The following is a 139,246-nucleotide window of genomic DNA, read 5'->3' as shown; positions in this document are numbered from 1 at the left end:
TGAGCTCATTTTCAGCTTGGGTGCTTGGGTGGATGGTGGCTGAGATAAGGACCACGGGAGGAAGTCTTAGATGGAGCTGTGGGAAGAAGAGGCGTCCAGGTTGGGACACGTTGAACACAAGGCGCTCGTGGGACATGCACGGGCAGATGTCCAGGGACACCTGGAGGTGCGTGCTGGCAGCTCAGGGGAGGGTGTGAGCTGGGGACCTCGATTGGCGTTACCATTGTGAGTTGAAAGAAATTACCCATTCGATGTTTAAGGGCTCAGAGAGGAGCAGCGAAAAACAATTCGGGCAGCGGGAATAAAACAAGAGAGAGCAGTGTCGTGGAAGTCAACAGGCAGGAGATGCGAAGAAGCAGGAGGTGGCGACTGATGTTGGAGAACAATGTTAGCAGGCCGACCCAGGGGAGTAGTGGCTGAAGTTAGAGACCTGGAGGCTGGTGGGGGCCTCGGTGAGTGCAGTTTTCAGGGAGTCAGAAGGAGCTTTCTGGGAGACAGAAATGTTCTCCGCTGTGATGGGATGTGGGCTGTGTGGGTGTATCCCCTTGTCAAAGTTGTCCAGCTGAGATTTGTGCATTGCAACATAAGTACACTTTACCTCGAACCATAAATAATCCTACGATGATGATCGGTGAGTGCAGGTGCCGAGTGGGAGGAGCTACAGATGATAAAAGAAGGCAGAATGTTGATAAATGTAGACGTTGGGCGAGGAATACAGAGGAGTTTAGTGTATCATTTTTGCTATCAAAACCCCAAAGTTGAAAATACAAAGGTTAAGTGCTTGGGGGTGGCACGCTCTTCTCTCTCTTCCTGGCTGGTGGTAGACTTCCTGGTTTTCTGTCCTTCCACGCGAGTGGCTGGGGGTGTGGGAAGATTCTGAGATTCAGGCTTAGTGGAAGACCTGTTGCCATGGTTTCACAGAGGCGGTGTATCGCAGGAATTAGGTGCTCAGTCTTTGGAGTCCTAACTGCCATTAACTAAGAATTTGCATCAATCATTTGACTTTTTTCATTTTCTTTTTCTCATGTATGTAGTAGAATTAATATAGCTACTTTATTGGGGAAGCTGAAAAATACTAAACAGAAGAACATAAGCAAATCCTTTAGGATGTTTTAATGCAAATAAAAGAAAATACAACTCAAACTAGTTTAAGAAAATAAAAGAAATGTATTGACTTATGTAAAAAAAAGTAACTCAAAAGGCTTTCAGGTATGGTTTGATCCAGAGACAAAAGCTTCTACTTCTTATTCTTATTTCTTTTTCTTCTTCTTCTCCTTCTCTTCCTCCTCCTCCTTCTCCTTCCTATTATTATTATTATTTTCCAAAGCCACCACATAGCTGTATATGTCTTTCCATATCTTATTCCAGATACCTAGGACTTTTCTTTCTTTCTTACTGCCAATCTGCCTGAGAAGAGATTTCACACATAGATAAAATCGAGCAGGTTTCATTTCTTCTACTCTGCTGCCTGCTAACTGCACTTTCTCTTGGTCCTTTCTGTTTTTGTTGTACACCACACTTTCCTCCTTTCTGTCCTCCAATGCGCCAAGCTCGGTCTTGCCTCCATGCCTTTGCCTTAGCTGTTCCAAGTGATTTCCCCTTGACCTCCTTATGGCCCACACCTCCACGCCACTTCAATGCAACAACTTTCCTGGGCACTCTCTCAAATACATGTCCTGCCTTCCCCCTACCCTCTCCTACTCTCCTGTTTTATTTTCTTTGGATTACTTACTACTGTCTTCCCCCTGCCCTCGTAATGTGTTTCCTGGCTGCATCTGTCTCCTCCCAGAGGCTTATAAGTGCCAAGGGGAGGCAGGGTATGTATTTGCTGGTTCTATGCCCAGAACATTAAAAGTGTTCAATAAATGTCCTGGGGAATGAATGAATGGAAAATGGGAAAAACAGTATCATCTCCCTCCTGGGACTGGGAAGAGAACTGAATGAGAAAATGCATTTAAAAATGCTCGGCCTGGGACCTGCCACAGAAAGTGAGTGCGGAGTTGTTGAGACCCACTGTTTTTGTTCTTGTCACTGTCCTGGCTTCTGAGAGCCTCATGCTGTCATTGGGAAGGAAATGACTCTCGGGCCATGACCCAGTTGACAAGTGGGGAAGTCCCTTGGTCAGCCAGCTGGCCCTTTCATTGCAGGCAGTGGTCCATGTGATTTATTTGCCTTAGGGAATGGAACTCATCCGTGACTTTGCCCTTGAAAAGTCTCCTGGGTGAGGTTTGAATGAAATGTGAGGCACTCGGATGGTCTGGATCTGATTTTCAAGGTCTTCAGAGACCAGTAAAAGCCTCATCGCTTCGCTGGCCGAATAAAAACGCTGGAAATCAAAGCAAAGATGTGCTTTTGGGAAGATGATCAGCAAAAAGGCTGTCCCTTGCCCACCCCCCTGCTAAAAACCTAGTCTCTCCTGAAAGAGCCCTTTCTTTGGGAGAAATCCTTTTCTCCAAGGGTCCTTTCTCAGAGTTTCTTGAGCTAAGATGAATAACAGTACCATCCTTAGACCTGGTTCTCCAGGGTCCCGCCCTGGGGTGGGAGGACCCTACAGGCCAAGGGGGGTGCCTGCTCGGAGTCCAGGGTCCCCTTCCAGACCCTGGACTGTGTGCCTGGACTCTAATTTCTTTGTCCAAATGGCTCGGATTCACCTCCAGGACCTGTGTAGGTCACCTGCCCAGGTTTATCCTCTTGAGTGAAGGCGACATACGCCACATGAGCAAGAAACCAGCCCAGGCACTGGCTGAGAATGAAGGAGATCAGACACGTGTGCGAGAGGGAGGGGGTGATGAACAGCAGTTAAGAACGTGTGGCAGTGGAGAAGCAGCAGGGACTGTTCCATTCGTCCTCATGACTGAAGTCTTTTAGGAAGTCTGGACTGGATCTCGAAGAGGGCTCTGGGACCCACTGGCCTTGCCCCTCCCTCTCAGCGTAGCGGGTCAGGCATCTCCTTATCCGTCACAAAGTAACAGAGGCCCACGTTGCAGTGTGGAAGCTGAGCATCGCAGAGGGGGCGAGTCGATGTGAGTGGCCAAAGGGGTCAAGTGTTTATGCGTCTCCCCAGATTCTTGCTGCCTCACCGGTGTCCTAGACCCTCAGCATTTGCTGCCTCCCAGCCAGGCCCCAAGCTGACAGTGAACCAGGTGTGGTTTCCATCCTCAAAGAGTTCCCAGTCCACCATTCACTCATTTCCTTAATTAGTTACTATCCCATTCCATCACGTACAGAAGACTTTTAGGCTCAGGTGTTCCCCTTTCCGCCACTCAGCATAAACCTGACCTTCCTCTACTCACTCTCAGGCAGGATGCATCCATTTAACTCCCTCCTCAAACTGAGGACAAAAGCAGATTAGAAACGACTTTTAGAATACATATGATTTCTGTTTGCTAGTGCCCAGAGAGCAGTAATTGACGGATGGGCATTTCTGGGTTCACACGGACACCTCAGTCGAGCTTTCCAGCATCCTGGGCAGCAGAAACAAACAGACTTTGGATCAAGACAGCTCTGGGTGTGAATTCTCACTGTACCTGTCACACACTGCTCATTCATCATTGTGTGTGTGCACGTGAGTGCACATATTTATGGGGTATGTTTCCACACGCCAGGATGCTGAATCAAAGGGTAAGCGCCCTTGTAATTGGCTGTTTGCTTAGCCGATTGCACCACAGTCCCTGTTCATAACACACGGTCATCATAGGTTGTGCAAGACTCTGGTTTCATTTCACTTACTTCATTTTCCCTTTATCCTTGCCCTACACTGCCGTTCATCCTTCGTCTGTTTATTTAGATACATGGTTCCCTAAGAAATATTTCTTGTCTGTGCAATTGTGCTTCTAAATTATACACAAGATAATGGCGCTCTGCAGGCATGGGCAAAAATAGGTTTCCAGTCGTTCCTAGGAAAAAGAGTTCAGTAATTAATAAATAATAAGATAAGAATAAACTCTGTGTTTCATGTACTCACAACTGTAAACTTACTCTCGCCCACCCCCTGTATAATTTTCCTTTTACAAACCGGCATAGGCTGTGGGCTGCCTTCGTCAAAACGAATCAAGCAAAACTCCACATCTGAGAGAGAAGCTTGGATTGGAAGAACTAACCAAAGGACCCCTACAGAGTCCTGCCAGGAAAAATGAAGCTGATCTCGACTGCCGGGAGTGGGTGTCAGGGAGAAGGGGTGGCTGAGCAGGGGCGAGGGCTGGCGAGACTGGAACAGCTTCTGGCATTCTCTTCTTCCTGTTTGCCTCTCTACCCCGGAAGCCAGAGCTGAGAGGCTCAAGTTCTGGACGTCACAGTAGAGCCTTCCAGAAACCCTGCAGGTGGGGGCATTGTTAGAGACAACGCCGGCCACTCAGCTACCTGCAGGCATTCATTCCTTCTTCTGTCCCTCGTGACGTCCTCCTCCACCGCCGCACCCTAAAATCCAAGGGATGGCTGGTTGATTTCAGCCTCAGGAGGTGGCTTCCTCCCAGTGCGGCCGCTTCCCAGGTGATCGGGATGAAATCCTGACCAGAGCACCTGACTGCAGTGGCAGCACACAGCAGTCACCAAACCTAAGGCACATCCTCTCCCCTCCCTGCAAATCCACCTGCAGACGCAGAACTACACCCTCTACAGGAGAGGAAATGCCGTTTGCCACATGTACATTCCGAAACTGAATTGTCAGGATGGATGAGCAGGAAGTTTAAATAGGCATGTTAAACATGCACATTTGCAGATAAGGCAAGATATGAACACTCTAGGCCAAGGAAAAAAATCATGGACACAACCCTTAAGTGCACTTGTTAGTTATGAAGAATATAGTCATTGAAGTGGGATAGCCAGCTGATGGATGACACAGGAGTTAGAAGCTTAGCTTGAGAAATCTAAATATAAAGAGAAAATAGACAATAGAAAATCTAAGAGATATGGAGGATAAATGTGCCAAGATCCAGGTACTGCAGGTCCCAGGAGGAGAGAGGAAAAATGGAAGGGACCATTCGAAGAAATAATGAAGATTAAATCCCTATATTTGCAGAAAGGTGAAAGGACCTAAGAATGCACACAGGACAGGTAAAGAAAAACTGACAACGAGATGCGCTGTAGTGAAAGTTACGAATATCAGAGCCAGAGAGGAAAATTCCAAAGGCTTCTGAGGGAAAGCAGGAAACCAGCCTCTGATTGGGAGGGATTCATATAAGACTTCTCACAGTAGTGGGTATGAGAAGAAAACAAAGGAGTGTCTCTAAGGTATCGAAAAAAATTAATCCTAGAATATTATGTCCTTTCAAACTGTTATTCGGTGTGGAGCTGTAAAAGGAATGTTCTTAGAAACAGAAGGCCTTCAGATTTTGCACACAAAGACCCACCTTGAAGAAATTCTTGAAGGAATCCTCAGTGACAAAAGTGCAAACTCTCCCGTGTAGGGAGGGAGGTAACTGAGCAAAGAAGCCGTTGCCTTCGTTCCCTTCCCCTGGATCAAGGCAGAAGGAAAGAACGTGTCTGGCAGGCATTTAATTTTCCAAAGGGCATTTCAGAGCCTCTCTTTGGACTGAAAAGCGATTATGGAGGAGTTAATATGGTCCTACCCTCACTCCAGTGTATCCTGAAATGTAGTGCAAGGGAAATGGGACTCTACCTGATAGTAATAAGTGGTACTTCCTATAAGTCGAAGGACACTTATTGTTAATTATGAAATTGTGAAGGGTATTTGTGACTTCCAGTCAAGATGGAGGCATAGGGAAACACGGCCCGCCTCCTCACACAACCTCATCAGAATCACAACTGAACTACAGAACAACTGTCTCCCAGAACCATCAGAAGTAGAGCTGAATGGAAGTCCAGCAACTACAGAACTGAAGAAACCACATCTATCCAGACTCGTAGGAGGAGTGGAGATGCAGCAACACGGAGAATCAGAACAGGCTGGTCCCAGACCCACATGTGGTGGATAAAAATTCAGGAGGGATATCTTGGGAGTGAGGGGTCCCAACTCCACACCAGGCTCCCCAGCCCAGGATTCCAGCGCCAGGAAGATAAGCCACCATAGCTTCTGACGGTGAAAACTGGTGGAGATGGAGGTGGTAGAAGAAACCACTGGATCCCCAAGCAGTTCCTGATAAATGGTGCAGACACAGACTCACCCACACTCACTCCATCTGAGCTCCAGCACAGGGGTAGCAGCTTGAAAGGCACCAGTGACGTACGGGAAGGAACTGAAGTGTCTGGCATCACGGTGAGAGCTGGGGTCACCTTTCTGCCAGACAGCAAGAGGGGCAGAGGACATTGTTCCTTTTCTGAACCTTCCCCGACAGAGCAACAGAGCCATCCCGTCAGTGTTATATCTGAGACTCCATCAACCTGTCTCACCTGGTTAGCCCCACCCTGGAGATTCCCTGAGGCTCTGCCCCACCCAATTTTTGGGCCCACCCAAGCGGATAGTAGCGGTTTTTCCACTTAAATTGCTTGTCTTAGCTCATGCTTCATATCTTCCTAAATCCCCTCAAATAGCAAAAACCAGCCTACGTGAGTCCCCAACCCCTGTACCTCTAAGTGGCCACAGGCCCAGCCCTAGCAGCAGCCAGCCTTGGATCACAGTTTGACTTCACCTAGGAATCTCCAAGCTCAGCACAAGGAGCAGCCATCTCAGATGGTTTTGTAGTTCATGCAGGATGGCCCCCATCTTAACACAGGTGGTGGCTGACTTTGGACTGCACCGCCTGGGAAGCCCCAGAGCCTGCACCCGGTGGACAGCTATAGACCATGTCAGAGCACCACCACCCTGCCCCTGCACAGCTGATTCTCCACAGAGGGTGGAGGTGGGTGGCCAGTGGTCACAGCCAGTCCTTGCAGCTGACTGGCCTGGGAAAATCCCTCCCATTGACCTGCCAAAAACAATCAAGGCTCAACTACAAGAGGAGGGTTTACTCAGCTCACATGTACGGCACACCTTTAGTGCCCAGCTTGGGTGCCACTGGACTCTACACAGGACAACTACTACATTAGGCCATGCTACCAAGACAGGGAGTCATAGCAGTTCTACCCAATACAAACCCAGGGAAATTGCCAAAATGAGTAGACAAAGAAACCTGGCCCAAATGAAAGAACAGATCAAAACTCCAGAAAAAAAACTAAACAAAATGGAGATAAGCAATCTGTCAGATGCAGAGTTCAAAACACTGATTATGAGGAACTTAATGAGGACTTCAATAGCATAAAAGAGACCCAGAAAGAAATGAAGGATATATTAACTGAAATAACAATTTACAGGAAAATGATGGTATAGTGGATAAAGCCTAGAATCAAATCAATGATTTAGAACACAAGGAAGCAAAAACAACCAGTCAGAACAACAAGAAGAAAAAAGAATCCCCCACACTGAGTGTAGTGTTAGGAGTATAGTGTTAGGAACCTTTGAGACAACTTCAAACATACTGACATTTGCACCATGAAGATTGCAGGAGGAGAAAAGAAAGAGTAAGAAATTGGAAATCTATTTGAAAAAATAGTGAAAGAAAACTTCCTTAATTTGGTGAAGGTAATAGACATACAATTCCAGGAAGCACAGAGAGTCCCAAACAAGATGGATGTAAATAGGCCCCTACCAAGATACATTATAATTAAAATGCCAAAGATGAAAGATAAAGAGAGAATCTTAAAAGCAACAAGAGAAACGCAGTTAGTTACCTGCAGGGGAGTTCCCATAAGACTGTTGGCTGATTTCTCAAAAGGAACTTTGCAGGCAAGAAGAGATTGGCAAGGAATATTCAAAGTCATGAAAAGCAGGGACCTACAGCCAAGACTGCTCCACCAGCAAAGCCATTATTTAGAATTGAAGGGCAGATAACGAGCTTCCCAGACAAGAAAAAACAAAAGGAGTTCATCATCACCAAACCATTATTATATAAAATGTTAGAGGGACTTATTTAAGAAAAAGATGATCAAAACTATGAAAGATAAAATGGCAATAAACATATCTATCAACAACTGAGTCTAAAAAACAAACTCAGTAAACAAGAAGAACAGAGACAGAATCATGGATACAGAGAGCATTTTGTGGTTGCCATATGGGAGGCGGATTTACGGGAATGGGTGAGGAGGTGAGGGTATCAAGAAGTAACAATATGTAGTTAGAGAATAACCATGGGGTGTAAAGTACAGTATAGGACATGGAGTAGTCAAAGAACTTATGCGCATGACCCATGGACATGAGCAATGGTGTGGGGGATTGCCTGAGGGACAGGGGGGGCGGTGCTGAGTGGTGAGGGGCTAAGGAGGAAAATAGGGACAACTGTAATAGCATTATCAAAAAATGTAATTAAAACTTTTTCAAAGGGGTATTTGTTTTTCCTCAGTGTAGATTGGACCAGTGCCTCCCACAGAGAGGCCCAGAGGCCAGAGCAGGGTTTTCTGGCCGTGGTGAGGTGCACGCAGAGATTGAGAGGGAGTGTTTAGCAAGCTCAGAGCAGCTTGACGGAGTGATTTTATATTCATCAAACTGAATAACAAAACATTTGGATTCGTATTTGGTATGTCTTTTATTTTGCGAAAGTAGGAGGCTGAGACAGATGAGAGGGCAGGGACAGTTTGCGAAAGTGCTGACTAGACCAGGGGTCAGCCAGCTCTTCCCATGAGGGGACAGATGTCCGGGTTGTAACTATTCAGTTCTGCTGGCCTGGCCTGTGAGTGTGCGCAGGCAACACGCAAACCACAGATTACAATCAAACTTTATTTATTGCCACTAAAAGGTAAATTTTATACCCTTTTAAATGTGTGACAAATATTATCCTTCTTTGGATTTTTCCCAAATACTTAAGGATGTAGAGACCATTTAAAAATTATTTATTTATTTTTAGACAGAGGGGAAGGGAACGAGAAAGCGAGGGAGAGAAACATCAATGTGTGATTGTCTCTCACATGGCCCCACTGGGGACCTGGCCTGCAACCCAGACATGTGCCCTGACTGGGAATCAAACTGGCAACCCTTTGGATTGCAGGCCAGTGCTCAATCCACTGAGCCACACCAGCCAGGGCACAAAAACCATTCTTGTACAGCTTGTAAGCTGTACCAAACCAGGCAGCGGGTAGGTCTGGCCAACTGGCCATAGTCTGCCAGTCCCGGCACCACACTCCATTGTCTCCGACACTGAGTGTCTGTCTAGGGAGAGGAATGTGCTGCTCGTGGCCACCCTAGCGCTGCTCCCTCCAGGTGACCACTTTCATTAGCTTCTTGTGTGTTCTTTAAGGTTTCTGGTAACATCAGCAAATACCCTCCCCGACACCCGCCCCTACATAAATGTAGCACACTGTTCATACTGCCCTTCACCTTGCTCCTTTCACTCGCTGCCACGCTGGGGCCCTATTATCCTGCAACAGAGAAAGTTTCCCTCGTTAAATGGGTGCTTTCCCTGTCGAGGTTGTATCGTCATTTATTGAGCGAGTCCGCTCTACATGGACACTTGGGTTATTTCCAACCCAATTCAGAATAATGTAGCAATAAAAAAATTCTCATGAATCACTGTGCGTGTGCATGCGCCTTTGTGCCTTCGTAGACTAGATTTCTAGAAGAGGGGTCCCTGAGCCCAAAGATAAACACATTTATAATGTTGACAGACACTCTTGCTGGCCCTCTGTGGGCAGTCTGCCCTCCCACTGGCTACAGAGGAGCAAATTGCCTCCCCCACGCAGCCTTGCCCACAGAGCGGGTTGTCATACTTCGGGATTTATATCTATTTTAATAACATAAAAATGATATCTCAGTGGAGTTGTAATGTGCGTTTCTCTTATTACAAGTGACTGTGGACATGCTCAGGGCTATCGCCAGCAAGTGAAGCCTGTTTATGCAGAATTAGAAAAAGGCCCCCCTCTGGGAAGATGAATTAGAGAAAGGCAAGGCCTCTGGGTCAGTGCAGGCGATGGGACTGGGCACGGGTTAAAGCTCAGCTCCCACTTGTGTCCCCAAGCAGGGGGCCTTTGTGTGGGGATCCGAGCTCAGCAGCCCTGAGGGTGACAATTAAAGTAACGGGTCCCGGCGGTACCCTGGATGACGGGAGGGACAGCAGCATCCAGGTGAAGGTGGGACCAGCTGCATAATTTACGGGTCCCAGTGCAAAACAAAAGGCGGGATCCTATTTATTATGAACTTTGAGGTGGCTGGGGCACAGCGTTCAACTAGGTGTGGTGCCCTTTCGAGGATGGGCCTGACAGGACTCTGCCTGTGTCACAGCCCAGGAAGCCAGTCCTAGGTGAGGGGACGGTGCCCCAGGATCTAGCTGGTGGCCAGCATTACATAAACCCACCTTCCCCAGGCTGGCAACACAGGAGAACGTACCAGATGGAACATGTGAACTATAGCTCCCCAAACGTCAAGACCAACGGTCCTGTTTTCCCCCAGGAGGCCAGCAGGAGCTGCTGTTGCCCAGGGAAGGAGCTGTGGATGGCTGGGTTTCACCTGTGCCCGGCCCAGGGCTTAACATTTGGTATCTCATTTAATTCTCCAGCAAGCCCAAGCATTTCGTACCAAAGCTATCCCCATTTAGATGAGGGAAGACAGGCCCAGGGAGGTGGTGGTGCGGAATTTGACTCAGCAGGTTTGACTCCAGGGTATTTTTAACCCCCAACACTACTTGTCTCGTACCAGTCTGCACACACTTGTTGAACCGGGCAAGTGAAATGAAACGAGAGCACTGATGAAAAAGACCTTCATCAAAGAGCACTCTGCCAGGTGCTTTCACACACACACACACACACACACACACACACACACACACACACAGAGCCAATGAATCGCTTTATTCAGAAGAGCCCCTGGGAGTGTAGCTGCCACTGCTCAGCAGGAAGCAGGACTTGGAGAGGGAGGAGGGGGCCATCTCCTGCCACCCGAGGAAGAGGGGGACAAGGTGCAAGGCATGCCAGCCTCAGGGCTTCACACTCTGGGTGGAAGTCTTCTATCTGGGGGTCGAAGGGCTCCTCAGGATGGGAGAGGGGTGTTTCTGTTGTCGCTTCATTGCCGAGGGGACTAGCTAGGGTGCAGAAGGGGTGGGGGCCAGAGAAGGAAACCCGGCCTCGGTGGTGGGGGCTTCCAGGGCGAGGCAGCCCTCAGCACTTGGGGGCCTTGCCCCTGCACTTCGTATTGCGGTAGTACTGGTAGTTTCTGCTGTAGCTCTTCCGGGCTTTCGCAAAGCACATGGCGGCTGCTCTATCGCACTGACACAGTTGGCTCCTGCAGGAGTCCTGCTTTGCTGCAGTCACAGGAAAATAAACACCAGATGGGGCTTGTTAATTTTATAGCTCCTCGTGGGAACCCTGGGGGGAAAGACGCAGCCCCCGTCCTCCAGAAGCTTCTGGTCTGAGACGAGCACCTATGCCCCAGATTTCTGATGGATGGGAAGACAGAGTTCCTGCTCTTGGGAAGCTAGCACCCAGTCTGATGGGGACGCAACAGCACCCAGGCACTGGGGGACTCTTAGAGGCCTTCCCGACAGCCAACGGTTGTGTCCAGGTGCAAAGAAAACCCCAGCCTCTGGGGCCTGGGAATGGGTGGCGATTGGTGTAAGCCAGGCATACTCATCCCTTTTTCCTTTCAATGATTGGTCTCTCGGTGACACGTGACCTTGTTCTGGCCAATGAGCCACCAGGGGAAGGCTCCTGGGGGCTGTGGGAAGGATTGATTTATTCCCCCCAAAAGAGAGACCTCCGAGGGTAAGGCCTTGGTGCTGGGAGGGCACTGTGCGTCGTGGCAACACACTGCGACACAGTGGAGCAGAAGGTGGGGAAAGGCTGGGTCCCGGACAACGCAGTCGCAGTCGAGAAGCTGCCCCAGCCCTGGCACCGCCCTCTCCCAGCCTCTGTTTTGTCGGAGTCAGACTTCCCTGTTAGCCAGTCGGCTTTTAGTTGAGCATCTTGTTACTTGCAACCCAAAGCCTGCTAAACTACAGGACCCCATGGGGAGGTCATAATGGGGAGAACTAATTTCTGATCTTAAAGAGCTCAAGGTGAGCGGTGAGAGGTAGTGCTTTCTCAAAAGTCCACCTGTGGACCTGTGGTGGTGGTGGGGGGGCACTGGGCAAAACTTTTCAGGGACCACCCAGCTTTCTCCTCCCCTTCAGAGCCACACTTGCTCCACAATGTTGTCTATGCTTACCACCTTGGCTTCACTTTCTGCTTGCTTCCTGCCCACTGTAATCTGTCTCCGCCCTCGTGCTCCATGGCAACCGCACCCCCTGAGATCCTTAGTGGTCTTCCCGCCTCTTAAGGCCCAGGAGCCTGTCCGCCCTTATTCCGGAGGAGACTCTCCTTGCCCTTCTCTCTCAGCTCTCCTCCTCCTTCTCTGACTAACCCCTCCTCTGTCTTCCTTCTGGGCCTTTAAACACCGAGCAGGGGATGACTCCTGAATCTGGGGCCCCTGTCCAGACCTCTCTCCCTGGAGCCATACGTTCCTAATCCAGTTGCCTGCTTCACATCCCCTGGGGCGTGCTGGAAGCCTCTTCCCCTCACCCAGCCTCTGTGTACCCATGCAACAGCTCCCTCTGCCCCTACGCAGCCAATCGCCAGGATCGGCTTACTCTGCCTGAAATGCATCTTAATGTCACTCCCCATCCCTTCCATAAAGGCTTCCATTATTAACCTATGTCCGATGGCAATGATCTTCTCACTGCTCCCTGCCCCCTTCCCTTGATCTCTCCACCCGCCCAGCATCCAGGGTGAGTCCTCTCAAATGCAGTCATGTCACTCCTTTGTGCAACAGTACCCTACTGCTGCAGGACGGAATCTAAATACAGTATGACCTTGGGCTTGATCTAGCCCCTTCCCTCTCCTTCAGCCTCGTTCCCTCTGGGTCCCTCCGGCTCTGCTGAGTCCTCTGGTAGGAATTCCCCCAGACGCGCGCTCTCCTGGTGCCTGTACGGCCTCGAGGACTCAGCGTGGATGCCCTGTGTTCAGATTCCTGTCTGAACCTCAGCCTGTATTCAGGGCCCCACCCTTTCGCTTACTTCCTATTCGAGTCTCCCATGTTGTGTTTTCATGTTTTTGACTTCCCACTCACCTATGAGCTCCCTGAGGCAGGGCCACTGTCCCTTTGTATCTCTATCCCTGGGACCCAGCACAGTGCCCAGCACAGCAGACAGTCGGTAAGAGACACGGAGGGGCTGGGGTGAGGCTGTAGGACTCTCTTACCGCAGATGATTCGGCCCTTCCGGTAGGCAAACTTGTAGCTCAGAAGCTTGGTGCCACACCCTCGTTTCTGCAGACGGTAGTAGCAGCAGTCGTGTGTGGCGCAGCACCTGTGACGGGAATATGTTGTTGGGGCTGACTCCCCACAGCTCCAGCGAGCCTGGTGCCGTGGTCTCTCCCCCTTGACCCTGGGCAGAGACCCAGTGACTTTGCCATAGACTAGAGCAGCGTTTCCCAAACATGCTGGCTGCTTTCCCAGCAGGGACCTCCTGGGATTCTGTGATGATGGGAACCAGACCTGCAGGAGCCACAAATGGGTGGAGGGTGGGGAGGGCTGGGGTGGTCTCACCGATCCGTCGCATCCTTGGGGGACCCTTTGCCACCCACACCGCAGTGGCAACCATAGAAGGAGTAACTAGACACAGCTTCCTTTTTTGTGGCCAAATAGATCATTTTATGGAAATCCAGCAAACTCCCCTGGGTCTGCAGCGTGCCTGGAAGGAAAGCGCCTGGTGGTAGGGCCTGGGGCTCTGTGCCCTCCTTCTCTGCCCCTCGCTGCTGCTCTCCCTCCCACCGTGGCCTCTCTCCCACCCACTGAGAGAGGGCCTGCCCAAACGGGACAGAAAGCCGGGGCTCTGGGCACTTGCATCCTGGGCTGCCCCTTGTGGCCAGAGGTCAGGTTCGGCTCTTACCAAAGGCCATGGTCAAGGCCAACAACAGAAAGGTCTTCATGTCGACAATTCCCTGTGGGAGAAATGCAGGTGAGTTGGCCTAGACTCCTCTCCCAGGTGGTCCCAGGTGATCCCAGCTTCTGCCCTGGCCCCCTGCTCTCCGGTTCGCACTCAGCAGCCCTGGAGGAAGGAATCTTCAAGGGAACATGCAGACTAGAGCAGCGTTTCCCAAACATGCTGGCTGCTTTCCCAGCAGGGACCTCCTGGGATTCTGTGATGATGGGCACCAGACCTGCAGGAGCCACAGTCTAGATCCTTAATCCAGGATGACTGCCTTTGTCACCTACGGAACACACAAGGGATATGTGTACACAGGACCTCCTGACCCTTCCCAGCTCTGTCGAACATTTTCACACACACGCGTGGGCCTCAGACCCGATGAGAACCCCACATGGTACACAAGGTGAAGGACACTAAGGAGACCTCCAAGGTACCCATCAGACCGAGACTTCCTGGAGGTTGCAACCCAGCCACCCCAACCAGCTGGGAGGTGCCCAAGGCCATAGGTTGTGTGCCCCCGCGTTAGACGTGTCTTACTTGTTCCAGCTGATTTGGGGCTTGGGGATTCCATCCATGCAGTCTGGTCCCCAATAATTTTCTCCAAAACGGAAGCCACACTCACTCTTTGCAGGACTTTCCAGCTGTTTATACCCATATTCCTACACACGCACAAGTGCATATATACTCACATACATATGCACACATGCACACTCTTCAGCTCACCCTCCAGTGCAGACCTTGCATGCAATCTACTCCTATACCCACACAACACACTTGTGCACACAGACCCAAAGCACGCACATGCATGTTTATGTTCATGCATGCCCCACACAAACACATGTGCACACACATGTACAACACAGCAGGGACTCATGCTCCCAAAGGGCATGGGTTTCTGGGTGTTTACCTCTCAGAGGGAGCCAGGGTCGACAACTCCAAGTAACTGTTCTGATTACTTTGAACTCCAGGTGCCCTTAAAGAGCTACCCCACCCAGGGAGGTGGGGAGTTGGTGGATATGCAAAAGGGGGGGGGTGTGGCTGGCTGGTGGACTCAAAGTTTGGCATCCCCACACCCCCAGGGCAATCCCCTTGTTTTTCTTCTTCATTAGCTTGCAGGGCAGAGCTGAGGATGGAAAAGCCTTATGTACTGTTAGCTGATGCCAAAATTTTAGATTACTTTGTAATCTTTCCCCTGGGCCTCATTCCCGACTGAGTACATTCCCAGGGCTGGCTCTGGGAGTGAGCGCTGGTCACCTCCCTGGGACCATGTTTATGGAGCAGTAGCTCCTCCCGCTGCAGGCCGGGCACTCGTCTGCACGGCCACGGGACCGTGAACCTTCCCTCGGCTAAGTGTGGCATGTGGGTATAGAAAGGGGGGCGTTTATTGTTATTCATTCATGCCATCAATCAGTCATTCACAGAAAGTACATACTCAGCCTCTACACAGTGCCAGGACCCATGTGAGTCTCTAAAGCAGGAGGATGAGGCCTCATCCTGCCCCCCAGGCACCTCAGCTGGGAAAGGGGTGCAGTGAAGCAGATGGTCCCCTCCCACTGACTCGGGTCAGTGTCTCCAACTTCTCTGCTTGCTCCTCTTTCTTCTTCTTCTCCTCCTTCTCCTCCCCTTGTGGAAAAAGCCCGAAACTGCCGTGGAGTTTGCCCTAAAGTACTGTCTGTACCTTAGCCCAGTCCTTACCTGTTTGGAGACGGAACCAATTAGCTGTCTCTGCACTGACTGTTCCTTCTTCTTCAACTGTCAGGGACACAGTGGGTCTGGCTTTAACGTCTAAAGCAAATATTTTTCCCCTGCCTTCCAATACGCACTCAGAGTTGAGTTTCCACAGCCTTGAGTAAACACTCCCTGACACCCGTCCCCAAAAAGTCAGCGTGGCCAAGGCTATGGTGCCCATAAACATTCTACCTGCTCCCCACCTTCCCCAGGCTCCCCTCCAGGTACGCAGGCCCAGGACACCGGTTCTGGTTAGAACACACGAGCATTGGTGCTGAGGGTCACTGCAGCCTGAACCAAGGGACAGAACCACGCACGGCACCCTGGCCTTTCCCCGCCCCTCGTGGCGGAACCAGGAGAGAGAAGCAGCTTGGGTTCCTGAGTCAGGGCACGGAGAAAACCAGTGGTGGAGAGTCAGACCCCCAGTGGACCCCCAGTGGACCCCCAGTGGACCCCGAGAGAAAGAAACTTTGTCCTTTTATGTCACTGATCACTGAGACTGGTAGTGACTGCCGCATACCGTAGTCTACACCAGCGGCCTTCTAGGCTGCTTGCACCTTGGAGGTACAATTCACTTCAAATGCTAGACCTGTGCTAGGTGGAAGTGGGCGCCCTGCCAAATTCCCATGTGGAAGCCTCAACTTCCCGTATCTCAGAATGTAAACCTGTTTGAAAGTAGGGACTTTGAGGCTGTAATTATCAAAGATAAGGTCATTAAGGTGTGCCTAATCCAATACTACCAGTATCCTTGTCAAAACGGAAAATTTGGGCACGCGCGCACACACACACACACACACACACACACATACAGGGAGGACGCCACATAAAGATGTCGGCAGGGGTTGGGCGATGTTTCTGTATGCCGAGGAACACTGGAGGTTGCCAGGAAGCCACCAGGAGGTAGGGGAGAAGAATAGAATAGATCGTCCCTCAGGGGAACCCACCTCAGTGCCGGCCCCTGGATCTCAGACTTCCGGCCGCAAGGACTCTGAAATGATACCTCCTGTTGTTTAAACTGCTCGGTTTGTGGGACTTTGTACTTAGTACACAGCCCTAGCAAACTAATGCACCCTCCAGGGGGGCTGGAATTTCTGGTCTCAGAGCTGTTTGTTGTAGACCTAAGTCAAGACTAGGAGGTGATGGGCCAGACCACGGCTTTTTGTTAAGCATCTCAGCTTTTCACATGTCATTTCTCCAGCAGGTAAATGCCTCCTGCACACACGTCCTGATCCTGCTGAGCCCTGGGGTGGCGCCCTGGCCATAACACCCGAGGACTCTGTTGGCCTTCTCTCTTCCCACCTTTTCAGGATTTTCCCCAAGAATTCAAAGTCCATGATGGCCTCTTGTGCGCCTCCTTCACCCCAGGACTAATTTAGGCTCTAGAGTACATCAGGGAGCCGAATACACATCTCTGCTCGTGGGTCTCCATGTTATTGGAGAGAGACAAAGAATAAACAAAAGACAATAAATCATGTAGTATGTTAGGTGATGATAATACAAGGGAGAAAGGGAGAGGGTGAAAGGCTCACAGGGATGAGTAGGTGAGGGACGGACTGCGATTTTACGTAGGATGAACATTCCCAAATGCAACAGGCTTTGAGCACAGTCAGTGCTCAGAAAAGTTCCCTTAAATTATTCATACTTCTAAAGACTCAGCCTTTTGGCAGTGATTCTTCTCTCTCTCTTTTTTTAAAGACTCTATTTTTAGAGAGGGGGAAGGGAGGGAGAAAGAGAGGGAAAGAAACATCCATGTGTGGTTGCCTTTTGCACACCCCTTCCTGGAGACCTGGCCCACAACCTAGGCACGTGCCCTAACTGGGAATCGAACCAGTGGCCCATTGGTTTGCAGGCCAGTGTCAATTCACTGAGCTACACCAGCCAGGGCTGGCAGTAGTTATTTTCAATGTCAGGATATGGTTGAAATGTTCTCTGCTGCTTTCTGTTTCCTATTTTTGGTGTATGTGTATGAGGAAAACTTACTCAATACTCTTTTCTAGGGGGAAAAAGTGTCTGATTTTGAAATACATTTGCACTTATAGGAAAGTTGCAACGGTACGGTTGCTGTAACCTTGGGGAAGTTCAGCTTCCCCAAATGTTAGCATCCTACACAGAACCACGGTATGATGGTGGAAACAGGAAGTGAGCGTTGTTAGCTGATCTGCCGCACTCATTGGAATGCCCCCAGTTTTCCTACGAATGCCTTTCCTCCAGTCCAGGACCCCATCTGGGATTGCACATCACATGCTGTTTTCATGTCTCTTTGGTCTCCTCTAACCTGTGACAGCTCCGTACTCTTTCTTTGCTTCTCGTGACCTTGACGCTTTTGAAGAACACTGCTCAGGGTTTTGTGGAGTGTCCCTCAGTTGGGTTTATCTGATGTCTCCTGGAGACCAGGCCGAGGGTGTGCATCTTTGGCAAGACTGTCACCGAAGTGACATGGCCCCTTTCTCAGGGAAACGTGTCAATGGTCCGCGATATTGATGGGTCTCATGCTTGTCGATGTTCACCCTGGGCACTTGGGGAAGGTGGTGTCTGCTGGGCGTCACCCCGGGAAAGTTACCATTTTTCCTTCCGTGATTAGTAAGTATCTTGGGGAGAGTGACTTTGAAACCATCCAAGTATTCCATTGCTCCTCATCCTTCTACTCACTAATTTTAGCATTCATCCATGTTCTTGCCTACAACAATAATTACTGGCGTTTTTTTTATTTCTCTCGTCCTTTTAACATGAAGAATTTAAATGTTGCTTTTTGCAGTGTTGCTATAATTGCTTATCAGTTCCAGGTTTCCCTTTGTTGTTGTTGGTTTGGGAGGATTTTTTTACACAGACAACCATGCCACCTGTGAAAAAAAAGACAGTTGTATTTCCTGCTTCCCAGTCTGAACACTGCGTTTCCTTTTCTCTTCTACTGTATTAGCTAGGACTTGTGGTATAACGTTGAATGGGAGTGTTGAGAGGGGACAGCCCTGTGTTGTTCCTGATGCTGGCAAAAAAACATCTGCTTTTCTCACCGTTAAGTATGTGTTTTTAATATGTAGGTTTTTTAAATATGTTCTTTGTCAAGCTGAGGAAATTCCCTCTATTGCTAGTTGGCTGAGAGTTTTTATCCTGAATACGTATTAAATTTGCCAAATGCTTTTTCTGCACCTATTGTTACCATCATTATGGTTTTTCTTCTTTAACTTGTTGACAGGACAGAAGGCATTAACTGATTTTCAAATATCGAACCAACTTTGCTCATCTGGAATAAATCCTCCTTGGTTGTATAATTTTTAAATACATTATTAGATGCAATTGGCTAACATTTTTTGAAGATTTTTGTACCTGTGTTCATGAGAGGTATGTCTGTAGCTTTCCTTTCTTGTAATCTCTTTTTTGGTTTTGGTATTGGAATCGTGCTAGCCTCAGAGAATGAGTTAGGGAGAATTCCCTCTGCTTCTATTTTCTGGAAGAGATCGTAAAGATCGGGATAATTTTTTCTTATGTATTCGGTGGAATTTACTAATGAAATGATCTGGACCTGGTGGTTTCTCTTTTGGGAAGTTATTAATTATTGGTTTAATTTCTTTAATGACTACTGCCCTATTCCAGTGATCCACGTCCTCTTGGGTGAGCTCACTGCGTGGATGGGAGCCCCTGGTGATGGGAGCAGTGATGACGTCTTCGAGGTTCGAGGAGCAGCTTCCCGTGGTGGCAGAAGCAGCAGGTCCCCTGGCAGACCCGTTTTGGGACGTGACTCTGGGAGTGTTTTTTTGGAAACTCACCCTGTGTTTTCAGGACTCCCAGTGATTCTGCGGGATGCCTTGCCCTTCTGTACGTATTTTTATCCTGAAGAGCCAGACTGCCCTCTCTGAGCGGTCCCTAGGGGGCGCTTGCTGGGGGCATTCTAGAGGAAGGAGGCTGTGAGTGGCAGGAATGCTACAGGGGAAGTTCGCTGTTGGAGGCAGGGAGAAAAGGCGGCTGGGTGGACCACTGAGAATGAAATGGAGCGGGGAGGTCAGAAGGGGTCAGACAGCTGTGAGCCTCTGGCTTTCTTGGCTCAACCTATGACGCTGTGAAGCCATGTTGTAAAATGTGATTTGATCCAGGGACATGAATCAACCCACCTTTTCATCTCTTCTAGAGAGCATGCTTCGTTCTGTTTTCCACTGTAGAAAAAAACCTGGCACCCAGAGTGGCGACCACACGCTGGCTCCACCCTGGCCTGCCTGCTGCCCTCCCGCCATCCCTCCCTCTGCAGTGACGAACATGGGCTTCCCCGTCTTGCTCAAGGTGGGTGGGCCCCCCCCAATCCCTTTTTCCACATATCCTATGTCAAAGGGCCTCTCCTAGGGATAAGCCACCTCCCTTGCTTCCCTGGAGAACAAGCCGCCCCTACTGCTACTTTATAAGCCGCCACATGTCTTTGGATATTAGCGTTTGCGTACACAATCTGTCCACCCAGCAAGGGGCTGGTCAAAGTTGAGGGCCTCTCCCTGCAGACTGAGGACCCCGCAGGAATATGGAATGGTCTTTCCATCTGACGGGAAGGCCCTGCCTCTCGCACATCCTCATCACCCATGCCATGCTGCAGGAAGGCGTAGTAGGGAAGCGGTCCCTTGATTCCGACCACGGGGAGACTGCCAGGACCCCTGAGGTGGCACGGAAGTCCCCGACAGAGGAAAAGCTCTGTTAGTATTGAGGAGATCAAGTTCAGTCGCCCACCGACCCCTCAGCCCTCCCCCCATGCCCCCCCCCAGCTGAAAACCCCGAGGGGTCTGGCTCTGGGCTGAGAAGGCGAGATGGTTAGCTGCTATGAGTCTCCTCCCCTCAGCATACAGCATGGGGCCTGTAGAAGGGGAGGGCTCCGCAAGGGTGCAGTCTCCTCCCCTCAGCATACAGCATGGGGCCTGTAGAAGGGGAGGGCTCCGCAAGGGTGCGTTGAGTGGATGAATGAGCGAATGGATGAACAGTAAATATGTGGGGTTGGGGGCCCATCCCAGACACCCGGTAGCAGGGCATCAAGGTTAATTCAAGGGCCCCCTTTGGGAGGCTCTGAGCTGACTGGTAGCAAAGCTCCTTGTCTGAGGCTTGGTTTGCCTTCTGTATACCCTACTGGAGACAACTGTGGTCCAAAGTCTTCAGAGTCTCAGGACCTGCCGCTGAGAAGGTCCAGGGAAGGTTCTGGGAAAAGCCCGCTCATGGCTTCTAAAAGTTTGTGTTTGGTTTGCTCACAGCGAGCAGGTGCTCTGGTAGGTGCTGGCTGCCTGTTCAGTCATTTCCTTGGCTGATTCAATTGCAGCAAAATCTTCTTTGGCTACGACAGGATGGAGGCAGGAACTCCTCCAGCCAGATGTTCCCGAGGCCATCTGAGACCAGTGGAGACTGTGGTCAGAGGTGCCGGGAAGAACGTGCTCTATCTTTGCTTGTAGTCCCGGGCTACCCAGCCTTCCCAGGAGGGGCCACTGGGCCCGGAACTGGCTTTGAGACCGGACGCCAGGCAGCAGCAGGCTGGGAACCTGGTCTGAACACTCCTTAGAGGACTAATGGAGGGATGAGTGTGGGGGTGGAGGGAGGTGCATTTGGAAACTTGAAACCCCTGTCCTGCAAAAGGAAGAACGGGGCCCTGATTTGGAAGGAAAGTGCTTAGAATAAAAATAAAGAATGCAATGTGGGAAGGACTTTTAATGAGGTTGGAGCTCAGTCATCAAATTTACAGACCGGGAAGCGGAGGCTCGGGATTCACGGCAGAGCTGACAGCCCGCCCTCCTCTGCCCCTTTGCACCGGGTTGCGGTTATCTGGGAACAGGAAGTTTATCCAATCAATCACCTCCCGCTCATTGCGTGTGCCAGCTGGCTTAAGACTCTCAGGTCAGAAGCACGTCCTTACTAACTGCAAAGAAGCCATTGTCCGAGCAACCCCAGCAGTGACCATCACAGCTTTTAGGATGTAATATGCACTTGACTTGTTCAAACACAAATATTTGGTTGCCCTTTTGGCTGCCATGGGGTGTTACGCACCCTTTGTTGACTTTCGCTGAGACACATGATTTCCAATCTCAGACTTATTTCGTTGAGCAAGGAGTCCCGATGCCTTTGGAAACACCATGGATGTGATTCAGAGAGTAAGGGCAGTGAAAGCATAGATTTTAAAAAGATAGATGAAAAAATAAACACAAGGAGCATCGATTTGGCCCTGTCATGAAATTAGATATTCCTCCCCTTCTCTATTTAGATAACAGATGACAGAAGGTGGCAGGTAGGACTTCCGGTCTTCGTATGTCTCGCTACCCCTTGAGTCTAGACCCCATACCAGCAGTACTGGGATCACGAGGGAACTTGTTAGAAACAGTAGAAAAAAATCTTGAGACTCACACCTGACGTGTAGATTACAATCTGCACGTTGACAAGATCCCAGGGCGACTTGCAGGCACAGGAAGTTGTGGGAAGCGCTGCTCAGGAGCAGGAACGCCAGTCAGACACAAAACAGGCCCCCGAGGAAGAAAGAATAAAATCTTCACTGTACTTGCATCGTAGCCAACAGTGTATGTAATCACGTAAAAACATTTATTACAATATCGGTCCTTTTTAAATTAATAGGCTTTGGGTTTGGGGGGGATAGTTTTAGATTTACAGAAGAATTGTACAGAATTCCCGTATATTTCCCTCCCAATCAGGATACAGTTTCCCCTACTATAAACATCTTGCATTAGTGCGGTACTCCTGTTACAATGAATGAATTCCTATCGATGCATTATTTTTAATTGAAGTCCATAGCTCACGTTAAGATGGGTACTCTGTGCATGGGTTCTGACAAATGCATAATGTCACATATCTACTGTCACTGTTCCTTACAGACTAGTTTTCCACTGCCCTAAAATTCTCCTGTGGTGCACCTGTTCATTTGCTTTCCCATCCCGCACTCCTGGCAACCAGTGATCTTTTTACTCTCTCCATGGTATTACCTTTTTCCAAAATGACATGCGATTGGACTCGTGCAGTGTGTAGACTTTTCAGAGTGTTTTGTTTTCACTTAGTAATATGCCTTTAAGGTTCCTCAGTGTGTTTTTGTGGCTTGATTGTTCAGGTCTGCTAAAAAAATATTTTTAAATCCTTACTTGAGGACATGTTTTTTTCATTGCTTTTAGAGAGAGAGGAAGGGAGAGAAACAAGCATCAATGCAAGAGAGAAGCATCGACTGGTTGCCTTCTGTATACCCACAGACTGGGGATCGAACCCACAACCTAGGTATGTGCCATGATTGGGAACTGAACTTGCAACTTTCTGGTTACAGAACACTCCAACCAACGGAGCCACACTGGCCAGGGCAATAGTTCGTGTCTTTTTGTCGCTGAATAGTATCTCACCATATGGATCATACAGTTTGTTTATCCACTTACCTATTGAAGAACATGTTGGTTGCTACCAGTTTCTGGTGATTATGAAAAAAGCTGCTATAAACATTCAAGTGCAGGGTTTTTTGTACACATGACCTTCCAACTCAGGTGAGTTGAGAGAAGGAGTACAATTGCTGGACGGTGTGGTAAGATGATACTTAGTTTCATAAGATGCTGTTAGACCGTCTGCCAGAGTGGCTGTACCATTTTGCACTCCTGCTGGCAGTGTATGAAGGTTCCTGTTGCTCCACGTCTTTGTCAACATTTGATGTTGTCGGTGTTTTGGATTTTAGCCATCCTAATGGGTGCATGACTGTTGTTTTAATTTGCATTTCCCTGATGACATATGATGTGGAGAATCTTCTCACTGCTTTTTACCCTCCATATTTCTTCTTTGGTGAGGTGTCTGTGCAAATCTTTTGCCAGGGTTTCTTATTATTGAGTTTTTTGGGTATATTTTGGATACAGGTCCTTTGCCAAATATGTGTTTGGCAAACACTTGCTGAGAGTCTGTGGCTTGTGTCTTTCACCAGGCAGAAGTTTTCAATTATAATAAAGTCCAACTTAACAATTCTTCCCTTTTTCCACATTTGGCTGTTTCATGTGGGTGTTTGATACCAGCCACGTGGGAGTGCCTACACTTCAGAAGCTGACAAACTCTATAAATCAGAGCTTGTTTTTTCTCACAAAAGTCAGTTATGAAACATTCACCAGCACACCGCTGCCTCCTGTCAGCCTCCTACTGAATCACCTGTTGGTCTGATTCTGGCTTTCCTAATTATTCTGTTTTTATGCACCAGAGAAGTTTTTTGTTTTGAGTAAAGTGTTGGCATTTTATTTGCCTTTGATTTAATTACTCTTATTATTCACATTTCCCCGCACACAGAGGAGAGAGTGCTATCTATCATCATTTTTTATCTGGGTAAGAGTTCCTGAATAATATAAATGGGTAATTTTTCATAATTGTTACTGTGTTGTTTATTTATAAATGACTTTGATATTAATGATTAGACAAAGGTCTGGCTATTGATGTAATTTTGTCACAAATACACATGTAAAATTAATAATTACAAATGATTTGATGAAACTAAATTAATAAGGAAGAAGAGCTTTGTAACTTCAGAAATCTGATTTTTTGAAAATATCTAAAATCATTCAAAGTGTATATAGTAATTGTATTTTGTGAATTTTTTGAATTTAAGGAATTAAATGCAATTTGATATGATAATAACCTCCTGTTTTGCTTTATTGCATGCTTAATTAAAGTGCCTGTAATGTAGTAGGCACTTCATTATTTCAAAGTCAAGAGTAAGACACAGATGCTTGCTGTCCTACCTGGAATTTGATATTTTACTGTAAGTCTTAGGCAATGAAATAATACAACGAAAATGAATAGGTCTAAAATTTAGGCGGAAAAGGACAAAATTGTCTTTTAAAGACACCATGATTTTTTTTGTAGATATCCCAAGAGATTATTAACATAATACACTAAGAGAATTTGGCAAAGTTGCTAAATACAAGAACAACCTATAAAACCAAAAGTCATCCCCACGCGCTTCCAATAATAAGTGAGAAAGTGTAATTTGGGGGCTGGGGAAATGATTCCATTCATACTAAGAACAAAAAAATATAGAATTTCTAGAAAAAATTTATATGTGAAAAACCTTTATGAATGAAATCATAAAATGCTGCTGAAGACCACATCCGAAGCCCTAAACAAATAGAGACAAAGACCATGTCATGTTCAGAGTTGACAAGGCTAAATATTAAATATCATCCAAGTAACCTACAAAATTTCATTGAATCCAATAAAAATGAACTGGGTAAAAAACCCCGATGGGATTTGCCACGCTAACTCGAAAAACTGACCATAAGATCCGTATAGTGGAGTAAAGGTTGAAGAATGACCAAAGCATTTCCAAAGAAGGAGGAATAAGAACAGGGACGTCCTTCGGTGTACACAAAGATCTAAAAAGTCGTCACAAGTGGGTGGAGCCTAGACGAATGGATCAAAGTTAAGATGCAGAAGCCTCAGGAACAGGCCTAAGCATCGGAGGAAACTCTGGGGCCAGGGCAGGTGTCAAAATCAGAGGAGGAAGGTGGGGCTGTTCAAAACGCACTGAAAAAGCTGACCGTCCCTGTGGAGACAGGAACTCACACTCCTGCCCCCGACACTACACAAAAGCAAACTCCAAGTGGGTTAAAGAGTGAAAGTGTGGGTGTACAGAGTAGAATTCTAGAACCAACAGAAGAAAATACAGAACACTATTTTTTTTTACTCTAGAGACATGACTGACTTTTCAAATATGACACTAAAATCGATTGATAACTTTTACTACATAAAAATTGAAAAGCATCTATACTGTCCAAGATGCCTTAAACACATTGAGAGACACTGGGCATGCTTAGAGAATGTATCTGCAACATAGAAAGCAAAAGATCGACATCCTCCTGCCTCCTGGAAGCGGCTGGTACTGGGAGGAACAGACACCCCTCCCCTGTCACCTGCCCCCCAACGGAACTGGGAAAAGATGGGGGCGGAGCGGAGGACACTTGGGGCCGGGATGAGCCCAGAGCTGTCCGGACTGTTCATTAAAGAGGAGGTCCACATGACCACTAAGGGCCTGCAAAACTGCTCAGGCCAGGGGCTTAGAACAAGTTTGAGTGACAGTAATGTACCATTTCATACTCGTCACACCGGGGAAAACTGACAGATGTGACCTCCCCAACTGTTGGCTGTGGTCCCGCCAGGCGTGTGAACGGGCACAGCTGTTAGGGACAGTGTTTTGGAACAACTGGGGAGGTTGAAGATGTGCGTGCCCCCGACCTGACCTATGGAGTGTTTCGACCCCGGGTGTTTGACCTAATAACCACGGGGAAACAGAGAAATGGACACATCCTCTGTGACCACTGGCCTGGATTAAAAAATGTCAGTGTTTTGAAAGATTAAAAAAAAAGCATTGAGGAACTCTGTAGATTAAAGGAGAGCAAGAGACACAACAGAACACCACGCCTTATTCATCTTTGGATTCCGGACTGGAAAAACAAAGCAAACAGATTGGATAGAGAAGGCATCATTAGGACAAGAGGGGGAAATTGATGTCAGACAGTGTTAGTGGAGACTGGATGATAGCATTATTGTATCAATGTCAAATTCTGGTCATGATGGCGCTGGGTTATGTAAGAGACTGCCTTGTTCTTCGGGGGCAGGTGCTGAGTTATTCAAGACGAAGTGTCTGCGGTTTTCACATGTGTGAGGTTTGAAGTGAACCAGTTGTAGCAAAATGCTAACACTTGGTCACTTGGAGGGTTAATGGGTGTCAACGATAGGAATCTCACAACTTTTCTGTAGATTTTAAGTTTTTCAAAATAAAACTTTGTGAAAAAATGTGAATACTCAATGACCCAACATTGCTATCTTCAACACTGGGCTTAGAATAAATTGGGTCTATCGGGATCAGTATCCATAGAGTAGACATGAAAATAGGAAATACTGTTCTATATTGTTTACAGATACAAAGATGTAGCAGGGGTGTGAACTCTGGGCTGGACACATCCATTTCACGGTCTGGTTTCCCGTGGGCAGAGAAGGAAACACAAAGGGAGACGGGCCAATGAGGAATTTCAACCTAGTCCATAAATAAGGCTTTCATTCTTAAAGAAAAAATCTGAAACAAAATCAAATGTAGAAAAAAACAAATAGAAAAATGACAAAATTTTAAAGTATATTTTATTGTTTATGCTACTACAAGTTATCCCAATTTCCCCCCCACCTTCGCCCCCCTCCTCCTGGTACCCACTTCCCTCCAGCCACGCACCCCTGCTTAGTTCATGTCCATGGGTCGTGCATATAAGTTCTCTGGCTTCTCCATTCCCTGTACTATTCTTAACCTCCCCCTGTCTACTTTGTGCCTACCCATTATGCTTCTTATTCCCTGTACCTTTTCCTTCATCCTCCCCCACCCCCTCCCTGCTGATAACCCTCCCCGTGATTTCCATTTCTGTGAGTCTGTTCCTGTTCTGGGTCTTTGCGTAGCTTGTTTTTTAGATTCAGTTGTTAATAGTTGTGAGGTTGTTGTCATTTGAATGTTCATAGTTTTGATCTTCTTCTTTTCTTAAATAAGTTCCTTTAACACTGCATAGAGTAAAGACTTGGTGATGATGAACTCCTTTAACTTGACCTTGTCTGGGAAGCACTTTGTCTACCCATCCATTCTGAACGATAGCTTTGTGGGACAGAGTAGTCTAGATTGTTCATCTAGAGTAATCTCACTTTTCATCTCTTTGAATACTTCTTTCCAGCCCCTTCTTGCCTGCAAAGTTTCTTTTGAGAAATCAGCCGACAGTCTTATGGGAACATCTTTGTAGGTAACTTTCTGCTTTTCTCTTGCTGCTTTTAAGATGTTCTCTTTATCTTTAACCTTTGGCATTTTAATTATGATGTATCTTGGTGTGGTCCTCTTTGGGTTCGTCTTGTTTGGGATTCTCTGTGCTTCCTGAACTTGTATGTTCATTTCCTTCACCAAATCAGGGAAGTTTTCTTTCATTATTTTTTCAAATAAGTTTTTAACTTCTTGCTCTTCCTCTTCTCTGTCTGGCACCCCTATGACTCAGATGTTGGCATTTTTGGAGATGTCCCAGAGTCTTCTTATATATACTCTCCTCATTTAAAAAAATTCTTGTTTCTTCTTTCTGTTCTAGTTGAATGTTTATTTCTTCCTTTTGTTCAAAATCGTTGATTTGAACCTCAGATTCTTTCCCTTCACCGTTGGCTCCCTGTGGATTTTTCTTTATATCACTTAGTGTAAACTTCATTTCTTTCCTTATGTTTTTGCTCTACTCAACGAGTTCTCTGAGCATTCTGATCCCTGGTGATTTGAACTCTGCATCCGATAGGCTGGCCGTCTCTGTAGGTACACTTGCTTTACTTCATCATGCAACGACAAGAAGAATTGCAACGAACTTCAAAACCCCAAACACCCAGAACTGCCAGAAAATCCCACTGTATGGAAGTCTGACAACCAAGGAGTTAAAGAAGCCGTATTCATCCAGACGAGGAGGGAGGGGGGAGTCGTGGGGTTGGGGCAGAAAGGGTGCGGGGTGGTGCTGAGAGGCCGGAGCAGCCGTGGCAGAATGCGCGGTCCCACATTCACCCGTGGTGAATACAGGTCAGGAGGGATCCTCCGGAGCAAGGGATCCCAGCCCCAGGCCAAACCGCGCAGCCCAGGGTTCCAGCACAGGGAAGACAAAGCCCCACAGCTTCTGGCAGTAAAAGCCAGCGGGGGCTGGGACGGTGGAAGAAACCGTGGGTTTCTCAGGACTGTAGTCTAACGGGCCCACGTGGATTTAGAACATACACAAATCCACCCGCTTTGGGAACCAGCAGCAGGCAATAGCTGGAAGGGTGCTGGTCATATACAGGAAGTGGTTAGAGTGACTGGAAACGAGGCAAGTGCCCGGCAAGCCTCCAGAAACCAGGCAGCAGCACTGTCCCCTCCCTGAGCCCTCTCCCCACGCAGGGCCACGGAGCGGTGAAGCGGGTTGCCCTGCCCTGGCGAATTCCTAACTGAGGCTCTGCCCCATACAACTTGATGAGTGCCCCGAGACAGGGAGTCAAAGCAGCTCTACCTAACACACGGAGACAAACACAGGGGGGCTGCCAAATCGAGGAGACAAAGAAATATGGCCCAAATGAAAGGACAGAACAAAACCTTAGAAAAAGAACTAAACAAAAAAATAAAAATTCTTAACAGTAGTCATCTAGGATAGATTATGGGGAAGTTTCCCTTTTAACTTTATACGTTTCTGGTTTACTTTTTAATGATTTTTTTCTTCTCACTGGTTATGAGAAAAAAAAGATTTACTGTCTGTATTGGGTCAAGGGCTATACCAGTCCAACTAGGGGTTGGGAATCTGAAAAAAAAAAAGAGTCCCTCTAAGCTTACGCTTGTCTCTGGTTAGCTGTGTGACCTTGGCCAACTTCCGGGACCGCCTGTCTGAAGGGCCCTTTTCCCTGTAGCATTAATGTCTGTATTAAATGAGATAACTCAAGTGTTGTGTTTACCACAGTGCCTGTCACACAGGAAGCCCCCAAGAAATGTTAATACCACCGTTGTTATTGCTGCAGCTGCTGCTAATATTATCCCCAGCTGGCTCGGCTGGGCAGGGCGTCCCTTTCCACGACGCTGCTCCGGGCTTGTCCCTCTCCCATTTCTGCGATGGTGTTGGTGGCAGCTCATTCACGTACTGTCTCCACTATTAAACTCCAAGCAAGGCACAACCCCCTCCCCGCCCCCCCCCCCGGCTTCATCTCTATACCTGGTGCGCCACCCAGCAGGTACTCTGGAAGTTATTTCTGCAAGAATGACACCACTGAAGTTCTAGCCACTGTCCCCCACTCTCCGAACTCACTTCTGGGAGTTCATCTGGTTCCTCGATGGTTCCAATTCCTTCCACTCTGCCTGCCTTCCTCCCCACCTGCTTTCCTGAGCATCACACACCCCATGCCCGGGGTATGTGTCCGTGCTCCCGACTCAGCCAGGCAACCCACATAAGCAAGATTGTCAGGTTCTAAAGAAAGTGCTATGCTCAGGGCCCAGGTGGAGGTGATTATTCCAGTCGGAGGGGACTACCAAAGGCTGTGTGAAGCCAGATAAGGCTGTGACCTGGATAATTCAGGACTCAAGTCTAGCCCCCACTAGAATTTTCTGGGTGATGGCCAGGCCCCTTGGGCAGGAGCGCCAGCCGCATTCTCCGGGATTTTGCTGGACTTCCTGCATTAGTGAAGGCTGAGTGGGGGAGTGCCCACCTGGGTGCAGGCAGAAGTTTCTCCTTGCTATATCCAGGCCTGTCTTCACTGCTTGCTCCCATTCATGGCTTTGAGATTCTGGAGCCCATGAGTCAGTTGGGCTCCTGCCACCCGAGGCCCCCCAATGTTGGGGCAGGAGGTGGGGAGGCAGCAGGGCCAGGGGCTCCAGGCTCTGCCCCATGAGGCTGCTCCCGGGGACAGGCCACAAGAGCAGATGCTGAGGCCAGGCCAGAGAGGTCAGTTGCGGGCATGGGGGCCACACAGCCCAGGGAGGACAAGCCAGCTGGAGCTGGAGAAATTGGAGAAGGTGGGTCCAGGGAGCAAAGAGGGGTGGAAAGGGTGTAGACGCTGTAAGAGGAGACCCCTGGGTCTACGGGGGTCCTTTACCTGCAAGCTGTCAACCCTTGTGAGCTGTGTTTTTCCTAAGGAGGCAAGGCCACCCCTGAAGGGAAGATGGAGGTTAGCCAGAAGGTCAAAGCTGGGCAGGGTCACAATCAATTACAGTTGAGACTTATGTTTATGTTAATCCGAGGTTTTGCTGGAATTTCTTCTTAACTCAAACCACAGGAAAATATTTGTCATTGGGAACAGGAATAGTCAATGTCTCCAGGTCCTGGCAGAAGTAACGTCTGCTTGAGTGTGGTTGGTAGGGTAATAATCCGGGTGGGATAATGTACAGTTTGAATTTGAGCATTTCACCTAAAATGTCAAGTGGTGTGCCTGAGTGTGATACTGTTATGTTATAGAATTACATGCTTATGATTTTGCAATAAAATTTTTTGGAAGTAAAAAAGAGGCGTTATTTGTGTTGGGCCCTGTATTTAACATTTCTTAAGCTTTTCTGAGCATCCGTTGCATACCCAACTCTTTGGAACCCGCAGAAAGAAATGCGGAGATGGGCACGTTGCCACCACCAGCCCGCATGGGAAGACCGTTTGCCCTCCCTTCCTCCATCTCTCTCTAGCCCTCCTCTCCTTCCACCCCCAGGCCCCCACCCCTTCCCCCTAGAAGTCAGGGAGGCTTTGGGCTAAGGAAATGTGGCCTTGGGAGTAAAACTGATCAGGTTCAACTTAGGGCCTTGCCACCCGCCAGCTCGGTGGCGTGGGTGAGCAACTTCTTTTCCTTTGAGCCTGGGTGTCCTAATCTGCAAACTGCCTACGAGAGGTGTGCCTGCCTGCCTGATTGGATCCCTTAAAGGATAAAATGGGATAGACATGTGAGAACTTAACAGGGTATCTGTGCTAATAAGAATTAGCTAGTTTTATTAGTCATTCAACAAACACCGTTTGGGTTTTGTTGTTTTGTGGGGGAAATTGTGTTTGGGAAATTGAAAGACTTGCATGAGACTTCTTCCAGGAGTGCACTGTAGGGCGGGGTGATATACAAGACCAGAGAGGGGGTCAGGGGGCCCGATCGTGAGGGCCCATATGCCTGTGGGACAGACAGGTACCCCTGACTTGGGCAGCATGTGGTGTGTGCTGTCACGGAGAAGACTGATGGAAAAACAGGAAGGAAGCCACGAACTCTCTCTGGCAGGTATCAGGGAAGGCATCTAGAGGGAGACGGCACCTCTGCTTCGGCCCAGGGAAAGAGTCCGAATGTTGCTGTCAGTGTCACAGACATTCCAAAGGCCTATTCTCACCCCCCTGTTGACTTAAAAATAAACCAGCAGCTATTCTCCCAGCAACATGTGCTTATTGGGGAATAGCTGAGAACTGCCACTCAGAACAAGTGAGTGATGGAGAAGCATGGGCAAGACCTGAGAACAAAGGAGAGGGGCTTGCTTTTGTTAGGTTTGAGGAGGAAACTGCAGGGGTTGTTTTGAACAAAAAGCTCATTGGAGAAGTAGAATTGGAGGTTGTGGTGGTTTCTCATTGGCTGCCAGCGGTGGTTAGTGAGCTGTTGCCGGGCAGGGAGAGGTCTTCCTCTTTTTTCTTAAAGCAGAAAGTGAAATTGTCATGCGATAATTTCTCCCTTGTCAAAATAATTATCTTTCTTCTTCCTGCTGGCTGTGCAGGCTGGAACAAGTGCTGTGTGCGTGAGACGTTCCCCCTGCGAGACTTCCTGACTCCAATTCCAAAGAGGTTGCCTTTATTTATTTGAATGCCCCCCTCCCAACAGCCAGACACCGGAGTTTAAACTCTTGAGCTCAGCGGCTGACAGCTTTAGCTTTGCATTTGTTTCCTTGCTGCCTCACTGGAGCTCTGCCCACCGACATTGCTCGAGAAATGTTTGCTGGGTTGGAGTGGGATTGGAGCCAAGGGGAATGGCCTGCAGCCGTGAATGTCAGGCTCACGGGCCAAGAGCATCGGGCGCCATCTTGATTCCTGCCAGTCAGAGCAAGAGCCCGTTCTCGAGTTTCTCCTTCCTCCAAAAAAGAGGTGGCATTACGGCATGGGGAAACCAATAGGCTTTGACCAGGTAAAAAAGAGAATGAAGAACATTCCAGAAGCAAAGACAGAAAGATAATATCTGAACTAAGGTTCAGGGTAATTTTCTGGAGAGTGAACAATTTAATTGGTTTTTCAAAGATAAAACACAACGGGCACTTGCTACCAGGTAGGTGTTTAGATTTGCATTTTTAGCAAAAATTTTGGTGAAAGTTGGACCTGTGCCTGTTATTGAACAGTAGCTGTCACATATGTATGAACAAAGTGAGGCCAAGAGAGGACTCGCTGTGCGTGTCTTGAGAGCAAGCTGCCAACTTATAAGGTGGCTGACACCCAGTGGGCTACTGCTCCCCCTGCCTTAGTGGTCCATTCATCCAAGCATTCTTTCATTTCCAAAAGAAGTGCCGACCACCCAATATGCATTAGGCTCTGTGCTAGCTGCTGATAATATGATGGGCAAGACTGACAGGTTCCCTGCCTTCTAGTGGCAGGGGTGGGGGACATGAGTCATAAGTAAGGTAATAAAAAGAGTTGATGATGCTGGAAGGGGAAAAATCAGAGTGATATGGGATTAAATGGAGGAGGAGGAGTTACCCTGGGTAGGTAGGTGGTCAGGGGAGGCCTCCTGGAAGAGGGGGCTTTTAAGATGAGACCTGGAGCTAATACTAATGCTAAGTGTTCATACCCAGGCAGGGGGAGCAGCAAGTCCCAAAGCCCTCAGTAGAAAAGCGTGGCATGTTCAAGAACAGGTTAATGTGATAGTACGCACTGTCACCCAATGTCAGACCTGGCGGCCACCTGGAGTCCATCCCACTCAATCCATGTCACTCTTTGCAACATTCCTGAACAGACTCCGCACAAATCAGTGTTGGGGGGCTGGGACCCAGACGGCAGGGGCAGAGAATATTTGACGGCTCTCCATACTATAGAGCAATCAATGGGCTCCTGAGTTTTCTGTGCTTTTTTTTAAATCTTGGTAAATGTAATTTTTAAGACACTTTCACAGAGTAGAGCCTACGCTTCATAACTGACATGGCCGACTTCCCGTGTGTCTGATAGGTCTCTCCTGCTCCACACGCGTCAGGAAAGCCCCTTCGTCCTGAGAAGTTCCGTGGGGTGTGTCCCACCTCCTCATTCCCACTGCCCACGCTACATCCGGTTTCTAAACGCGGTAAATAAAAAGTGCCTCTGGGGACAGGACACTCACCACCCCCAAAACAGCTTACTCTTTTCCCAGCACTTGGGTTGCTAGAAAGCGCTTTCTAGGCTCCAGCCAGAATCTGACTGGGAAACGCGCCCACCCTGGTGCTGGTTCTGCAGACACGTGGAAAAGTGTGAGGTTGTTTACCCCAATAGGTCTTCAGAAATTTGGAGACAGAGGCTGGGTACTCTGAGCCCCCTTCCAGACACCAGTCAGCCCTCATAGCCTTCTCTGATAGGCATCCCGTGACCCAGACATGTTCCTGAGAGGGTCTATAGTTTTCTAGAAACCTGCCTTAGAGTCAGGGCTAGGACCAGGCCCATCCCTCCAGATGGGTTTGCTAGGGGCCCGGGGCCTTCGACTCCTGCCATCACCACGGTCTGACTGGTTCCACCCTTGGTCACACCTCTGATTACTGAGCCATGTTACCCTGCCCTGTCCTTGTGCCTTCAGATTTGGGGATCTCGGGATAGGACCTCTTCAGTCTCTTCTTATTAAACTGCCATCATCCGGAGACACCATCAGGAGAAAAGTCCAAACTCCTTAGCCTGACACCCGAGGTTCGTGTGACCTACCTCGCTCCCTCTCTGTGGCCAGCCCTTCCCGCCATCCCTAAATTCCCACTCAACGCTTGAAGGAGCTTCCCTTTTCTGAGAAGTCAAGTAGGGGCATGTCTCATCCTTCCAGTAAAAGTAGCAGACACTCACGGCGCCCTTGCTGCGTGCCAACACAACTCTGAACATCTGTTAGGGGGATGGGGCAGGTAACATGATTAACTTCCGTATTCGGGCTGCAAACTGAGGCGGAGGGCAGTTAAAAACCTTTCCCGAGGTCACATAGCTGATCACTGGTGGTTCCAGAACTTGGGCTCTTAACTACCTGCCTCCTGCCCCCGTCCGTAGGGGGCTCCGCCCGTCTCCCCCCAACTCTGATGCTACGTCAGCAGCATGACACTGCCCGTGGCCGGAGTATTTACATTACAGAAATTGGCAAATGTTAGAAATCGGGGCTTTTTCCCCCCCTGGACAGCCAGTGATGAGGTATTTACTAGGGTACCAGTACCACTGCCTGACACCCCCGGCCACCCCACGGGCCCTTAGGTGCTCTCCTAGGGGCCTTGCGCAGGCTGCTGCTTCTGCCTGGAATGCCCGTCCTCATGTTCTCGTCCGGGTCAGCTCCGGTCCACTCTGTTTTCATTGTGACAAAATACACATAAGCCAAACTCCATCATCTTAACCACTGCAAGTACACAGTGGGGTTAAATACACGTGCAATGCCACACAGCCGTCACCACCAATCCCTCTCCAAAGCTCTTCTCATCTTGTGAGACTGACCCTCTGAATCCACTAAACAATCCTTCTCCATTCTCCCTTCCCGTGGCCCCAGGTGGCCACCATTCTCCTTCGTGTCTCCATGATTGTGAGGACTCCTTATGTAAGTGGAATCATAGAGCATGTGTCATTTTTTGTGAATGGCTTAGCTCGGTTAGTGTAACGTTGTCAAGTTTAATCCATGTTGCAGTATATTGCAGAACTGCCTTCCTTTTTCAGGTGGAATGCTCTTCCATTATCCACAAACACCACATTTTTCTTACCCATTCACCTGCTGACAGACGCTTGGGTTGCTTCCATGTCTCGGCTATTGCAAGTAATACTGCTATCAACATGGACGAATGCCTCTGTGAGACTTCCTCCAACTCTTTCGGGCAGGTGCCCAGATGTGGAATTGCTGGGTCGTATAGAATTCCCCTCCCGCTTCTCTGAGAAGCTGCTGCACTGTTTTCCCAGCACTGTACCATTCTGCGCTCCCACCGAAGCTGCACGAGGGCTCCGTTCCTCTGGGCCCCCTCTTAAAGGTTCAGTGCAGGTGCCTCCTCTTCCAGAAACCCCTCATCCTGGGATGGGCATCTCTAATGGGCTTATGCAGTATATCTTTATTTATTTGCTTATCTATCTACCTATTGTTTTAAAATCCTTACCTGAGGATGTGTGCATTGATTTTCAAGAGAGAGGTTGAGAGAGAGAGAGAGAAACATTGATGATTGGCTGCCTCCTGCACGTGCCCTGACTGGGGATCGAACCCGCAACTTTTGGGCATATGGGACGAGGCTCCATCCAACTGATCCGCCCGGCTAGGACTACACAGTATTTATTGAGCATCTGCTCTGTACTAGACTCTGAGCTTGGGACCTGAAACAAAGAATTGGTTAAGAGATGACCTCTGCTCTCAGATACTCACTGCCCCATTAGTGATGAACTTGTTGAGAAGATAGGACCAGCAAGGCGGGTTGGGTGTAAGACAGTAAGGCATGGTGGAGACTAAAGCAAAGCTAAGCACATGTCCAGTCTATGGGTGCAGCTACTTCTCAGCTCTGGCCACTTGTTTACATGTAGAAACCCAGAGCCAGGATTACCAGATTTTTCAAAGAGAAGCCGGAAATTTGAATTTCCGGGAGATCTCCTAATATTTATACATTAGCACTGATCCCATTTTTTTAAAGCACCGTGTAGGATAAGCAAAGCAGTTTCTAGGGCTGCATATAGCCCTGGGCCAAAAGTTTATCCCTAAGGATCCAGTTCCACTCACCAAGCAATGAATTATAGGGAATTATGAGTAATAACAGTTAACTCAGCTTTCACTTCTCCATTTTGTCTGCGAAGAAATCATGTGTCCTGGCTGGTGTAGCTCAGTGGACTGAGTGCAGGCCTGTGAACCAAGGGATCACCGTTCGATTCCCAGTCAGGGCACATGCCTGGGTTGCAGGCCAGTTCCCAGCAGGGGATGAGTGAGAGGCAACCACACATTGATGCTTCTCTCCCTTTCTCCTTCCTCTTCCCCTCTATAAAAAGATGAACACATTTTTTTAAAAAAGAAATCATGTGACAGTTTGGTCAGATTTCTGGTGAAAATCCCGATCGTTATGTCTTTACTGTATCTCCACCCCTTTGTGTAGTGGAAAGACCATGGACTTGGGGGACAAATAGGTCAGGTGTAAGGTGCTGGGTCCACCTTTTACTGGCTGCGTGGCCTTGGGAAAACTACCTGACACCTGCCCCTCAGTTTCCTTACTTGCAGGGTAGGATCGTAATGCCCACAAGAGTTTGTGAAGGATAATGATCACAAATGCTGAACTTGACATGAACTTGTACACTTACTGAGTACTGAATTTCTCTTTGCTTCCTCTCTGAGCTATGAACTTCATAACCCCCTCCAAAGAAAGGGGGTTCTACTGCCAGAGTAGACTGTATGTGTGATAAGTTCTGTAACGTTCCAGAGCCAGGCAAGCTTCATGTGGAAGGAGCAATCAGGGAAGACTTCCTGGAGGAGGAGAAGTCAATGGAGACTTTCTGCCGGTGAGGCCCAGGCAATCCTGTTCTATGTGCCAGCCTCCTGGAAGTCATCGAAAAATTTGATGAGGCCAGTGGATGTTTCAGTAGCTTGGGTCCCAGGGCCAGAAATTGGCCAGGTGTCTGTGGTTGCCCTCAGTGGGGGTTGCAGCCCAGGGATGAGCCTACACAAGAGAGAACAAGCAAGTGCCAGAGAACAAGCATGTTTACGGGATCCTTACTTCATTCCACAGATAGTTCTAGGTGCTGGGATCAGAACTGAACCAGAGCAGACTCCTGCCCTCAACGGTCTTCCATTCTGGTTGGGGTATTTTAATTGATAATGTGTTAAGGACTGGATCCATTACTAGGGAGAGGGGAGCTGAGAGGTGCTGGATTGTGGGGGAGACAGTAAATTTAGTTCTGGGGTTCCTGTGGGCCACTGAGCTAGAATAGCAGGCAGGTATTTGAATTTTAATGATATTCATTTAAATATGTAATTAATATACCATTAGAGTATAATCATTACAATTTAAATACCTGCCTGATATTTAAACTTGATCATAATTCAACTTGTATTAGAAGTGTAGGCTGGGGCAACGGGGTAAGTATGAAAGCTAGACCGGAGAAGTCATGTATTCACTCAGCAAACCTAACTGAGCACCTGCTATGTGCCAAGAGCCGGGGTAAAGAAAGGAGGCAGTTACAGTACCTACCCTCAGTGGAAAGACAGTGGAAAGACAGTGGAAAGACATAACCACAGTAATATTTATAATTGTTATGGCTCACTGAGCACCTGCTGGGTGCCGGGCTCCTTGCTGTGACCCTCAGCCTGCCGCATCTCATTGGATTATCAAAACCGCCACACGACGCAGCTTTTATTATTGTCCTCCCTGGCAGGTGGTTAAACTGAGACCTGAAGAGGCCGGAGGGGACACAGGCAGCCAGAGGTGACACCTCAATTTGAATCCACTTCTGTCTGACCTAACGCTGTGCTTTCTCTCCCTTCGTTTATTCAATCACTCATTCACCTGGTGTTATCGAGTCAGAGCTAGTGCCAGATGCTGCTCAGCCAGTGAGAGCTCCTGGGCTCTGCATGGAAGTAAGACCCAAATGCCTGATCTCAGATGCGCTCAGCCCAGGAGAGACGAAGAGAGAGGGAGCAGACCCCCCTGAAAATGCCAGCTTTCGGGGGCCACCAGGGATGGGAGCTGAGGAACAGGAGGGCAGATGGCAGGTCACGGCAGCCTCTCGAAGGCCAGGGGAGAGAGAGTTTCGAGAAGGAGTTGATGGTCAGCAGGATGGAGTGCCCGAGAGACTGAGCGGGGTGAAGCCCAGGCCTTGGGCAACACCAGGATTTGGGGGACCCCTGAGAGCTGGTTTGGGGAGGCAGCCGAAACCAGGCAGCAAAGGATTTGGAAGGGAGCAGGCGATGAGCAAGTGGAAGCTTCTCTGCCCAGAGATCGGGCTGTTAGAGGAAAGAGAAAGCTGAAGAGAAGTCAGCAGAAGCAGGGGATGTTCTCCCCTGTTTGGCCTCCTTATGTTTGGTTTAGGATGGAGGGTGGTGCCCTCAGGCACAGGAAGAAGCCGGTGGTGGTAAAAGAGAAATAAAAATGCAGAACCGAGAAGTTTCCCACCACAGTTACTGCCCCGGACGTGCTGTGTATTTATTTGCTTGATACCTTTACTCTCCGTGTCTCCCAACCAGAAGGCGGCTTGTGGGGGCCGGGTCTCTCTTGTTCACCATGGGTCCCCAGCTGTGCCAGACATGTAGCAGACACTCAGTGGGGGCTTTTTGTATTCCACTGAATTCCCGGAGTTCTCGGGGCGCTTATGGTTGGGTCCCAGGATGCAGCAGTCTCAGGACAGCCTGAAGGAGGGGCTTTTAGGACAGGAAGGCTGGTGCACTCCTGTCTTCTCGGAAAAGTGTGTGTGAGAGGAGGTCAGGATGGGGACACGGGGGTTGACATGAGTGGAGAATGGAGAATGATAACAGCTCCGTGTGTCCTTGTGAGAACACTCCAGGGGGCTATTATCTGTGAGCATTATTTTGCCACTGCTCTGTTACAAATGCATTCAGTCATTTAATCCTAGTAACTATAGGCAAGAAAACTACCCACAGCCCTGAGTTGAATGAAACAGTTTGTAGTGGGGAGACCAGCATTTGCACCCAGAACTTGGAGCTGCGATGTTAATAACCGCTGAGCCTCACACTTCCCCACTTGGCCTCATTTTCTACAGGCCATTCCTCCCCCATGAACCTCTCTGGTGGCCAGGAGTCATTATTCTCATGTGTCACAGGGACAGAGAACAGCAGTGACTTGCGGGGGGTGGGGGGGCCCTGCAGCTACTTGCAGGGGTGGAGGTGGGCTCCAGCTTATGCCCTTTAACTGCAAAGTGGTGGTTTCTCCTCAGAGGGAGGAAATGCAGGGGTTTGGTAGGGAGTTTGGGGCAAAGAAAGGCGCCAGCTGGGTTTGGAGACAACATTTTGCTTTGACTCCAGGACAGAGAGAGTTGGGGTTGGCAGGTGGGGACCAACAGGAAGAGAACGGGGCAGAGGCTGGAGGGGGTGCCGCCTGGCTGTCCCTGGGATGAGGCCCAGCGAGACAGAGTGAAATCCGAGTGGGAGCGTGGGCTGGAGGCCTGGACAGAGACCCTGGTGTGGCCCGAGGTAGGGGAGCGGGCAGTGAGGAGGGCGCCTTCATTCAGGAGAGGGTTCTAGATCTCCAGCTCTGGATGGAGGAGGACTGTGGATGGGGCTGGGCTGGCCAGGCTGAGGTCACTATCCCTCCTAAAACCGACCCAGGCCCCACGGTGTCCTTGAGGAAACAGCTGCTTCTGAATGCAGAGGGGGGAAAAATCCTCAGGGGTCAAAAGAGGAGAAGTCCTACTTCCTATGTGAGTACCAGGAATCCTGGAGCTGGCCAGGGGGCGGGGAGAGGGGGAGGTGCGGGGCGGGCGGGGAAGCCCTTAAAACCAGGCAGGCCCAAGCCCTGCATCTTCTCCAGGCCCGAAGAAGACGATGGCGCAGAGCGGATCTCCCCGGTGAGGAGTCTCATTCTGGGGGCTGCCTTCCCTGAGGGGGTGGCGGGGGTGGGCACAGAGAGGGGCTGTCAGACAGAACACCTGACCCTTCAGTGCTGGCCCCACAAATGGCAGGGAGGTCTCCTGTGCCTCCTGTGAGTGGGGACTGGGACTGTTCATCTTTCCAGCTGGAGGACGTGAGCTGAGGGGGTCCTGGGCGCGGGGGGCACTGCTGCATGCGGACTGGGAGGGTCAGTTTGTCCAGGGACCCGCCACTCCCCGGCTCCCGCATTTCCATGCTCTGTCACCATCTGTCCCTGCTGTCCCCACCTCTCCTGACCGCAGCCACTGCTCCACTCCGAAATTATCTCCCGGCCACACTCATTGTCCCCTGTGGCCACTTGATGAAAATAGCCAGCCCCACACCCTTCCCCTGGGGGTCTGCTTTGGGCTTCATTGATGTCCACTCTCCCTGTCCCCAGAGCAGCTGGTCAATGGCTCTGCCCCCTCTGGGAAGCTTCTCTCAGACCCTTCGCACGGGGCCTCCACTCACATCCACAGCCTGTGTCCCACGGTGTTCTAAATCGCACCGGGGTTCGGTCTTATCCAGGGGTGATGAGGCCAACAGGAGATGCGCCATTTAAAAGGTAGTTTGTTACTCACAGTTTCCAAGAGACAGGAACACACCACACCAGGCAGGGCCGCTCGCAAGGCACCAGGGTCGATCAGGGGGCAAAAGAAATGAGTGAGAGTATGATCCAGAGTGCATGGAAGGGCAGTCTGGGGGTGAGGGTTGTTGTCGGTCTGAGACCCTGGGGTGATTTAGGGCAGAGGAAATGTTGGCTGGGAGCTGGAATGTTAAATGAAGGAGGTGGTTGGGCAAGGAAATTTTGGATTGGTTGGTTTGTCTCTGGCTATCTCTAGGAATGAGCTGGTCCTGGGAGGGGCTGTCTCTTCCCAGCCCAGCAAGGCCCCCAGCTTGTCAAAGCGCCCTGAGATACAGAAAAGAAGCGACATGGCTACTGCGCAGAGGCTGCCCCAGGGCAGCGGAGTCCGTCAGTCAAAGGAGCTGAGCCACACCCCTGGGCTGAATCCTTGGGCAGCTCACTTTCCCTTCTTGTGCCTCGATTTCCTGGTCTGTAAAATTGGCAAGTGGTACTCTCTCATTTAGCAAGCGGCTGCTGAAGGGACAGATGCTGTGCCAGCAGGTCTAACAGTTGGCTCCTGCCATGGTCATTGGCAGGTTTGAAGAGGCATTGGGTGGTGCCTGGCCCACTGTAGGTGCCTAGTACACGGTAGTTGGCATCTTCCTCCTGCTGTGAGAAAGATCGCTGTGGAAGGGTAGGGTCTATGGCCATTGCCTTGGATATTTAGAGCCCTCAGAGTGGAGGCCATGAGTAGACAGAACCCTCAGGAATATTCTTGCAACTCAGAGGAGCCACATGAAGAGGCCATCCCAGTAGCCAGGAGCCCTGGAGTTGGAGGTTGTGTGTTCGAAGCCAGGCCTTAGGAGGGGCCAGGGGCTCTGGGTAGAGAACGAGCAGAAGTGACCACCGAAGGGATCAGAGATGGCAGGGCACTGAAGCGGAAATGGTGGCAGACCATTGGCCAGCGGAGCAGCTGCAGATGAAAGAGGACTTTGAGATGAAGAGAGGGAAGGGAAGCAGGCAGCCACTAGTAAAGCACCCTGTGAGAGGCCAAGTTAGAATCAGGCACTGGCCCAAGACACATGGAATTTCCTCTGCATCTGGATGTGATGTTTTTGGACCACAGGCCAGTGATTCATGTGTCTGCTGGAGAGGGCAGCTGGGGCCTGTGAGTCCGTGGGATAAAGCTTCATGGCTCAAAGGAGAGCTCACCCCTGTGGGGAGGGGGGCTCGAGGCCTGGGTTTGAACCCTGCCTCCACTTCTTACTAGCTCTGTGACTTCTGGCAAGTTCCTTGAGCTCTCTAAGCCTGCATCTCTCCACTAGTAAAATGGCAACGATGATACCCGGCCTTCAGAGAACTCACGAGTGCCCAGGGTCAACTTACTCTGGCCCCCTGCCTGGGGCCCATGAAAATGTTTCCGTTTTAAATTCTTTTAACATTGAAGAAAAAAAAAGCATATGGCAATAGTGAATCCAGCTTGAATTGCATTTGTTTTTATACCAATGTAGTTGTAAAATATAAGGTAAAAAGAATTTGTGTGTGTGTGGAGAAAGAAGACTATGAAGGCAAAAGTGCTTGGGACCCACAAAAGCCCTAACCAGGCCCCGAAAGCCACGTCTCATACGGCGTGCCCTTGCTTCCTCCCTGAGCGCCTGCTTCGGGCTGGGTGCCGTCCTCAGTGCTGGGAGACAGGGATGAATCCTCCCAGCTCCTGCCCTTCGGGAGACCAGCAGAGCCCTGGCTGGTGTGCTCTGGGGACTGAGCGCCAGCCTGCGGACCAAAGGGTCACCGGTTACATTCCCAGTCAGGGTACATGCTTGGGTTGAGGACCGGGTCCCCAATAGGGGGCTCTTAAGAGGCAACCACACATGGATGTTCTGCTCCCCTTCTCTCCCTCCTTTCCTCTCTCTCCAAAAATAAAATCTTCAACAACAAAACCAAACCCCAGCAGAGGAGACAGTCCCAGACAGGCCCTCTGCACTGTGAGATAAAGGAAGACGAGACTTAGCACCACCCGTTTCCCTCGTGTCCTCCCAGCCCTGGCCCTTCCTCTCTCTTTGTCCGAGTTCTTTTCTCCCCGCCACCTCCTTCATCCATCACCCTGCCCAGCTGTGTCTACTCCTGCCCCTCACTTGTGCCATCAAATCTCTGCCCACTGAAGGACCCCTCCTGATCCTCTGGTCACTGTTAGCCACTTCCTGTGGAAGGGGCAGTTGTGTTGGGGGTGTTTGTGATCAGGTGCATTTGTGATGGGAGGGTTCTCTCCCGTCTCTATAGGGGACAATACCCCACAGATGTCCCTCTGCCCCCAGAGACCCACTGGGCCAAGGCCTTGAGGTGTTTGCCTTATCTTTTCTCACAGGAGTTGCCTATTTTTTGACCAACAGGAGAAGGTTGGATTTGGTGGGAAGCCAGGGGTAGGGTTGGAATGGGCCATGGGGACATCTCCTGATAAGTATGTCATGGGGTATGTGTTTTTTTCTAGAGTCTCAGAGATGAAGGGCCTCCTTGTGCTGGCTTGGTTCCTGGTTTGCGGTAAGTTCTGGCCTCATGGCCCTTGAACTTGTGACCTTCTACCCTCTAGGAACAACAGGGTAGTGGAAAGGAGACTAGTCTCTGAGTCAGTAGAACTTAAGTTTGAATCGGGGCCCCGCACTTGCTGTGTGGATATCGGCAGGGTCTTGGCCGCTCCCAGCCTGTTTTCTGGCCCATGACATCGCTGACAACCCACCGGCAGGGCTGTGGCGGGGTCCCGGGCGACATGTAGGGCTGTGTTACATGGAGAACATGTGGTACTGAGATCAAAGCAGGAGGCAGACAAAAACAAAATTAAAAACAATCACCTTATAGAAATATTCCACCCCAGGGTCCCTGGTCATTCTCTGCTCAGGCCTGTCCAGGTTTCTATTCACCCCTGTGCTGCCGCCTCCCAGCTGGTGGTGCCTGCACAGCACAGGGGTCTGCCTTCAGGCCTCCCCTGCACCCCTCGTCAGGCTGGCCTGCTCTTGGAGGCCTCCAGACCCGTGGGGACTCAGGGGGAGCAGGAGGCCTGGAGCCTCTGGCTCATGGTGTGCTGCGGGGTGAGCCACCTTTCCCCTCCAGGCTTCAGTTTCCCGGTCTGCAAGATGAGGGAGCTGGCTGGCTCCAGTGACCTCTCAGGGGTCCCTCTTGCTCACAGAGCCTCGTGCCCTGAATGGTGCTGCCAGTGGGAGGGGAGGGAGAGGCAGGTGGTGGGAGATGCAGGAGAGCCGGGCGGCTGGCCTCACGCAGATGCCATGTCCACTCTACCTCCTGTTTCTGGTCACCTGGTACGCACCTGCCACTGAGCTCCAAATTTGCAACACACCCTTTATCTCGTTTTAACCTCATCACAACTCTAAGAGCTGGGTGTACATCTTAGGAAACTGAGGAAATGAAGGCTCTGAGAGATAAGTGACCCACTCAACGTCACGTTGCAAATTACTGGCAGGGCTGCGATCTGGACCCGGGGTCATTCACTCTCCAAGTCCAAACTGGAAACGGCTTCCCTACGCAGCTTGCCCTCACCTTCCTTGTCCCAGTCCCACTAATGGGGAAGATAAAAGAAGGGACCTCTGCCCCCTCGCCAAGCCCCAGGGTGGGGGAAGGGCAGGGGCATGCTGGGAGGACGGGACTGCAGCAGGCTGGCCTGGGTTTCATCTGGGGACGGGCTGTCTTTCAGGTGCACCGGCTGTGCTGGGAGGCTTCCTGGAACTGAAGTCGATGATCGAGAAGGTGACGGGAAAGGATGCCCTGATGGATTATGGCTTCTATGGCTGTTACTGCGGCTTGGGCGGGCAGGGGACCCCCAAGGATGCTACCGACTGGTAAGCTGAGTATCACGACTACCTTTCTGCTCCCAGCTCTGCACCCACATTATCTCCTCCAACTCCATGAATATTAAAGCACCATTTCACAGATAAGAAAACAGAGTCTCGGAGAGGTTGACCAACTCTCCCAAGATACATCTAGTAACCCTCCGAATCCCAGCGGCCCAAGTATCAGATGGGCTATTGCTACATAACAAATCATCCTCACACGTGATGGCTTAAAGGGATGATGACCGCTGATTTTGCTAAGAATCTGCCATTTGGCTAGGGCTTGGTGAGCTGCCTTCCACCGGCTTCGGCTTGGGCACCTTGACTGAGGCTGGGAACTCAAAGGAGGCTGGGGACTGGGGGCCTCCGCTCCTGGAACTTGGGCCTCCCCTAGGTTGTTTGGACTGTCTCACGGCACGGTGACTCTAGAGTTCCAAGAGTGTCTCAAGGCTGCAAGGCAAGAGGGTATAGCATTTTTATGATTAGGCCTCAGAAGTGTCATGGCAGTCCTTCCAGTAAACTCTAGGTTAAGGCAGTCACCGTGGCTTTAAGAGGGAGGTTCTAGTTAGTTCTTGATTGGGAAGCGTCCATGTTCCAGAACTTGTGAGATGAGAGCGATTGTTCTTTGGAAAATGCAACCTGCCGGGTTAACAATCCTGACACTGAGAGACATGTAAAATGGAAGGGGGCCATTGAGCAGAGGGATGGCGGATGGTCGGAGACAGGTTTCTCATACTGGAGTGGCAGTTTGCGGACACGCAGGGACAGGACGCTGGAACCCTCTATGTAGCAGTGGATGAGAGGTGGAGACTTCGGTATGGACCCCGTCTAGCTTCATATAGATGCGGATGGTCACATATGGAAATATATATACGTATGTGTGTACATGGAGTTATTGATAATATAGACACACACATATATTTTAACTCTGTCAGCTGACAGGACCTAAAAGAAATAACCCCTCAGTTGCAATAAGCAATGGCTAGTGGCCAGAGCTGGTTTCTAATATCATTCTCCAAGGAGCCTTGGTTCCTTGGAGAAATGGCTGATGCCAGGACCAGGGCAGGAAACACGCAAGATGAGCCTGGAGCTTCTTACAACGCGGGCAGTAAGGATGGGCGCAAACGAGACCCGACGCACCCCAGACAGACCCCGCATTGACAGAGACACGTCCGAGAGGACAGGCGCCAGCAGAAAGGGCTCCCCCTGGCCAATGCTGCAACAATTTGAGCAAAAGATAAAAGCACGTAACCATAGTCTCAACGTGAGAAAGTCGTCTGAGAAGTCCCTGCAAGCAGGGCATCCTACAAACACATGACCAGCCCTGCTCCAAACTGTCACGGGCATTAAGAACATGGGACGTGTGAGGAGCCGCGACAGCCAAGAGGAGCCTAAAGAGCCCTGATGACCGAATGTCGTGTGTGGTCCTTTCTCTTCCATGGTGGGACCCTGGGAGAGAAAGGAGGCCAGTAGGTAAAAACCAAGGAGAGCTGAATAAGCTGTGAACTTTTTGCAATAATGAATCAGTCACCATCTATTATTATTTAGTAATTGGTTAAATTACTTAGTTAATATTGGTTTGTTCATTGTCCCACATGCATCATATTAGTATAAGGTGTTACTGATAGGAGAAACTGGATCTGGGGTAATGGGAACACTCTGTACAATGTTCTCCACTTCCCTGTAACTCAAATTTTTTTTTTTATGTAACCTGCTCCACCTAACACACTGGAAGTTTATTTTTTGGTCTTATAACAGCTCAACTAAACATGTTGATTCTGGGACCCAGGTTCCTTCCACCTTGTGGCTCTGCCCTTCCCTACAGCTTCCAAGTCCTTGGCTGGATCATCGTCCAGCTGAGAGATGGAGAAAGAGAGAGAGGGGAGGATAATGTGTGAGGTTTTTATGGGTAGGTCTGGAAGTGGTGTGTATCACTTCTGCCCACAGTCTCCGGGCTGGAACCTGGTCATGTGACCACATATACCTGCAAGAGATGCTGGGAGATGTAGTCCCATTGGGAGCTTAAGAAGACAAAGCACGTTTATGAGCTGCTAGCTGATGGTAGGCAGTCCGAGAGGAAGGGCATGTTACTATTAGGTTCTTTTTCTGCTAGACTGCACCCACTGATGTGGCCTCTGCCTAAGTGACATGCCCCTTCCACTTAGGACCCTGTGTCTCGCACTGACAGGTGCTGCCGGGTACACGACTACTGCTATGGGGTGCTGGAGAACAAAGGCTGCGACATCCGGATGCAGTATTACAAGTACAGATACTCACGGGGCCTGGTCTCCTGCGGTAAGGCTGGGGCTTCCCATTCAGGCCCCTGGAAGAGCCCGGGCCTCTGCTGGCTCTGAGTGCAGCTACCCCTAGATGTCAGTCAGCCTACATCTTGGGAGACAGAGCTGGAGGGCCAGTGGGGCAGAGATGTTGCCCCTGTGTCTGACCTCTTAGAGTGAGTATTCAGTAGCGCCAAATGCTTTGCATGCTTCCTTTCACTTGCTCCCTGAAAGTACCCCGTGAGTAGGTTTAGTTTCCCCATTCTACAGATGAAGAAACTGAAACTCAAAGGCTTGCCAGTACACACAGCTAGAGTTGGAATTCAAGTTCAGGTCCACCTGAGTTCAAAGCTAAGTCTGGGTAGGGTGTCTCTATGGGAACGGGGGTTCCTTCAGAGCAGGGGCAGTCCCCACCCTCAGACTAGGGGCTCCCTGAGGGCAGGAACTGTGACTCCCTGGGCTGCAACCTCACCCTGGGCAGCAGCTGGGTCCCTTGCATCAGATTACAAACCCCCCGCCCAGTGCAGACGCTGTGCCCCCCTCATCAGACTGAGTGCTCCCGCAGAGCAGGGAGCAGACTAAGAATCTGCTAAGCCCAGAAGCCAGTCCTGACTGAAGCAAGCCCCGGGGTCAAGGTCGGTAGAGTGGGCGTACCTTCTGTTCCTCATTCTGCATTTGGCATCCTGTTTGCAGAGCCTGGGCCCCGCTGCCAGGTGCAGCTCTGCGCCTGTGACCGGAGCTTGGCCTACTGCCTGAAGAAAAACCTAAGGAGTTACAACCCTGCCTACAAATACGTCTCCAAACTCTTCTGCACCTAGTGACCCTCAGTGAGCTCCTCCCAGATCATGACTTTTGTCCCCTCCTCCTACAACATGGAACTTACCAACTCTGGGCTCATGAGAGAGGTTCCCTGGTCTTGCTCCTCGTTTTTCCTTCACGGTCCACTGGCCTGGGAGGAGCCCCATGGCCACCTTTCATTCACCACAGAGTCCCCAGAGATTGACTCTGCTCACAGGACTCAACAAAGTCAAGGTCTCTGGCCTCTCCACTTGTGAGATCAGTCCTGGTGCTCAGAGTTTCCTCTTAACCCCAGGCCAGTCGTTGTCGACTCTGAAGACAGAGCCCAGTCTCCAGGAGGAAGACTTCCCTGGGATGCATGTACTTCTCAGTTTCTGCCACCCTCTAGGGAGTGTGACTCAACAAGAAGCAAAATTGACTCCATAAATCTGACATGTAGATATTAAAATCTCTCCTCAAGAGTAACACAAACCACACAGGTGTTCCTCTCTGTTGTGGGGGGTTTCCTGCGCCTTTCTCTGTCTCTGGGCCACTAACCCCAAAGTTAACCATGCCCTCTGAGATAGAAGGTTTTCTGAGATGAGCGTCAGGCTTTCTTTGAGGCTCATCTCCTTAAATCTTGGGGGTCCTCTGGAGCCAAGCATGGGGTCTCATTTTTCCTTGAGGGGGTGGGGAGAAGAAAATTCACAATTGTACCAGCAGGGGATTCCAAGGACAGAGAGGGCCACGTTCAAGTTCCGGCTTGGTTTCTCCAGCTGGGCCAGCCCAGCCCACTTCCGAACCTCTCTGACATTGTCTTTTACAAAAAGAAACTGTCATGTTTCACGCCACGTAACTGGGAAACCTGAAGCCGCCTGGAAGCTGGCTCAGGGATGCTGAGGTCCGGGGTTTCACAGAGCAGAACGTTTTTTAAAATAGGTTTCAGCTACGAGGTTTATTTTTACCAAGTAAGGACATTAAAACCCCCAGCTCATCTAGTAATTCATAAGAACACCCAGACAGCAGGAAGAACGGGCATATTTTAAAACAAAGGGGAGTCCTAGCCTAGAAGAGACCTTTGGCTCTCTTCCACGGACGAATCCCAAAATAGCCTCATGATGAATGGGGTCTATGTTTAAAACCTCCAATGTTAACTGTTTTCTAAATGAGGGTTGAGTTTTTGAATGCCCCGAACGCACTGGTGTTTTAGAAAAGTGTGTTGTGGATGCATGTCTGTATTCAATGACGTGACGCAGAACGGGGCTCAGGCGTCCACCTGGTTCACCACGTTTTTTTGAGCGGGGCCGTTTCCCAAGTCCACTTTTAACCAGGTATGTGGAGGAAAGGGGAGCTTCACTCCTAACGCCATTTCCCTCCCATTGCAGCGTTCTGGATACAGGAGAAGAGACCCAGCGCAGGCTTCTCCCTTTCCTTCTGGGTCACCCAGCAGGCGAGGTGGTGCCTTGCTGGTACTTTCTGCAGGAAGGAGCTGGGAACAGACCCCTCTCCCCGGGGCATCCCAGCTCAGAGACCCAGTATTCAGACCAGTGCTGACAGGCATTTGTGGACTAGGGGGGCTGTGAAGTTATGAAAGCAACACTACAAGCTGATGTGGGTTTGACATGGAAGGGTCCGTGGAGAACTTGCATTTACCTACCAGGACATGGAGGCCCAGAGAGGTTAGGAGACATTTCCAAAGCCACACAGCACACCGACAAACAGATGGCTGGTTCTGAACCCTGGGCTCCAACCACTTTCCCACTGTCTTCAACTCTAGCCTTCAGGGAGAGAAAATAGAATCTGGAATGGTTCAGGGACTCAGCCACACTGGGTGTTCTCAGAAGGATCCCCTGGATTCCACCTGAAAGCCAGCTCTATTTCTTCTCCGAACTAACTATCTCCTAGGATTCCAAAGTCTGTCCTCCGGTGGTTAGCCTGGCTGGGGCCCTGACCTTCATCTTCAGTGGAGGGGACCCCACTGGGTCATCTATGCCTGCTGTCTGGATCCACCCTCACAGCTGTGAACAGCTCTGGGGGGAATGATTGAAGTCACATGGTTGCTGAAACTTGGGAAGAGGGGTCTCCTTGACTCTTTCATTTGACTGTACCTGGCAAGAGAACCACTAGGAGGCTCATCTCTCCCCACATTGCCCAATGGCCACCCTTTCAGAGCAGATACTGAAATATACAGACCAGGTCGCAAATGCCTCCCTGGGTAGAGCTTTATATAAAAGTAGGCAGACAGGCCCTGGCTGGTGTAGTTCAGTGGACTGAGTGAGGGCTTGTGAACCAAAGAATCACGATTCAATTCCCAGTCAGGGAACATGCCTGGGTTGTAGGCCAGTTCCCAGCAGGGGATGCACAAGAGGCAACCATACATTGATATTTCTCTCCCTCTCTCCTTCCCTTCCCCTCTAACGATAAATAAATTAAAATTTTTTAAAAAGTAGGCAGACAGCACAGACATACAGACACTCAACAGACAGGAAGCCTTAGAGATACAGGCCGCTCACTGGTGTCTGAAACTCATCCTGCCCGATGGCCTCCTTAGCTTCTCTCGCCAGAGACTTGCCAGCAGTGAGGCTGAAGGGGGTCCCAGGCTGTCCCTGGGGCTTGCACAGGCCCCGTTCTCCTCCCACTTGGGCTGCAAGACNAAAGAATCACGATTCAATTCCCAGTCAGGGCACATGCCTGGGTTGCAGGCCAGTTCCCAGTAGGGGATGCACAAGAGGCAACCATACATTGATATTTCTCTCCCTCTCTCCTTCCCTTCCCTTCTAACGATAAATAAATTAAAATTTTTAAAAAAGTAGGCAGACAGCACAGACATACAGACACTCAACAGACAGGAAGCCTTAGAGATACGGGCCGCTCATTGGTGTCTGAAACTCATCCTGCCCGATGGCCTCCTTAGCTTCTCTCGTCAGAGACTTGCCAGCAGTGAGGCTGAAGGGGGTCCCAGGCTGTCCCTGGGGCTTGCACAGGCCCCGTTCTCCTCCCACTTGGGCTGCAAGACCTCAGCCAGCAGCAACAGCACAGAAAGAAAGAACCTGGCACGGTCTTTTACTGGCTCCCACACTCCCGGATGTCGCATCTCTGTAAAAAGGTCCCTTGTTTTATACATAGGCATCCCCTAGCACAGCAGTTTTCAACCCAGTCTGCTGCAGTGCACCGGGGGGCACAGTGGTTTTTAACACGTGCCACACCTGACCAAAAGGGGTCAGGGGCACGGACCCCACGTTGTCAAAGTAAAGAATGTCAACAGCCAACACAGCAATAGGTGTCTGTGTGAACGAATCAGAAGCATACCTAATTATTTGTTAGATCGGCCCAAACTAGAACCTGGTTTTTGGGTGTGCTGCAGAATTTTAGTCATGAGCTCATGCGTGCCACAAGGTGAAAAGGGTTGCCAACCATGGCCCTGGTCGTTCTGCTGCTCCGACCAAACCCTGGCGGAGGCAGCAGGCTCCCCGGTGCCCAGCAGCATGCTTGCCACCGAGCAGGTTCTCAACAAGCATTTGTTGAGTAAATGAGTGATCAAATGAACAAATGAAGTTCCTACCCTCAAAGAACTCGCTCACAGAGAAGTCTGGGAGTAGGAACTGAGGAGCTGAGCAGGCAAGACAGTAGTCGTGACGTTTTGACCTCTCTGGTGGGGCCATCTGGACAAGCTGGGCTCCCCCACTGGCCTCCCAGTTACTGATGTCTCCTTGGTCTGGTGTTATGATGGTGAGGGGCTGGGAGCTCTGTTAGATGGTCCTGCCAGGCAGTGTTCTCAGGAGGCCAGCAGAGATGTCCCGAAGGGGTGTGGACTTCCTATGTGACCTGTTCCTGGTAGTGAGGTCCTAGCCATGGCGTGTGTCCAGACGCTGCTGCAGGCACAAGGACAACCTGGTCACACTTGCAGACCTGCTTCAGGCACTTGTTCCTGGGACACGTACCAGCCTGGGAAGGAAACTGGAGCACTCGCCTCTGGTTTGCCAGAAAGACCCATTCCACTCACACACCGCCCAGGTAGCAAGAGCCTCACCCAGCAGCCTCAAAAATCCTGCCACTTCCCAGAAGTCTCCCTGGATGGTGACAGAATTCATTTTCCTGTGGAATTTAGAAAGCCCCCAACTATACAGTGAGTGAACCTCCGGCAGGGGTTTGCTATTATCACTCAAGAGCTTTCTACCCATCTTTTCTTTCATGCTCTCCAGTTGCATCACTCCCTCCCTTTAAAGCCTTCAGTGGTTCCCCATTGCCAAGTCCTTGGCAATGTTCTTCAATGCCAAGTTCTTCAGCCTGACATCCAGCATCTTCTCCTAGCGGCTGTACTGCCTTTCCAGTTTGATCTCCCAATTATTCCCTATGTCCCCAAACCCCACCCTGTGGATCTTGCCCTTTGATTTCAGCTCTGCCTCTGCTCACGTGGTGTCTCCCCCTCTGGAATGTTCACCCCTTATCTTTACCTGTGAATTGTATTTTTTCCTATCAATAATAACAATGATCGTAATAATTTAAAAAGTTAATACTGATTGCCTTTCATGTGCTAGAGATGTTCAAACAGGTTATCTCATTTAATTTTCCCTAAAACACAACGGATAGGGACAATGATCCCATTTAATGGGTGAGTAAGTTGAGCCTGGGAATATAGCCTTGGCCAAGCAACACAAGATAGGCAGAGTGGGGATTTGGACCTGGGACTGGGCAAATCCAGAGCCCGAGCTCCCCGGGGGCAGAGCCTGTGCTCTGAACACTCCCTACCTGCTTGTCTGGGCACCTGGCACAGAGGGAGCTCTCGGGAGATGCCCTCTGAGTCGGGCCCCACACGCCGCGGCCTCGTTTGCCTCCATCGGTGCTGCGGTAGATCCCAAATGCCCAGAGAGCAGGGGTCATGTCTCCTCTTCTTGGGCGCCACAGCTAGGAGTCAAAATCAGAAACTCAGTACAGAAAATGTGGTTTTAGGGGAGCCTGGCCATCGAGACCCCGCTAGCTCAGTGAAAACGGACGACCGTAGTCATGACCCTGAGGCCCTGCAGTGTTTTAGGTGCCCCTGAAGCCACGAGAAGCACAGACGAAATCCTCACTAGCTGAACAAATTTTGCACCCAAACCATCCAAACACCTCCGGGCACTCAGCTGGGTTCACGTTCTGTCACTCAGAATCGTGGGTAACTAGCACTGTGGACTGGGCACCGGGCTCTGGTCCCGCTTGGCACATGTCCTGAGTGACCTCGGGCAGGTCCCTGACCCTTCCTGACCTCAGCTTTCCCATTTGACAAGAACAAATTTGATAAATCATTTTAACTGCATCTCTGGTCCATTCGTGGATTACAAAATCAGTCGGGAGGGTTGTATCTGGTGTGTGCGGATGCATGTGTGTGCTTGTGTGCATGCGTGTGTGTGCACATGTTTACAAAGTGGTAAAGTACTGGTTCAGCAAGTTGTCATGAGTGTGTCTGTGCGGGTTGGCTGGGTCCGGTTCAAAACGATGTAAGAAAGCCTTGTTCACACGGCCTCTCAGGGCCTGCCTGGCACTGAAGTCGTGGGTCTCTCAGTGGCTTCTGTGTCTCAGCTTTCATTACACGAGTAAACCCCCAAAGACTGCCCTGGGTCAATGCCCCGGACTCCCTCAGCCTTCTTGTCGAACACCACTAGATTGGAACTGGGCTTCTGGCAGTGGCACTCCACGCCTGCGATGACGTCAGACCCTGGATGTTCGATCGCCACCCAGCACGGGACCTGGACATAAGCAAACACCTGTGTTTGGCTCCTCACTGGGAAACAGAGATCCAAGCCACTGGGTTGAATCACAGGGACCTAGTGTTTAAGGGCTTTGGACTCAGATAGGGGCGCATACTAGGACTCCGCGTATTTCCTTGCCACGGAGCTTCAGGGCCTGTGATTCCAATTCTCTCAGCTTCAGTTTTCTCAGCTGTCCAATGGGCTCTAGGTTGTTAAACATGTTTGATGATACGATGCACACAAATTACCCCCTGCAGTGCCTGGCATACAGTAAGCCATGGTAAATGGTATTTGCCATGGAAGAGAACCACCAAACCCAAGGCCAAGGGATTTGACTGCAAATGGTCAGCCCCAAACATAAGCCCTGAGGGCCAGGGTCAGTATCCAGGGCAGAAGGTGGGCCCCCCTTTGCCTAGTCTTCCCAAGCTGTCCCGTGAAGCACTTACCACACTGGGTGTGGCCATGAGGGACACCATGGTCCTATTTGGGGCACACTGGTGAGCTCTCGGCAGAGAGTAGCAGCAACTGTGGAGAGACTCACTCTGAGCCCAGGGCAAGCAGGTGCTGCAGCCTGGCCAGAGGCCATGCCTTTCTCGGCACCTCCAGCCTTTGTCTGCGCTGTGCCCTGAGCTGGGAAGTGCATCCAACCTCCCCACCAGCTCAGTCCCTCCCACCCACCAAGGCCTAGCGAGCTCAAATGCTACCTCCAGGTGGCACCTGTTCCAGGTGACATCTTCCCCAGCAGAGGTCATCCTTCCTCTTCTGGGCTCCCAGGGAACACCAATCATTTGTCCACTCACACACCCACCATTACTTCTTCAACACACTGATGGAGCCCCTATGGGTACCAGGCCTGGCTAGGCCCTGGGCACAGAAAGATTGAGCAATAACGATAGAACATAAGTTTCTCCCTCAGGAAGCTCAGTCAAGGGAAGGAGACAGATCCACAAGGACGAGCGATCCACAACATGGTGAGGATGGGATGTCTGATGAAGGAGTTTTGGGTTGAGCCGGAGGCTTCTGTCCAAGCAGGAAGGGCGTGGGCTGACGCTGCGGGGCTCCCCGCAGATTCTCCCAGGGTCTGTCGTGGACCACTGTGCTTCATCCCCATGACAGTGAGCAGAGTGTATGTGCTGCTCGTGAAGGACCCAACTGCACATCTCAGGCCTTGAAGGGGTCACCTGGCCCCATCTGACAATACAGGGGCAGCTCATGACTCTAGCTCAGAGACCACAGCTTCCCAGTGCTGTGCGCATTCTCCCCTGGGATGGGAAAGGTTAGGGATTTAGTCCCGGTACAGCCGGGAGAGCTCTGCATAGGCGGAAGCTGATACATGCTAAGGATGCCCTAGGGCCTGCCAGGTAGACAGGCTGCTTCAGAACTACCCGTTGTTAAACACAAATCCCCAGGCTGAATCAGAAGCTCTAGTCTGGGGACCGGAAATCTACATTTGTAAACAAGCTCCGTGGGCGACGCAGACAGCAGGGACGCTGGGAGGCTTTTGCGTCACCAAAGGTGAGCAGAGCTTGCGTGATATGCTCAAATCTATCCCCTGGTACAGCCCAGTGACATCCACAGAGACTGGGACAACCTCTGGTCCTGGTCCACATGTTACACATTTCTATATTGGGGATGGTGCCCTGGTGGAGGAGTGGAAGAGGTATGTCCTCTTAGCAAATACAGAATTATACCTTGCCACCCTCACCCATCTAGCATACGGGCCTTTTGTAACTTTCTTTTCTAATTAAAAATGTATTTCAAACAGTTTCCATATTTTATGATAGAACATTTTCTTAATATGTGTGACTCACCCATCTGCCTTTTAAACCGTGCGTAGCCCTTGTAACTGTGTTACTGACAAAATTTGTTTAACCAAAGTCAGTCAGTCTCCTCTAAGCGCTTTTTCAGACTGGGGCCATCCCTGGATCTTGTTCTTCGGAGCAAGAATCTTGCTAAGCGAGTTTACCACGGAGAATCCCCCACCCTGGGTATCTGAATTCCTCATCGCTCGCTGTCCCCAGGTGATGTCTGGTCACCCCCGTCTGCCTTCGGCAAAAATCCTGCTGAGTTGGTTTGGCCAGCACCCTCCTGCACCTGTGACATTTCTGCTTGGTGATTTTCCACCCTCTGACTCCCAGCCTGCTAAGTGGCTGTGAATCCCCACTCTCCTGCTATACTGGGAATCCAGCCCCTTTCCGTAACTGAGGTCTCTTTTCCCATGTTGCAAAAATCTGCTTTTCCTGCTTACGCTACTGTCCAGCTCTGGTTTCTTTAACTGTTACGGACTCAAGACCCAGATAGGATCCAGTTCATCCCTGGATCCCTGGACCTCTCACCCAGGACCCTAGGTGTGCGCCGTTGAAGGCTTTGTCTTCACTCCTGACTGACGGCTCAGGATCCACTGACGAGCCGAGATCCGAGCCTGCGCTGAAGTGTGGTGAGGTTCTGCGGGGTGTCCAACCTACAGCCCGTAGGCCACCTGCAGTCCAAAACAGCCGTGAATGTGGCCCAACACAAAATCATAAATTTACTTAGAAACATTATGAGATTTTTTTGTGATTATGGGTCTCAATGTATTTAATATGTGGCCTGAGACAACTCCTCTTCCTGTGTGGCGCAGAGGCGCCAAAAGGCTGGACGACCCTGCGGGAAGCTAGGTCAGAGCCCCAGACTTCCACGTTTGCGAGAGCCTGTCTCTGGAAGGAACGGCTGCCGGTCGGAGCCTGGCGTGCGTCTGCTCGCAGCATACAGGCACGCTAGGAAGACAGGAGCTCAGTGGACTGGAAACTCCCTTCTCAAACCCCTGATGACTCTATGCCCTGCCAGCTCTGTCTTCTTCCTTTCCTGGTGGCATGGCCTTACTAAGGATGGCGTGGAACTTCACTGGCCTGTTCAGGAAACTTGAGATGTCCCCAGACCGGCTCCTCTCAGAACTTTCCTTCTGGTCTCCCTGTCTTACCACTTTGGTCTTCCCTTCAGGCCCCTGAGTTCTTGATTTTACCCCCTGGGACCACGCACCTTCTCCATCCCTCCATCCACCTGTCAGACCTTTTCCCTGCCCACTCCATCCCCTTGGTCACTTGGATATTCAGATCCCGACGTGGGGCTCTCAAGGGGCGGGGGCACCCCCAAACCCTACTGAGGCTGCAAAGGAAGAAAGCTCGTTGGAAACAGACTGGCTATTTTGTCCATTTGGATGGGTTTGGAGGCATCCAAGCAGCTACTTGATGTCCTCTTGTCTCTCACCCAAAACGTAGTCCACAGCCTCCTTAAGATGACGCATGGGACAAATGCGAGCCTTAAAGGCCCCCTCTACAAACACTGTAAAAATCTTTGGCCCTCATGTTGAATAAGGAACCTCCACTTGTCTCACCTGCCAGAAACACAATTACAATAAAAAGTGTAAAAGCGAAGCCAAGGGGAGAGTTTAACACTGCATTTGCCTAACTCACGGCAGATGTCTTAGAGCGAAAGCCGTAAGCTTTCTATTTTGTGGGTGTTGGTGTGATTACGTACGTATGTTATGGATGTGTGATGTTTTTCTACTTCCAGATAGTACGACCAAGTTCATTTATAAAGCCCTTTAATGGAGTTCTATTCATATTGGCATGTAGATAAATAGGCGCTTATGTAGATTAAATTCCTGAGACTCCCAGAAATACAGAGGCTAACTCAAATGTTCCCAAATTCATGTGAGCTGAGTAAATCGTCGGTAAATACAATTAGTTACATATTTTTGGTGTAATAAAAACAGCCACGACTTCCGAATAATCCGCATTAAGTATGGAATGCGCATACATTCTCATTTTCTTTGGGTTTACTATTTCAATAAGCTAATATTATATCTACTATACAGTCAAGATTTTAAAATCATAAATTAAACCTAAAACCAAATATACAAGGAAAGATGCAATAAAAATAAATTGTTCAATATCCATTACTTCATGTTTATTGAACATAGCAATAAAACCAAAAAAAACCCCATGCATTTAACTGTTTTTAGGTTTTTCATGTTTTTTTTTTATTGTTGTTGTTTTCTGCTTTGCTGATGCTTTCTTAACACACACAGGTTGGAAAAAGAGTGAACAGGGAAATAACTTGAGATTAAATGTTGTGTAGTATTCTAACATTTCTGCTTTAGAAACTTTTCCAAGTCGTTTCAGTAACTTGAAACCTTAAACCTATGCTAAGTGAAATGAAGTCGCAGATATTTATTAGAAGTCTAGATCGTTCATAAGTAAGGTAAGCTACTGAAACCCTAATTAACAGACGTAACTTTGGGTTCACATATTTTTGGCTTCTTAATTTCATGTGGTATAGAGAAGCTAAGTATATTGAGTCTGTTAATAAATGTATTCTTTCTGAGACCTTGGACAGTTTCAGCAGGAGAAACATAGGTCTCTAGAAATCGTGAAGTGCTGTCAGAAGATGGGCTAGACTGCCCGGAACATGGGGGTACGACCGTTCACCACCCTCCACTTTCCGGTTTTCCCTGTAGGACAGACATGATTAGTTCTTAAACAGTATGATCAAAATATGAAAATAAAACTACTATAAATAACACATGAAAATGTAGCGAGGAAATTAGGATGTGTTTTTAATATGGAAAAGTATACAAGATATGAAGGCTGTGTTTTCACTAAGGAAAAAGAGAATAATTTTTCCCTAAAATGAGACGACAGGTCATTCCAGAAAGAGGAACAGAGAGGACAAAACCTAAATGGACATAAGAGGTTGTAAGTTTGCAGAACAAGAATTTAATGTGTGGTCAAGCTGACTGTGATTGAATTGACTTATTTATGTTTTTTTCAAGATTAACTTTGATATCAAAAATACACTGATGCAAAACTAGAATTTGGTTTTCTCTCTGTAAAAACAAGCACGTTTTCTCAGATTGTTTGCCTGCTATTAATAAGAGATTACAAAAAGTATTCAGCCTAGGGATCTAGATTTTGTGGTACCAGAATTACGTCCTGTACCTTAGGTTAACCTTTATCATGTCCTTGGTTGTTGAAGAAGAACCCAAACCAAGTTCTCATATTTAAAAGATCTAATGTTGTTTTTTAAAAATATTTTTGACAGTCTAGACTTCCCAAAAATCAAATCCTCAATGAAATCTTCTTGTGCTTGAACTGACCTTGAGATTGCTCAGAGGACCACCCCCCACCAAAAGAGAGATGTCGCAAATAATTTGGTTTATTTCATGAATAAAAGTTGCATGAAAAGCATTGTCGAATAAGAAGAGGTACTCAACCTGCCCTAGGTTACATTTCTATGTGTAAAATGTTATTTCAGAAATTGTGTAAATTCCCAGAAATGTGTCAACGTTTCTGCTGTCTGTGGCATGTCCTGATTTGATGGGATCAGTTGTATTTCCAGTTATTATTTTTAAATGTCGGGTGTCACAGAAATAGCCAGTTTTTCATTGTTGTTATTGAATGAACTTGCATCATATATTTCACCACAGCCACCTGAAGCTTTCTGTTGTTTCACTCCCATTCATCTCTGAAAACATTCACGGTCAGCTACAGGGCGGGTTACAGCACCATGGTGATGTGTTGCCTGAGGAGCTGAAGGCCCGCCCCCCTGCGCGGAGTGAGGCTTTTCCCCTTTCACCAGGGACTGATGGCTTCGTAAAACTGGCCCAAGATCCAGCAGGACAGGAAAGGACGACACGGGACAGTCTGAATTGACGAAGGGTGACTATGGTTTCTGTTTGCGGCGTGGCTGGTTCTTGAATACTCTACTTTCCAGGTCTCCTCCACATAGGGAACCCTTTCCCCTTGTCTCTTAAGGTAGCTGCGCTCCCAATAGTTTAGTAAACTCTACTTTTATAAACAGAAATAAAACCTTTATGTTGTCTCCTGTCCTGATGCCTTTGATATTCAGAAACTCTGAGTATTCTTATTCTCATGGTTATAACATGTGTTCTCCTTGCAACAGGAGGTCATTGGCGGCACTGGCTGCATTACCAAGGCTTTGGGTGGAATGTCGTATTCGGAATGGTGCGCATAGATTCAGGTATGACGAGACGGTTTTAAGGAACTTACGTTGACTTTTCTGGGGCTAGTGCTTACAAAGCCCTCTTGGAAAAACTGTCATGGTTTAGTTAGTACCTGGCTTCCAGGGTTTCCAGCTTTATGGGTGAGTAGGGAAGGTCACTTCCTGGAGGGCCCAGGAAACCGAGGACATCTCGGGGGCCTCAAGAAGAGAAGAATTCACTCAAAGCTGTACGTACTGAAGGCAAAGTCTGGTAATGAGTTCTTGGCTTAGCCTCTTCACTTTGGGAGGCTTTTAAAGTCTAGTCTGAGATTCCTATGAAAGGTTCCAGCAACACAAACTCTACAAGGCTTGTTCGCTCCGTTGCCACCCTTGCTGCCCTTCGGTGAGTCCATCACAGAGACCAGGCTCATTTTGTAAACAAGAATAACTCTACTTCCATTACATTTGATAGAAAGGAAGTAATTGTAGAGAGCAGTGTTGTGTTTCAATGGAAAACGATAGGGCATCCTTGTGCGTTCTCCAATATCTGACTACAAACAGCCAAACAACAGTTTCTAATCCCCCCCCCCCGCCCCCTGCCGACTTGGCATCACTGAGCACTAAAAACTACCCTTTCCAGACGTCCGGCAAGCAGAAGCTGGTTGACTTGATATATACTCTAGAGAAATCACGACCGAAGATCACGAATGGGCAACCTTCATGCCCGTCGTTACGTGGGCCCCTGAGACAGTTCACGGGAACCCCAGATGCTGTCACCGAAGTCATCTAAACTGCAAACCAGGAAATGCGTTTGATTGTCACTGCCTGTCTTCACTGGGCTTCCAACTACTCATCTCTCTTTCTCTTTCATCTTCACAGACATCTGCCCATTAAATGACTGACCGCTACACCATCTGGCAAGTGCCCTCCAGAACCAAGTCTCGACAGATGGCATAGCTGATCCTTAATGGACGACCAAGGAGAGATGGACTCCAGTTATCCAGAGGAAAGGATGTTTCTTCTTTCCTTGAACAGAGAAGGGTGGCCGACGCCTTTCCTTGATGGAGCTGTAGTCAGACTCCTCTAGACCTTTTTTTGATTGGGCCTCGTCCTCAAGAACAAGAATCCTGTCAAGTAGGTTTAGCCAGAACCCCCACCCTGGATATCTGATCACCCAGTTCTTCATTCCCCAGCATTTTCCAGGTGGTGGCCGATCACCGTGGCCTGCCTGCGGCAGGAATCCTGTTGAGTTGGTTTAGCCAGAGTCACCTCTGACCCCAGAGGCATCCTCTCAGTAATTTTCCATCTGCTGACCCCCCTGCCTGTTCCTTTGCTGTCGATCCCCACCAGCCTGTCCCTGCTGTATTCGGGATGGAGCCCAGTTCCATACGAGGTCCCTTGTCTTCTATTGTAATCATTCCCGGTTAGAATCTGTTTTTACAGCTTTAACTACTACCTGGCTCTAGTTTTCTTTCAACCTTATCCTTATCTGGAAGATTCCTGGTCATCGTGTCAATCCCTCTGCATGGACCATCCCAATACACTTCAGCCACCCCATTCCTATCCCAGCAAGGAGCTGGGGAGAAGGTGGAATAAATCGTATGGGAAGAAAAGTCACATCTCAAACTCACCAATCCATTCATTTCAAAATGATAGGTTCTGAGAATTGGCAAACAACTGATTTATCAAGCCCGAGAACCCCTTATTCAGAGAACCTAAAATTGTTTAGTTGCCACTTCTACAGCTCTGTGAGTCATCAATTCTAAACAGATGACTTCAAAAACCTGGAATGCTGTATAATTGCTGTTCTGAATCAAAGCGAGCCAGCTGCTGGACGCTGGGATTACGCAGGTTTCAAATAAACCTGTTGGTTATAAACCTTGAACCTGCTATTATCTTCTCTCAGGATCTCTCTATCTATGACAGCTGTGATATCACATTGAACAGCCAGCCAAAGTTTGAACACGTTTCAGCTCGCAGACTTCCTTCCTATGTAGAACACTCCAGATCTTTTCAACATGGTGTGCTTTTCAAAGTGTTTTTAGATCCCTGATCCAACATAGCCCCCAAACATTTCATGTTACAGAGTGGGAAAATGAGAGACAGAAAAGTGTCTTGCTTAAAGGTCACATGCAGGTTTGTGGTGCCGGGACCTGAACCAGGTTCTCAGACCCTAAAGTCTGGGGCCAGCTCCCCAGCCTGAGCTGGTTCCTCATTGGACTAGTAGCGTTGGAGTTTCTCGTGAGGACTGTGGCTGGGACCCCTTCATGACCCCCGCCGCTTGGCCGGGTGCCTGACGCCGTGGAGCAGTTCCCAGTGTAGACAGTGTCCAGAGTGTGCTCCAGCGTTGCTCGTTCCACAGATCCTCTTATTTTTTTTTAAAGATTTTATTTATTTACTTTGAGAGAGAGGGGAAGGAAGGGAGAAAGAAAGGGAGGGAAACATTGATGCGTGGTTGCCTCTCACTTGCCCCCCACTGGGGACCCAGCCTGCAACCCAGGCACGTGCCCTGACTGGGAATCGAACCGGCGACCCTTTGGTTCACAGGCCGGTGCTCAGTCCACTGGTGCTCAATCCACTGAACCACACTAGCCAGGGCCTGATCCTCTCATGGACCCACGAAGGCAGGACCATGAAGTCCCCATCCTGTGCGTGAAGAGACGGAGGCACAGAGGGGTCGAGGGGTTTGCCCCAGGAACCACAGCAGGGTGAAGGCGTCTGAACCCCAGAGCCCGCCCGAATCAGTGTGGCTGCCCCTGCTTCAGAGGGTGCCCAGGCAAGGTTTCAGTTCAGATCTTGGCTAGCCTGCCTGCTGTCCCAGTCAGTGGCATCCACAGGCCGTCCCTGGCCCTTCACGCCACAGTGATAACCACAGATGAGGTAGCTGAGGAAGGGTCCCTTCCCCGTGGCCTGCGCGATCATGCCAGAGAGCTGCAGCCAGCCAATGTGGGCATGGGGGCGGGCAAGTCCTGGGCGGGGGGGGGGGGGGGCAGGGAAGAAAGTGACACGGTGATGCCGGTGCCGTGGCAGCGACAGCAATCACTCAACAGCCACAACAGTCCCAACAGCAGCAGCCCCCCGTCCCACAGGTCGGTCTCTCCGTGCCAGGCTAAGTGCTCCCCAGAGGTCTGTCATTCACCCCTCCTGAGACCTTGTGAAGTCAGTGTCATAATCCCCGCTTTATAGGTAAAGGAGCCGGGCTCCGAGAGTTTTAATGACTCGTTCCTAAGACCCCCTCCCCAGGAGCTGGGACACCCCGGAGCTGGCAACCCTTGGGACGTGGAGCCCACAGTCTTGACCACTATGTCAGAGCATTTCCCTCACCAGCCCTGCATGTGACGCATTTTCCCCACCGAGTCCAGATGGCTGTGCTGTTCCTTCGTTTTCCATACAGCCCGCGGTTTTCACCTCGGGGGCGTCAGTATTAGCAGGGATCTGCGGGACGGTGTCGGTGAGGAAAAAATTTTCCTCCCCCTCTGAATGAGGGCCTGCGAAGGAAACGAACAAAGGACGCATGGACGAGACAAGAAGCACACTGTGTTCGTTAATATTTGTGTGCACCGGCGCGCACAGGAAAGAAGCGCAACTCGGTGCCCTGGTTGGACTCAGCGGCTTCTCGAACTCGTTAGCAAAGGAAAGGGGGTTTCGACTTTGCGGGACCATAAATTAGGGGGAAATGACTGGGAAATATGTGGGTGAACTAATGGACGATAAGGGCTATTTTTGTAGTCAGTGTATGCAAATTCACATTGGTGTTGATGCCCCTAAGAGATAAGAGCTGTTCTCTCCCTGGTACGAGGGCAGGGCCGGAGGGTGGGCACCACTCCAAAGGGAAATGTAGGCCCTGCTTTTGTAAGGGCAGATAAAGGGAGCCCAGAGAACTCTTCTCAGTTTCCTTCAGCTCAGAATAATTCTAATGCCACTGCGGCACGCTTTTGGGGGTGACACATCCTCGTCCCTTTTGAGGCCATGGAGCAAAGGAGAGACCAGCGGGCCTAGCGTGAGGCCTCTCGGCTCCTGGCGCCAGCTCCTCGGCTGCCCCGCCCGCTCACCTTGCCACTTTTGCGGATCCCACATTCTCATCCTCGTCTCCCTGGCACGGGGCTTTCCGGGGAGGAATTGAATGAACTGTTCGGACTCACAGGGAGCCCGTGGACAGTGTCGAGGCCAGGGTGGTGTCCGTGTGGAGCCCAGCTACCCTGAGCATCTCTCCGGAGCCTGCTGGTTCACCCAGGTGTTGACTGGGTACCTCTTCTGTCCCAAAAGAGTTTTATGTTTGTTGCATTTATTCTTATGGCCGTCTTCTCTTTAGGACGAGTGATCTTGGTTTTCCCTATACCAGAATGACATGTTTCCTTCTCGTTCCCCTTTCCCCCCACCAAAGATATATTTGTTGGTTGATTGAGAGAAAAACATCCATCAGCTGCCCCACTACCCTGCGTACACCCCAACCTGGGATCAAATCTGCAACCGAGGTATGTGCCCTGCCCGGGGGGGATCAAACCTGTAACATTTTTGGTGCAAAGAACGATGCTCCAACTAACTGAGCCACCCGGCCAAGGCAATGTTTCTTACCTCAATTTATTTAGAGTAAGAAAAGCTTTCCATAGAGTGAAATACTAAAGCAGACATCAGGACGGTGACGTGCGAAAGGCTGAGGTTTGGGGAGCACCGCCCTCGCCCCCTCCTTTCCGGCAGGTGAAGCAGAGGAGGCCCAGAGAGCCAGCTTGCGTGGAGTCTGATTTAGAATGTGGGTTGCCAGTCTTCCCGCCCTGGGAGCCGTTCCAGCGCAGAGGGAGCACGCCCCGGTGTTAATGAGCTGATCAGCCCTGGGGTTAGCCATGGGGACAGATCCCTCTTGCTCTAGATGCCAGGCATAGGGAAAGTGGGGTACCAGGGGCCCAGGGATAGAGGAGGGGGGACTGCTCTCTTTGGGGGGTGTGATTCCCATCCAGCATCACTTGTTAAAAAGGCAGGTACCTGGGCCCCATGCAGACCCAGAATCAGACTCTCTGGGTACGGGGCCCAAGAACCTGCATTTTAAACAAGGTCCCCTGAGGGATTCTTATGAAGTCTCAGAACCGTGGCCTCAGGGAGGCGCTGCCTAGGCTGGGGGTGCGGCACCCAGACGTGGGCTTGTTTACAGGGCTTAACCTCCGGAGCCTGCTGGCCCTGCCACTTCTCACCGAGGGAGTGACCTCCAGAGAGACATTTCTTATCGCAGCCTGATTCCTCATCTGCGAAATAATGAATGAGAAAAAAGTATGTAAGGTTCTCAGCATGAGAGAACCCAGAAAAACGCATCTTCCCATTTCCCCCTTAGGAAAGTAGACGAATCTCTTCCTCTTCCTTCCGCCCTGGGGTTCCCTGACCTGGGGTGTTCGGGATCAGGGAGGGGCGTCCACCGCAGGCTGTCATCAGAGCTGAGACCAGCGCAGACTCATCTCCGGTCTGGGTGCTTGAGTGGAGGGTCCTTGGGTCTCTGTGGAGGGCTGTCTGGGTCCTTGCCTTTGGCTCAGCTCAGCCCAACCTGGCTCCTGGAGGGAACTCCAGAGAAAGCAGCCCACCTGGAGAATGACCTTCAACCTCACTTCCAAGGCCTCTGGGGAGGAGGGAAGTGTTCTTGATTTGTGACAGTTGTGATGGAGGGGGCTGGGAGGTGATAAAACGTGTGTCCCCTTTCCAGTCTGTATACACCCACCTGTTCTACTCTTTCCCATGCTTCTCACCAACCGGAAGCACTGATCAAGAAAGAGTTGAGGGTTTAGCAAAAATTCCTGTTGGTGGGACTCACAAACAACCCCAAGGGGTAGGTGTGATCACCTTCATTCACGGATCACAAATCTAGAATCAGAGAAGTACAACCACTGGCTCAAGGTCATACAGCTGGGAAGTAGCTCCGTTGAGAGAAATAGGATGAGCTTTCCTATCAAGTTTCATTCATTCATTCATTCACCAGCTATTTTATATGCCTCCCGCTTTGTTCTGGATCCTGGGGATGTAGTGGTCCTCCCACTCCGAATGCATTCGGAGTGTTCGCCTTCTCGTTGAGTGCCGAAGTAAGACGCGCTAGTGGCTGAATGAGTAAGTGACTAAGAAAACCATCAGAAAGTGGAAAGCAGAGACTTAGAATAAGGCGGAGAGACTGGGAGTAAGTGAGGGGGTGGGCGGGTTGGTCTGGGCTGAGAGTGTAGGGATGGTTTCCCGAGGGAGGGACTGTCAGCTGAGCTCTGGATGACAGAGGCCAGTCTTGCAGAGAGCCCTGAAAGAATCTTCCTGGAGGGGCCCCGAGTGGGTAAGGTTTGGCCAGGACTCTAAGGCAGAGAGAGAATGGCGGGGGGCGGGGATCTCTCCCCCGGCCTTCTCAGCTTCAAGTTTTCACAAACTACTTTAAAATCTCTTCTTTGTTTTCAGTGAGAAAACTAAAGACAACCCCCCCGGAAGACCCTAAGCTAGAGAGAGATAGGCCCTGACTCTGGGTTGGCCAGGCTGCCCTGGGGTCAAAGGCTGGCATTCGGCCAACCTCCGTAGTGAGCATGGATGCAGGGCCCGCCAGTGTAGATGCCCCATTCCCCCTCTAGGGGCAGCGAGATGTGGTGGAAGCGACAGGAGCCCCAGCCCCACCTGCCATCGCCATGAGGAGAGGGTGTGTGAAGGGAGCCCGGGCATCTGGAAGTAAAATCCAGCTGGAAAAACAGGTAGACATGTGGAGAGGTCATCAGTTGATGAGGGCCCTGGGTGGGACCACCACACTCCAGAGGTGGAACCCTGGATCCAGGTGACCCGAGGACTGGGCCAGCGAATGGTGGGAAGGGGCTCTGTGGGGAGAGAGAGCTCCCAACGCGAGCACTATTATTACTGTTGGTAAATCACTCACTGGCCCTCTTACCCAGACTTGCTGCCTTGCCACACCCAACCTCACCTCCTCGCCCCTGGGTGTGGCTGTCCTCCCCCTAAGGGGCACCTGGGCTGAGTCACCAACTGTCCCAGTAAAGAGTGTGGGAGGTAGGGTGAGACGTGGCCCTGGAACCAGACAGACCTGGGTTCAAGTCCCAGCCTTGCCACTTATCAACAAGTGACTCATCCTGAAGTTTCAGTTTCTGCAGCGGAAAAATTCAGGTGGCAATGGCTCCGGGAAGTGGAGAGGAGTAGGTAAATGGGCACTGCAGGTATTCAGTCCCGTGTTCCTTCTGCCCCTTTCCCATCGGTGTCCTGGTGCAGAACCTGACCTCAAGGGAAGAGGAAGCTCAGTGACTGCATCCTTCTGTCTGCCTCTTACATCCAAGTGTGCCTTAGAGATGGGGACAGAGAACAGAGGTGCCTGGGAGTCCCTCCCTACTTTGCACCTCTTATCTGATTCCAGTGATCGGAAATGGGCCCAGAACAAGAACTCACAGGGTGGGAGGGCCTTGCTTTACTTCAGGGACTCAGTTCTGGCTACCCTGAGACCCTCTCTGCCCGTCCCTCCTCTTGGTCCGAAGTTCCATGTCTTTGCCAACCCGGGATTCATTCATTCATTCATTCATCCAGCAAGTACCTATTGACACCTACTATGCCACCACCAGGCCCTGTACCAAGTGCTTAGCTCACAGAGGGGAGGGAGCCCTACGGACACAGCCCTTCCCCTGGCCCAGCCCCAGGTTTGCCCACCCAATGCCAGTCCCATCCACGACTCCGACAGCCCCCATTCTAGCAGCTGTGCACTCCTCAGAGACGTTGATCCTGCCCCGTCTTAGAGGTAAATAAATCCGAGGCATTGAAACTGACCAGGGTACTCACTGGGGCCACCATGGTTTGGGTAGGCCGGTCCTGAGTGGGGAGATCTGCAGGTGGGGGAGGCGGGGCTGATTCAAGAGAGACACAAAAGTGACAGCATTTTCTCTGCTGGATGGTATCACGCCCTGGCTTGCGATCTGGGTCACGGCTGCCCTCTTGGAGCCAGGAGCAGCTATCCAGAAGGCTCTGGGGCCAGCCAGGGGCAGGAGAGAAACTGGGGACCGATGGCATCCTCAAGCCACTAAGGCGCCACCTCTCCCCCAGACTTATTGTCATGTAAGGCCCTCACTGTTGAAGCCCAGTGAGTCCCAGTTTTCAGCAGGAAGCTTCCTGATGAGTAGAAATGGGGTGGGGTGCCAGGGGGCAGACTGGGAAGAGTCCTAGGCGGGATCCTGGCTCTGCCTTGTGCTGTTTGCGGGACCTCAGGAGGTCCCCGGGCCCATTCTGAGCATCGGGTTGTTCAGTTTTAAAATGGGAACAAGTGCTCATACCCACCAACGCTGGTGTCCACGTCACAGCCTGGAACATGGAAGTTCTGACGGACAACTAGAGTCGCCAGCTCTTGACCTTGAATAAATTGGACATCGAGCTTCAGGATCTAACTGACACGGCTTACACAGTCAAATAGAAGGGAGGGAGGAACTGGGTAGACAGAGAGAAAGACGATTTTCTCCGGATTTATTGGGATGGTGACTAGATTTGGTTGCTCTGTAGCAACGATAGCAATCATAATAACACTACAGGTAACGTTTAAAGAGGGTTACCAATGGTCAGGCACTGTGTTAAGACTCCGGCATTAATTTTGTTCAACGAACTAACCTCACCTATTTTCTTCTTCATTTCACTTGTACTTCATACACAAGGAAACCAAGATCCCTCCTGGAAGGTCGCGTGGCTAGTGGGTGATATAACTAGAATTTGAACTTAGCATCCACAGTTTTTAATCCCTATTATGCTCCTTTGCACGGGGCGCTGAGCTTCACGTAGACAGAAAATTGCTGGGCCAGCTGTTTCACGTATGTGTGTGTCACAGGCTGGAGGTCCTGGGTGGCTTCAGGGACCCCATCTCTGTGGTTGGAGACACGGCTAATTACGTACGAGTGGCAGATGGTGGATCCTTATGTGAAAAGGCCACCCGTTCTTTCATCATCTGTACATCCATCATCCATCCCTCCATCCATCCAAAGTCAGTTTCCCTAGAAACCAATCCTGAGACGAGGATTGTTGTGCAAGTGAAGGTTTTATTGAGGGAGTACTCTCAGGAGAAACCTGTACGGGAACAAGGAAAACAGGATAGGCCGGGGGACAGGGCAAGCAAAGAGGTGGCCCCAGACGTCTGACCCCGGGAGGAGCTCTTGGACATGCAAAGGTACTGCCCGCGTGGTCCTGTGCAGACAGAGGGTGGGCAGTCATACTCTCCGTGGTGTTATATTCCACTCTCATCGGCTAGAGGTGGTGGGGGGAGGGTGGGCGGATAGACAAGGTAGCTCCCGGCAGACAAGGTCATTTCTTAAGAGAGTGAGGCAGATGTGAGCACTTCAGAGCCCACATCTGGCTTAGCTGGGGAACTGGGCCATGAGCAGCTCTGAGCGGGACACCAGCAACATCTGCCACCACCTCCACTTATGAGTTATGGGCTCATTCAACCAATAAGCATTAATCGAGCACCTATTAGGTGGAGGAGCGGAGGAAACAAAGCTGTAACAGACTTGGCCTCCATCCTCCGGGAGCTCCAGTCTAGTTGGGAGAGACCAGAGGAGTCCAGACAATGATCTAGCGCTCAAGGTGAAGTTTGCTAAACTACAGACCCAAAAAGTGCTATGGGAGCTCAAAGGAGGGAGTGAGTCCTTGGAGCTGAGCAGGAATCAGCCGTGGAGCCTTCTGAGGAGCCTGGGGAAGGCTTAGTCACCCGGAGAAGGCAAGCGGGGCATTTCCGCAGAAAGCCTGAGTGAAGGCTTGGGGGCAGGAAAGGAAAGAGCCTGGAGGACGGTGGGGCACAAGCTGTGGGCCTGGGGCAAGAGAGCAAAGCTGGGGCTTCCTCCAGCCCTCTACTCCAGAGACTTTTACTGAGCTTCTCCTTACACTGCGTTGGGCACCAGGGACGCAGATGAGCCCGAGACAGGCATGGGCCCCACCGACCAGGACCTTCAAGCCTGGTAGGGAGAGGAATATAGCGCAGGCAGTGCAGGTCCCAAACTCCTGCAAGAGGCCCTGTCCTCGGGTGATAGAAGGTCTTAGGGTTTTAAGAAGTAGAGTCATGAGGATGGAAAGATCGGTGTTGTCCTTCAGAGAGGCCACTGTGGCTGCAGCTCGAACAGTGTATTGGAGAAGTGAGATGGGACTGGGAGGCCTAGGTTGAGGGCAAGGGAGAACCTGCCACTCCTCGGACCCCAGGCCCTGCTGCTTCTGCTCAAACACCATCCCCCAGGGCTCCCTGGCTTCAGATTTCCCTAAGATTACAACCCACCCTCAAAGGGGAGAGCCGCTGCCTAGGTTGGGAAGGTTTAGAAGGTCCAAGAGGCAAGGTGGGTGGTGGGAAAGAAGCTGAGACCCTCCCTCTTCTAGGGATTGCGTTCAAGGAGCCAGGCTGGTTCAGGAGGTCAGCTACCCTTGGGGCAGGGGTGTCAACAATCCTGCCGGACTTCCGAGGGCCAAGGGCTGGGGTAGGGGACGTGGGGCAGCTGGGCAGGCTTCTCCTAGCACATGGGGGTTTCATCCTTGCAGCTGTACTTGGAGAACCGGGTGAAACGCAGCTTCTTGTTGTAGGTGCCCATGTTGCGATTCAGGCAGAAGGCCAACTCCTTGTCACAGTCGCATAGCTGCTGCTCACACCAGCTCCCTTTGTCAGCTGTGGGTTGGAGGAGGAGGGGGCTCAGCGTCCGCCCCGGCCTGAGACAGGGTCTGGGGTCCCTGGAGGGAACCTCAGAAGGCAGTGCCATCCTTGCTCAGATTTAGGGTGTCCTCCCAGCTACTTTGACTCCGGCTGCATGACCGTGGGCCGTACCATGACCGCCCCCCCTCCTTGCGGCATGGTGCCTTTACTTATTTATTCGCCCATGAAATGAACAGCTGAGCACCTATCCTGTGGCAAACCCTGAGGGGCACAGGACTGAACGCAGCGGATCTGTGAGGTTCACACTCCCATGGGGGCAGGAGATACTTGAGAAGCACAGAAAGGAACATCACAAACTGTGCTCCGTGGACGTGAGGAGCAACACCGGGGCTGCAGGACAGTCAAGCGGTGGGACAAGAGCCATCTGAGCTGAACTTGGAAGGGTCTGCTCTCCCCGTAGAAAGCCAGGGTGAAGGAGGGGGAGTGTTCCGGGCAGGCGGCAGAGCGTGTGCAAAGGCTCTGAGGCCGAAGGGACCGCTGTACTTCAGTTTCGTTTTCTGTGCGACGGGGATGATGACCACGTGCTGCCTCAGGGAGCTGGTGGGGGAGTTAAAGTGAGGGGACAAAGCACTCAGTGCCTGGTCAGTGCTCCAGCGTGGGCCCAGGGGCCAGGTTAGCTGGGATCCCACCCAGGCTCTGTTGTTTGTAGCTGTGTGACCCCGGGGCAAACACTTCTTCACTCAGTTTCCACAGAGGGGATCTGGGTGGGGCTGCCTCCTGGCTGGGCTGCTGTGAGAGTCGATAAGAATGACAGTGGTGACAGCGACATCAGCAGCCCGTGTCATCTCTGGAGCATGCACCCTGCAGCAGGCCTCTGTGAAGCTCATTCTGTCTGCCCTCGTTTGAGTTCTTAATAAACTACACGGGGCAGAACAGTATTATCGTCCTCAGTGTACAGATGAGGAGACTGAGGTTCAGAGAGGGTGAACAACGTGTTCAAGGTTACACAGCTGGTCAGCAGTGGGCCTGGGATCTTAGCTGAGGTTGACCCCTTCCAGATTCTGAAGGGGTCAAAGCCCCGATAGGACATCTCCCTGCTCCCGCCCCCATTGGACCTTTTTATATTCCTGCCCCCTTCCTGGCACTCCTCCATGGCCCAGCTATTACCACTTGACACCTAAGAAAAACAGAGAAGTTGAGTAGCTTGTGCCTCACTGCATAGCATGGAAAGGCAGTGAGTGACAGCCCGCCTTCCTCGGCGTCCAATCCCGAGGCAGGACAGGAAGAAATGCACACTCACAGCACTGGATGTCCCCCTGGTCAACCGTGTACTTGTAATGGTCTGTGTTGAAACGGCAGTTGTGGAGCCTCAGGTGCATATAGCAGCAGTCGTGAGTGTGGCAGCACCTGGAGGGAGAGGACAGGAGGTGGGACATTCCTCGCGGTCATGCCAATGAACCTTTACCGGGTGCTTCCTGGGTTCCAGGCCTTTCCAAGGAATGCTCTCTTAACCTTTGCCCCCACCCTCCGACACGGGCACTCATGTTACCTTCCCCTCACGGAGGAGGAAACAGAGACTTGGGGGAGTCCAGCCGCTTGCCCAGGGGCACACAGCCTGCGGGAGTGGATCAGGGAAGCGACCTGGGCCTGGGGAGGCTCGCATCTCTCCTCTGGTGGATTCCCAGGGTTGTGGTAAAGGTCAAAGGGGATAACGGCAAAGAGAGGGGGGGGCTTTTAAAAAACACTGCACGGTGGCAGTGGGCAGTGTGCGTGGGTATTCTAAACAGATTAGGGGTTGGGAGTGCAAGCGGGCATCTTCGGAGACTTTGGGGAACCCTTTAGAAGGCAAGCCCCAGGAGGGCAGGGGCTGTATTGGTCGGAGCTCGGCAGAGTTCCCAGCACATAGCACAGAACGAATTCACAGAATGAGTGAAGGCGTGGAAGAAGGTAAAGGGGGGATAAACCGCGGTGGAGGGAGATGACGCGGGCGGTAAACGCACAATACAACACCCAGGGGATGTGTGGCAGAACTGCATACCTGGAACCCGTAGGATTTTACTAACCAACGTTACCCAATAAACTCAATTAAAAAAATAAATGGGTAGAAAGAAAAGGAGAGAGTCCTGGGGTGCAGGCAGGACAGGACTACCCCTGTGGGCCTGCCTGGGAAAGGGGTTACCTATCCGTAGCATCTACAGGTGTGCCTTTGCCACCAGGTCCACAGTGGCAACCATAGGGCCAATAGGAGGTGATGGGTGTCTTCCCGGTCACTTGTTTGACCATCTTGTTCAGGTTCCAAATCCCGCCCTGGGTTGGAGTCACACCTGCCACAGAAGACCCAAGGCACGTCGGTTTTATTCTCTGTCCCAGGCATTGAGGTCAGATTCAACCTCAGGAAGACTCGCCCTGCTTCCTGAACACCCCTCCCCGCCACCCTCATCCCCGACGCCACATTTGGTAGAGGAATTCATAGAGTAAAAAGCATGTCTGGCTCTTCAGGGAGGCAGCATGATTTAAAAATCAATGATTTTCATGGATAGTTTTTATTTCAGTCATAATAGCCTCTGGTTGGAATTGATCATAAGGGAAATTTATTTTCTTGGGAGAGAGAAATGTGTTACGATGAGTTAGGAGAAATGAAATGTATGAAGTCAATGAATTCGAGGGAGAATTTGCAAGAAAGAGACAAAAAAAAATAAGAAGGGGACTAAAATGTACGCGTGTGCCACCTCGACAGAGGTTTCGAGAACACGGATGGAGCTGAGAATCTCAGGGAGACTTGGGGTGACCCCCAGGTAAACGATGCTGTGATGAAAGCTCCTCACACAAACCAATTAAACTGTACGCCCAGGTGTGAGCCCCGCGCCGGGGGAGGCCAGGGTGCGAAGGGGAGGTTGGGAGGGACTCATGCAGAGGACCAAGGGTAGGGTCACAAACAGGTGACCTTGGCCTACAGCTGAAAGTGACTGGTGGTGTCAGGTATTTGCAAGCCTGTTGTGTCTCCCCTCCCCGTGTCCCCTCTGTGAGGCTCCAGGTGTACGGATGTTAAAGAGAAATCTTGGAAGCATTGACTGTACGGATGAATGATCTCAGGCCCTCCGGAACCCCAGATTCGGCGCTAAAGGCACCCAAAGACAGAACATTCCAAAGAGAGTGGCCATCGGTCCAACATGGGGGCCAATCAGGGACCTGAATTCAGAATCTTGCCTTTATGGCACGCCTCCATCCTTCCTTCTGCCCTAAATCCTCCCTTTTTCATTTCAGCTTAGACAAGCATGCACATCCCTGGCTGGCGTGGCTCAGTGGATTGAGTGCTGGCCTGAGAACCAAAAGGTCACTGGTTTGATTCCTAGTCAGGGCACATGTCTGGGTTGCAGGCTGAGTCCCCAGTTGGGGGTGCACGAGAGGCAACTACACATTGATGTTTCTTTTCTGCTCTCTCACCTTCCCTTCTCCTCTCTTTAAAAAGAAACAAATAAAATGCTTTTTAAAAAAGAAAAAGATGCACAAACCAACTCACACCTGAACTGTGCAGCTCTTTCTCTGGACAAGGCAAGCCATTATTAATTCAGCCTTGAGTCGGGATGCCTTAGGATGGTCTTATTTCTCCCAGTTTTGCAGTGAGGTGCAGCTAGCCCTGAGAAACTGAGGACTTCAACCTGTGGCTATGAGGGCTTTGTCGAACTGGCTTCGCTTCTCAGCAAGCCCTGCCTGAGCCTCTTTCTCCATCCTTACCTGCCACTGAGAGAGATGAAGCCTCTTTTTCAAGGGCTCCCACGGGGGTGGGAAGCCACATTGCCACCACTCCGTGCATGCGCTGTGTGTTAAGCTATTGATTGCTTCCTTAATTGTACTTACAATTTTATTAAGTATTTTCTCAGTAAAGTTCTTCTAACAACCCCGTGAAGAAGGTGCTCTCATGCCCATTTTACAGATGAGGACAGAGAGAGATAGGGTGGCTTGGCCAAGGTCACGCTGCCCGGAGACAGTGAGGCCGGCGTCTGAGTCGGGTTTATCTGTGTATTTTACCTCTCTGCTGTCTTGCCTCTGTACATCTGAGAGGCGGATTTCTGCAGCTTCACTGCAGCCTCCCTAATGGTTTGCCCCATGACTCTGGAGATGCGCTCCTCTGGAGAGTTTGGGAGTCTCCAGGTAACTCACAACCACATTTAAAAATGCATCCTTTCTAAAATCACATATTTTTGAGATGGTTAGGGAACAGAATGCCAATTTGCCAGCAACCCCATTTTTACATCTGATCTGCTAAAGATCCAGGAGAAACTGCTCCATCTCCCACCCAGAGTCCCCAGAACCCTCTTCCCAGGTTCAAGGGTGATTCTGAGTGTGAGTGGGTTGTAAATATATCCAGTGCTGTGTCTACGGAAGTGTTATTATTTGGTCAAACAGGCAGGTGGGGGGATCCATTTCTGTCATTTTTGTCCAAAGTACCATCGGTGTCAGCTCAGCAGACCCTGGATCCTGAACCTTTACTTTCTGACCTTCACAGCAGCCCAGGGGCTTGCTACCCAGCTTGGCCACCCAGACCTCTCTGGCCAAAGCCAACGTTCTAGGGGACCAGAAGCTGCTGATGGCTGTTTGCAAGGGGCAGAGGGTTGGGGGCTTGAGGGGCCAGGGCAGTGGGGATCCCTGCCAGCCGAGGAGAGATACAGGGCCTACCCGCATCCCTCCTTCCCTTCCCAACCGGGGTTCTTGTCTCCACTCACAAGTCAGCACCGCCAGCGCACACAGCAGGGGAAGCTCCATGATTCGACACAAGAGTGTGGAAGAAGCTGCTAGAGTCTGCTTCACATAGGCGGCGCCTTATATAAGATGCACCCCCGCCCCGCGGAGCCTGACCCTGCTTCTCCCAGCTCCAGCTCTTGAGGAGGCCACGTGGGTGCCCCTCTGTGTCCTTCCTCTTTTCTGGCACTGGGGAATTTTATTTTATTTTATTTTTAACTTTTTGATTGCAAAAGAAACACATGTTCCATGTAGAAGATGTGGAAAACATAAACAATAAGAAATTACGCCCGTACCATGACCCTTCGGGTTCCACGGCTCTTCACACACCTCCACGCTTTCTCCTGACCAAATTAGGAAAATGGTATGGGTGGTACTTTGCAGCCTCCTTGTCATTTACCAACGTAACTTGAGCAAGTTTCTTTGTCGTTAAATATTCTGCAGTGACATTTTGGAAGGTAGCCTCATATTTTGTTTTCTGGCTATGCCACTCATGTAATGAATCCCCTATTGGTGGACACGTGGGTCAGTGTTGATGGCTCTAGACCAGACAGTGGTTCGGTGAAAGGGACCTTTACGGTGAAATCTCAGTTCACGTCCGGAACTGGTGCCGCGGGACCGATCCCAGAAGTGGACTTGCTGAGGCAAAGCACATGCGCCACTCGTAGGTGACTGGTGTGCGTTGACAACCTGCAGAAGCTCCGGCCCAGGTCACAAACGAGAATGCTAAGAATGAACACATGGCGAGAACCCAGCCTCACTAGGAGCAGGTGCTGATGGCAGGACACGCGGGGGCATCATGGAGAGAGGGTCCTGGGCTCCCCCAAAGGCTCCACGGATGCAACCTTTCCAGGTTTCGTGGGCAGTCCACAGGGAGAGGAAATCGGTTTCCTTCTGAGCCCCCTAGATGGCTGGTCAAGGACAGAGTGCCCAAGCTGACCTTTCTGTTGCCAACTAATCGGTCCACCCAAAGACGTGCCCCAGAGTCGCTGCTGGGAGTCGCTGCTGGGAGTTGCCCTCTCTCTCCTCTCTCTTCCTTCTCTCTTCTAAATCTACTTTTTCCTTTGTTCCTTGACCCCATCACCAGCCAGTCACCTCCTGTGCGAGAAAAAAATCTGCACTCAAAGTAATTAAACAGCAGGTGGAGCAGGTGTCTTCCTTGGCAACCCTCCCCCCGCCCCCTACGCTCAGTACTCACTCCCTGACACTCGCGCCAGAGTCGGACCTCACCCTGCGCGGGGTCTTCTAGATCTGGGCTCTCGATGGGGCACGTGGCTACCTCCCAGAGCGCCAGCTTCCCACCGTTTGGTATCACTGGGCAGGAGCAAAAGCAGCCTAGGCCGGAAGGTGTTGTTGATTCCAGAAAGCTTTCCCCAGAGGGAAAGAAGCCATGACATTGATGCCATAAAGGGACCTCAAAAAAAGTTGTCCTGGACACCGCCAAAGGCCCACCTGGAAGGCTGGGTCTGGGATCAGGAGGATGCCGTTCGAACTCTGGTTCCTTCTCTTATCCTCTGTGGGGCCCTGGGAAAATCCCTTCACTTGCAAGAGTCTCAGTTTCCACATTGGCGGGACAATATGGGGACAACAGTCCTTCCTTCCTTCCTGTGTTGCTGTGGGGCCTAAAGACCACACACAAACAGCACACCGCACCAAGCCTCACCCAGGGAGAGAATGCCGTTTCGACGACCACAACGTGGGTTACACAGTGTTACGTGGAGATGAGGAGGTGGGAGTCTAAACCAGACGGCCTGGATTCCAGCTGCTTCGCCAGGAGCAAGGTGCTCAGCAGTGTGCCTTCTGTTTCCTCCTGCGGATGCTAAGGGTGGTGATACCGTCTCCTTCGCTGCCTTCTTGTGGGACTCGACGAGACCATAGGTGAATAGGGCTTGGTCCGCAGCTGGAGATAAGTCTTATTTATGGTTACTCCCAACGCCTTCACCTTCGTCATCCACACCACCACCGCTTAAATAGATTGACCTTTTCTTCTGCTTCGTCTAATCTGCTGTTAGCCCCACCTACTGTATCCTTCAGCTCAGACAATGTATTTGTTTCTCTCGTAGTTTCATCTGGGTCTTTTCATATCTTCTCTGTTTCTACTTAACATGCACAAGCTTTCCTATCTTACACAAATAGAATATACTTATACCATCTCTATTTACTAATTGTACTATTTGGGTCATTTCTGGGTCTGTTTCTATTGATTGATTTTTTTTCTCACTATGGCTTTTAAGGTCACCACTGTTCATTGTATCAGAAAACACTGTGATGATAAAGCTTTGTCCATTTTTATTCTCCTATTCTGATCCTCACCTGAGAACCTGTCTATCAATTTTAGAGAGGGGGGAAGGGAGGGAGAGAGAGGGGGAGAGAAACATCACTATGAGAGAGAAACACTGATCGGTTGGCTCCTAATGCACCCTGACAGGGGACCCAACCTGCAACCCTGGCATGTGCCCTAACTGGGAATGTAACCTGCGACCCTTTGGTTTATGGAATGACACTCCAACCGACTGGGGCAAAGGGACCGGGGCTTTGTCTATTTTTAAACAGTCTTTCCTTTCAAGTAAATTTCCCCAAGTGAAATTGCTGGGTTAGATGATAGAAATGTTTTTGAGCCTCTTCCTTTGCCCGAAGTCTGTAGAAACCTAGAAACCCCCTGTTCTGCCCCCCTCAGCTGCTTCTGAGCACTCATTGGGCCTGGTGGTTTTTTAGGCTTGTCAGCAACTCTGTGGGTTTTTACTTCCCTGGTAACAGCGGGGAAAACACTCAATGATAGTGTGAGGCCACCGTGCATCAAGATCTCCGTGAGGCGGGTGGGAGGAGGGGGCGGGCTGAGATGCTGAAGTGCATATTCAATGAAGAAGAGTTCCCATCTGCTGAGCCTGTACCGCGTGTCAGGCACCGGTTGTTGACCTTTCACATGCACACCCCCGGGGAGATACTGCTGTGTCCATTGCACAGGTGAGGGCTCTGGAGCTCAGAGAGATCAGAGACTTACCCAGGTCACACAGCAGGCACGCAGCAGAGTCTGGGTTAGGACGCAGGTCTGTCTGCCCAGAGCTGCCCTGACCAGGCATGTCCTAAGTGGTCCCACGTAGGAAAGGGAAGTGGTTACCGCCCTGAGCTCGTTTCACAGACCCGTCACTGCACCCAGGGATCTGCTCTAATTGCCGTGGCCTCCCGATGGAGATGGAGGTGACATGAGGACAGCTGGCAGAGCCTGGCAGTCTGCAGTCCCCGGCCTCACTGCTGAAAAGGAAGAGGACGGACCCCCATCTCCTAAAAAATACCCCATGGGTGACCGCGCGTCCTTTCAGCCAGTGGCCAGGCCCTCCCCTCGACCCATCCCTCCCTGCAGAGCTCTACTTACTAAGGTGGTCCCTTACCTGGACTCAGTCTGTGATGAGGCTGCCACAGGGTGTCAGGAACACTGCCCAGAATTGCTGAAGTTTGCAGGATAGGAGGCAAGTGAAAGGAGCTGTCCCCACCCCCAGCTTCATCTCTGATAGGCCCTGGCAGGGGAAGAGGAGGGGGAGAGAGAGGCCTGAGAGTCCTTTTCGGGAGAATAGCTCACTGTTCTTCAGCGGCACCAACAGAACCAAAGCGAGGGGCTTAAACAACTGGAGACCCCCCAGTGTCTGCCTGCTGTAGAGCCAATGCGGGGTGGCAGAGCCCCTCCAGGATAACACGCCAACGAACCACAAGGACACACACACATGCGTGGAAAAACTTCACAGACATAGCGCGGAACCAAAAAAGCCGAGAGCGAAGAGTACAGGCTGTGAGAGACTCTGTTTGTATGAGCCCTCCAGCTCAGGCAAACTGCTTTTATTGTACAAGTCAGGCAAGCACGCACCCCCGAGGGGTGGGGACTGGACGGGGTGACTAAAGGTGGGCTTGGGGTGCCCCTGCCCCTCTTTCTTCAACTGGGCTTTGGTTACATTGTGTGCACTGGCTGTGAAAATTCATCCAGCTATTTTCATTTGTGCGTTTGCCCGTGTACATCATACTGCTACTCGTTGGAGTGATGATGTGAATGGCCGGTGGGGAGTACTGCAGAGAGCCTTCCCGAGTATGAGCTGAGGTGGTGGGGCGGAAAGGAAACCCAGCTTTGACATCACAGGGATCTGGCTTCCAATTCCAGCTCAACAGTGGCACCGCCTTGATCCCAGGGCACAGCCCCCTGAGCTTGTTTCCCAATCAAGATCCGGGGCCAGTGACGCATCCCTTGAAGGTTTATTGTCACGGCCACAGGTACAGTGTTTGGTGGTCAGTGATTGAGAGACACCTGGAGACCCCTCCTCCCAGGAGGAAAGAGTCAAAGTTCGGACCAAAGCAAGGGGCTGGGCAAGCTGGCCTCTGCCCACACCTCAAGCCCAGAGGCTTTGGTTTCTCACCGATACAGAGCTGGTCACCCATAGCAAAGGGCTCTCCCCTGTGACCTCTCACTTTAACCAGAGGGACCCAAGCTCAGACTAGTGGTTATGGAAAGCTCTTTCCAAATTGCTCCGCTATCCCCATGCCCAGCAGCTCTGACATGGTTATGGCTGGAAGGTTCTTGCTCAGTCCTTGGACCTGCCGCCACCCCTGCAGGCTCCCCCAAGGCCCCATCCTGCTGGGAGGCAGCAGCACCTGCCCAGTCATCGGAAGGAGGATGGAGCCACACAGATCTGACCTGCGTCCTGGCCCCGTGTTCTTGTCCGTTAAATGGGGTGGAGGAAAATGAGAAGGCCCAGTTAGCGGGGTTCTTGCAAGGACGCTGAGATGTGGGGCCTCCACCACGCTTGGCTTGTATACAGTAAGTGCTCAGTAGTGGTAGTGGGTGGGAGACAAAGACCACGTTTTCAAGAAATGCCACAGCAGCCCAGCACAGGGTGGGCTTTTCCTGAGCACCGAATGTGTACGAGCCCCTCAGGCAGACCCCCCACACTGGCCAGGGTGCAGAGAGTGGGGAGCAGGCCAAGTGCCTGCCCACCGGGGACTTCTGGTGTGCCTGAAGGGACCGGCCGCATTGCAGCTGATTGAAAATTGGGCCGTGCAGACAGACCTCCGGCGACCACCTGGCAGGTGTGGGTGGGGGCCTCGTGCTGATTTGCATAGGTGAGCTGACCTGCCTGAGCAGTCAGAATGGGGGGGGATGACTGTGGACCCCAAGACGTCTGTCTGGTTTTACATCTAGGTCTCTGGTCTGTTTTTGATATTTATTTTTTAGATTGTTTGGTAAAGTATACATACGTATGCATTTACCACAGTAACCCTCTCTGAGTGTGCAGTTTGGTGGAACTAAGCACAACTTCACACTGTTGTGTAACCACCACCACTGCCCATCCACAGAACTCTTCATCCTGCAAACTCTCATCCCCCTCGCCAGGCCCTGGGCGACCACCCCTCTGCTTTCCGTCTTCATGAACTTGGCGACTCTGAGCACCTCTCGTAGGTGGGGTCATGCAGCATTTGTCCTTTTGTGACTGGCTTATTTTGCTTAACGTGATGTCCTTAAGGTTCATCTATACGGCATGTCTCACAATTTTCTTTCTTTTAAAAGTTGGATAACATGATCCGTTTTAAGAAAGCTTTATTGAAATATAACTTATATACCGGACCATGTATTTATTTCAAGTGTATAATTAATGTGGTTTTGTATATGCACAGTTATAGAACCATCACCGCGATCTAATTTTAGAACACATTCAATAACGCCCCAAAGAAACCCTCCCCATCCGCCGTCGCCGGCTCCTCTGCTACCACAGCCTGGCCGGCTACTAGTCTACTTCCTGTCCCTATAGACTGGCCTGTCTATTTCCTATAAGCGAAATCCCATAATACGCTGCAGCCTTTTTGTAGAACTAAAATTACTCATACACCTTTCATAGAAACAAACTCATGTGACTATATGGCCAATGTGACTGGCTTCTTTCATTGAACGCGTTTTCAAGGTTCATCCAGGTTATAGCGTACAACATTGATGACTTCATTGTTGAATACTATTTCATTGTATAGATATACTATTCATCAGCTGGTAGGCAGTTGTTTTCCACCCCTCTCTTCTTTGACTATCATGAATCACGCCACTCTAAACGTTTGTGTGTGTGTTTTCGTTCCTCTTTGGTACATACCCGGCAGTGGAATCGCCAGGTCGTAGGGTGACTCCCTGCTTCCCACTCGGAAGAACTGCCCAGCGTTCTCCAAAGCGGCTGCACCTGTTTACGTTTTGCACCACAATGGATGAGGCTTCCAGCTTCTCCACATCATCACCCACGTTTGTTACCATTTATCTTTTTTTTCATTTTAGCCACTTATGTGAATGTGAAGTGGTGCCCCATTTTGGTATTGATTTGCATTTCTCTAATCACTAATGACATCGAGTGTCATTTTCATGGGTTTATTGGCCATGTGTTTATCTGCTTTGGAGAAACGTCTATTCAAATCCCTTGCCTATTTTTAAATTGGGCTGTTATTTTTATTATTGTTGAGTTGTAAGAGTTCTTTATATATTCTGGATACAGGTCCCTTGTCGGACATGATTTTCACATATTTTTCTCCCATTCTGTGGGTTGTCTTTCTACTTTCTTGGTGGTAAAGTGTGCAGGGAAAAAATTTTAATTTTTATGAAGTTGAATTTATCTTTTTGAGTGGGGGAGTCAGTGGTGCTTCTGTTGTGGTATCTAAGAAACCGTTGCCTAACCCAAGACCACAAAGATTTACCTCCTTGTTTTCTTCTAAGAGTTTTATAGTTTTAACCTTACATTCAGATCTGTCATTCATCTTGAATTATTCTCTGTGTACGGTGTGAGGAAGGGATCCAACGTCATTCTTTTGCATGCGTATATCCAGTGATTTCAGCACCGTTTGTTAAAGATTTCCTTCCCTATTGAATTGTATCGGCACTTTTGTTGAATTGTGTGTGACTCATTCTGATTAATTTCTGTGTATGGTAACAGGTATGGATCAAAATTCTTTTTTCTTCCTTCCTTTCCTTCCCTGCTCTCCTCTCCTCTCCTCCTCTTCCTCCCCTCCCCTCCCCCCCTGCCCTTCTCCTCCTCTTCTTCTTGTCTCTTTTCTTCATTTCTTTTCATATTCATAGCCAATTGTTCTAGCACCACTGTGGAAAAACTGTTCCTCCTCATTGGAATGGTATTTGTTCTTTTGTCAAAATAAAAATCTCTCTCTCTCTCTCTCTCTCTATATATATATACATATATATATATTTCTGTGTGTGTATATATATATATACACACACACATGTCTATACATATATATATATATATATATATATATGTATGTATATGTCTAATTCTGGATCATGCATTCTATTCCACTGATCTATTTGCCCGCCTTCACACCAAGCCATACTGTCTTAATTACAGTAACTTTATAGGTCTTAAAATCAGGTAATATAAATCCTTTTTCCTCTTTTTCAAGTTAACTTGACAGTCTAGGTCCTTTTCATTCCCATATAGTTTTGGATCAACTTGTGAATTTCTACAAGAGAAGCCCTATCAGTGACTGAGAGTGCATTGACTCTACAGAACAAACGGGGGGGTCAACATCTCAATATTCAATCTTCTGGTTTGTGAACATGGCACATCCCTGCATTTATTTTAGTCTTTTTTTAAATTTCTCTGAGCATCGCCTTATAGTTTTCACTGTACAAGTCTTCCATACATTTTGTCAGATTTGGCCCTAAATATTTCATGTTTTTAATATCATTATAAATGTATTTTTTCGATTTCCAGTTGTTTATCATCAGTAAGTGGAAGTATACTTAATTTTCTTGTATTCTCATCTTATCCCCTACAACCTTGCTATACTCAGTTATTAATTGTAATGGCTTTTTTTTTGATGTTCTACAGGATATTTTACATGGACTATTTTGTGTATGTGAGTAGAGATGATCTAACTTCTTCCTCTCTAATCTGAATGCCCTTTATTTCTTTTCTTGCCTTATTGCACTGGATAAAATGTTAAATAGGAGTAGTGAGAGTAGATATCTTTGTTTTATTCCTAATCCAAAGGGGGAAAGCAATCAGCCCTTTACTATTAAGTATGAAGTTAGCTGCAGGTTCTTTGGTAGATGCCCTGTTTCAAGTTGAGGACGTCCCCTTCTCTCTCAGTTTGCTGGCATTTTGTTTGTTTTGGTTTTTAATCAGAAATGGATGTCAGATTTTGTCAAATGGAGCTTTTGCACTTAATAAAATGATTACATGTCTTTCTTCTTTAGTTTATTAATACAGTACATTGTATTGATTGATTTTTCATATAAAGCCAACCTTTTATTCCCGGGACAGCCCAACTTGGTCATGGTATATTTTCCTTTTCCTATACAGGGGTGGGCAAAAGTAGGTTAATAATAATAATAAATAATACAATAGTTAATAAGTAAATATTAAAATAAGAATAAACTCTGAGTTTCATGTACTCACAACTGTAAACCTACTTTCACCCACCCCTGTATTATGAGATTTTTTATGTTAACATTTTTATTAAGAATTTTTGCATCTATGTTCATAGCGGGTATTAGCCTGCAGTTTCCTTGCAATATCTTTACCTGGCTTGGGTCTCAGTATCATTATGTCTTTATAGACTGAATTTGGAAGCACTTCCTCCACTTAAATAGTTGGGAAGAAATGGGTGCTATAAGCTGAACTGTGCCCTCTAGAAATTCATATGTTGAAGTGCCAGCCCCCAGTGGCTCCTGTATTTGGAGAAAGGGCTTTAAAGAAGTGAGCAAGTTAAAACTAAGCTGTACTGTGAGCCCTAATCTACTCCACTTGGCGTCCTTATAAGAGGAAATCTGGACTCACGAAGAGACGAGAAGCATGTTCCTGCCCAGAGGAAGAGTCCACGTGAGGGCAGCGAGAAGATGGCCATCGGCAAGCCAAGCAGAGAGGCCTCTAAATGAAGCCAAACCTCTCAGCACCTTGATCTTGGACTTCTAGCCTCCAGAACTGTGAGAAAATAGATGTCTGTTGTTGAAGCCACCCAGTCTGCGGTATATTTTTATGGCAGCCCTAGCAGTTCAATTCCGTTGGTATTAATTCTTCCCTGGCCACTGGGTTGAATTCACCAGGGAAGCCACCTGGACCAGGAGTGTATTTATGAGAAGGTTTCAACAACACGTTCAATTTCTTCAGTAGATACAGAGCTATTTCCAGTTGACTGAGTTTATGTCTTTAATGGAAATTGACCATTCCATCTTAGTTGTTGGTACTGTCTCATATTCATTTTAACACAGAAAATTACAAGTAATAAAATAAAACCACCAGTTATTCCACTGCCTAAAAATAACCATTATTAGCGTTTTGCTGTGGATCCTTCCAGATAATTTTTATACGCGTGTTCATCAACCCCTCCAAGCCCCCCTCCTTTTTGTTCTTACAAAATTGCTATGACCCTTCATATCCAGGGTTTTGTGTTTTGTATCATCAAAATTTTTAAAACATGATTATGAATGGGTGGTTAATCTCCTGCTTAAATAACCCCCAGCTGAAGTTTCTCCCGATGTTGGGGGCACATCTCATGAAACACCGCCCCAGTCAGTAACTTCTTCATCTGTCTCTGGGAATAACTCAGGTTGGCTTCTTGGTTTACAGTTCCCGAGTGGAATTACTGGGTCGACCAGTTTATTACTGACTTCTGGTGCTGAGCACTTTGTGCTTGGGAGGGGGAGGGGGGGAGATGGAAGAGCTGACCCCCCCGCCCCACCCCCGACCTCAGGGGCTTGCCTTCTGCAGGCCAGCCCAACCAGCCGGTGGGAATGCCAGAGGAGAACTTGACAATGGGGCTGTTGGGAGGCCCGCAGGGTCCCCCACTCCTTTTGTGGCCTCCTTGGCACAGATCTAAGTGGCTCTGGGTCACCTATAGGTTGGAGACCGTATCTTCCATGTGTGGACCATACTGGGCCCTCCTTCTTAGTTCTTCCTCCTTGGCAGTGTTGCGATATCATCACGAAGCATATGCAAAATCCAAGCAAAAAGCGAACCAAGTTTTGTGCAGACAAGTGAAGGCAGAGCCCAGCCTTCTCCTCCCACCATTTGCAGTCCTCAGGGAGCCCAGTCTGACAAGGCAGGTCCTGTCCCCCGGGAACCTCCTGGCCTTTGGAGGAAATAATGTCCTCTGTTTTCCAGGATGCCCAGTCTCCGTGAGTGTTCAAGATCCACACACCAAAACACAGCCACATACCTACCTACAAAGGAATAAGGAAGGGCGGATGAATGCCTTTCCAGGGAGGCGTGTGTGATTGGATGCAGGGGTTTTTCTAGAACTTCTGGGAAGAAGAAGAGCCTGGACCCCTGGAGAGGAAGTTGAGCAGAGGAAGGACGGGGACTAGGAAGAGGGGGAGTGACATGTGGCACCTGCTGGCCAATTGGTACCATAGAGCCCCAAGTAGGGAGAGAAGGCCCAGGGGGTCTCTTCAGTCTCTTGTCAGCAACTCTGGGGACATTAGGAGAAGGGACAGTGTGAAGGCAGGGGATTATTTAGAGTTTTGATTCTCCCCCGGACCTTGTTCCCCTCCCCACCACCCCAGCTCACCTCACTACTGGAGAAGGAGCCTTGGCCGGCAACATTTGGGTCCCTCCCTGGGCACCTACCCTGGGCCCACATGGCATGACACTGCCAGCTGCCCACACAGTCCTCTCTTAGTGAAGCCTGGTGACATCCAGTCTACAGTTGAGGACGCAGAGGTCGGGGTCTCAGAGCCACACTGTGGGGGTGCTGGGTTTGGAGCCCCATCAGTGGGACTGAGCCAGCCTCCAGGGGCTCCCCAAGCTCCAGGTCTCTCTGCTTCTCCTGGCCGTCTTTCCCCATACGTGCCACCCCCAACAAGAGACACGTGGCCCCAGCACCCAGGCCACTGGGCTCCCAACCAGAAGCACATCCATGATGTCTGGAGACATTGGTTGTCAGGCTTGGTGGGGAGGGGGCTCCTCCTGGATCTAGCGGGGAGGTCAGGGGTCTGCTCAGCTCGAGGGGTGTGGGGCCGCATGCCAGTGGTCAGGCAGGCCCACCCTGCACGTGCCAGTGAAGGGCTTCCTGCCAGAGGCATGTGTCTGTGCCCCTGCCGTCTGAGCCAGATGTGGGCACCCACGCGCTTGCGGATGCGGAGGGAACCCTTACGGACAGCGCCTAGCCACACGCAGACCCTCACGGAGATCCTCTCCTCCACGAAATTCCATGCGGGCTTCCCCTCCGACTAGACCTTGACTTTGGGCTTCTGTGCCTGTCCTTGTATTGCCCAGTTTCAGGAAGAACCCTGTTAAGTTAGTTCAGCCAGGATCCCCATCCTCAATACCCGATCACTTGCAGCGCCCACCTGGTGGGGTTCCCCCTCCCCCTTCTTCTCCTGTGATGTCCGATCACCCCAGCCCACCTTCAGCCAGCATCCTCCTAACCCCTGATGGTTCCTCTTAGTATTTTCCACCCACTGATCCCCCATCTCCTCCTCGGCTCTCAATTCCTCCTTCTCCTTGTTGTATTTGGAGTTGAGTTCAATCGCCCTTCCCCAAGGTGAGAACCCACTGCAGTTGTCCCTAAACCTATTGAGACGCTCCCCTTGAGTAGAGTCTGCCCCGCTGTCCTTTAGCGAGTGTTGTAGAATAATTTTAACGTCCTTTTCAGATGGGAGCAGAGAGGACTTTGGACTAACTTTCTTTCAGAGGCATGGGGAGGGGCCAACTCCCAGTCAGTGCATAAAGGCCAGAGCACCCCCAGGTGGGGACTTTACCAGCTGTGGCATCTGTGGGCGGGCCCAAGGCAGTGGTGGTGGGAGGGAGGGGGCGGAGCCTCCCTTTTCTAGGGCATGTGTCATTGGCCTCCTGCCCAGGGGCACTGCCCTGGCACTACCCTGCCAGTGTAGGTGGCAGCGAGAAGCTGGGGCCTACTCCCCAGAGCCTCTGGAGCAGATCGAAGACCTCTGGAGCCCTATGTCGCTGGCCCCCCAGAACCCAGGACATGGCAGATGGGGCGCAGGCCAACCCCAAAGGGTTCAGGAAGAAGGCGCTGGTTAGACGCCCTTCTGGATGGAGGGGTTCAGATCTCAGGGCCTCTTTTTCTTCGAGGACCTCCAGGTACGTGCCCATACCCCTGGGATGGAGCCCTTCGAGGAGAGGGGCAGGGACGGAGGCGGGGAACTGGCTCCTTGAACCCGTTTCTCTGGGAAGGAGACCTCTGAGTCTCTGAGTGATGGCTGAGGAATGTCACCACTCTGTCGGCACTACAAGGGACTTATAGATCATCTAGTCAATCTTCATGAGGCCACTGAGGCCCAGAGAGGTTAAGAAATCTATCCAAGGTCACACAGCATTTTAGAAGCAGAGTTGGGACTAGAACCCAGGGCTCCAGGTCTCTCGGCTTCAGCTCCGAGTGCAAGACCCAGTGTGCAGGTATGCAAGAGGGTTGGTTCTGATCTGCGACAGCGATCTGACCCCCACGAGGCAGTGAGCTGCCTGTCTTGAAAGCTGATTCCTGCTCAGGGCAGGCGGGGAGAAGGCTCCTGCTGCTGCTTCCTGGCTCTGCCGTTCTGGGGGCTGTGCCTGCAGGAGGCTCAGGGCAGGTAGGAGGTGCCCAAATCTTCCTGGAGCTGATAATCACAGGGATGGGGCAGCAGGAACCAGGGCATCGATGTCATCAAGGGACAGCACTGAGGCCACCTGTCCTGACAATGAGGCCCAGGAGGGAGCTGCGGGCCAGGAGTTGCAGGAGGGTGGCGTGGCCCCACTCAGGATCCGGGTTTTCTTCCTCTCCCAGGTCTAGCCTTGCTATGAAGCTCTTCGCCATCGCCATCCTGGCCGGCAGCAGTGAGTAAAGGCTCTGGGAGATGCCTCCTTCCCCCCAGCCCCACACTCTCTCCCTTGACATTGGGCTTCTTAGTTCTCCATCCGCTGTCCAGCAGCAGGACCTTGGGCCTGTCCTGTGTCTCTCTTGGCCTCCAATGCCCCACTCAGCCCATCAGGCTTCACCCTCTCTCTGGGGCTGTTAATTTCTCCACCTGTAAACACGCCACGAGCAGTTGGCATTTACAAGCCTCAAGAGGCAGGGCCCAGAGCTGAGCAAGCATCATAAAGTGCCAGTGTGTGCTGGGCGTCTGGGCACCCTGTCAAACCTAGGCGTTTGTGTACATAAGAGTATGTGTTTGTTTGTGTACATGTGTATGTGTGGACAAGCTGATAGTGTGTATGAGAATACACAGTCTGTGTGTGTGATGACCCTGTGCTTGGCACAAATCAGTAAAACAGGTGAGTGTATATGCATTGAGTTGTATGTGTCTAGAGGGTATGTATGAACACAGGGGTGTGTGTATATGTACGTGGTGTGTGCAGAGCAGAGGTGTCTGCGTGAGCTTATACAAGGATGCTGTGACAGGTCTGGGGACTTCTTACCCAGGGTGGTGACCCTGGCGTATAGATCGGGGACAGCTGAGGCTTCTGACACAAATCAACACCTCCCACATCCAGGTGTTCCAGTGGCAGGTGCCTGAGTCTGGGGGACAATGGACTGAGCCTGTTACTGGCTTTCCATCCAGCCTGTTACCCATCTCCTGGACACAGCCTGCTCTGAGGACAAGAAACAGCAGAGATAAAATAAGGCTAAAAGAGGCTGGACAAGAGAAACTGCTGGTTGCATTCAGGCAAAGTAACCTGTCATTTAGGAAATAAGCACTTGAGTTCAGCCTAAACCCCTGGCCAGGAACAGAGCCTTCAGCCTGAATGAAGACCTCACGTCTTCCACTTGGAGTGTGAATGCGGACGTGGCCTTGGCCATGGATTCCACTCTGGGTGCTGCCTAAGAATGTATTTGTTATGTGTGAGTGTGTGTATGAGTGTGAGATGTGTAAGTTGTGCCCGAGAATGTGAGGTGTTTACGGGCGACCCTGCACATGAGTGTGTGGGGTTGGTTACAATGAGAGGGTGTGTGAGACATGTACATGAAGTACACATGGGTGTGTCTGCATGTCGGGTGTGTGTAAATGTGCAGGGTGTCGGGTGTGTTTATGTCTGTGTTTGTACCCACATTTTGTGTGGGCAGGTGAGTTTCTCACTCTTCTCTTATGTGGTGCACCCTGGGGATGAAAGATGCCCCTCCCCCACCCCCACGGGGGTTAACAACTAGAGGTGGGTTGTGGGTAGGAGGCCAGGACCTCACGGGTCTCTCTGCAGGGCACCCTGCAGGAGAATGTCATCATCGGCTGTCATCAGATTTAGGAATTGAGGTCGAAGGGTTATGCAACCTGGCCAGAGTCTCACAGTGTTAATGAAGAAACCTGTTTGCAAACCCAGTCTGTCTGACTCCAAAGCTGCTCGGCACACACATTTTTCTCCTACACCAAGAAGCCAGCAGAGAGGAGGTGGGGAGAGGCAGGGAGAACTAATGTCCCCAGGCACCCCTCCCGGCCTTTCAGCAGCCACCTCCACCGAATCCCCGTGTGGCTCAGAAAATAGGCTCAGGTCCACAGGACACAGGGTCCTCTCTCTCCCTTCCCCGGGCCCCAGGGTAGACATTGACTCCTAACCATCCTCTTAAAGTCACCTTCTGTCACTTCTCCCCACTCCTCCCCATGTCCTCTCGTGTTTGCTCCTTATTCTCTGTAATGACAAAAATCACAGAGCCGATACACAGGGAGACCCAGGCGGAGCAGGATTCCCAACATCAGTTCTTTGAGGGGGAGGGCAGGTTCAGCCAGGAGCTGGCGGGTGCCGTTGGGGGAGTGAGTTCCCATTCTCCCGATGGGAACACGGAGCCCCCAGGGAGCTGTAGCTATGGGCCCCAGTCTGACTGATTGGCTAACTAAGGCACATTGAGGTGGTGAGTTCCCCAGGACTAGCTATGTGGGCCAACCACATCTCAAGAAGGAAGGAAGTGTGGCCTTTGGGATCCCATCCAACATCCAGTTTCTGATGTTCTTGACTCCTCCCTCTCCTGGTACATTTCCTATATCAGGCGGTACAGCAGGGTGGGGAATGTGGAGAGCACAGGGGCAGGGTGTGGAATGGGGCACCCAACCCTGGGCCCAGCTGGAGGAGCCAGGGTGGGGAAGGCGGGCAGGAGCTGCCCTTCTTGGTGGTGGCATCACAGCTCCGGGACACAAAAGCCCGGGGTCATGTCTGGGCTCCACCACTTCCAGGCTGTATGACCCACACTGTTCTGAGGCTTGGTTTGCTCATCGGTAAAATGGGGGTAGAGCAGCTCTCCTTCCCACGTGGGGAAGGGGGCAGCCACACCCAGGTGAGGACCTACAAGGCAGGCTTGGTGCTGACTCTGGGGTGAGCCAGGAGGAAGTGTGGAGGCAGCACCAGGCCGGAGCCCAGCAGACAGGGCAGCTGGGAGGGGTAGGCAGGCTGGTTGCCAGATGCCGGGGAGCTGATTTTGCTGGTACCGGAAGGGCCATTGCACTATTGCTTCCCGTGCGACTTTGACGGAGAGAAAGGAGTGTATGTGTGTGTGCATGTGTGTGTCACTCCTGAATGACCAGGGCACCCAGATGTCTCTGGATTTATCCTGAAATGCACCAGCCCCTGCGGCGGGCACAGGAGCCAGGCCAAGTCAGGAGGGCCCTGATACCCAGAAGAGCCCGGCCATGTGCTAAGCCCATTACAGTTTCCCAGGACTATTGAGCTTTGGGCTCTCATTGCCTGGGTTCCAGTTCTGATTCCACTGCTTTTCCATGTGCTCACTAAGTGCTCTGGACCTCAGTGTCCTCATCTGAAAAATGGGACAGCTACACTACAGTAGCCCTTCACAGGGCTGCAGAGGGCACTCGGTGAGTTAATGCCCAGGAAAGAGCCAAGGACAGCACCTGACACAGAGAAGTCCTCGGCACGATAGTAACTATTGTTTTCTCAGGGCCGTAGGGCTTAATGTAAGAAGGTGGGCAATGCACCACACTCAGTGCTTTGTGCGTTGCTCCTTTCCTCCTGCTCTGCCTGCCCACTGGCCCCCAGTCCCCTGGCCCTGGGTGTGGGGGGGGACAGCTGTCCCACAGGGCAGGCTGCTCACAGCATCCCCTCGGCTCTCTCGCAGTCTTGCCCACGGCGCACAGCAGCCTGTTCAACCTGAAGTCCATGGTGGAAGCCATCACCGGGAAAAGTGCCATCCTGTCCTTCGTGGGCTACGGCTGCTACTGTGGGCTGGGGGGTGGTGGCCAGCCCATGGATGAAGTGGACTGGTAGGTTCCAGCAGGCCTGGGCTGCCCTCAGAACTGGGTGGGTGCAGAGCAGGTCAGACCGATCCGAGTCTTCGAGAGATGGGAGAGGGCCCTTTCCCCAAGGCATGAGGCTTGTTTGATGAGCTGGTGACGATGAGCCTGACCTGTGACCCGTGTCCTCTCCAACTACCTCTATTGTCCATTTCCTGAGGCACCTGAGCTCCCACTCTTGCAGGGAAGAATCCTTTGATCTGCCCCAAACCCACGAGAGCAGTCATACAACTCCCACCTGACAGAGGCGAGGGCTGTGCCCCTGCCCCTTGGCCTGGAGGCTCTGGAGGACAGGGTTGTAGCAACTTCCTCCGTCAGACAGGGCTTCCCAGAGGCCCTAGCTTATCTTCTGCTCCTTTCTCCCCCAAGGCGGCCAGCACCAAGTCCGGTATCACCGGGAGCTAAATAAATACACATTGGCTAATTGTTTTTCCTCCACCAGAGGGGAAAGGAACAGCCACAGCATATATGCCTCCTGTCCTCCACCCACACCACCAACTCAGCCCTTCCGACCCTTGTCTTTCCTGGCCGACAGGCACAGCCAGGTATGGCTGCTGCACACACAGTCAGTCTGTAACCCTAGCCCTCCCTCCCACCCTGACCATGTGGCTGGACCACCTGACCCTTCCCACAACTGTAGCCAGGGCCCCAAAGAGGAATGCAGAAGCCCTGGGCACAGGACAAAGAGGCAGAAATGCGGACAAGAACCAAGGGCAACGACCAGCTCTGCCTGGCGTGTGACCTCAGACAAGTAACTACCCCTCTCTGGGCCTCAGTCTGAAGGTCTGACCAGTGAGGACACAGAGCAGATAGATGACCAGGGTCTCTGAGCGTGGGAGATGGGCCAAGCCTGGCTCTGCAGGCCTGCTCTCCTCTGCCTGCCCCTAGGTGCTGCCACGCCCACGACTGCTGCTACCAGAAGCTCTTTGACCAGGGCTGCCACACCTACGTGGACCACTATCAATACACCATCGAGAATAACACCACGATTGTCTGCAGTGAGTCCCCCCCCCTCCCGACGTCTGCCCCCAGCCTGGGCTGGGGGGCCCTATGCGGGGCTGCCAGATAAGTGCAGGACGTCAGTTACATTTCAATTTCAGATCAACCATGAAACATGTTTACACATAAGTATGTCCTAAATGTTGCATGGGTTCTAACTATACTAAACTTAAATATTACCATAAAGTCAATTAGTGTTAGTAGAGAACTAAGAATTAGTATATCCCATGCAATATTGGGGGTGTGCTTACGCTAAACATGCTTGTCTGAAATTCACATGAACCAGGCCTCTTGTTTTTGTTTGTTTGGTAAACCTAACAACCCTCATTATGGCTCTGGCACGTGTCCCTGGTATGTTCCCATCTCCAAGCCTGAACCTGCCCCTGGTAGAGAGGGATTCTGCTGCACCGGGCCGGGGTGGGGCCAGGAATCTCTGCCTTCAACCAGGACCTCAGGTGGCCGCGAGGCTTTGTGACACACTGGCCTGGGACTTGGGGGCCGTGGGTTAGCTTAGGTTCTGCCAGCACCTCCTTGTCATGGAGCCCTGGGCAGGGCCCTGCCCTACGGGGCTGCAGCCTCCCCGTGGGCACAGGAAGGCATGTGGACCAGAGCAGACAGGTTCCCTTCTAGTTCTGTCACTGGGACCCCATAAGAAGGTGGCCCCATCCCAGGACCCTCAGTTTTTCCAGAATTGAAGCTGTTGGAGCCAGGCCTGGTGGAGTCCCCGCCTTTGCATTGGACCTGCCCATGGCTTTGCCCCAGCGAGGGGCATGGCATCCAGGCTGGTGGCCCAGGTGTCCCCACCCTGCCTCCTCTTCATGCTTTTTCCTGGGGCAGCAGTTGCCCTTGATCCAGTGCTGTGGGCAGCCCCGGGCCTCCTTTGTCTTCTGTCTTAACCGCATTCTGCTCTTTGTCCCTCACTAACAGCTCACCAGCAACCCCAGCTTTGCAAAGAAACTCAAGTCTCCTGTTGTCTGGGAAAGAGTCTGGGGGAAACTGGGCCCATCTGGGGCCCTTGGGAGCCCAGGGCTCTGTGGCCCTCCTATTCAGCTGTTCAAACATTGGGGTGGGGGCGCTGGCTTGAAAGAGGGGGTGTCCCTCCATTAAAACCCGAGCAATGGTTTCTGCGATGGATTCTGGGATTCCTGGGGGCAGGAGGCAACTGCTGTGAGAGGGTCTGGTGGGGGAGGGGGATGGGCCCTGAGTGGTCCAGCTGCTCTTGTTATTACAGCTTAGGAGGCTCCTCTTTCAGCAATTGCTGTATTAGCCTCTGCAAAGACGTTCATTTGATTGAAGTATTTGCAAACCATTGGCTAGTGGGTGGTTCTCAAAGGGTGTTCCCCCCTGCTGCAGCCTCAGCACCACCCAGGCACTGGCTAGAAATGCAGACAATCAGGCCCCACCCTGACCTACTGAGTCTGAAGCTCCAGGGGTGGGGTTGGGTCGTCTGGTTAACAGGCCTCCCAGCTGATCCTAATGCACAGCTAAGGCTGGGAACTGTTGGGATCCATGGCTTCTGGAGGCCTAAGTGCACGAGGCGACAACAGCAGCAGCAGGTACCACGTGCTAAGCTTTTGCTCCATGGAAGGCACTACACTAAGCTCTTTACAGGTGTTTTCCTCACTGGATCCTTGCCAAGGACCCCCGCCAGGGTGGGTGTTCTGTGGTTCTGTGGCTGGAGAGAGGAGGCCCGGGTGGTAGAAAGTAACGGGCCTGGGTGTGGGGAGTTCCCGTCCCAGCTCTGCCTTGGGCTTGCTGGGTGACTCAGGGAGACCCCATCTCCTTCTAGGCCTCGGTTTCTCAACAGTGCAATGACGTGTTGGACCTGAGTGGGTCTCTGAGTCTAGCACACAGCAGAGCTCCAGGGGGCTGGCCCTGCCCAGAGATTCACGGTCTGCAGGCCTGGGGTGGGCCCACCGGTGGTGCTGGGGAGGCCAGGCCTCAGACCGCCGGACCCTCAGAGCGCATGCTCTCCCCTCCCCCTAGGAGACCTCAACCAGACGGACTGCGACAGGCAGACCTGTGAGTGTGACAAGAGCGTGACTCTGTGCTTCCAGAGGCATAAGTACAACGAGAAGCATCGCAACTACCTCAATATCTACTGTCAGGGCACCACCCCCAACTGTAGCATCTACGAGCAGCCCCGGGGGAGCCCCATCTTCTCAGCACCCCCTGCACCCCGCAGCCCCACCTCCCAGGCACCCCCTGCACCCTGCAGCCCCACCTCCCAGGCACCCCCTGCACCCTGCAGCCCCACCTCCCAGGCACCCCCTGTACCCTGCAGCCCCACCTCCTTGGCACCCCCTGCACCCCGCCACTCAACTTCTTCAGCACCTCCTGCACCCTGTGGCCCCACCCCCCCAGCACCCCCGGCACAGCCCTAGCATCCCCTGGGCTCTGACAGAGAAGAGGGGTGGCAGTTCCTGCTCCAGGAACATGGAGTAGGTACAGGTGGGGATGGATTCAGAGCCTATGGGCTACCCTGCCACCTCCTCCCTGGAGCCCTCCGGCAAGGCTGGCCCCCAGAGGACTCAGGAAGGCCTGGGCCCTGACTGTGGCTACCTGGCTCCTCCAGTCCAGACCTGGGTATGGCTGTGCCATGCTGTTGGTCCTGAACTTGGCAGGGAACGTGTAGCTAGTTGGGGTCACTTCTGAGTATGGAAGACAAGGTCTGAGAGAGAGGCCTCAGACCCCTCAGTCCCCGACAAACACAGGAGAAGACAGGGCCCAGCCTTCAGCCTCTTCCCCTGTGCCTCCCCTCAGGCAGCAGCTGGGCCAGTGGGTGGAAAAGCCTTAGACCCGGGCAAAGAAGGGCTGAAGGCTGGGACCCACCTGGGTGAACAGGGACACAAAGGCCCAGAAGGGAAGCTGTGCGGAAGATTCAGGAAGGCAGTAGGGAGGGAGCAGCTGGCGGGAGGGGGAGTGTGGAGAGAAGGTGAGAGAGAGCGGAGACAAGGTGCTGGTCAGAGGTCTGGACCTGGTGTGCGCGCTGGGTGGGGTGTCTGAAGTCCCTAAAGGGGGAGAGGAGAAGCAAGGGCCACGTTTTCGGAGGAAGGGGCTCCTTGCTCCTGTGCTATGGAGGTTCTCTCCTTCCTTAGGGCTCCTCCCACGTTAGTGGGGGCTGCAGGGCTCGGGCCTGAGCAAGGAAGGGGCTGTGCCTGCTTCACGTTGCTCTGGGGGCTGCCGCGGACCGAGGCCCTCCTTCACTGAACTTGAGTTGGGCTCCTTGAGACCTTTGATCAGCCACTGGGTTTGCAAGCCCATCTCGGCATCACCAGTCTTAGCAAGAACCCTGCCAGGTAACGGTAGTGAGAGCCCCTGGCCATCCTCAGTATCTGACCAGATTCCACATCCACCCCGCCCCCCAGGCAATGTCCCACGGCCCCAGCCTGCCTTCAGCAAGAACCCTAGTAGGTCAATTTAGCAACCAAATCTCTGTTCCTCTCAGCTATAAATCCCCACTTAAGAAAAATAAGGATCTGTAATTGCCGTATTAAAAATTGAGCCTGTTCTATACTGGCCCCTGTTGCCATGGTCTTGAATAAAATCTTTTTCTACCAACTAAACTACGGTCCAGCATCTGGCTTTCTAACGGTCATGGTGTCACGACTCAGATGTCTGGTTCATCTTCGGAGCCCGGACCTCTCACCCAGGACCCCAAGTGTGCGCCTCGGAAGCCTTTGTCTGATGGACGGGGCTCCAACTCCTCCCGAGCCAGCGCTGTGGCTTCCGGTGGGCTGAATCTCAGGAAGATGGGCTTTGATCCCTGCGGTTCTGAGTTCGCTCTCTGAGGCCGGGTTAGAGTTCCAGGCAGCTTTGTCTGCCAAGTGGCTGCTGGGCCAGGAGTCGTTCTTCCTTGCTCTTTCTTTCGAGTAGGGATTCACTCCCTGGCTCTCTAGGCTGAAAATGTTTCCTGGCTCTTTGGGAAGCTTCTCTATTTTCTCTACTTGATTCTGCTCCTCCTAAATGAACTTCCCAGTCACCTGAAACCCTGCTTCTCAAACCCCTGCTGACTTAGAAACTTCACTGACTTCTGTGGAGACTGGGAACCTCCAGGAACTGGCTCCTGTAAGCCACCCCCCTTCCCGTCTCCTCCTAAACTTTGGTCTTCCCACTGGCTCCCAGGAATCTGTTGGTAGGAGCCCCTTCCAATCTCTACTGCCTCATCCCTCTGTCCACCCTGCTAGATCATTTCTAAGATGAAAAACTACTGAAACATGCCCTGGTGGGCATAGCTCAGTGGATTGAGCTCAAGCCTGCTGAAGCAAAGGATCCTGGTTCGATTCCCAGTCAGGGCACATGCCTAGGTTTCAGGCCAGTCCCCAGCAGGGGACACATGAGAGACAACCATACATTGGTATTTCTCTCCCTCTTTCCTTCCCTTCCCCTCTAAAGATAAGTAAATAAAATCTTTTTAAAAAAACCCTACGGAAACATTAATTACTAAGCACAAGTTTAGGCTTATATACTTTTGGCTTTCTTTTTATAAAAGGTGGAAAAATAAATTTGGGTCTCTTCATAAGCATAAAAAGTTGTACTAGAGGAAGCATATGTTTTTAGAAATTGTGAGATGGTATATTTATAAAATCTGCTGATTCTCTGTAGAATGTTGCTATTTGGCAGTTTCCTGGCTTCCCCTGGAAAGTAAGATTACTAAGGGTTAGGAATTCTGTTAGATACATGTAAACAAAAATGCTAAGAATAACGAGAATGAAGAAAACCTTCTGTATGGGAAGAATGTAGAATACATTTTTGTTTTTTAAAAAAGGTGTGTGATTTTGTTGTGAAGTTGCCATTGAGAAGTTGCTTAAGAAATGTTACAGAATGAAAAAGAGAGAAAACATAGGACAAAGATAACTTTTACTGAATATAGAAAGTTGTAAAGGATTTGTAGAAAAAAATTCATGTGCAGTCAAGCTGTCTAAGAATGAACTGATTTATTTATAAGGTTTTTAAAAGTGAGCCCAACAGCATATCAATGCAAATGCAGATTTGGTTTTCTCTGTTGAAACCGCAAAGTTTTCTTGGATTATTGGCCTGCTCTTTACAAGAGGTTGCAAAGGATTTTGCTTTACCCCTTGAATGAACTGCCTGGGAAAGAGGAGATTCTCAGTTTCACCTGTGCTTACGTTCACCGCATCACCGACTTTTTAAGAAAGCCCAGAATTCTCATTTTTAAAAGAGCTAAGGATATTTTGGTTTTTGTTCTTACACTTTTGACAGTTTTGCTTTTCCCAAATGAAATCTTAAATTAAATCTTGATCTCAAACTGGCCCTTTCAGAGGGCCCTGGAAAATCTCAAAAGATTTGTTCTCTCGCCTTGTAAAAAGAGAGATGCTAAAAATAATTTGGTTTATTTGACATGTTAAATTGCATGACAGGTGTCAAATAAGAAGGGACAATTTCACCTTCCCTAAGTTATGTTTGTATGTGTAAGTATTTTAAAAATTATATGATGGCCTTGCTGTCCATGAAATGTCCTGCTTCAAAGTTACTGGTCATGATTCCAGTTATTATCTGAATATATTGTATTCTACAGGGACGACTACAGTTCCTTGTCAATTGCATTGGCTCAACAGATCTTTAAGCACGGCCAGTGTGTTTTGTCATTTACAGGTAGTTATTTCCTCTGATGATTTTCTGAAAGTAGCCAGACTACTTAGTCTTCATCAAAATAGACTATTTCCAAGACCCATGGAAAGAACAGGTTTCCGAAGACATTGAAAACTTTGAGATTGTGTCACTGGACTGAGTAAGGATTTCCAGAACTAATAGAGATGCGGATGGCTTCATAAAGCTGTTAACTCAAGATCAAGCAGAACAAGAATTAATTCCACAAGATTGCACTAACCAATGAAGGATGATTGCTTGGAACACTTTACCCGGAACATTTCTTGTTCTCGAACATTCTATTTTTTTTTTTTTGGATTTAAGGACCTCTTTTCCCTTTTATCTTACCTACAACTCATGACAATTTAGTAGATTATGTTTTCATAAACAAAAATGAAACATTTATCTTTTCTCCCTGCCTGATCCCTCCAGGATTTGGAAACTCTTCTTGCATATTCCTATTTTCACGACGACATAATTGTTTGCGTCAGTTCACTGGGAATCTGTTTCCTTATAACAGAACACAATGGGGGACACTGGTTACATAACCAAGGCCCGGCTGGAAGATCACATTCGAGAATGCTGCGCCCAGGGTACCATTTAAAGAACTGGAGATGACCGTGGGGCCGATGCCCACAAAGGCCTCCAGGAAACAGCAGCCTGGTCCCTGTAAAGATGAGTAAGGAAAGTCCGTACCTGGCAGACCCGGGGGATAGGGTGTCTCGACAGTCTCGAGAGGAGAGGACTTCACCCAAATCTATGGGTGTGGCAAGAGAAATCTGGTGGTGAGTTCTTGGCTTTGCTTTCCCACCTTGAGAAGCTTTTAAAAGTCTAGTCTGAGATTCCTCATGAAAGGTTCCAGCAAGGCAGACTCAGAAAGGCGCATGTGGTCAGTTACCATTATTGCTGCCCCCATGTAAATTACCTAATGAGATCTGACTTATTTTGTGAACACTAATCAAAAAGGGGGGTTACCTCTTTAAGATAAATGGCACACCCTCTCGGGCTATTAGAGTCACATGCATTGTCTTCAAGCTAATTTTTTGCCTCTGAGTGAAGCTACATTTTTCCTTCTACTCTGCCATTCACCTGTAAACCGCACGAGATCCTGCCATTTTGCACATTGTCAATTCTAGTGTCCTTCAAGATCTGGTTACAGTTCTCCAAACCAGCGTTTCCAATTTTCCTGCCGTCTTCCCAACGTGGAGTGGTGGAGAACGCAATCCCGACTGCCCAGGTCCTTACTGGGACCATCTAAAGGAGACCTAAAGTGGAATCTGGAGGCTTCCTGCCATGACCTTGACACTGGTGGCTGTGCCATCAACAGAGACATTCCAACAACAAACCAGGAGGTCAGCTGGGGTGCCACTGCTCACCTAGCTTCACCCATAAAGATGCTTCAAGGTCAAAGTCTAGAGAGCTCAAAGGGCTGCCCTCTGCACTCAGACACTGGCTCTGGTCTTATCCAACCACGATCTTTGTTTTTCTTTTGTTTCCAGAGAAATTCCCCTTGTTTAAATGGTGATAGGTCACACCCCGCAGCAAACACCCTCTATGACCCAATCTGGGCAGATGGCTCCACTGGTCACTAATGAACAAAGTGGCCAAACAGAAAGGGACTTAAGCTAAATGTTGTTCGGCAGGGGGCTCAATGAAGACTCTCTCCTTGACCACACCTTAATCGGCTTCTCTGAGATCCTTCTCAACAACCCCCACCGCTGGGCTAGTTTGTCTATCTTCGCATCCCCCGTTTCAGCAACAGCCCTGCTCTGTCAGTATAGCGAGAATCCCCACCCTCCCTCCATATCTGACCCTCCATGTCTTCCAGGAGCTGTCTGATCGCCCCGGCCTGCCTTCAGCAAGCATCCTGCTAGGTCGATCTAGCAAGAATTTCCCTAGCCTCGTAGGAGTTTTCTATCCACTGACCCCTGACCCTGCTCCTTAGCCATAGGTCTTCATTACTCTTCCTTCTTTTCAGAATTGAGCCCAGTTCATCCTCTTTTCCCACATCACAAAAGTTCTTGAATAAAACCTGTTTTTACCACTTTCACATCTGTGTGGCTCTGTTGGCTGTCATGCCGTCCCTGCCCCTGCCCAGACCTGGGTGGCTCTTGTCCATTCTCTGCATCACTGGCCCTCCCGGGGCAGTCAGACTGTCCCGGGAGGGGCTGGCAATGGTTCTCTAGACCTTGGGCGGCACCTAGTGGTCGTGATAGGTCACCAAGCTCACTGCTCCACACCTCCGCCCTTCTGCTTCTGGACCTGAAGCGAGAGACCCTGGCCCAGACTGGCGCGGGCCAGCACAGCAGGGGGAAAGGGTGAGCACTTCCAACCCCCACCATCTTCTCATGGCCACCAACACCGACCGCCTCTCACAAAGAGCAGGCCGGGTGCACCCTTGGCTCTGCCACTTAGGAGCCACGTGGCCCTAGGGTGTCACTTTACTCCCCTCACCCCTTCTTTAAACTGGACAATGATGAAGAGCACATCGTTGGGTTTGAGGCCATAGGTGGGCATGTCCCTAGCACTGGGCCTGGCCTGGAGGATGGATGCTGTTGGTGCTGGGCACTGGGGCCCTTAGCAGGCATATGGGACCGAAGGTCCCAGGACCGATCAGAAAACAGCACTAGGTAGGAGGAAGCATGAGCTGACGGAACATTCATGTGGACATTCTTCCCCAGATGGAAACCTGGCAGAAGGCGAATGGTGATTTAGCAAGAAAATCAGGGGGGAGGGGTGGAGGGAGAAAAGAAGAGGAGGGTGCTGTGGACACTTACTGTCCCCAGCCCACAGCCAGGCACCTGGAGCCTGCCCAGCCCTGGCCTCCACTGGGCCGGGGCCACTGCTCCCGCACACTCAGGACGGACTCTGACTGCAGACAGGACAGCGCTTCCCTCCCCAGAGCTGGCACGGCCGTGCTGGCTGTCAACTCCCCCAGCTGTGGCTTTCTAACAAGCAGTGACATCACCAAGGGTAACAGCAGCCAGAGCCGGGTATCGGGAGGCAGCGGTATCTGGTACAACAGGCACTGCGCCTGGCCCTGCCATCAAAACCCTGCCGGAACCCCCACGCCCCATCAGGGCGGATGGTCCAGGGTCTCAGGCTGCCGGGGCCCCGTGAGCAGAGTGGGATTTAGTGAGCACCTACTGCATGCCGAGCACTGTGCTCAGAGCTGTGTGTGTGCGCCATCTCACGAACCCTCTTGGCAGCCCGATGAGGTGGAGCCATGCGTAGCTTTGTTTATACAAGGAGGAAACTGAGGCCCAGAGAAGCTCGAGCTCCTGCAGGGGAAGTGGGGTTTGAACACTGACTCCCTAAACTTAGGCTCCGAGAGCACACCTCAGTCAGGCCCCTCACGTTGAGAAAGAAGACGGGAAATGAGATTTAACACCAGAAGACATGGGTCCCCACTCCAGTCCCACCTGCCCTCTCCGACCCTCCGTGTTTGCCTGTGAACTGGGGGTGTTTCTGGGGTCCTGCTGCCGGTCAAGGACAATGAATGAGAAAGAACCTGTGGAAGGGTTTCCATTGTGACGAGAAAACCAGGGCCCAGGAAGGGGGGCGCTGATGCAGTAGCCCTGAAGGTGGCGAGAAGTGGTCAGATTCTAGATTTCCCCCTCATTGTATATTTCTCGCTGTGTATATTTTACTCACGTAGTTTGTCAATGCAGGATCCAGATGTATTTGAAGATAGTGCCAACAGATTAGATGTGGGGTGTGGACACAGGATAAAGAACTTGACACGCGGGCTTTCGGCCTGGGTGTGGGGGGTGAGCAAAGATGGAGGAGGGCCCCCCAGCTGAGATGGGGACGGGCAGGTGGCAGAGGGGCTGGTGTGCCCACGTGTACGTGTGTTTGTCAAATTACCTCCCACCCCCACCCTGGGAGGCTCTGCACACCCCCTTGGCCATCCCAGCTCCTCCTCCTCTCTCAGCTCCCAGACGAGATGTGAGACCCCAGCATTCCTCTGGGAAGCCTCGCCCCACCCTCCCGGATGGTGGTCACTGCTCCTGAGCCGACCCCTCATTGCAGCATTTCCCAGCCCACTTTGTAATGGCTGGGTGACATGTGTTGCCCCCGGGTCTGAGAGCAGCTTGGAGACGGATGCATTTTACTTCCCCACCCTTCGCCCAGGGCCTCAGTGGGTAGTCACTGAAGGGACGGACTGAACTTCCTGGAGAGTGGGCCTCCCCAGTGGGAGTCAACGACACCCCTCTGTGGTCCCCCCTTGTTCCTCAGAGTCAGGGCAGTGACCCAGTGGGCCTTGGACACCATCGCAGGCCCGTTTCCTCTATTTCACAGATTGGAAGCCAAGGCCCAGGGAGTGGAAGACAAGGTGGGTCTCTCACCAGAACCTGGGTCCTCTATGCTGAGCGCCCCACCCCCCATCCCAGCCCCTTTCCCTTCTCTGTGGCAGAGGGCCAGGCCCCTGCAGTCCTGACCCGGACTCTGCTGTGGTCAGGAGCCCCCAAGGGGAGTGGTGCCTGGCTGGGCCTGGTCCCTGCTTCCACACCTGCCCTTTCCGCAACCCCCCCCCCCCCCAGAGCTTTAAGACCTTCTCTGATGCCCACAAACCTCAAGCTTCCCTCCTGCAGGTGCTCTGACTACAGCACATGAGGCCAGGACAAGTGGGAAGAACTTACCATCTGACTGTGACCCCATGAGCTGAGTCAGGCAGAGCAGAGGAGCCCTGGTTCCCAGACCCTCGGCAGACTGCCCGCTTCTGGCTTCCCTGTCTTCACACCGGTGACAGCATCACTCCATCCAGATTTTAAGTGTCTGAACTTGAACTTCTAATAGCTGCTATGGCTCCTAATGTTCTCCCCCAGGATACTCAGACCTGATTTCATTGGCTTGTTTTCTTTAAGTCTCTGACTCCCTACTGCCCAGCACTATGCGTGACACAGAGCAGGAGCTCAAAATGTTTGTCGGCTGACTGAGTGATCATATCCCCTTGGGTATTCTTCATTATTACATGACTATGGCCTTTTTTCTCCCAACCTAAGGGAGAAAGGTACCTCCCCAGAGCTGGTACGGCTGTGTGGCCATACCTCCCACAAGGTAAGGGACAGTGGCCATGTCCACAATGTGACCATGGCCTCCTAGTGCAGCACAGTGCTGGGAACCCAGGCATCCCGGTGAATGAAGACCAATTACACAGGACGTTATGCTGCATGACAAACCACACCAAAACTGAGTGACTTACAACAGCAGCCTTTATTTAGCTCACAGTCCCACAAGTTGGCAGTTCGGGCTGGGCTCAGCCGAGCGTCGTTCTGGTCTTAGCGAGGTTTTCTTGTGTGGCTGCGGTTGGCTACGAGTTGGCTTTGCTGATCTTCGCCGAGCATCCTTGCCTGCCTGAGTCTCAGCTGAGACAGCTGAGCGCACTCGCTCTGATCCAGAGAGGCGCCCGTCCTCCAGCACGCTGGCCCATGCCTCTTCTCGTGGTGGGGGCAGGTATCCTGAGAGGGAGCCAAACACACTAGCCCTCCTCGAGCCTAGACTGAGGAACTGATACTTCTACTACATCCTATTGAACAATGTGAGTTCAAGGCTGGTTCAGAGTTCAGATTCAGAGGGTGGGGAACATACTGCGGGGGGTCACACCATGAGAGGCAAGGACACAGAGAAGTAAGGGTAACTGTAGCCGTTTTTGAGATCCACCATACCAGTCAGGCATTCTAAAGATCAGGTCTCTTTAATATTTAATAGAATTTACGGCTAACGTAACTGGGAGCTTCTAAGTTTGGATGGAAATTTTGGATGCCGCTAATTGTCTCTGCCACCCTCTTCCTCCCTTTCCTGGACACCTTCTTGGCCACGACATCCACGTGGCCGTGGGTGATGTTCCCGCGCGCGCTGTCTCCTGAGAGGTGAGAATGGCATTGATTTTCTCCCACCCACGGTCTTCAGAAGGCAGAACTCGAGCAGAGGAGAAACAAACTCCACGTGCGCCCCTCGGGTCCATGGTGTGCATTCCAAGACCGCGTCTGTTCTCCAGGACGGCAGCGTTGCTCACAGCTAGGTCTGGGTTGGGGGCCCCCTCCCAAGTCCACCCTGCAGCCTGCTCTGGGGTCAGAGGTGGAGGGAGAGTTCAGGGAAGATCCTTGGGCCTCTTCATTCTGGAAACTTCCTGGGACGGGGGTTGGGGACATCCCTCTTCTGCTGTCTCCTTGTTTTGTTGCCTCCCCACACTTTCTACTATGGGAATGTATCCCAGATGTATGCCAATACTTAGGGCCTGTCTCCCTCTGTAAGAGGCCAGGAGTTGGTCTTTGGTCCCCAGCCCTCTGATGCTGAGTGATAAAGAGGTACCCCCGGCCAGACGCCAGAGTGTGAGCTGCAGGAACTGGAGCTGGTCGGGATGATGGGAGAGGGCTTCCCGGAAGTGATCCCGCAGCAGACGCTGGCCAACAAAAGGACCCCGTGGCCTCCCTAGCACGGCAGTTTTCGCCTGCCGCACCGGGGCCTGCTCAGGAAGAACTGCTTGAAGTTCTTCTCGTAGGTGGGCAGGCTCTCTCTGAAGCAGTACGCAGACTGTTTGTCACATTCGCAGGCCCCCAGCCCGCAGAGGCAGCCGACACTGGGCCCCAGGGCACGTCCACCTGCAGAGAGACAGAGGGTCACTGGGAGCTCCCAGCTCATTCCCGGGTTTGGGTCTGAGGCTTGGGAGAACAGAGAGCTTGTTGTAAGGGGCCAGATGTTGAAAACAGAAAAGGTCGGTCACTCGGGAGTCCTTTTCCTTTGTCCCCAAGGCCTGGTCACACCTGGACATGTCCTGAGTACTGGCGTGAGGAGCAGCCTAGGAGAAAACAGGAGAGGTTGGGGAATGTGGCGTGCATGGAGGGGTGCCCTGAGTTAGTGCCCCGGGGTAGTGGGCAGCGGTGGGGGATGCTGTGGGGCAGCTTCTCAGAACTCATCTCGATTTCCAACCACCTGCTTGGCATCTCACATGGATGCCTCAGTCGCCCACAACTTACGACGTCCGAAAGGGAATTCATGATGCAAGTGCTCCCCCTATAATCCCGGTCCCACACGTTAATTGGCTCCTCTGAGATACTTTCTCGGGCCCACCAAGCCTGTCCTGCAGCCACAGCCCTGGCTCGGTGAATGGCACCACCTCCTACTCAAGCCAGAAAATGAGCAGCCAACCCTGATCCCTCCCCGCTTTCCGCGCCCAGTCGACCTGCACATCCCTGTTCAAACTATTTCACGCTCTGCCCCCCGCTCTCCATCTTCTCAGCCACCACCCCAATCCCCGTCCTCGCCCGCTCTTCCTCCCTAATGGAAGGAAATACACAGGGGCCTCTTCCAAATGTAACCTGGACTAGGTTCACTCCCTCCTTAAATCCCTGCTGTGGGTCCCCACTATTTGGTGGGGACATCCCAAAGCCTCGCCACAGACTCTGAAGCAGGTTTGCCATGATCTGGCCCTTGCCAACCTCTGCCTCCTCATTGTCCCTCATCTGTCCACTTTTGCTCTTGTCCAGGCACGCCGGCCTCTTTAGGTCACATGTCTTGCTCTGTCTTGTCCCAAGGTCTTTGTGCAAAACAGTTCTCTCCAGGATGTTCAAGGAGCTGGATCCATCCTGCATTTTGGGTCTTGGTCAAATTCGCCCTGGTCCAAGAGGCTCTCCCTGACCCCCCGACCCAAGGCTCTCTCCAGCTGCTCTCTTGCCTCCCTGTTGATGTCATCTGCTGGACGGTCACAACTGGTTCTTCTCATTCATTTACTTGCTGGTGTCTGTCCCTTCTCAGCAGAGTGTGAGCTCTTTGAGGCTGTGACTTTGTCTGTCTGCCCATTGCCATATCCCCAGCATGCAGAATAAGTGCCAGCACACAGTAGGTGCTCAACAAACAGTCACTAAATAATGACGCCTCCACGGGCCTTTGGGATGAAGTGTCTGCCCTTTGGCCAGTGCCGCTAAATAGGCATCTTTTATTAGTGGTCAGAGCTGCAGTGCTGTGTGTGTGTGTGTGTGTGCAGGAGAGAGAGATCTAGGGCACAGAGGTTTAAGAGAGCTCCCTCTTTCTAGATAACTCCACCCAGTTCCGCTCTCTTTTGAGGGTCAGGGTGAGAAAGGGAGGCAGCCAGATGCCCTGGTTTGTTGGGTTGGGGCAAGTTAGCTTCATTATCCTAGTGTCTAAACTGGTGATAAAAAATAATAGTGTCAAAGTGAGTAAGTGTCCACTTCCTAGGGTTGAGAGGAGTCCCGTTGTTGCTGGCAGATGGAAAGGCTGGGTGCACCGGGCACACAGAGAGCCCTGTGTGAACGCCTACTATGAGGATGATGGCGAGCCCTTAGCTTCACAGGCAGGACAAAGAAGATTCCTCTTAAGTAGAAACAAGTGGGGGGCTACCATCGGTGCCTCGCTCCCTCTCTGAGGCCCACATTTCCTGCAGGAGCCGTCCTCCCCAACCTCCCTGGAGACGTGAGTTCTCAAGCGATGTGGACACCCACCCTACGCCTCAGCTCCACCTCCTCAGTCACCCCCACGACAGGCTGTGCCGGGGATGTGCCACCTCTGGTTCCCCGATCCCCCGTGCCCTCACATGCTCCTTCCCCACCTGTGAACATCCCTCAAGACCCAACAAGCCCCAGCACCCCCAGGCACTCCTTCAAGAACCCCCCGTTCACATCGACGTCTGGGCCTGTCACCTCAGCTGTACCCAGCGCGTCCTTTGCTTCCGCCCCTGGGCGGCCACCGCATTCTGAAGGGGCCCACATGGTCCACGGCTGGTCCTCTCAGCGGAGGGGGGCCACTTGAGCACAGGGCCCAGCCCATTCAACCCCACTCTCCCCGGAGAAGGGCCTGGTGTCACATGCTGTCACTCACTCACCCAGGTGCTGTGTCTCTGGAAACCTGAGTTGAGACACTGTCTCTCCACGCCTCGGCCCCCTCCCCTCCCTTTCCTCTCTTCTTTCCCATCGCTCCTTTCCTCCATCTTGGTTCTGCAAACCTCCCCTTCCTTTCTCTCATGCCCCTCCCCCATTCTTGCTTTGTCTTCCAGTCCTTTCCAAAGCCTGGAGTATAATCTCTCCTGGCACTCAGTTCTGCTTCTTGCCTAGCCCCTGGGCCGTCTGGAAGTGACCTTGAGTGGTCTGTGACTGTGGACTGCCATCTGGGCAGGCATCCCACAGCTGTGGGTGGGTGGGGGTCAGGCCTGTCGTGGCCTGGAGGAAGAGACAGCCCTCGGCCAAGAAAGGCCGTCTTCGGAAGCCAATCTTTCAAAACAAGCCTCAATCCAGATCCTGCATCTTCCAACTTACAGATGGGAAAACTGAGGCATGAAAAATGGAACCAACAATTTAGGATAGTTTTTCTCATTCCATGAAAACGCACTTCTGCCAATGAGACAAAGCCAGGTCTGCATTCCCGCTTTGGGGCTAAAACGGGCCTCCTGCCAGGCCTCCACTTGTCTGCGTGCCAGGCCTCCACGCTGCCTCCGAGTCCTCTCCTGTCTCAGAGTCCCCTCCCTGAGTGCTCCTGTTCGGTTGCATGGCCTTAAGGACCACCTGAGCACGGACGACTCTCCTGTTCCCACACCAGCCCCGACGGCTCCCTTGAGCCCTGGTCTCCAATGTGCTTGTGTTCACCTGACCTCCCTCTTGGCGTCTGACATGCATCTCAAACCCCACCTGGCTCACGACAAGGCCTCGCTGTATCTTCATAGACTGCTCTTCCCCCATCACCACGAGCCCAGGGGGTGCTGCCGTTACCCACCACTGCTCAGGTGGAGAGCCTTGGGCTCCGGCTCCCTGCCCTCCCCAGCCTGCATTGAATGCATCAGCAGGTCCTGACGATTCGCCTCCAGAACACACCCAGCACCTGACACCGCTCCCCACCTCCATGCCATTACCCTCATCCACACGTGGTGACTTCTCCTCACTCACGGTTCCCCCTTTTTCTTCCTTGCTCCCCAACTTCTCCGCAGTGGCCACAGCGAGCTCTCTAAAGCAAAATTAATGCAGATCACTCCCTGCTTCATAGGATCCAACCGCACCCCCTGCCACTGAAGCAGAAAGTGGGCTCCTCACCCCGGCCCCCCAGCCCCGTGGGACTTGTCCCTGTCCAAGATCTACCCTCATCTCCCCTCCCCTCCTCCCTGTCTCCTCTGTGCCCACCACACTGGCCAAATTCCTCAGCCACCTAAAGTAGCCATCCTCCCCTGCCCCTGTCTCCATCTTCCTTTACCCTGCTTTTAAATGCTTCATAGCACTTGTCACTACCTGAGTGTGTCTTTACTTCTGAATATTTTACGACCTGTCTCCCTCCTTACACGCAAGCTCCTTCTGGGAAACTTCCCAGAAGGTGCCAGACTAGGCTGGGAGATTGCCTTGTCCTCGAAGATCTACAGCCCCGTGCACGCAGTCAACGCGTCATCGCTGCCTGCTGCCTGCTCACCGGCTGGACCTCTGCCCACAGTGGGGCAGCGAAAGGAGCCCTGTCCCAGGAAGCAGGAAGCCAGGCTCTAGGTCCAGACCTGCTGCCTGCACCCTCTAGGATCTCAGGAGCTTCTCTCCAAGGCTGCTCCTCACCTTTCCAGTGGGGATAAGGACACCTGCATGGACCGTCTAATGGTCCGTCACTTATTCACTCATCAAACAAACACTGAGTTCCTATCCTGGGCCTGGTCTTGGGCTAGAACCTGGGGGTAGAGGTCTGAGTGAGCAGACCCCACACGGCCCGCTCCAGGGGCATCCTTCCCCATGGGCTCTGAGAATGAGAGCCCTGGAAAAAGACAGGCTTGTCCCCTGCTCTCCTGGAACGCACATTCTATTTGGGGGGGTGGCTGGGGGAGCTGGTGCAAAAGTAAAGGAGGTAATTTCAGGTGGAGGCAAACCCTAGGAGAGAAAATTGGCGATGTGTCAGCGAGTGCAAGTGCTGAGAGGAATAAATACAGTAGCAAAGGAGGAAGCTCTGGGCAAACAACAAACTCCACTGGTTGCCAAGTTCGCCCCGCGCCCTTTGGCAGAGGGAGAAGTCACTGTCGGCTGCAGCCTGGTCTCTGCCTCCCTCCCACAGCCAGGCTCCTCCCCACACAGCATAATCGGGCCTGTGTGGGTGGAGGGGACTGTCACCACTGGCTGATCTCACAGTCCTTTGCAAATGCCAAGTACTTATGTAAGCCCACTCACTAGAGAGATAACCACCGCCCTGATTGCCGGAGGGCAGCCTTCCTCACCTGGCAAATTGGCCAGAGGGCTCGGTTTACAGGCCTATCTCGGCACTGATCTCCCAGTGACATTTAGAGACCTGGACAGACCAAGTTGTTTTTCTCCTTCCCCCTCTTGCCCACCAACTGCATCCCAGAGCAGCCACTGGTTGCTAGGCAACCTGTGACTGGGCCTGGGTGCAGGATTTCAGAACCGGAGGCTGAGGAGGCGATTAACCCTTGCAGGGCAGCTCTTGAACTGCGGTGTAACTGGGGATGGGGGTGGGGAGGTCTTCTCCCATGAGGGGCTCATGACTTGAGCTCATGCAAGTGCACAGGAAATGCTTCAGAGAAATCTCTCAACGGTAATAAGGAAAAGCGCAGTGCTTCTGCCCAAAGCAAAGGGGAAAAGAAAACTTGGATATGAAAGGCAAGCTCGGCTTCTAAAAGAAAGGGCATTACCTATGCACCTGCTGTGGGCCAGGGCCTTTAGCTGGGTCACTCTAGCCAATCGTTACAGCAACCTCACGAAGTACGTACTATTTATCCCCATTTTACAGACTAGGAGCCTAAGGCCCAGGTGGTTTTGCAATTACCGGGCTAGAAGGGGTGACGCCAGGATTCGAACCCAGCTCCGCCCAACTCCAAAGCACTGCTCCCTCTGGGCCTCTTAGCAGGGTACCCAGGGCTAGGACAGAAGGATCTGGGGCACTTCAGAGGAGCAAACTCCCCCTGCCTTTCTTTGTCCCCCTGGGCTGGGGGTGAGCATCCTCGTGAATGTGCTTCAGGCACTAAGGTTTGCATTTGTGTGAGTCCTCGAACCAACTGCACCCCATTACCCTCCAAGGGCCCCCTGCCACTGTGGAGCGTGGCATGAGGTAGGAGCACTGGCCTTGGGGTCAGAGGACCAGGGTCTGAAGCCTAGCTTTTCTCTCCCTGGCTGTGTGACATTGGCATCTCACTTAACCCCTCTGAGCCTCAGGGTCCTCCTCAATAATGGGGAGAAGAATGTCTACCTCAGAGGCTTGTCACGGAGATTCCAGGTACTGGCACAGACGTTCACAACCCACAGCTGTTACTACAACGCCTATTTTGGGGATGAAGAGACCGAGGTGCAGGAGCCACCAGCCAGACAGTGCGTTCCAGAGCACTGGAAGGGCTCCTGACGCTCGTGGTCCTGTCTTGCCAGTTACTTGGGTCAAGCCTGTTCCCTCTCTGGGCCTCAGCCTCCCTGTTGTTACAAAGAAGGATTAGTCTGGGTGGTTGCTAAGGGCGCCTCAGATTCTGGAAAACACCAAGAGAGCAGGGCCCGAGGTTGCCTTGTTCAAGTGCCCCTGGTCCCTGGCACAGCGCTGGCCTTGGATGGGCACCCAGTGGGTGCTCAGGCATTACTGGGCAAGTGGATGAATGTGCCCGAGTCCCCCATAAGGTCTCAGCACCTACCAGCAGCAGACCGAGGATTAGAACCCAGATCACCCAGGTCTCAACCCTATTCCAGGGATCAGGGCCTTGGCAAGGTAGGGTGAGGATGACAGGGGTCTGCCTGAGACCCACTAGCTGGGTCAGCTGAGGAAGGGGAAGCTGATATCCTGGTGGTGGCAAGGAAGTGTCCCTGTGTGCTAATCCCCCAAGCAGGACTCTGGCCTCTGGGAGCCTCATCGAGTTGCAGAAGTGACTGACCACTGCCACTCAGCAGGGGCTCTCCAGCTCCCAGCCCCTGCACCTTCTGCCACCTCTCGGCACATGCCTAGCAGAGGACACGCCTCCACCTGGTGTTCCGGCCTCTGTTCCATGTCCCACTCCTCCATCTCCTGGGGTCCTGGGTGGTGGCTCCGACCCTCATTGGGAAGTGAAGAGGCTGACAATGGAGCCGCTCCAGGCACACACAGTGCCGAGGTCAGCCCTCTTGGGCACAGCCCACCCCCAGGAGCCGAGGGCGGAGACTCAGTCCAGGCCTGGGACTGACGTGTGTGAAGGTCTTTGCACCTCCAGAAGTTCCGCTTCCCCGCTCAGAGCACCTCGTCCCCCTGCCTCGGTCCCTGTGCTTGCCAGCAACGTTAGAGGAGAGAGCTCCTCGGGCATATTTTCTGTAAAACACCTGCCTTTCCGATCACTTAAGATGACACTCGACGGCAGATCTTGAGACCAAGGTGAAAAGAGGTGAGGGGAAACCAGTGAGAGGAAAGCAAGACCATGAGCCAGCTGAGAAAAGAGGCAGGGGTGCATCTTTGGGTCGTGCCCCCTCCCTCACCAACCAGCAGCCAGCTTGCCCCAAGTCTCAGAGGTGGGGCCTGGGGCAGGGGAGCAGACACTTGGTCTGGCCTCCAGAGGGCAACAGACACCAAGCAAACAATACGTTGGGGGTCACCTCCTCCAGCCACCCCCCACTCCATCTCAGTGTGTCCTGAGCCAGAACCCAGGGTGGGGACGCAGTGGGGACCTGGGTCTGAGCACTGAGCACCCCCTATAATGGGGGACATGAGGACAAGGAAGGCAGTGGTTTCCTGACCTCGGGAGGAGACATGAACTTCAAAGCACACTCACAGCTGTGAATAAACACATGTGGGGACGAAAGGGGCTCTGCTTCTCCAATGGCCGGGGGGGCGGGTAGGGGGGAGAGTCGCACACTCTCCAGGGAGGTCAAACCACCTTTGCTGGAATGAGCGACACTCACAAGGAGCCCAGGACTCTCAAGTGCACTGCTCTTTAGACTGAACTGGCCCTGGCCACACCCCCTCCCCACCCCCAAGGCAGCCCTAGAACACCTCCCCGGACATTGGGGCCACTCCCGAGCGCTGGGCATTCAGTACTTGCCTGCCTTTGTTCTTTGTCCTCTTCCTTGAATGCCCTTGATGACACATGAGTTCCCTTCCCCACTCCCTCCTATTTACTTTTGTGTCCCCCAGAGTCCCTGTCACAGTGCTTGGCACGCAATTACCCTTAACAAACATTTGTTCAACTGAAAGACAGCAGAGCCGCTTTGTCAACGCATGACAGACACAAGGAAGACTCTAGTTCTCAGCAGAACAGTTGCCAAGCGAAGCTGCAAATCCAGCATAATCTCAAGTCAACAGTAGTTTAATGAGCATGTACTGCGTGCACCGGCTCCACGATCCCACCGGGTGCTGGGCGCAGCTGCGGGCAGGAGCCACCGAAGAGAGACACGGCCAGGACTCCCAGGGAGCTCTGGTTCTCGGTATTGCCGCCACTTACCATCTCGAAGCACTTGCAAAAATCTCATTCCCTAAAGGTAGTGTGGATCCATGAGGAGGCAGATGTTAAGGGAAGGCTCAGGTTCAAAGACATTTCCCCACAGAGACTACTCACAGACCACGGTGCTGTTGATGATGTGGAACTGGTAGCTGTTCAGCAGGGGCTGGCAGCCGATCTGCTTCAGCTTCTCGTAGCAACAGTCATGCGCCAGGCAGCACCTGGGGGACAGACCAGAGAGGGAGAGGGGCTGTACCGTGGCCGGGCCCTGGGGGGTTGGCTGGAGGACCGGGGTGGAAAGGACTCGCCTGCCTCCTCCCCTGGACGAGAAGGCGTGGGAAGTAGGGAGGTAAATGAACGACGATACTAAAAACACTATTAATAACCACTCATATTTGGTGTGCCCTGTCCAGTACCTATGTCACTAGCCTCACAGTAACCCTATGAAGTGAGACCACTGTCCCCATTTCACAGGGGAGAAAATGAGACTCAGATGTGAATTTCCCAAAAATACACAGTGGGAAACTGACAGATTCAGGACTCCATTTTAGGGCTACGTACTCATTCATTCACTGAATGACTTTTTACTGAGCACCTACTACATGCCAAGCACTGTGACAGTCTCTGAGGAGACAGTTGTCAGCAAAAGCACATAGTGCTTCAGATCTTACTCTCCTGGTGCTCAGAGTGACAGGGTGGGGGCAGAGGCAGGAGGGGAGAACATTCGAGGGAAGGAAACAGCTGGGGAATGGCCTCAGCTCATTTCTTAAACCAGCAGGGAAGGGGCAGGGAAGCAGACACCTGGCACTGGACCCTAAGACACAGAAAGAAAAGGCTTTTGGCGGATGCCCTTGGCCAGATGCTTCAGGCCTCCCCCTCCCTGTCCCCGTGTGCAAGCAGGCTCTCTGCCATCTGTCATCTTTGGCTAACAGTGTTACATTTCTCATCTGCCTTTGAACTTGAACAGGGAAGGCGCAGAGTATCAAAGGGCCTTGACGTTAAAACAAGCAAATTCTTGTTCAGATCCTGACTCTGCCACACAGTCGCTGCATGTCTTCGGGCTTTGCCACTTGGGTTTCGTGGGTTCTCCCTGTTGTCGCCTGTACAACAGGGATAGAACACGGCCCCAGCCACTCATTTCGAGGACTGAATTTAATTATGCCCCACATGCAAATCACCAGTTCCTGTGCTCAGCACACGGGGGGCATCTCATCAGTGTCAGGTCCCCTCCAGGGCTCTCGGCCCTTCCAGCTGAAGCATTCCATGTCTCAGGAGCCCGACCCAGAGAAACCAAGCTCCAGAAGCGACACTTCAGGCCCCGTGGTGGGGACATATTTGTCCTGGCGAGGTTTAAAGTGGCAAGGAACATCTTGTTCCTTATTCCTTCCAATGAAGCTCCCACACGCCCCCGTTTCCAGCCTCCCGGGCCCTCCCTCACCAGATCACACCAAGCTCCATTTTTCCAGGAATTCACACTCCCTGACCCCCATCCTTGGAGTGGGCCTGGCAGCCAGACTTGTGCCACGTGACCTCACCCAGATGAGTGACTTTCCCAACTGGGCCACTCAGATCCTCTCTCCTGGGACAGGGAATTAGGCCTGGGAGACAGCGGGTCCTAACAATGCGGGTGCTGAGAGAAGACGACATTTGCCGTGAGAACTGAAAATGTTTCTAGAGCTCTGAGCAGGACCGACGGCATCATTCAAAAGTCCTGGCACCAAATGCAAACGTAAGGAGGTGCAGGGCCCAAGGATCGCTGGTCCCACGCAGCTGCACAGGCTGCAGGTTCGGAGACTCGGCCCTGGTCTTGGGTTCCTCCAGACCCCCCTCCAGCCCCCGTTCAATTTCTGCTCAGGTTCACCTGAATTGGTTTCTGTCACCTGCAATGCGAGAGTTCCGATACATGCCCTCCCTTCAAACACGGGTTTCAATGCAAAGTGCACGATAGGAGGCCTTGGAGCCTGGCGCTCACCTGTCGGTGTCATCCACGGGGGTCCCTTTGCCCCCGAGCCCGCAGTAACAGCCGTATCCGTAATAGGAGAAGAAGGCACTCCGCCCCGTGATGTGCTTGACCATCCTTTGAAACTGCCAGAAGCCGCTGTGCGTGAGGGCTACCACTGCCAACGGGGAAATCAGGGAGGGGACACAGTGCCGTGAGAGCCCTGCTGCTCTGGTGGCCTTCCCTGTCCGGCACGCCCTGCATTCCGGGACTCGGTAGCCCCTGAGCAAGATGCGCCACCAGGCTGGGATCCCCGGCCCCTCTCATGGGGAAGGAGCTCGGATCGGATCGGATCGGATCCACCGCGTCACACAGCTGGTTTCTCGCTAGCCCAGGATGAGAAGCCAGTCTCTGTGAGGTTCAGAACTATACCGTCAACTACAGTCTTCCCCAAAGTAGAAACCCTCCAGCCAGGCAGAAACTCCCTCAGGTCTGCTGTTCAGTGTGAATGGGGTAAGTTCAAAGCCAGAAATGCCAGGCCCCACAGATATCACAGGGCATTAACAGTCTCACAAGAGACACAAAATACTTCAGGGGCAGAAAAGATAACCTTAGTCCATTTTTTAATAGCAAAAACGCATGGATCCAGCAATTTTTACTTCTAAAAAATGCTTACAGGAGTTGGGGGGAGTGTGTGGGTGTGTGTTTGCTGCAGCGCTGTGATATCAAAAAACTGGGAACTACCCCCCTACCCACTGGCGGGGGATTGTAACTAAATGATGTCTTGAAAACACACCACTTTTAATAGCAATAGCCCAAGGCAATGGGATTGAGGAGGTAGGTGGGAAAAAAAGCAGGCAACATTTTTTTGTGTATGTTTATGCTGTCTTGATTTTTTTTACAATGAGTATGTATTACTTGTCCATTAAAATGTGTGTGTGTGTGTCTCTAAAGTCCTAGAGGATGTATACCTAACTTTTTTTAAGATTCTATTTATTTATTTTTAGAAAGGGGGAAGGGAGGGAGAGAGGGAAACATCAACATGTGGTTGCCTCTCACGCGCTCCCTTCTAGGGACCTGGCCTGCAACCCAGGCATGTGCCCTGACTGGGAATCGAACCTGTGACCCTTTGGTTCGCAGACCAGTGTTCAGTCCACTGAGTCACGCCAGCCAGGGCTGGGATGTATACCTAACTCTAATAAATGGTTACACCTGGGTGTGGGAGACGGCTCGGAGTCAGGGAGGACAACAAGGGACTTTGTTTTGTTACTCGATACTCACTTATTTTACTTTTTAATTTCAAGCATATGTTAATCTTGCCATACAAATAAAATAAAAACATGAACTCGAAGAACTAACAACAGAGACAGAAGGCTTGGGGAAATCTTCCCAGGAGCCTTCCCATCACGTACTGTGGTTTCGGATGTCTTGTCACAAAGCGCCCAACAGGGGGCTGAAGCCCGGGGGTGGTCCCTGCTGTGCAAGGGACCCCTAGAGAGAAGGTGGAATCTTCTGGGCGCACCACAGGGCGGGGGACGGCAGAAGTGGCATCCCTGAACATGGGTCCCCCACATTACGACCTTGAAAACTTACATTCCACCACTAAGAGAAAAGGAGAGCCTCATTTTTGACATTTTGACTGAGGGACCCAAAAGTTATTGCTCCACAGCGGAAACACAGAGAAGAATGGACTTAGACAAATCTCCACTCCACTAATCGAAGAGTCGAAGGATTTTCCAACAGAACTAACACTGTTTCCTACTACGTTCTTTTCACTTTGCGGAGGTATGTGATCTGATCGCCCAGTAGCAATGACTTTTGATTGCCCATTATTCCATAAGTCACCATAGGGGTGACTTTCTGATGGAAAAGAATTGTCCCTACATGAGCTGGGTAGGTGTCTAGGGTTGTGTTCTGGAACCCACGTGGCTTGACATCAAGGCAACTAGCATCCAGAGGAGAGACCCCTGAAGGGGCTGCGTGTGATGAAACAGAGTCAAACGCCCTCTTTCTTAGCAAGCGCCTGTGACCTTTGATTCCCCGGAAGTCTTGGGAGGCCCCAGCACTGGGATCAGCCCGTTTCGCAGAAGAGACAGAGCGGGAGGACATGCGTGGGAGCCTGCTCCGCTTCTGATTCCCTTTTGAGTGACACGGGATGTCCCCTCACCCAAAGCCCCCCCAGGAGGGACCACCCCCAGGACGCACACACAGGGGTAGGAGCACAGCACCTTGGAACTCCCGCAGCTGCGCTCTACTCACAGCAGGAGGCGAAGACCGTGAGAATGCAGAGGACCCTCATTCCTGAGAAGCCCAGGGGGTCCGAGGCCCCTAGATCTCAGCTCCCTCTGGTCCCCAGGGGCCGGTCGTTGAACTCCTGTGGGGGGAGGAAAGGACCAAAATGAGGCCCCAGCTGCAGGGCAGACCTTGGAAGGCCCTCAGTGGGGAGCTCAGAGCAAAGAGATCTTTTTCAAACCCGATTATCTCTAAAGATGATACTCTTTCTGGTATTTAGACCTAAATATGAAGATAAGAAAGCTTCAGTTGTTTTAAAAAGTGCAGATAGCTTTTTTCTTTTAATTTCTTTCTTTGGCAACATTATCTCTTCGTCTTGTTTATTTTTTCTTTTGAGGAGTCAGTATTCCTTCTGTTCCCAAGTTCAAGGGCGTATACGAGGTTCACGATGCAAACCCAGGGCAAGAACGTGGAGCCCTGTTGGCACGGTAGCTGCCCTCCACCCCACCCGTGTTTTCCTTCCTTATTCATCAACTTAGCCCTTAGGCTTCCTCTCCTTAAAGTGAGACTAAAAATGCCTATTATTCCTTCCCAACATTTATTAAGAAATGACTAAGTGTCAAGTGCCGTTTTCTTTAAAGGCTTCATGGGTATTACACTATTTAATCCTCAGAAAAATGGGAGAGAGTGTATCATTATTTTAGAGTTGGAGAAACTGAGGCCCCGGGACTTGATGAAGGGTGAGAGCACAGTAGGAGGTGTGGCGCGGCCTCCTATGCCAGCCTGTAGGGTGGCAGCCCCCAAGCTGGCGGGTGTCTGAGAGCTTCCCTCTCAGACCCATCAATTCATCTCAGACGGCGAGGAAACACCCACTGGCCTTCTTCCCCATGGAGAAGACAAGGAGGAAAGAGCTGAACGACCCACGAGTCAAGGCTCACTCCATCGCGTTCATCTCTTCATCCCTGGAGTCTCCGTAGCACAGCGCCCAGGACAAACTGGTGGTAATGGTAAGGGTGGGTAACATTCGCATCACACTTATTCTATACCTCACACAGTTTCTGAGCACTTCACATATACTTACGCATTAAGCGCTCACATCCCCCAGCTAGATCAGTACTAATATTACCCTCATTTTGCAGATAAGGAGACCAGGCATGGAGAGGTGAGCAGTATTAAGTGTTGGGGGAAGGAATGAATGGACGATCGGAGTACAATCATGCTGCAAGTTACAGAAATCAAAACAAAACACAACCTACTGAGGACCAGCACGGGGCTGACTAAGCACAGTCCGTGGATTATCTCCTTGAATCCTCTTGGAATACTCCCAAGGAGGCAGAGACCCTCAGCCCCAGTTTATTGAGGAGGGAATCGACACGGGCAGAAGTCAGGTACTCATCCCTGCAAACTGATAGAGCCAGGACTTAGCCCAAGTGGGTCTCACTCCAAAGGTGGCACCCCGAGCCCCTTAGCAGTTCCCCTGCCTACCTGTGGGTCACTGAGCAAAGAGCTGTCCTTATCCAAAACACAGCAGAGAAAACAGAACCAAACAACCCGGGCATTTAGGCAGATGCCACAACACTCTTATTTTAGACACAGTTCTGGCAACGCATGAGCGTCTTTTTCTCAGACCCAGAAGTTGAACGGGAATAAAGCTCGAATGGCTGCCCTTAGCAGGAAGGCAAAGGAGAGGGAGAAATGATTAAACCAGTAACTGACCAAGCTGTGAACCCGGGGCCATTGAGAGCAGGGCAGATGGCTCTAGCCACCTCAGCAGTGCTGTTCCAATGCACAGTTAGGCACTTCGTGTTGCCAAGAAAAGCTTTCATTTTGCCAGAGACTGCAAAGGTGAAAAGCAAATAAGCTCCTGCCCTCAGCCCAGCCCTGGGGGAGGTCATTTAGACTTGGAGCCAGATACCCTCAGCAGGGGAGTCGGGGAGCGGGGAGGGAAGGTACCAACTGGCAGCTTGCTGGATCTCTCAGTAGAAAAGCCGTGGAGTCAACATTCCCAGCATCATCACCATCAATTTAATTCTCATTTTCCAACCACCTACCATGAAGCAGGCTACTTTGTGTGGGCAAAGTAGGGGGCAGACATGGGTTCATGACCTCCTGAAGCAGGTGTGCAGTATAACATGAAAATATGATAATGAGCATTAACCCTGACTAAGCCCTTACCACATGCTACGCCCCTCACATGCACTCTCTCATTTCACTCTCACAGCAACCCTATTCTTATCATCCCCATTCCACAGATGTGGACACTGAGGTCCAGGGAAGTTACACCAGCTGCCCAAGCTTCTCAGCTAGCAGGCGGCGCAGCCGAGATTCCAACTGACTCCAGAGGCCATGCCTGCAGCACCCGTGGTGGGGCAATAGGTGGACAGGAAACAGACGAAGCGCCTGCAGGGGTACAGGGGGCAGGGGGCGGGGCGTGGCTGTGGGTCCAGGGCAGGCTTTGGAGTCAGCCGGACTGGGGTTTTAAAGGGGCCCTGCCGCCCAGCAGCAGGGGGGCCCCGAGGCTCAGTCGTTTTAGAAAGCCGTCTCGATGGAAGAAGAGGGGGGCTGACCTAGTGAGAGTGCGTGGTGCCTTCCTGGCTGGCATGTTCTACCGGGCCAACGGGGACCAGAAAAAGGATAAGAGGTTTGGAGAGAGAGAAGGTGTTTTGGAAAAGCCTTCGTGAAAAAGGTGACTTTTAAGATGGGCCTTGAAGGATCAGTGAATTTGGGTAAACTCCAAGGAAGGGAGCAGGCTGGGAGAGGAAGGAGCAGAGACCCCAGAAGTGAGAAGTCCGAGGGCCCATCTGGGAAACCAGTTGGCTGGAGCTCAGGAAGAGGCCTGGGGCATAGAGGGGACCGCGGCTGGGAAGGAGGGTCTCCGTGTGAGCAGGCATGACAGGGACCTCTGACCACGCTGCCGAGAACCCACACTGCATGTGTGCGTTATAAGGTTTGTCCTTGGCAGACACCTTTTTTAATTTTTTTTATCCTCACCCAACGACATTTTTTCATTGCTTTTAAAGAAAGAGGAAGGGAGAGAGAGAAAAACACTGACGCAAAAGAGAGGCATCGATGGGCTCCCTCCCGTACTCTCCTGGACTGGGTGGGGATCGATGCGGGATCAAACCTGCAACCTAGGTACGTGCCCTGATGGAGAATCAAACCCTCAACCTTTCATTACGGGACCCAGCTCCAAGTAACTAAGGCACGCTGGCCAGGGCTGCAGACACCTTCTTTAAAGCCAGATGGGAGACAAGGGCAGCAGAGTCAGCCTCTCTCTGAAGAGCAGGTGGGCACAGCAACTGACCAGCCAGCTGCCTTTCCTTCCCCCCAGCCCCCCTCTCCTTTCACACTGTGCATTACACAACACCTGGAGCAAAAGGCACACACTGCGAACCAAATGTTAAAGAGACCCTAGGCACAAGCACCATCCCACAGCCTGCCTGTGCACGCGCACGCACACACGCTCACACACACACAAAGGGGGTGAGAAGCCAATTTGATTTTCCCAAAGATTGCATAACTCTTAGGTGCTATTAAAATAGCTGATGAAGAAACCATTTTCATCTTTTTCCGGTGGGCGTTCAGGGCTGAAGAGCATCGCTTAGATACTCGGACAGAATCATTTACAGGAGATAAGCCACCAGCACAGAGTTGCAAACCCACCAGCTCCCCCAAACCGCCACCTCTGGCACCCTCTCGGGGCCTCAGATACCTCCCTGGGGGTCCGGGTGGGTGCGGGGGTGACCGGAGCGGGAGGCTTTCCCAGCCAGGCCTTCAGCAGCAGCTCCCACAGACGAGGCACTCCTTTACAGATGGGCAGAAACACCACCACTGGAATGACCGCCTCCTTCGCAGACCTCAGCACCCTCTGTGTCGGTGCCAATCACTTCGCACATTATCACATCCGGCCTGTGCCTGCTCTTCCACCCTTGGCTCAGACGGAATCGAAAATAATCTGATCTATAACTCCCTGGGTGTGCAATGTGTCTTCTCAACCGAGTGGGAACGTCCTGAGGAGGGCGGGCATCGTGCTCACATTGTACTCGAGTTGCATGTGTCTCGGGCAGGCAAGACAGCAAATATTTCGCCACAATGCCAAGACATGAGTCCTAATTCTTTCCTCTGGCAATAGGGTTCTTGTGTGCCCAGTAACATTATCTTCTAATATTACGGTCACTAAATTATTGACCTGCGTATTCCCAGAGTCTAGAACAATGCCCGGAAGACAACAGTCCAGTTAGGACCCCTTCTGAAGGCATCTTAATTCCAGCGTGAGCTCTGAAGGGTAAGCGGGCACTAGGAAAAGGACGGGGAGGAGGGGTTGGGGAGGTTAGAGAAGAATGTTCTGGGCAAAAGGGACAGCAGGAGCAAAGGCCTGGGCGACGGGGAGCGTGTGCATACATGTGGCCCCGTGACAGAGAACAGGCTTCCGCGCAGATGTGGAGGAGCCGTCTGACTAGGGCAGAATCAGAGGCCACGTCCCCTGGCGTCAGAACAGGAGGGAGAGGGGAAAGCATAGAGACAGGGGCAGACACGTTTGTGGGTCCTGGTGGCAGAAAGCTGAGAACGGTTCCACGTGATGGCTTCTATTTTCTCTCTGAAGAGAGCAGTTTACCTTCTGAACAGAAGAAGTAAGGGGAGAGGTGGGAGGGAGGCTTGAGAGAGAGAACAAGGTTTGAAACAGCCTCTGGGGAGAAGCGAGACAGAACTCCGCTGGGGAGAGCGGAAGGATTTCCGTGCAGGGTTAAGGGCTCAGCTGAGGTTGGAGACGGCACGTTTCCATCCCCCTCCTGTGGCCGGTCCAGATTTCTCCAGGGCCTGGCTGTCAGTGGCCCCACGGGGGTTTCATCATGTGGGAGGAACACAGAGCAGCAGCCAGGGCGTTCAGCATTCTTGCAAGAAGTGAGGGAGGTGACAGTCCAGGGAAGACCAGGCCGAGAGGCGGGGAGAAAGCAGAGAGGGCGGAGGGGAGTGAAGCCTCCGAGGTGCTGAGAGACGAATGCGGTAGAAGTGACTGGAGTTGCTGCAAGTGCAAGAAGTCCTGGTCTGGAAGGTCCAAGCGGGTGGAAATGTAGTTGAAAACAAGGTCCCGGATGGGATGTGGCCCGGAAGTAGGAGGCAGACGGGGAAATGAGGACAGGTAAGGCAGAAAAGTGGTCCCCAATGTCCTCAAAGCAGCCACTCAGTCTCTAGGGTCACCAGGAATCAGTTAGTCCTCCAGCTTCATCTAGAAACTGGGAACACTGTAAGGGTCAGGGTCACAAAACAAGCTTGGCAGGCAGATGGCTCCTCGCCCCCAGCCCCCCCGTCCCAGGCCAGAGCTCCAGGCTCCCTCCCCAGGAGACAGGAAACCAGAGAGCGAAGCCCAGAAGCCTTGCCAGGATCCGGGTCGCCTACCCCACCTCCACTCGGGTGCCTGGCCCCTGCCCTATCTCAGCCGGGCCAAGCCAGTTCTGGCCAGACCGGAAGCACGTGGCCCCCCCACCGGCGTGGTTGCCCCGGCGACCGGAGCTGTTTACCAGGGGGGACTGAACCCGGTGGCTGCCGCGGATGGAGCGGAGAGGCGAGGTGAGCAAGCCCAGGCCTCTGGCTCCCAGTCTTGCTCTCGCCCCCAAGGCCTGGAAGGGATGGAGAGAGGCCAGACCCGACCCCCCATCCCATCGTCGGGTGGGCCTCCCCACACCTGAATGGGGAGCCCTGGGAGACAGGACAGGGGTCCCGAGAGGGGTGCCTATGCCCCAGTGGCAAAGCCAGCCCTGTCGGCGGAGCTCACTGTGGCCGGAACAGGATGACTCCAGGGCTCTGCAGAAGCCCGGGGGCCTGGGAATCTGTGGGGCCGTGCTTTCCTGGCTGGGCAGTAGAGATGGGACACAGACCCAGAGGGACAAAAGGACATCCCATCAGGAACATGGAGTGACCGGAACCAGATCTGAGCCTCCCCCACACCCGTGCTCCTTCACCCAAGTCAACTAGCACTTTCCAGACTCCCGTTCTTGCCCCTCCCCCACCCCCTCCCGCTACTGCTTGGGCTTCTTCCCTTCTGGAGCTTCCAGTACTTGGAAATAACTGACTATGCCCCTCCACCAATCCCCCTTGGAATCATGCCCACTTCCTTTTCCAAACCTCTGATCACTTGGTGGACTGTGCTCCGATTTTTCCACTCCCCCTTGAACGTAGCGCTCTGCGGAGGTCACTGCATTCTCGTCATTAGTCCTGGTTCAAACCAGGAATGGTCGCGGAGCTTTCTCACCCTCAGGCCCACTACCATCTCCTGTTGGTTCTTCTGAGCATTTTTCATCCCGGAAACTTCACAAGGAGGGGAGGGGAGGGGCAGGGGATCGCATTAACTGATACATATTTTTAAAAGACCAATTCAGATGTGTGCATCCTGGGCACATACCGGCAGATGGTTTGTGGGTGGCTGTATTTGATTGCATGTGCTGTAGGCTTAGATGTGCGTTGCGGATGAAATGGGGTGGTCTGACCCCGTGGTGGGAGGTGGGCCCTAGCAAAGCAGGAATGTGACTTTGGCCTCTCCTATCACATGTTCCTTCTTTCCAGCGGATATGGTGATTAATCTTAAGGAATGAGCACCTGCCCTTTGGCAGCTCCTTGGAAACAGTCCCCCGTGTTTGTTTCCTGACTCCTAGCAGGCCTGTTGGGTGCAGCTTTTCTATTTGAGTAAACTGGCCACTTGCCTATTCAGCCGGGGGCTTAATGGGTGCCTGCACCCAGATCTTGTCAGATGGCTCTGTGGTTGCATCTGCCGGGCGGAGAGGTGGTGAGATGAGCCGAGCTGGGATCGTGTGGCTGCAGAACCCTCTCTGCACTGACTGCGGCGAGGTGGGCAGGGCGCGGGGCGCAAGGTGTGAATATAAAGGCACAAAGTCGGCCTGGGTCCCCAAACACCTGTTGGCCCCACTTCTCCTGTCCCTGTTCTAGGTGCCAGGGAGCGCTGGTGTTCCCGCCGCATAACAGATGGTCCCTGCGCCAGAGGGAGGCAGAGGGTTATGAAAGCAGGTTCGATGGCGCGGTTTTACCTGAAGGAGGTGTGAGTCTCTAAATAACCATGAGTGGGCTTATGAGAATGAGTCATCACCGAGGTTTTTCTCTGAGATAGTTCACAGTCATGTTATCTTATGACCATTGTGTCTTGAATATGACACCCCCTGAACATGGATAATTATACAGTTACCAAAAGGTATAGAGAGAGCGCCTGCACATACTCAAGTTTGACTGTTAAAAATAAGCCAGCAGAGCGCCTGGGAGAACACATGACTTTCCTTCTCGAAGTTGTTAAAGAAGAGGTTTCTAAGTTACCAAACTTACTGACAGTGAAACCTTCCTGACGCATGTGTGGGAGTGAGAAGCCAAGTCTGTGATAACTCTGTGGAAGCTGTGGCAAATTAATAGCCATTCCGCAGGGGAGGGGTGGGCAGAGAGGGGGAGTGGTGTGCTGGGGGGGGGGGGTGCTTATCTTTGGCCGAACAGTTGGACAGCCGTGCCCTCCTTGTGCTGTGCAGACAGAAAGTGCAGAATCGCTTCATTACGCGTGAAAGACTTTAGAACCAAACCGAAAGGGAAAAAAAACCCAACACATTCTTCACAGTTGATCAGAAAATAGACTCAATTAGCGAGGAGATGGGCAGGCTTTGGGGATGCCGAGGAGGAAGCCCCCGGACCCCCAGCCACCAGATCGGGTGTGAGAGATCGGGGAGAAGAGGGAGCTGTGAGCGTGGGAAGGCTCTGTGAGCAGAGAGGAGAAAACACAGAGGCCGCTGGGTTCACAAGGAGAGGGGAGCTCTGTTCAGATTTTGCCCTGAGTGGGACTTCAGGGAGACACAGGAACGTTGTGTTTTGCTAGGTTGTGGTTTGAGTGGAGAGGAAGAGGATACTTCCTGCAACTAGGCAACAGTGGTGACGTGCACAGGATAGCAACGTTTGAGTGCAGAGCTAAGGGTGCTCAGAATCGTGTGCTGAAGGCAGCTTGGAGTCAGTGAATTTGCGGTATTAGATGAAAGTGTGGCTTAGAAGGGATTCCTTAGAAAGCGGGTCTCTCATCTTTCTGAGGCAATGTCCACAGGCCGGAGCTCACTGAAATCCCCCGGCCAGCACTTCCGTGCAGTGGGTGGGGCAGGCGTGAGTCCCACGATGCACCGGGCTGGGTAGCGTTGACTGCACCCCGAGGAAAAGCTCTGAAGTGACAGAGCTTTTGGACAGAGCTTTCGGTAAGGCATTTGGACCTAAAATGATAAAAGCACTAAGCAAACAGGAGACCAAAAACAAAAGCAAAAAAAAAAACCCTTACCATTTAATTGTCTTTACTATGCATTGAGCCCGGTGGTCACGGCCTGAGCTACATTGCTTCAAGTTACTATCCTCATGTGACAAATGAAAAGACTGATGTGCAGAGTTGTGTAAATAATGTCTTCAAGGTCGTAGAGCTAATTCTATAGATGAGGAAAGCGACGGACCAGAAAGACGGAGTGACTGCCCTGCGGTTGCCTAGCCAGCTCCAGACAGCCTGAACTAGAACCCAGGTCTTAGGACTCCAAGGCCTGTGTTCCTTGCACCCCAATACACTGCTTCTTCAGGGGCCACGAGGCACTGGGCGTTACCAGAAGGTGTTTAGAGGGATGGTCAGCCTGTGGATGGAAAGAACAGCAGTCCTGGTGGTGGCTGGCCTTCAGAGGGAGGCAGGAACCCCAAGTCCCTGCCATGTCCTGGGAAGATGTAACTGGGGACTGGGAGGAGGAGGTGGCTGTAGCAGTGTCAGCGAAAGGGCCTGCACGGTGGCCAGAAAAGAGGAAAAGGCCTGCTTTGGCAATGGCAGGCCAGCACAGAGAAATGCGCACGCCTCCCACCCAGCTTGAGGACACTGCCTCCGTGTGATTTCATGAGCGCTCCTGAGCACCCCAGGTGCCAGAGACAAATCTGAAGGCCCTCGCGGTGTTTCCAAGGCAGAAACATAAACAGTGAGACAAAAACATAAACAGTAGGAGACAGGCTGTGGTGCGTGCCAGGGGAGACGCCCAGCCTGGTCCTCAAGAACAGGACTGGTGTCACAGACCTGGGCTCTGTTTCAGGCTCTGCCACTAGCTGGCTGTGTGACTGCAGAGAAGTCACTCTGCCTCTCTGGCTCACATGTCTATAGTATTTGCATGTGCCTCGAGACCCCTTTGTGGTCAGTCTAGGACAGCATTTGTCAGCGATGGCCCACAGGCCAGATCCGGCTTCCCACCAGTTTCTGTGTGGCTCCTGGGCTGAGAGTAGCTTTTATACTTTTAAATGGTTGGAAAGAATCAAAAGAAGAATAATATTCTGTGTCACATGACAACTCAATGAAATTCAAATTTCCGTGTCCATAAACGAAGGTTCATTGGAACACAGCCACACCCGTTCACTTGCATAGTGTCTGTGACGGCCTTCACCCCAAAAGAGCAGAGGTGAGTACTTGCGACAGACCGTATGGCCCGCAAAGCTGAAAATATTTACTCCCTGACCATGTGCAGAAAGGTTTGACAACCCCTGGTCTAGAGCCCGAGGACATCCCCAAAAGTTCTGGCCAATGGGTGGATCAGGAAGGAAACCTACCCCCCCACCCTCCACCCCCGGTGGCAAAGTCAGGGCAGTGGAGGGACAGTGCACTAAGTGATTAGTGCAGAGCCACCTCAGTGACAGCAGGAAGGACAAGGAAGAAAGAGCAAGCTAGGGGTAGATTGGTAAAGAAGAAAAGGGTTTAGGGAGAGAGGGGAAACGGGGTCAGAGAGCCCTTGAATGCAGTGAATACTGGAGCAGAGCTCACCGCCGTCCCCTGGTTCGGACGGACAATCTCTCACCAGGGAGCGAAGAGAAGTCGGTTGGTCTGGCCCTCGGCTCCGGAGTGAAGCTGAGCCTGGCTTTCCTGCTTGGTGACCTAACAGCGCTGCTTCGGCTCTTTGGGGCCAAAGCAGCCCTAGTAACACGGCTTTACGTAACTGTGTGTGGCTGGCCTCGTGCTGCAGTGTCGGGGTCGAGTAGCGGGAACCGAGATCATGTGGCTCCCAAAGCCAAAAACATGGACAGAAAAGGTTAGCCGGACCCTGGTCTAGGTTGTAGTATGTTCCTTCTCATCATTCTAGTCTCAGCTTAAAGCTTCCCCCACCCCAACTAAGAATAAGAGATAGTCCACCCTAGTCACTCTCTAATGCAATATTTTATTTTCCTCATTACAGTTATTACTATTTACGTGGAGTTTTAACACTTGCCTTTCCTTGCTATGATAATTTGAGTTGCAAGGATTTTGGTTCACTGATACATTCCAATACCTGGAATGAATGAATGAATGAATTAATGAATGAATTGCAGCTGGTGCCCCTCTCCGTTGTGGCCCGTTGGCTTATTCCAGGACCTGGCTGAGATCCAGAAGTCCCAGGAAGGTGAATCCATGGCCTCCTTTCTTTTTTCCTGCCTCCTTAGGGGTCTTGAGAAGCAATGGCCACGGAAGCCACCGTGAACGTCGCCCCCACTGAGTGCAACCCCATTGTCAGCACAGCCACCGACGGCTTCGTTTGGCAGCCAAACTCACTGAACATGCATGTCATACGGCCCAAGTCCGCCAAGGGGCGTAGGCGGCCGAGCCTGCACAAGCCCCAGGGCGTAGGGCTGTGCTCGCACGACACGCCAACTTCTCCACCTCCAGCCATTCCCTGCGAGTCGCCAGGCAGCCGGAAACCAGGAGCCTGTGCGCCCAGATCGCCAAATCAGGGAGCTCCCCACGAGGTCCCCGAGCTGCTGCAGCAGGTACCCGTAGGGGCTTCCTCATCCCTCAATAAGTACCCGGTCCTTCCTTCCATCAATAGGAAGAGCCCAGAGGAAAGGGCCTCGGAAACGGTCGCTAAAAAGGCTGGCTCCCTGCAGCTGAGCAACATCCAGGCTTTGCACCAAGAGGAGGCCTGCTCCATGAAGACACGCCAAGAAGGGTCCAGAGCTCCCGTGCGTTCCCCAGAGAAGAAACGCTTCGCCCAAACCAGGAGGCAGAGCCCTTCCGGGGCTGGCGTCCTGGAGGAGCCATCAGATCAAGAGCCAAGGCTGCTGCTTGCCGTGAGGTCACCGTCGGGCCGGAGGTTCGTTCGCCACTTCCGGCCAACCGACAACTTGCAGACCCTCGTGGCCGTGGCTGAGCACAAGAACAAGGCCACCTACCACCACTGCTGCATCGAAACGATGGAGGTGCCCAGGAGACGCTTCTCTGACCTCACCAAGTCTCTGCAAGAGTGCAGGATCCCCCACAAGTCGGTGCTGGGCATCTCCCGGGAAGACAGGGAAGAGCGGATCTGAGTCCACAGCCTCCCCGGCTGGGGTCCTGGGCCTCCGAGCAGGAAGCGCACTCGGGTGCCATGGCCTCCGGGGCAGAGGGTTCCGAGTGCCCTGGGAGCCCGGTACAGCTCTGATTCTTGGGATTCTGGTCTTCACAGTGTCTCCTTTGAAGCAGTGAAATGTGCACCTGCACCAAGTGCACTAAGAAGATTCTCTTCCGGTTATTAAATTCTCTCCACCCCTAGAGTGAACTGGTCGGTTACCAGGGTTGCTCCCTGAACAGCTGTGGGCATACCTCCTTCTTCCTAGAGTTTGGGACCTTCATGGAGAGCCTGCTCGCCTTTACAATGATATCCATCCATCTATCTATCTATCTATCTGTCTATCTAATCTATCTCCTTCTCTCTCTCCCCCTCTCTCTCTCTCAGCCAATGGTTTGCCTTTCTGTATTTGACACAGGATTAAACACTCCCCAGAGAGGATTCTAGTCTGGTAAATAACCAGGGTTCAAAAAATGTCAAGCTGGCATTTGTATTTCTTGCAAGCATCTTTAAGAAACAGGTGGTGACCCTGTTTTGGAAGCAGCCCCCATGCTGGGCTCATGTGGCTAGAGTTTCCTGCGGGTTTTCTGTTTAGGCCAATGGCCGCAGAGGAAAGAGCAGGTCTTTTGCTCATACAAATCTCCCACTACATCAGCATGTCGAAAACAGCCCGAAGGCTGGGAAGCACATCGCTTCCACAGCCATAGCTACGTTGAAGTAGAGCCTGACCAGGTTTGCAACTTTTGGTAGCCAATCTCTGAGTGTAAAAATCTTCCAAAAATTCAGAAAAGCCGGTATAATGTGATTTCCTTCGCTTGGGTTAGCAGTGGAATCTTTTGTTTTGGAATCGCGTAAAACCTACAGGTCTGTACAGGTTTATGCTACAGGCCCTGCGGGCTTATCTGGGCGTGGAGACATTGTTTCATCCCCCAGTTTCAGTGCGTCCTCAGCTTTAAACACTGAGGCTCCAGGGGCACCCCTTTTTTCTGATTTAGAAATCCCCGCTGGGGGAGGGCACCGGGGTGTGGTGTCACATGCTGTGCCTGTGCTGAGAGAGCATGTGACCATGCGTCTGGCTGACTGGCACGAAGCCCTTCTGACCGCCTTAGCCTGTAGCTATATGGGAGGCCACAGTCTTGTTTCTCCGACTCTGGTGACATGAACAGTTTGCCAAAGTTCTCTTGTATCGCTAGCTTAGCAAGACTCCCACGTCTCATCTGGATCCCCTTTCCGGCCAAATCGCTACTCGGAGCAGGGAAACTTGGCCCCCTGCCCCCCGCTCAGCCGTGGCGAAGCCCTGAGAACAGATGTGCACTCAGAGAAGGCAGGAGCTCTAGAAGCCTCTCATTGCTGCTGCCTCCACCGCAAGTGCATCCTGGCCACAGAGAAGGGATGTGTTTGGGAACGTGACTTCCAGAAAATCGAAACTTAGCCGCGGAGATTAGTGCCACCATCGTTTCTGCTGACGGAGGCTTGCCCCGTCCGGTCGGCTTCCCACACCACCCAGCTCAACCTAGAACAGGTGGCGACACTTCTGAAGACCGGCAGGGTTTGGTCAGCAGCTCCTGTGACTGCGAAGGTCGGCCCAGGCAGCGCGTGCAACTGGCCCGGTCTCTCGATGACGGACCACGAAGGAAGGGACGGCGTCTCGAGACTGGTACTCACAGTACAGAGCTGCACCTCCCACCCAGGACTCGAGTACCTAATTCTGCCTTTGATCTGGGGGGGGGGCGGGGAGAGCCTCCCACGAAATCACACCTACACAGCGGTAAGAATAAAATGCCACCCACCTGGGGCTCGTTAACTTCTCCAGGCAGGAAATCTTCCGAAGGCTTCAGTGGAGTGGGGCGTGCTCACACGGGTTAGAGCCGCTGCCGTGCAGCTTCGACTGGGGGGGGGGGGGCGATGAAAACGAGGGAAGGCAGGAAGCCTAGAAATGTCTTAGGCTCTGAGAACAAAACTAGACTTGAACCAGCTTAACACATTTTTTTTTGTATTTTGGACAAGAGATGATGATTCTAGCCGTAAAACAGATCTGCGGGAAACTGAGTCGATGGAGAAGCGCATCTTCTATCTGAGCCCGAGACTTGGGCTGCCACACTAGCGGACGGAGAGGTTTGGTAACCTGAGCTTCGGTTTTCTCCTCGGCCAGCACCCGGCTCCGCTGTCCGCTCCACGGCCTCTTCCCCTGGTGCTCCAGATGCCCGCCCCTCCAGTAGCTCTCCTTGTCAGCTTCTGTCAGAGCATGAGGCTTGTCTCTGTGGAAAGAGGCTCCTGAATTGCTCCTAAAAATCATTCCCCGGACTCTCCCCTTGAGGTTGGCAAGGGGAGGCTACATCGGAATTTGCAGAGTTCCCCATGGCTCTGCGCTCGGGCCTCCTGGGCGAAGCTGGGCCCAGCGCACTCCTCTTGGTGGCCCCAGGTGGGTCCGCTTTACCCACTGTGTGATCACAGACCTCAGTCATTCATTTACCCGGCAGTCACGGAGGGCCCGCCCTGCGCCACGTTTGGGGATGGGCGCTGTCACCCTAGCAAGACAGCATCGGCGAGAAAACATGAAACCACCTCCTCTGGACTCTCGCCTCCAACCCAGCTGAGGCTGGGGCTGCAGCTTCATCCGTGAAGGGCGGTGCAGTGAGGATCAGGCTCGACCTCCGCTGTGTCGTCTTCCTACCTCATGGAAATGGCAACCCTGCCACCGACTCTGCTGATGGCACTGGGGAGGCGCTCACTAGGGGTGCGGTAGGGTCTCCCAGTGTGCCCCCCATTAGAGTCCAGCAGGGAAGTCGGCTCTGGCAGCAGAAGGAACAGCAGGGGAAACCAGTGACTCATCACTTAGAATCCAAAACATTGTCACCAACAGATGGCAGGTGGTTTTAACGCAACAGTCCTTGCCCTGAAAGGACCGGGGGATGCAGCCAACAGCCATCAAGCCGAGAGAGCCCTGCTGAAGGGATGGCCTGTGAACATGACCATGGGCCAGCAGTCGCCCCCGTCAGATTGCCCAGCAGTCACCGTGGGCGGTCCTGCACAAATGGAAAGTAGTCGAAGCGGCCCGGTGACAGAGCACGGTCATGCGTGACAAAAGCAGGCAATCCCCACGCTGAGCTCTGCTCTCTTCTGCCCTTTTAAATGGGTTTCAATGTCAAAGCCCTGTCCAGGAGGCAAAAAAGTTCCTCTTTCCAGCCTGTTGTGTTAAGATCTTCGTAGTAAGTTGGGATAAGTGGGTGCACAGTTTCCTGCGGCCTGGGTTATGTTTTAGATGGTCCTTTTCTATGATAAGAGGATGTACTGTGCTACCTTTGGACAGAATTGCAGAGAACGCTAGACTGTTTTACGCCAGCATTAGTTTGGACATCGCTCCGAGAGGTACGCAGGATCATCGGTTTTCTTCGTCTGCTAAGGCGACACCCCGCACCACAATGGAAAGTTTGCCAACTCTTTCCCCTTGCCCCCAAACCAGAACCAGCCCAATGCCGCCCTGGGAGCAGAGGAGATCAGAGGCCACCGCGGAGGAGTCAGCCATCCAAGTGCAGCAGGCCTCTGGTGACTCACAGCGTACAAGACAGCCGCTCACATTACAAAAATAAAACGGGGTGTTTTATTTTGTCTCCACCGGTGATGTGACATTTTCCTTTCCTGACTAGGGCAGTCTCTACCAGCCCTCGCTGGCGTCCCTCTGTGCTCCTCCACCTTCCAGCAGCCGAGGAAGCAGCGGCGCCTCACAACAGCCGATGTGCGGGAACAGACCTCTGCAGGTATTTTTGGATCCACTTAACTCCCATCCAAAGAGGCTGAACCACCGATGTGACAACTGGCAACGGGTTCAACTAAGCAAGCCTCGCTCTGACGGTCCTGCCGCTGTGCTGAGAGTGGACTGTGGGGGTCACCGTGGGAGATGGGAGGCCAACTCCTGCATGTGGCCAGTAACCAGGGGAGGGGACAGTGGTGTGGGCCAGGCTGGTAGCCACAGGTGTCAGGAGAGGTGGTCAGCTTCTGAACATACGATCTATTTTTTTACGGGGAAAAAGAACAAGAGAGTTGGGCCAGGTGGGGTTTACTCCAGTGGACGTAGCTGACCAGGTCACCAGTGGGGACTGTCTCTGCAGAAACAAACAAACAAACGAACAAACATGGCAATAGCGAGACACACACGTGGTGATGGGAGAGACACTTCCCAGCAGTTTCCCTTCACAGAAAGGAGATGTGTGAGTGAGCTTGGACGAGGGGTACAAAGAATCCCAAAGCCTTCATTGCTTTATTAAGAAGAGATGCAGCTACAAAGGTGCCTATTTCACTTAATGTGCACGTTAAACAAAATCAATGATCAGGCAGCTCTGGGGGTATGATCCTTGACCAAGGTCGCTTAGAAAGAAATCCTTGTTCCAGTGAAATAACACATTGTTTCTCGCTCCCCTTCTCCCCTGCCTCCCCCGCTGCCCTTCTTTCCAGCCGTTCAAACCCGGCAGCTGATTCCGGACGGTTTTTTTGTGGGAGGACAAACAAAACCACTGTCCTTTGGCCTCGTTAACAAAGCTCCTTGTTTTGTGTTTTTGATGCCCAACTATTCTGTACAGTCAGGACATCTGGGCAGTTGGTCCTTTTTGTCACCAGCGGAGAACCACCTCTGACGTCCATCCTCTGATAGAGAGGTAGGGACCAGGGGTCCACTTTTGTTGGAGCACCACCGACAGGCAGCCCGGGTCTGCTCTGGCCCTGGCCCAGTCGACAAGAGCGGCCAGCCACCTGTGGACAAACCGTGGGGATGTGGCGGCACCTCTCACCCTCCCAACTGGGAAACACAGTCTAGAAATGGCCTGCTGTCCCCACGCCAGCCCTGCGTTCAGCCCTGGGATACTGCAGTGTCAACGCAGACCAGACTTAAATAGCTCCAGACTCTGTAGGGGGGTTGCGAGTTTCCCAAACCCAGGCCTGGGCCTCAGCTCACTCTTGTCCTTCTTTGTGGAGTTCCCAGCAGCCCTCATCTTCTCCAAAACATCTGTAACAAATGCACTCGACACATACCTATTAAGCACCTGTATTTTAGGTACATGTGAGGTCTGTCAGTGAACAGCGCTGGCCCCAAGTCCCTGCCTTTTGGAGGTTACCTTCTGATGCTGGGAAACAGAAAGGAAACAATACAGGTAACAAATGATCATAGTGTGATAGAGAAGGTTACATGAAATGGAAAACAAAGGCAGAGCAGGGTCAGGGGATCCGGCGAGTCTGGGGCAGGTGGTGGTAGAGGGTGAGCTCTCTTTTTTGCCGATTTTAGATTTTTTTTTAAATCCTCACTCACTGGGCATCGAACCTGTAACTCTTCGGTGTATGGGATGCTGCTCCACCCAACTGAGCCACCCCAGCCAGGACGAGGCTGAGATCTAACATGGGTGGTCAGAGCAGACCTCATTGACAAAGTGACATCTGAGTAGAGAACTCGAAGCAGGTGAGAGGCAGCTGTGTGGTTAAGGGCGAGGGGACAGGTTTCTGGCAGAGGGGACACAAAGGTCCTAAGGAGGGAGCACATCTGGCCTGTCAGAGAGAAGGTGGGTGACCAGAGTGTCTGGAGCCAGGGAGGGGTGGAGGTGAGGAGTGGGGGTGGGGAGACGGGTTACGTGGGCCTTTCAGCACCAATGGGGAGCCACTGCACGGCGCGGAGCAGCGGAGTCTTATCCGACGGTTGCCTTAGAAGCAGCACGCTGGCTGCTGTGCTGAGAATGGGCAAGGGTATGGGATGGAAGACCAGGTAGAAGCTGTGACTTCCAGAATCCAAGAAAGATATGAAGAAGACCAGAGTGGCAGCCACAGGTGTCACGAGAAGCGGTCAGCTTCTGGGTGTATAATTCATATAAAAGTAATACCTAATTTTATACTAGAAGAGTATCAAAGTGAAGTCTAGTTTATAATATGCACCATCATCATGGATTATTTCTCCAGGCAGAGGAGGCTCGTTCTCACAGAATCCATTTCACTCTGTCCTGTAAACAAAACACAATCTCTTTGTTTGTTCCTGGGAAACTTGGAAAATGGAGAGAAGATTGAAGAGGAAAATGAAAATCGCCCATATTCCTCTCAGTCAGAGATAACCGTTGTTCATATTCTGGCATTCGTTATTTCATTCTTAAAGATTGAGTTTATTTAGCACATTCTTCTTTTATTAAAGATTTTATTTATTCTTAGCGAGAGGGGGAGGGAGGAAGAAAGAGAAGGAGAGGAACATGGACGTGCAAGAGAAACATCGATGGGTTGCCCCGGCAGAAGGCCCAACCAAGGACTTGGCCCGCACCCCAAGCACGTGCCCTCACGGGGAATTGAACCCAGGACCTTTCCCTTTACAGGACGACGCCCAACCCAATGAGCCACACCAGTCAGGGCTGCACACCGCTTGCCCGCCAGGAGGCACACACACGTATATTTAACATTTGTAATCCCAGTGAGCACAGCAATTTTGTATTCTTTCAAATACCTACAGTCTTCGTAATTAAGACTGAGTAATATTTCAACGTGTTGTACTGTAATTTATTAAACTATTTCCTTTTCCAGGGCACATTTACACATTTCTGGGTTTTTGCTAGAGAAGTCGATGCCAAATCTTCATTTATATAACTTTTTTGCATCTTCTGAATTATTTCTTTTGGACAGATTTGTAAGGGTGGGATAGGTAGGTCAAATCATATAAAAGACGTTATGAATTTTGCTTCGCTATTCGAAGGATTGTGTCACAAGCCCCTAAGTTTTATTGCTGCATCTTCAGTTTTGCGGTTACTGCTATTTATAATTTTCCTTACTTCTGTTGGTGAAAAATAGAAACCAAAAGGTTTTTTTTTTACATGTCTTTCATTGCTATTAAATATCAACATTTTACATGTCTCCGAATATATTTTAAATATTAAAATTAAAAACTCAAGGTGCATTTCATTTGTTGTCATAATCTGGGACACTATTCCAATTAAAGCCAAGGAAAGTGGGGACGGAGGGGGTTGCTGAGAGATTAATTGCTTTGTCTTGGGATTCATAGTTGTTGATACATGCGTCGTACTTGATATAGACATTACATTTCTCAAAACACATATATTCAAGAACTGAACTGGATGCATGTTGGATTTTTATGAATCAAGTCTCATTTAAACATCTATCACTTTATACTTTATTGAGCCAACAAACTGAACAAGTACATGCACCAGAAATGGGACAGAAAGATGAATCAGGCAGGCCTTTGCTTGCAAGGACTTTCCAATCCAGAGGGAAGAGGCATGTAAATAAAAACACCATATGCGGTAAGTAGTATGCTTGTCTTCCGTCTTATGTGATAAAAGTCTGAAACCAGCTAAGCACAGTAGTAGCTGAAAATCTCTCTATTGATCTGCAACAAATAGTTTTGGAAGGGTGTCTGAATGCTCAGCTTCGCAAGAGCTCTGTCAAAGCCATGGGCATTCGGTCTGAACACATGGGCGACCTAGTGCCTTTTCCTTGGGGTTTAAAAAGAGGGCGGAGGAGGTACGGGAGTCAGACTGAGGCAAAGGCCAGCCTGAGAGCCCAGAAAATTAGGCCACTCTACAGAGAGCATTTGCCACCAGTGCCACTCATACCAGAAAGGGGCCATTGAGGAGACACCCCTAGGGCTCACTGAAATGCTCTTGGACTTGGTCCTGGCTCTCCAGCTGTGCCACACGGCTCAGACCATTCCCCACGAGGCTGGGCCAGACAAGGCACCTGGTGCCAACCAATCTAGGTTCCCCAGTCCAGTCCTCCAGGAAGTCCGCGGTGTGAGCCATCTGTCCAAAAGGGGACAAGTCAACATACATGGGCAGTCAGCCCCAGAGGCCGTCTCTTGGTCATCGGGCAGAGGACAGGAAGACCAGAGTGCAAAAACACAGGCCTTCCTTTCCTCCTCTTTGTCCACCAGGCAGTGGGGGTTCAGAAAGGAAGAGTGACTTTGCCCAGCAGACCAGTGTCCCCAGAGTCTGTGATGCTGACACCCTGCTCAGCACCTGGGGGTGGAACCAGCGGCGACCGGATAACAAAGGGGTCCACAGACTCTGGGGGAGGGGCATCAGCACCCACTCTGTGCAGGGAAGCCCTGTGAGCCTGCAGTACCTCCCCTTGTACCCCCTGTGGAGACCCCACTGGAGTTCAGAGAGTGTTTTAAGGTTTCTCTGTTTTGTTACCACCTAATGATGAGACAAGTAAACAAGTTCATTGTTTCCTAATCATTGATTACACAGTTCTCATTTTGTGCACAGTTTCTGGTATAAATGTTTACGCCATGAGGAGAGTGAAATGGAAGTGTGGGGCAAGTCCAGGGGAGGGTTTGCCAAGACCTGGCTGGCCCAGGCACGGAGCCGGTGGCCACGGGGCAGGGCCAGCTCTTGAACAGCAGGCACTGCATTGCCCTTCAGGCAGGAGGGTCCTGCTCTGAAAGTCAGGAAAGGCCACACACACATCATTCCCGCTAAGCCTGGAATGGTGCAGAGGGAGTTTGCGGGCAGAGGGCGGGCGGGGAGCAGCCCTCCAGGCCACGAGAGGGGCATGCGCTTTCCCCAGCACTGGGGAAAGTCCTGCCCTGCCTCAAATGAGAGCGCACTGACCCGAGTGAGCAAGCCCTCCTGGAGGAGTGTCAGGTGGGTGATTGTGAAGGGCCCTGCAGCCCCACAGAGGATGGTGGACTTGACCCCGCAGGCTAAGGGGAGCCAGTAGACCTTTTAAAGCGGGAGTGTGTCCTGACCCAAATCAGAAGCTGGTTCCGGGGAAGACCTCTTGGTAGCTGAACAAAGAGGCAAGGAGGATGGCAAGGCGGCCTGGAAGCAGGGAGATCAGTTTGCAGGGCCTAAGCTAAGCTGGTGGCAGCAGAAAGTATGGCCACACACCAAGCCATCAGGCAATGGATAAGGTTCTTTATAAGGGACAGTGTGTAGATTTTGTATTTATAACCGTGCTGGTGGGTCAGCGTTGCTATCTCAGCACCATGCAGATCACCAATGTGCCTGGGAAGAGGGCTGGGGCCGCAGCAGAACACGACCCTGACCCTGACCAGCAGCCCACTGACCTGCAGGCTGGGCTTACCCCAGCACTGTCACTCTGGCCAGGCTGGCCTGCGCAGGTCGCCCTGGCAGCAGCCGAGACCCTCTACAGGAGCCGTGGGCAGCAACCCTCCCTGACCTCTGCCTCTGGTTCCCCAGTCACGAGAAGGGCCACGTCCTCGCCCTAATGATGACGATGTGAATAATGCAGGCAACAGACACCCCAACCACTTGCTGTGTGCCAGGCACCAAAGCACAAGCTTTCTGGGGAAAACCTCATAGACTGTAACCTCTTCAACCGCATAGCAACCCTGGGGCGGCCTCCGGAAAGTCATCGAAAGCCAGAAAAGCAGAAGCGTCCTTGGAGAGACGGGAGAAACAGTACAGAATCCTCTGAACCCCCAAATCCCAAACGAGCCGCTCTTCAACGATGGAGACTGCATCCTGGAGAGAAGTGACTTTCTCTCCACCTTCTCATCCTTTCTCACCCCCACCAACGTATCGTCGGAAATCAGGGGCTTGTTTTTGGAGGTGTGTGGTAAATGCTCTTTGTCTATCAAATGTCTCCTGAATATTTATCACACCTTTTTCTGTTTTTGTTTTTTATTATTTTATTTTATTTATTTTTAATATATTTTACCAATGATGCCATTACAGTTGTCCCATTCCTCCCCTTCATTCCCCTCCACCCTGTACACCCCTTCCCCCACCATTCCCCCCCTTTAGTTCATGTCCGTGTGTCATAAATTCTGGAGTCTCACCTGCTTCTACATTTCCCATACTATTTTTGCCCTCCCCTTGTCTATTTTCTACCTACCGTCTATGCTACTTATTCTCTGTACCTTCTCCCCACTTTCCCCCTCCCACTCCCCTGTTGCTAACCCTCCATGTGATCTCCATTTCTGTGGCTCCGCTCCTGTTTAAGGAGTTCGCTTAGTTTGCTTTTGTTTTAGGTGTGGTTGTTAATAACTATGAGTTTGCCATCCATTCACTGTTCATATTTTTTATCTTCTTTTCCTTAGATAAGGGTCTTTAACATTTCATATCATAAGGGCTTGGTGATGATGAACTCCTTGAACTTGACCTTATCTGAGAAGCGCTTTGTCTGCCCTTCCATTCTAAATGAAAGCTTTGCTGCATAGAGCAATCTTGGCTGTAGGTCTTTGGATTTCATGACTTGGAATACTTCTTTCCAGCCCCTTCTTGCCTGGAAGGTCTCTTTGGAGAAATCAGCTGACAGTCTGATGGGCACTCCTTTGTAGGTGACTGTCCCCTTATCTCTTGCTGCTTCTAGGATTCTCTCCTTCATTTTAGTCTTGGCTAATGTAATTATGATGTGCCTTGGTGTGTTCCTCTTTGGGTCCACCTTCTCTGGGACCCTCTGAGGTTCCTGGACTTCCTGAAAGTCTATTTCCTTTGCCAGATTGGGGAAGTTCTCCTTTATTATTTGTTCAAATAAGTTTTCAACTTGTTTGTCTTCCTCTTCCCCTTCTGGTACCCCTATAATTCGGATGTTGGAATATTTAAAGATGTCCTGGAGGTTCCTAAGCCTCTCCTCATTTTTTTTGAATTCTTATTTCTTCATTCTTTTCTGTTTGTTTGTTTCTTTCTTCCTTCTGGTCCCCTCCATTGATTTGAGTCCCAGTTTTCTTTCCATCACTATTGGTTTCCTGTGCATTTTCCTTCGTTTCACTTAGTATAGCCTTCACTTGTTCATCTAATTTGCAACTAAAATCAACCAGTTCTGTGAGCATCCTGATCACCAGTGCTTTGAACTGTGCATCTGATAGGTTGGCTATCTCTTGGTTGCTTAAAAGTATTGGCTCTGGGGCTTTGAGCTGTTGTTCTTCTTGAGCCATAATGTTTTGATCTGTTTGCACCTGTTACATATGAGGGGCAGAGCCTTAGGTGTTCACCAGAGCAGGGCAACCTAGTCACTGGGTTGTGACGCTGTATGTGGGGGCGGAGTCAGAGAGAGAGCAATGGTGTATGTTCCACCCTCTCTTGAATTTTGGTCCCCTCTGCCGCTTCCCACAAGCAAATTGGGCCCTTCTGGTGCTGATTCCCAGGTGTGTGGGCTTGTGTATGTTCTAGGACCCTGTGGCTCTCCCCAACGAACTCTCCTGTGAGGCTGGGAGTCTCTCCTGGCACCTCAACCCCCACAAGTTTTTTTAATCAGTGCTTTTAGGCTTTATTTCTAGTCTCTGGGGTCCTAGGTTGTGCGATTTGTCTCACTGCCCATTTTTTGCCTGGTTTATCTGTGTGCAAATGTGTGCCTGCAGTCAGCCAAACACCTTGCGCGTCTCACTGGGTTTGCTGGTTTCATCCCCGCGCCCAGGTCGCCAGCCACCACCTCTTCCTGCTGGGGACCCCTCTCCACTGGCCGCTGACTCCTCCCTCTTACTGGTCTGGATGAATGGTTCGTTGTTGTTGGACTTCAGTACAGTTCAATTTTCTGTCGGTTCTGGTTATGTTTTTGTTTCTAAATCTTTGTTGTCCTTAAATTTGGTTCTGTGAGGAGGTACAGTATTTCCACCTACGCCTCCATCTTGGCCGGCCTTTTTGTTTGTTTGTTTTTTAAGTGCCTCATTAACTGATGGCGTAGCCTTTCTTTGGGGATTTTCATTTCCGGCCAACCTGGGAAACAGCTCCAACATTTAATGAAGTGGTCGGTGGCTTAGGCAGTGTGCTCATTAGTTACACTTCTCAGTTCCTGGTTCACAAAAGACATTAAACTCCTACAGGTGCATGATGAATTCCTTCATTCCTAACATTGACCCCCTCGCCCCCGCCACCCCTGGAGAACAAGGCCCTGGAGAGCGCCTTGGAAGTGAACAGTTTCACGCCCAGCATTACCCTGTGTGGGGCTATGTCTGGGGCCAGCGTGAGCCACAGGAAGTCCAGGCAGGACATTCTGGCTGGAGAAGAGTGTAAGCGGAATTCAACTGGCATTGGTTTAGGGAGACACCTCGGCTGGCAACAGTGATGAAGACAGCGATTCTGGACAACTGCCTTTGCACACTTTCTCATGGGCCATTTTAGGAAATGCAACACAAGTAGCTGTTAGCAGGCGTTTTTCATGCAAGGAGGCTGATGTTGCTAAGTCAAGGATGACAGTTCTTTGTTCTTCCAAGGAAAGACCAGCAGAAAGTCCAGTCATCGCTAGGACCCAAGGCCGGACGCTCTGCACGAAAGCTCCCCACTCAGTGCCG

The 139,246-nt window shown here is 51.4% G+C and overlaps 6 protein-coding genes across 13 annotated transcripts; 3 read left to right on the top strand and 3 right to left on the bottom strand.

Moving 5' to 3' along the window:
- Positions 1-10,749: 10,749 nt before the first annotated feature.
- On the bottom strand, positions 10,750-15,641 carry PLA2G2A (phospholipase A2 group IIA). 4 transcript variants are annotated; one of them, XM_037032934.1, is made up of 6 exons: positions 14,788-14,807; positions 14,113-14,163; positions 13,842-13,893; positions 13,499-13,643; positions 13,153-13,259; positions 10,750-11,219 (listed from the first exon to the last, which is right to left on the bottom strand). In XM_037032934.1, exons 3-6 carry the CDS (start codon positions 13,879-13,881, stop codon positions 11,077-11,079), a joined length of 435 nt encoding a protein of 144 aa, XP_036888829.1. In that variant the 5' UTR covers positions 13,882-13,893; positions 14,113-14,163; positions 14,788-14,807; the 3' UTR covers positions 10,750-11,076. The 4 variants fall into 4 exon arrangements, with proteins under 4 accessions (XP_036888829.1, XP_036888827.1, XP_036888825.1 ...); XM_037032932.1 differs by lacking the exons at positions 14,113-14,163; positions 14,788-14,807 and adding an exon at positions 15,576-15,641; XM_037032930.1 differs by lacking the exon at positions 14,113-14,163 and having other exon boundaries at positions 14,788-14,850.
- Positions 15,642-29,709: 14,068 nt separating this feature from the next.
- On the top strand, positions 29,710-47,759 carry PLA2G5 (phospholipase A2 group V). The gene is made up of 5 exons (XM_037032839.1): positions 29,710-30,099; positions 42,869-42,918; positions 44,084-44,228; positions 46,408-46,514; positions 47,189-47,759. Exons 2-5 carry the CDS (start codon positions 42,879-42,881, stop codon positions 47,311-47,313), a joined length of 417 nt encoding a protein of 138 aa, XP_036888734.1. The 5' UTR covers positions 29,710-30,099; positions 42,869-42,878; the 3' UTR covers positions 47,314-47,759.
- Positions 47,760-67,982: 20,223 nt separating this feature from the next.
- PLA2G2D (phospholipase A2 group IID) lies at positions 67,983-74,435 on the bottom strand. 2 transcript variants are annotated; one of them, XM_037032918.1, is made up of 4 exons: positions 74,317-74,427; positions 71,772-71,916; positions 70,893-70,999; positions 67,983-69,607 (listed from the first exon to the last, which is right to left on the bottom strand). In XM_037032918.1, the coding sequence occupies exons 1-4, from the start codon at positions 74,354-74,356 to the stop codon at positions 69,456-69,458; spliced, it is 444 nt and encodes a 147-aa protein (XP_036888813.1). In that variant the 5' UTR covers positions 74,357-74,427; the 3' UTR covers positions 67,983-69,455. The 2 variants fall into 2 exon arrangements, with proteins under 2 accessions (XP_036888813.1, XP_036888814.1); XM_037032919.1 differs by lacking the exon at positions 67,983-69,607 and adding an exon at positions 69,632-70,381 and having other exon boundaries at positions 74,317-74,435.
- An 11,755-nt stretch (positions 74,436-86,190) lies between these two features.
- On the top strand, positions 86,191-94,323 carry PLA2G2F (phospholipase A2 group IIF). Its single transcript, XM_037032787.1, has 6 exons — positions 86,191-86,403; positions 87,083-87,132; positions 90,353-90,497; positions 91,416-91,525; positions 93,513-93,741; positions 94,290-94,323. Exons 1-6 carry the CDS (start codon positions 86,288-86,290, stop codon positions 94,321-94,323), a joined length of 684 nt encoding a protein of 227 aa, XP_036888682.1. The 5' UTR covers positions 86,191-86,287.
- An 8,014-nt stretch (positions 94,324-102,337) lies between these two features.
- Positions 102,338-121,537, bottom strand: PLA2G2C (phospholipase A2 group IIC). 3 transcript variants are annotated; one of them, XM_037032857.1, is made up of 5 exons: positions 121,449-121,537; positions 115,703-115,817; positions 113,477-113,621; positions 111,622-111,725; positions 102,338-103,741 (listed from the first exon to the last, which is right to left on the bottom strand). In XM_037032857.1, exons 2-5 carry the CDS (start codon positions 115,740-115,742, stop codon positions 103,572-103,574), a joined length of 459 nt encoding a protein of 152 aa, XP_036888752.1. In that variant the 5' UTR covers positions 115,743-115,817; positions 121,449-121,537; the 3' UTR covers positions 102,338-103,571. The 3 variants fall into 3 exon arrangements, with proteins under 3 accessions (XP_036888752.1, XP_036888753.1, XP_036888751.1); XM_037032858.1 differs by lacking the exon at positions 121,449-121,537 and adding an exon at positions 119,388-120,083 and having other exon boundaries at positions 115,672-115,817; XM_037032856.1 differs by lacking the exon at positions 121,449-121,537 and adding an exon at positions 119,388-120,083.
- Positions 120,192-133,878, top strand: UBXN10 (UBX domain protein 10). Of its 2 annotated transcripts, none has more exons than XM_037032854.1 (2): positions 120,192-120,815; positions 126,134-133,878. In XM_037032854.1, the coding sequence occupies exon 2, from the start codon at positions 126,149-126,151 to the stop codon at positions 126,992-126,994; it is 846 nt and encodes a 281-aa protein (XP_036888749.1). In that variant the 5' UTR covers positions 120,192-120,815; positions 126,134-126,148; the 3' UTR covers positions 126,995-133,878. The 2 variants fall into 2 exon arrangements, with proteins under 2 accessions (XP_036888749.1, XP_036888748.1); XM_037032853.1 differs by lacking the exon at positions 120,192-120,815 and adding an exon at positions 121,004-121,243.
- The last annotated feature ends 5,368 nt before the right edge of the window (positions 133,879-139,246 follow it).

The sequence above is a fragment of the Sturnira hondurensis genome, unplaced genomic scaffold, assembly GCF_014824575.4.
Source record: "Sturnira hondurensis isolate 20B ecotype Veracruz unplaced genomic scaffold, ASM1482457v3 Scaffold0021555, whole genome shotgun sequence".
Taxonomy (NCBI): Eukaryota; Metazoa; Chordata; class Mammalia; order Chiroptera; family Phyllostomidae; genus Sturnira; species Sturnira hondurensis.
Note: the sequence above shows the minus strand (reverse complement) of the source record. Positions and strands in the feature narration are given on the sequence as shown.

Coding starts and splice junctions, on each gene's coding strand:
- PLA2G2A (XM_037032932.1), bottom strand. CDS start 13,881: ATGAAGACCTTTCTGTTGTTGGCCTTGACCATGGCCTTTG. Junction 13,260..13,498: donor CCCAAGGATGCGACGGATCG/GTGAGACCACCC, acceptor TTCCCGTCACAG/GTGCTGCGCCACACACGACT. Junction 11,220..13,152: donor GAAGGGCCGAATCATCTGCG/GTAAGAGAGTCC, acceptor CTGTGACTGCAG/CAAAGCAGGACTCCTGCAGG.
- PLA2G5 (XM_037032839.1), top strand. CDS start 42,879: ATGAAGGGCCTCCTTGTGCTGGCTTGGTTCCTGGTTTGCG. Junction 42,919..44,083: donor GGCTTGGTTCCTGGTTTGCG/GTAAGTTCTGGC, acceptor GCTGTCTTTCAG/GTGCACCGGCTGTGCTGGGA. Junction 44,229..46,407: donor CCCAAGGATGCTACCGACTG/GTAAGCTGAGTA, acceptor TCGCACTGACAG/GTGCTGCCGGGTACACGACT.
- PLA2G2D (XM_037032918.1), bottom strand. CDS start 74,356: ATGGAGCTTCCCCTGCTGTGTGCGCTGGCGGTGCTGACTT. Junction 71,917..74,316: donor TGCGCTGGCGGTGCTGACTT/GTGAGTGGAGAC, acceptor CTTCTGTGGCAG/GTGTGACTCCAACCCAGGGC. Junction 69,608..70,892: donor CCAGGGGGACATCCAGTGCT/GTGAGTGTGCAT, acceptor TCCAACCCACAG/CTGACAAAGGGAGCTGGTGT.
- PLA2G2F (XM_037032787.1), top strand. CDS start 86,288: ATGGCAGATGGGGCGCAGGCCAACCCCAAAGGGTTCAGGAAGAAGGCG. Junction 87,133..90,352: donor CGCCATCCTGGCCGGCAGCA/GTGAGTAAAGGC, acceptor GCTCTCTCGCAG/TCTTGCCCACGGCGCACAGC. Junction 90,498..91,415: donor CCCATGGATGAAGTGGACTG/GTAGGTTCCAGC, acceptor GCCTGCCCCTAG/GTGCTGCCACGCCCACGACT.
- PLA2G2C (XM_037032857.1), bottom strand. CDS start 115,742: ATGAGGGTCCTCTGCATTCTCACGGTCTTCGCCTCCTGCT. Junction 111,726..113,476: donor CCCGTGGATGACACCGACAG/GTGAGCGCCAGG, acceptor TCTGTCCCCCAG/GTGCTGCCTGGCGCATGACT. Junction 103,742..111,621: donor CATCAACAGCACCGTGGTCT/GTGAGTAGTCTC, acceptor GTCTCTCTGCAG/GTGGACGTGCCCTGGGGCCC.
- UBXN10 (XM_037032854.1), top strand. CDS start 126,149: ATGGCCACGGAAGCCACCGTGAACGTCGCCCCCACTGAGTGCAACCCC.